Source organism: Macaca mulatta, chromosome 6, assembly GCF_049350105.2.
Source record: "Macaca mulatta isolate MMU2019108-1 chromosome 6, T2T-MMU8v2.0, whole genome shotgun sequence".
Lineage (NCBI taxonomy): Eukaryota > Metazoa > Chordata > Mammalia > Primates > Cercopithecidae > Macaca > Macaca mulatta.
Genome location: NC_133411.1, coordinates 182,512,386 through 182,639,390, shown reverse-complemented (window position 1 = coordinate 182,639,390; position 127,005 = coordinate 182,512,386). Strand labels below are relative to the sequence as shown.

At 47.5% G+C, this 127,005-nt stretch overlaps 3 long non-coding RNA genes across 3 annotated transcripts; all 3 read left to right on the top strand.

Annotated features, from left to right (window-relative positions):
• The first annotated feature begins 15,392 nt into the window (after positions 1–15,392).
• LOC106999042 (uncharacterized) lies at positions 15,393–49,408 on the top strand. The gene is made up of 3 exons (XR_013395006.1): positions 15,393–15,519; positions 48,966–49,065; positions 49,288–49,408. It is a non-coding gene; the product is annotated as an uncharacterized LOC106999042 (long non-coding RNA).
• LOC144329602 (uncharacterized) lies at positions 15,538–21,723 on the top strand. The gene is made up of 2 exons (XR_013395008.1): positions 15,538–17,579; positions 18,693–21,723. It is a non-coding gene; the product is annotated as an uncharacterized LOC144329602 (long non-coding RNA).
• A 20,574-nt stretch (positions 49,409–69,982) lies between the features above and the next one.
• On the top strand, positions 69,983–88,162 carry LOC114678973 (uncharacterized). The gene is made up of 2 exons (XR_003730642.2): positions 69,983–70,277; positions 83,563–88,162. It is a non-coding gene; the product is annotated as an uncharacterized LOC114678973 (long non-coding RNA).
• The last annotated feature ends 38,843 nt before the right edge of the window (positions 88,163–127,005 follow it).

Below are 127,005 nucleotides of genomic sequence, written 5' to 3'. Positions count from 1 at the left end.
CTTCTCTCCAACCTTATCTGCAGCCATTCCTGGAGACACAACCTGCGCTCCCTTCGAGCAGACGCACCCACACCACTGGCCATTCAGAGGCTGTCTTCCCACCTCCCCACCTTCCGACGGACTCCTCCCTCTGCTGAACTCCCCTTTCCTTGATTCTGTAACTCCAGTCCATCCTTCAAGCTTCGTCCCGGGCTCCCGGAGGGTCAGCCCGCGCGGAGTGCCTCCTCTGGGCTCCCATACCCTCTGGTGTCTCTTATTGCACTGTGCCTGTCAATCTGTTTACAAGCCTGACCCCCACTTTTCCTCATTAGGCTGCAACTTCTGAGGACTGGTGCTAAGTCTTCATTTTGTTTTATTTTTATTTATTTACTTTTTATCTTTTGAGATGGAGTCTCACTCTATCACCCAGGCTGGAGTGCAGTGGTGTGATCTCAGCTCACTGCAACCTCTGCCTCCTGGGTCAAAGCAATTCTCTTGCCTCAGCCTCCCAAGTAGCTGGGACTACAGGCGTGTGCCACTGCACCAGGCTAATTTTTGTATTTTTTGTAGAGACAGGATTTTACCATGTTGGCCAGGTGATCCCTGGTCCCGAACTCCTGGCTTCAGGTGATCCACCCACCTCAGCCTCCCAAAATGCTGGGATGAACCACTGCGTCCAGCCTTGGTGCTGAGTGTTTTAATGTTTTTGTCCTTGGCCCCCAGAACAGTGACAGACCCATGGCGGAGTGCACACTGGACGGATGTGAGGGGCAGATAGTGTTGAGAAGGTCTGTGGTTTCCTCTGGCTTTTTATTTTCCTGCCTTGGCTTTCCCTGCTTTAAGTCAGTTGAGGCTGTTCCCTGTGACAGCAGAAAGGAGACGAAAATGACTCTTCCTTGGCTTTTCAGCTTTTGAGATGAGTTTCTCAGGAGATTGAAAAAAAAATTCATGGCTTAGCCAAAACATGCTGGAGGAGGACATCATGAGCAAAGGCTCTCCCCGCGGGCCTGGGGACCAAGAGAACGTTCCCAGGCTGCTGTGGAAAGGTTATCACGGCGGGTGTGCTGAGACTCTCGGTGTCCCCGGGAAACGGACTTTCGGTCTCTGCTCTCTCGGCCAGGTGTCAGGGCAAAGACAAAGTCCCTCAGAGGCACGGCCCGTGGAATCTCACTACAGAAAGGAAGAGGGGGTACCTAGGGATGAGGGAAGGACCAAAGGAGGTGGCCACATAGTACGTCTGGGAGACTCGGGGCTTAGACGCCTCATGGATCCTGTGAGAAACAAGAGTAAAACAGTGATGCTTGTAAGCCCCAGAATGTCACAGAAGCAGAGTCACCTGACTGGAGATAGGTTGCAGGCAGGAACAAGGGACAGCTCCATGGTGACCTGTATTGACCCACGACCCAGAATGACAAATGCTAGGGACAGGTGGCATGGGAAAGCAGGTGGCCATCCTTTTGTCACCTCTGTACACCACACAGAAATGCAATCTCTGGGAGAAGGAGGAGCAGATCAGGTGAGACTGATCTGTTACCTATCTGGGCTGAATGAAGGCTCAAATAGGAACTGAGCTCAATTATGATAGAGATATTTAGATCTACCCCACACCTGAGTTTATGGACTGAAAATTGTACTTTCTACAAGCACAGGACTGAACTCAGATGATAAAACCAACATGCCCCAAACACACACATATCCAGAGCTGGGGCCTTGCCTGAAATAAGGTCCATCTCTTTCCTCCATTCTGACTGCCGGGGCAGTTTGGCACGACACGCCAAGAATCCGTGAACTACATCCAAAGTCTCTCTGGTCGAGGATGACAACTACAGCTAAAGGTCCAAACACAGTAAACCATACAAGGAACGGGAGTTGAACAGTCAGGGTGCAGGCTACTGCTTGAAGACAACCTTTTGGGGCTGCCCAGGACTGAGCAGGGCTTCAGGCACCCCTCCTCCCTGTGACTCAGAAGCAGGGCGTCCAGGAAAGTCTTCTTGGAAAAAATGAGGTTGGGGATGAACTTTGAAAATGAGTAGAACTATGAGGGGAGAGAGGAAAGAGTCACCAGGAAAACAGAACTACACAAGCGAAGGCCCCATGGGAGGAACGAGTTGGGCTTGCTCCTGGAAGGAAACAGGTCCCATGTCTGGAGCCTGGAAGTGGAGGTGGGTGGATGAGGCAGGACCTCGCTTGGCACTTCCAAAAGCCAATTGGCACCTCCCTGCCCCGAGTGATCCCTTCTTCTGATGTTCATGCCCATGTGGAATCCCCGCCCTTGAGCTTGGGCTGGACCCAGTGACTTGCTTCTGATGGACAGAATAAAATAGTGATGGATGCCCCTTCCGAGATTTGGTTATAAAAGACTTCCATCTTGCTCACATTCTGTCTCTTCCTTTCTCACTAGCTCATTCTGATGAAGCAAACTGCCACGCTGTGAGCTGCCCTTTGGAAAGGCCCATGCTGCATGGCACTGAGGAGCCTCCAGCCAGCAGCCAGTGAGGAGCTGGGTCCTGCCAGCCACCATGTGAGTGAGCTGGGAAGCGGATCCAACCCCATTTCAGCCTTGAGATGGTCACAGCCCCCCGGACAGCTTGCTTGCAGCCTTGTGAGGGACCTTGAGGCTGAGGACCCAGCTAAGCCACACCCAGATTCTCAACCCAGAGAAACAATGAAATGATAAACTGTGCTGGCTTTTAAGCCACTAAGTTTTGGGGTAATTTGTTACACAGCAATGGACAACTAGTACAGCCAGTAACATAGGCAGATATGAGACAGTGCAAACTATTTTAGATTTTAGTGGTTATCCTTTGGGTTTTAGAGTGCTCCAGGCAGGTTCTTAACCTGGCACCCACATGTAATCCATCTGACGTTCTGATTCTGAACCTTCCTGATTCATAAAATCTATGCATCATCTGAAGTTGGATGGAAACCGATGTTGCTTTATTAACATCGAGGTGGTAGGTGGGCAATGGGAGGTTGAGAGAGATGGGGACTAACCTCGGGCTGACAACCTATTGAACTCTGGCCCTTGCAGGATGTTTTGCTGAATAAGTATCTCACTGATCCTTAAGGTATCCATGAATCCTGAGGTGGGCAGTTAAGTAACTCACCGAGGAACACCCAGTCAGTCAGAGGCACGGCCACGACCTTCCTGCAGCTCTGCCTTTGAGACCAGCTGTGTGCCACAGGGTTCTGACCTTACTCCCACCAGTGGCCCTTTCCAGAAACAGCCGGTCCACTGAGTGAGGACTGATGGTGGAGAAGGCAGAAAACCCAAGACACTTTATTGTTCCCGGGGAAATATGCCCAGGAAACCTTTCCAGGGAAGTTGAAGAAGCTGCATGTTGGCTATGGCAGAGGTAACATTCTGCCATTGCCTTCTACTAGCAGAACCCCTGTTATAATTGGGAGGGTCTACCGGCCCCATAAATTTCCCAACCCCTCTTGCCGTAGAGGGTACCCAATAAGATGTAAGTTGAAGTCAATGGGAGAAGCTTCTGGTCAAGAGTTTTAAAAGTGCTGACTCACCTGAGAGTTGCCTCCTCTTGCACTTCTGGCCCCTTCTTGGTGCCGGGAATGTGGACATAATGGCTGGAGCTGCAGCAGCGTTTTGTGACCATGCAAAGACCTTGACAGAGGAAGCCACTCTCTGAGGGTAGCAGAGCACAAAGATAGAAAGAGCCTTGGCTTCTTGGAAGGGATGACTGGGGAGCCATCATTCTAGTCTTTGTTTGCATCAGGGCTTATTTTATATGAGAGAAAAGAAAGTAAACTCTTGTAGTTTAAGCCACTGTTATCTGGGTTTTCTGTTACAGGTATCTGATACTAGCCCTGAGTGATATACTTGCATTCTTAGTAAGGTATTGAAGCAGATTTGGGGATTTCATTTTTAAATGGCCAGGATCCCAGACTCTCAAAAAAAAGTTCCCCTTCTCCCTCTCTTAGTTAAACAGTTATTAGTGTACTCTCCAGAAGACGGGGCACTGCAATTCCTGAGCACCTACTTTACCCCACGCACTGTGCTCAAGTCGTATTCTTCGTACTTGCCTCACGGTGAATTTGTGAGATGGGATCACCATTCCATGTTATGGATGAGGAAATGGAAGTTGGACAGACTGGACCACTGTTCAGGGAGACACAGCTAGAATTTGAACCCAGACCTCTCTGACTCCATGGCCCAGACTTTCTCTGTCTCCTGGATGTAGAACTCTGTGTTCCGGTTTGGGCAGAAGGTGGGGCCAGTTGGACCATTCGGAGGGCCCTGGCTCAGGGTGCCATCCCTACCCCCAAATCTTCCACCTGCAGCCACAGGCCGAAGTCTGCTCCACTGCAAGGTGATAAAGCAGACAGCCCAGCTGGCCGTCCTCTCCTCACTCGCTGCCATCCTATTTAGTGGCCATCTGGCTTTCATCTCTGTGATTTTCTGACTGTCCCTCCTCAAGGTCCCTCTTAAAGAGGCAGACGCCCTGTTTGCCTTCAGTAAAGGACCTCCTCCCAAGCCAGTGCACCCCCAGCCTTTACCAGGGCAAGCCTGCCTGACAAAGAAAAGGCCACACAACAGGGGTTTCTGTTAGCAACACAAGTCTATTTCAAACCTCGGATTAGAGTATCCGAAAGGATTACCTGTTCCAAGCAAACACATTCCCACCCTCTGGCAGAAATGCGGCTGGAGCAGCCTGACGCCACGGCAGGCTCCAAATATTCTCCATCGAAGCTTGCTTTATCCTGTTTGAAACTCCTCTGTCTGTCCCCAGAGAGTCTGGAAATACACTCTTTCTAGGAGCTGGTGGAAAATGAACCCACATTGTGAGAGAGCTAGGTGATGCTGAATTGGGGACAGGAAGGTCCATTTGAAAGGGGGGGAAAAAAAAGCGTGTTCTTTGTAACCAGGACAAGGCTAACCATGCCTTCTCTCTATTGGTCCAAATCTATGCCAGCCTCCCACTGGCATCTGCGGGTGTGCTGAGAGCAAGCTATGGATTTCTATAGCGATTGTCACCGTGGTACTAGGTATGTTATTCTGTTATGTCAAGAGGAAAAATAATCAAAAGGTCAAAAGAAGAGAATCTACCAGAGGGCTTTTCAATCTACAAATATTTATTAATGCTTTGGTGTGTTCCTGGCATCACATTAGATGCTAGCAAGAGCAAGATAGGCCCGGAGAAATCACCTGTATTGCAAATCCACCGTGAGGCTAAAAGGCAAGGCCAGCCACTGTTTACCCGTGATCCGATTTATCTCTCCTGGCAGCATGGAAAGGGCAACAGAATAATCCCTGTTTTCTCAGTGGGGGATAAAATGAAGTGTAAGTGACTTGCCCAAGTGCATCTAGAATTTGAGACGAAGGGTGTGGTCTGGACCAGGCCATCTCAGTTGGAAATAGACGGTATGTGCGGTGGGGATTGTGAATATAAATGAATGAAAGGTCTAAGATGTGAGACAAGGGAACCCACAAGGGTATTAAGCACCTGCAACTAGCCACAGGGAGACTCTCTTGCCTCCCATTGACATGAGGGGCAGGGAAAGGAAACTGCATTACCAGAGCCCAGTGGGGGCTGCAGCGGAGGAAGGGGCCTGGGCTTGGAGCAGGCGAGAGCTGGGCAGAGAATGGACAGTGGGTAAGATGAGAAATCAGGAGCCACCAGCACAGATACGCTTCGACCAAGCTTGGGCCATGGTCCCTACCCTGGGTGTTGAAGGCCTGGGACAGGGGATGCCTCCCTGTAGGAGTTAATCTGCTATCACTGAACTAATTCTGGGGAACAACTACAGAACTCAGTGGCATATGCTAACAAGCCTTTCTATTTCTTACTCATGAATCTGAGAATAAGTTGTATTCTTGCTGGGAGGGACTGGGCTTGACCCCAGACTAATGCCAGACGTGGGTCTGTACCATGTCCCTCTTATCCTGTGTAGACCAGGACACATGTTTTTCTCACTGTGGATAATAGGGGCACACAAGACCAAATCACACAAACACGTTTAGAGCCACTGCTCAGCTCGTAACCACTCATGTGCCGCTGGTTCACAAGAGTCACATGACCAAACTCAACTTCAGTCCCTTGGAGAGAAAGACTCTCCCCTTCAATGGAGAGACACTGAAAAGTCATGTGATAAAGGGCATAGATGTATAATTCTCTAACGGGGGAATGAAGAATCGAGAGCAATATTCCAATCTATTATATTTCCCGGAGAAAATAAAAGGTTAACCCCAAACAAGAAATAAACATAGGCTGAAAACCACCAATGCCCACCACAATGGTTTTCTTAATACCCACTCAGATCAGTTGAAGAAGCTTGGTGGTAGGGGGCGGGAGTGAGGATGTTTTCACTAGATTCCTTCTTGTTCTTGGATCAAGACGCGAAAAGTTCCGGTCAGTGAGACAACAGAGGCTGGGATGGGGCAGGTCTCTGATGGAGACCTGAGGAGTCTGAACACAACACTGTCCTATTTCTGACATTTATGAATGCCATGATGATCAAATTCAGAGAAATGACAAAGTTGGGGATCATACCCCGACTCTGGGTCCTGAAACATTTGGAACTCCAACACACTATGAAGGTCATGTCTGAGAAACTGAATCCAAACTCATTATTTTCACAGTGGTAGTTATCAGTCCTGCCCATTGGGCTTCAAAACCTGACCACATGGGCAAAAAGATTGGGAGATTTTGCTTAGTTCTGTGTTCCTAATTATAGCCCTTCTCTGAGCCTCAGTGCCTCATTTGCAAAATGAGACTAACAAGACCTGCTTCGGAGACACAGGGAGACAGCTCAAGCAACACTGTGTGTGAACTAAGCTTGGAACCCAGCAGGTGCCCAGTGCATGTGGGTGCCTAGGCACCCTCACCTCAGAAGCAGCAGATATGCCCATAACCAGTGTTTCCAGAGGACTCAAAGATCATGTTTCGTGGGGTGTGCCCAACAGAAAAGCTGGAGCAAGCCCTCACTATGGGAGATGGGCAGCCTGCTCACTCCCGCACGTGAGCCCGCATTGGAAGTGGCCCATTCGACTCAGGCATACGGCTTAAAGGGACACTTTGACAAAGGGTAGCAGGCTCAGCAAGAGCCACAGGAGGAAAAAAAAGGAGCCCAACATCCTTTCTAATGAAAAAAAAAGAAAAAAAAGTTGAAAGCATAGAGGAGCATTAGGAAAGACAGAAATATAATGCCAAATATTTGCCAGAGTGGCTTCTATTTTGAGAATATAGAACACTATCAGATGCAAATGGCAGGCTGGGGATTCTAGCTCAAAGTAGGGAAGGAATTTGCACCTGTAACAGTTGCCTGAGTTTGGAACACACGGCCTTATCATGGGGCTTGGGTCAGACATATCTAGTTCAAATCCGGCCCTAGCTCCTCACTCCTCAGACAGCCTTGGGGCAAACATGTCTGCTTCTCTAGGCTTCAGTCCAGACCTGAGTTTTGATCACATTAAAAGCTAAGAAAGGGGGAACAGACAGCAAAGATTATTGGATTTGGCCTCCAGTCATTCCCCCCACCCCCAGAACCAGAGAGAAGGCAGAAGCCATAGGAGGGGAAATACTGATCCTCTGGGTGCGAGAGAACATGGGACAATGGGAAGGTCATGGTGTATCGCCTGCACCTTGCAAGATGGCAGGCTCACAAGAGAGAGTGAAGCAGAGGGCAGCTTTTGCCTGGTTCACGCCATCTCTCCAGGACCTAGCACAAGACCTGATATAATGGCACCTTTGATCAATATTGGAAAGCAAGAAAGAAAGCGGGAGGGAAGGAAAGGGAAGGGAAGGTGAGGGGAAGGGAAGGGAGGGAGGCATTCTTTGTGCTAAACCCTCCTACTTTACAGAATCTAACCTTCCCAAGTACTTGGTAAATCAGGAATTATTATCCCTTATTTTCCCAATATGTGGAAATTGGGCTTAGCAATTTACCTTTTGCAATTTATGTGACCTTGCAATTTGCCTTTTGCAATTTATATAACCATTCTGTGCCTCAGTTTCCTCATCTGAAAAATAGGAGGTGACAATAATAACACTTGACTCATAGACTTGTCATGTGAGTGCCTTGTCTGAGACATGATGAACTCAGATTCAGTGTAAGTGACTATTATCACATTGCAAAAGGCAGCTTTGGGACTCAAGGCCTGGTCTTTTTGATTGAAAGATTCTTTTTACCTTATCATGCACTTCTACAAACATTTAAAAGGGTCTACACTGTAATCAATGCCTAATACATAAATTAATTTCCAGTTAGTTTGCTTCTCCCAGGTTGAGGCCTGAGCACGATTTTGATAAGCTACACATTTATAAATTGCTCAGAGCTGGATTTATTGGGGAAGGGTGGTGAAAATGTGGCACAGGGCAGAGGAGGAGAAGTAATTCCTATAAAGTAGTGTCAAAGCAATAAATGCAGGTCGTGGGATTCATGATGATGACAGCTCATCAGCTTCCATGAATATTTGATCAGGTTGGGTTGCGGGAGTATGACCTGGAATTTTCAGGCAGGCTGTGGCTTAGGCTTATAAATAGTGAACATGCAGGAATGAAATGGACTCCCAAACCTGAGTATCCCTCCCACCGGAAATTTCTGCTGCATCAACTGGGGGAAAGTGGTGGGTCAACTAGAGGGACCAAGGGGTGAGGAGGAAGAGGGGAGCTGCTAATCACCCACCATCACCACACCCCTCTACCCTGCTCCCCCCAGTGCCCCCAAATGACCAGTGGTTCCCCTGGCACTGATCTGAGATGGCGCCATTAACAAAGGCCAGAAGCCATTTAGTCTGCGATGGAATAGCTGGGATAGTGTGAGCCAATCTCCAAGCCCCAAGCTGTCCTCCAGCCCTCTCAGGAGCAGCTCAGGTTTCTGGCCCAGTGAATGGCGCAAGCTGGGGCCTCTCTAAGCAGATCCGGTTACACTCCTGCACTGCCTGCCTAAGCCAGGGACACTCAGTTAGAGGAGATCAGACTCTGGCTTGTTGGTGACCCTGAAGTGAGGGCCTATTAGCCCTAACCGTCTCCGCTGCATCCAGGCTTATGGCTGTGACCTGAACCTTTGCTTAAGAGGGAGGCCATGGAGACAGGAAAATTTGGTTTTCCAAATTTCTGAATCCTAGATCTGCTGCTTTCTAGCTAGGGGATTTGAGCAATGATTTAGCCTCTCTGAGTTTCAGTTTTCTCATCTTTAGTGTGGGGATAATGCAAGTATTCAGCTTGTACCTTTATCAGGAGATATAAGTGAGATGGGCCGTGAAAAATTATTTTGCTCAGTGCTTGGCTCATACTACGTGCTTCGCTCATACTACGTGCTGCATTATTTTTATATTTTGCTATCATTGCAGCTGGTTAGAGTATGTTTCTAGGAAACAGAATTTTGTGCCACATTCGCCAAGGTCATCTTTGTTAGACTCAAATGGAACAATGAGATTGTCTAGTGTCCAACTATTTCTTAGGGGCAGACTGCAGCCCAGATAAGCAACTTCCTCCAGGTCACACAGTTAGCTGGGGGCAAAGCTGAGCCTGAAACCAGGCCATGTGAGCCACATCCTCCTCCTCCTTCTCGTACGCTATCCAGTGTACAAAATGTTTTCACACGTATCTGTCTCCATCATGCCCCGCTGCAGCAACCCACATGCAGAACAAAGAGAACTGGGCCCATGCAGCCTTGTCTGCCTCACTCCCAGTGCATTCTGGGAAGCTCCTCCAAGCCCTGGGAAGCCTTGACAATTAGCATCCTTCTGGCAGGCTTTTTAACGTCCAAAGGAAATCAGCATAGTCAACCTCTTTAGGATTTTAGTTTGAACTTTAATTTCAGCCCCAAGCCTCTTTGCTCCCTCCATTTAATTTTTTTTGTTTTCAAGATAGGGTCTCGCTCTGTTTCCCAGGCTGGAGTGCAGGGGCACAATCAGAGCTCACTTCAACCTCCGCCTTCTGGGCTCAGGTGATCCTCCCATCTCTGCCTCCCGAGTAGCTGGGATTACACGTATGTGCCACAATGCTTGGCTAATTTTTGCATTTTTTGTGGAGACGGGGTTTCACCATGTTGCCCAGGCTGGTCTTGAACTCCTGAGCTCAAGTGATCCACTCACCTTGGCCTCCCAAAGTGTTGGAATTACAGGCGTGAGCCACTGTGCCAGACCTTACTCCCTCCGTTTCAAAGGAGAGCTGGAGAAATGTATCTGTCCCTGGGTGTGTGTGTGTGTGTGTGTGTGTGTGTGTGTGTGTGTGTAAAAATTAAAGCAAATGCTCATGGTTCAGGACGTTTCCCCTCCCAAGGAAGAGAAAAGGAAAAGCTGGGCTGTAAAACTTGTGCTCTAGGCACCAACCTTGCTGCTACAATACAGCAGTCACCTGTGTTGTTATGAATTTTTAAAATAAACCTGAACTGAATTGTAATTCAGACAAAACAGTGTTTTGCCTAAAAACAAAACCCTAAAACTGTAAGCCATGAGACACACTGGGGGTCAGCGTCAGCATGCGGGAGACACAGGCTTTAAACCCAGACAGACTTGAGTTCAAGTCTCAACTCTACCATGCACTGGCCATGAGACCTTGAAAATATCACTGAGCATCTCTGGGTCTCTGTCTTATCTGTAAAATAGGGACAGTACCAACCACCTCATAGGCTCTTTGTCGGACATAAAATGAGAGGATGTATAGAAAGTACCTGATATAGGAAATGTGCAGTCAATAAGAGCTGTCATTAAATGTGACTGTCACCATGGCATGACTTCCCCCAGTGGCATTTCTGGCAGAATTTCTAGATGGTTCTGCTGTGCAGGGGAGGCCTGAGAAAGCACTGAATTCTTCTACCCATTTTTCAAATGAGGAAACTGAGGTCCAGAGAGGTGATTTAGAAGGGAACTAGGAATATTAAAAGCTGGAAACGTCATAGAAACTCTGTTCTTGAGCTGTTTCAGGGCAGTCCTGCTGACTCAAGGGGCTGGGGAGAGATGGACAGTGGAGTTGAATTTTTGAGACTTATTTACAAGGCCAGGGCCCACAGCCTGGGCCTCAGTGATATCGATGCCACAGCCAACTGCACCACCTGTACCACCAGAGGATTGGGGGCAGAACCAGCCAGGGGTGGTTGGTCCCGTCTGCAAGGCTGTGGGTTGACTGGCTGGTCACTGCAAGGCGCCCTTAGGTCAGGTTTCTGGCGTAAAATGGGAATAATGTTTCCCCCTCAGACTCATTGTAAAGACAGATGCTACACGGGAAGAAAGGGCTGCTAACCTCATCTGTGTTCTGGGCTGGGCTGAGTGTTTCTCACACAGTAGCTCATTTGGTTCCCCTGGTACCCCCCAGGAGGCAGGAACCATCCCTTCCCCTTATTGAACAGATATAGAAACTGAGGCTTTGAAGGTGAAGTAACCCACTCAAGGTCACACAACTGCTAAGTGGAAGGAAGAATGGGGTCTTGGCCTCTGCCTGTCAGGATGCAGGTGTCTGCGATGCTGTTCTGGACATGCCCAGTGGGTTCTCCGTGAGTGGCCTCCACAACCAGCAGCAAGTCATGGAGGAAGGCAGAGAGAACAGCTAGCTCTGCCCCCGAGGTGGAAAGGAAGGCCGCCTCAGGGCAGCTTCCAGGACCCAGATTGTTTCAGTGACAGTAGATCATGCTCCCTAACACCTCCGCGTGGGATGGGAGGGCTGGGGACATGGAAGAGCAGGTTTCGTGCCTCCTGTGCTAGCTTGCGCCAGCTGCCATGACAAAATACCACAGACTGGGATGCTTAAACCAAAGACATCTATTGCCTCTTAGTTCTGGAGGCTGGAAACCCAAGCTCAAGATGTCAGCAGGGTTGGTTTCTCTTGAGGCCTCTCTCCTTGGTGTGCAGATGCCATCTTCATTCGCATGGTCTTCCCTCTGTGTGTGTCTGTGTCCTAATGTCCTCTTCTTATAAGGACACCATTCATACTAGATTAGGGCACACCATAATGGCTCCATTTAACTTCTTACCCTCTTTCCTTCTGGCTGGGTGTCATGGCTCATGCCTGTAATCCCAGTTCTTTGGGACGTCAAGGTGGATGGATTGCTTAAGGCCAGGAGTTTGAGACAAGCCTGGCCAACATGGTGAAACCCCGTTTCTACTAAAAAATACAAAAAAAAAAAAAAAAAGCCAGATGTGGTGGTGCACACCTGTAATCCCAGCTACTCAGGAGGCTGAGCATGAGAATCACTTGAACCTGGAGGCAGAGGTTGCAGTGAGCCGAGATGGTGCCACAGCACTCCAGCCTGGGTGACAGAGCGAGACTTTGTCTAAAAAAAAAAAAAAAAAAAATTGCTTTCTGTAAATATGGTCACATTTTGAGGTACTAGGGGTTAGGGCATCAACATATGAATCTGAGGCCTAAACAAGAGCTCCCCTCCCCTAGCCACACACATTCTCTTCACAGTATCTATCATCTCCTGGACCCGGGGATGTGTTATTTGCTGGCTTAAGTATTATCCTTCTCCCCACCGAAATGTCAGCTCCACGAAGATAGAAATTTTATTGTGTCCCAGCTGTGTTCCCAGCACTGAAAAAATCCCCGGAGCCACGGGTTGGAGGGAAGGGGCGGGAAGGAGGGAGGGCTGAATAGGTGGATCACAGGGAATAGTGGCATTCTGCGTGTCACGATGTCTTTGTGCAAAGCCACAGAATGCACAACACAAAAAGGGAACCGTAATGTAAACTCTAGGCTTTAGTGAATAAAAATGTATCAGTATTGGCTCATCAGTTGTAACAAATGTAGCACATCCATGCCAGATGTTAATCACAGGTGCTAACAGGATGCGGGAGGCTTTGGAAGTAGATGAGAACTCTATTTTCCACTCATTTTTCTATAAACCTCAAACTGCTCAAAACAATGAAGTCTACTGATTTCTTAAACAGCACGTAGCACATAGTAGGTACACAGTAAATATTTGCTAATGACTGAAGGATTCAAATGGTCAGCCTTAATTTATGGAGGTTTACGCCATGCCCCGCATGGTAATGGGAAAAACCTAGGTGAGGTACGAGGCATAGACCCTCCAAAGAGTGACAGAACTAGCAAGAAAAAAACACAAGGTCAACGGCGATTAGGTCAATGGTAAGTAAAACACAAGGTCGGTGGCAGACACAATGTGAGTGGTAATTAATTCATTCTGAAGCTCCTGTAAATTGCCCGCAGGGAGGCTGTGCTGTTGGCCACCTGCAGACAGTACCCCAGCCCCGACCTGAGGCTGCAGGAATGGCTTGCAGTCAATAAAGCCGGAGCGACCCCCAACCACTGAGGATTGCCTGGGTAGGGTATTCCATGGCGTGAGCCACACGACTTCTCAGAGCCCAGCTAGCCTTGGCAATTACCTGTCCATCACACGCCATCCCATGGTTTTACTCTGTTCCCTGTGTCACTTCCCTAGTCTCTCACCAAGATGCCTGGGGTCACCTCCCAAATAAAAACCTTGCCCCAAATCCTTGTCTCAGTGTCTGCTTCCTGAGGGACCTAAACTAAGGCACTACCCACTGTAAAAGGTGGTGCAGAGAAGGGTCTCCATAAGGGGTAATCACTATTATCATGCTACTATTAGCAACAGTAATAAAAAGCATCATAATGATGAAATAACTGAGACCCCGAGAGAGGGTCTCTTGCCGTAGTTCACTTCAGAAGGTAGATAGCAAAGGGATTTCTAATCTAGTCTGTCTGACTTTAACATCTGTGAGATCCCACACACCTACACACCCACACACCTACACACTCTGAGTTAAAATTCCTGCTGCAGAGTCCCAGAGCTCCCAAGGAGCTGCTATTGGGGGTGAGATGACGAGGATGGTTGGAGTAATCCCAGAGAGCTTCCTGGAGGAGGTGGCATGGAGTCTCAAGGGAAGAATACAGATTCTGGAGTCAGGCTCAGATTTGTGATTGGGTTCTATGTCCCTGAGCAAGTCACTTTAACTACTTGGAGCTTCAGTAATCCCATTAGAAAAAGAAATAATGGGGCCCAGCTCACACAATTGTTATGAAAAGTGAATGTATTGGTGAAGAGAACAGGTTTTAGACTGAGAGAGCTCTGGGTTGGGATCCCAGTACTGTCACTGACAAGATTAGAAAATAATCACTCTAAGCCAAAGTTCTTTCATTTGTAAAATGGAAATATTATTAGTTCCTACCAGTAGAATTATAGTGAGAATTAAATAAGATAGCACATGCAAATCCCTTAACATAGTGTATGAAATACAGTCAATGCTCACTAAATGTTTGGTACTTTTCATCAAGATGTTAGTGGCAATGGAGTAAATTGGCGCAAACTATTCTGGTTAACAATGTGGCACATCAAATTAAAAATGTACATACCTATGGCCCAGCGATTCCACTTTTAGGGGTTTATCCTATGAATATATCTAGACACATGTGTGAGAATGCTGAGTGGAATATCGTTTGTAACAGCAACACACTGGAAACAACTCTACTGCCTCAAGAGTGAGGGAACTGGTTACATCAATGGCAGCAGTACCCACAAAGAAATGCCATTCAGTTGTCAAAGAAGAAATGCAGATTCATGAGTGGGGTATACAGAAAGATGTCCAAGGTATACTGGTAAGTAAAAAGGCAAGTGATAAAAGAGGTGTATATATTAACCTGTCTCTTTAAAAATTATTTTTTGAGACAAGCTGTCTGTCACCCAGGCTGGAGTGCAGTAGTTCAATCACAGCTCACTGCAACCTCCCCCTCCCGGGCTCAAGTCATCCTCCCACGTAGCTGGGACTACAGGCATGTACCACCACACCTGGCTAGTTTTTTTGTATTTTTAGTAGAGATAGGGTTTCTCCATGTTGCCCAGGCTGGTCTCAAACTCCTGGGCTCAAGAGATCCTGTAATCCCACAGTGCTGGGATTACAGGGGTGAGCCACTGCGCCTGGCCTTGTCTTGTTTTTCGTTGTTTGGTTTTGTTTTTTGAAGGCATACACATGTGCTTCAAAATATTCTAAACATATTCTCAAGGAAGTGTGAACCCAAAGTATCTGAGACAGATCTTAATCAATGTAAAAAGTTTATTTTGCCAAGGTTAAGGACGCACCCGTGACAAAGCCTCAGGAGGTCCTGAGGCCAAAAATCCTTTTGCCAAAAATTCTTTGTCCCGAAGGCGGTCGAGATACAGCTTGCTTTTATATATTTTAGGGAGCCATGAAACATCCATCAATATGTGTAAGATGCACATTGGTTCGGTACAGCAAGGTGGAAGGGGTGGGTTTCCGGGTCATCGGTAGACAAGAGACAAATAGTCGCATTCTTTTGAGTCTTTAATCAGCCTTTCACTGAATACACAATTTACATGTGGTGGTGGGGGGTGGGGGCGTAGAAGAATAGTCACTTATGCCTTAGGCTGGCTCAGTGAATCAGCATTTTTACATAAACAATAGGGCAGAGGAAGCAATCAGACAGGCATTTGTTTCAGGTGAGCAGAGGGGTGACCTTCTGTCCCGCAGCTGTGAAGACTGGCTGTTGGTTGACATTGCCAGGATGCAATTCGACAGAACTGCTTTAGGGTGAAGATCTTGAAGCCCACAAGGAATTTCCCTGTGGGAAAATTGTGAGGAAGGTATGTAGCTTTAAAAAATCTTTGTAGCTATCTTATTCGGGAAGAAAATGGGTGGCGGGTTTGCCCGACACGGTTTCCAGCTTGACTTTTTCCTTTGGCCTAGTGATTTTGGGGCTCAAATATTTATTTTTCCTTTCAGAAAATGATTAACAGTCATTCTGGAGCGGTGGTTCTTGCATGGGCGATTTTGCCTCCTACGGGACATTTGCCAATGTCTGGAGTCATGTTTTTGGTTGTCACAGATAGAAGGGGTGGGGGTGCCACTGGCACTGAGTGGCTAGAGGCCAGGAATGCTTCTAAACATTCTACAGTGCACAGGTCAGCCCACGACAAAAAAAAAAAAAAAAAGAAAAGAAAAACGAAAAGTCTGGTCCAAGATGCCAATAGTGCTGAGGCTGAGGAATCGCTGAGAGGTTTGAGAGGTGGAGCGCTCTCAAACGTGGGGAAAAAGACTCATTTTTCATATCGTGCTTCTCTGACGCCTGGATTACATTAATAGCAACAACTGCAAAATCTGCCCACTCTTAACTATGAGCGAATGCGTGTAAAATGCCAGCATATAGTAGGTGCTCACAAGGTGTTCCTTTCCTGCTGGGCTCTGGCTTTCACATCTGCAGAAATGGGTGTGCCAACACTTGCTCTGGGGGTGGCTACAAGTCTCATTTAAGGCTACACTTCAGGCCCTGACCACCTGGCTCTGGCCACAGGTGTTAAACGCTCACCAACCTGCCTGGGGGCAGCTTCCCCTATCCCTCCCTCTGCCACTGGTTATTCTTCTGCTGAAGTTCAAGGGCCCCCAGATGCTTCTCAAAGCAGCAACACTTCTGCAGAACACACCCCGAATCTGAACAGCCACGTGGCTGTGTCTCCAACAGACAGGGCTGCCAGCCAAAATGCAGCACATCCAGCTAAATGTCTCATGCAATGTTTGGGATATAATTATACTAAAGAATTATTCATTATCTGGAATTCAAATTAAATTGAATTCATATATATACACATATGTCTTGGTTTTGTTGGTTGTTGTTGCTGTTTTAATCTGGCATCTCTACTGTCCGAGCAAGGTAGAGACGAACTGATGAACTGTGCGCTTTTTTCCAAAGAGCTAATCTCATCAGATAGAGATTTTGCCTTTGTTCCATCAAAAGTCTTGCTCACTTACCAAGCGAGCTTGGATCCTGCTGGGAGGCTAAGGTGGTCACCGCCTCTGACAGTTTCAGAAAAATCTCAGGCTCCTGGGGCTGGTTCAGGCAGGTTGGGAGGGACATTTCTGAAACATGTTTGGCCCGGTCATTACGGAGAAGGAGGGGTTGAGAGCAGAGAGCAGAAGCAAATGGAGGTCAGGCCTCAGGACGCCTCCCTGGCCTAGGCCCCATCAGAATTACGTTTGTAAGTTCAGATGCTCCTTCTTAAAGAGGGGGCTACACACTGTGTGGGTCCCAGGGTCCTCCAAGTCTGGGTCTGGTCCTGGCTGCGAAGGCAGTGCTCTGAGGCTGTTTCTCCAGTACCTGCTATGTGTCCAGTCGTGAGCACACTCCTGGGCCAACCTCCTGGGCTGGGGCTCACTGTGGGAATTCTACAAAGGGGGAAACCAAGGCTCAGAGTGGTGGAATAAGTCCCCCAGTGCCACCAAGCTGGGAAGTGGCAAAAAAAAAAAAAAAGATTTGAACCTGGGTTGAGTTTCCTCTTTGCTGAGGACAGCACCTCAGGGTCCTGGCTCCTTGGGGCTGGTTTGCAGGAGAGAGTTGCCTCCTGGAGGGTCACTGCTGGGTGTAAGCACTGCAGAAAGGGGGCCATCTCCGCAGGGGAAGCGAGGGCCCTAGCCAGGGCCAGAGCAGGAGTAGGTTCTGGGAGCACAACTGCAAGTTTCAGAATTATGCTCAACATCTAAAAATATCAAGCGCCGATTTCATGGCAGGCACGGTTGCTAAGAGATTTCACAAGCATCATCTCATTTAACCTCCCAGCAACCTTGTGACAGTCTGATCATGAGCTGCATTTTGCAGATGAGAGAACCGAGGCTCAAAGGAATGCCGTATGTGCCCCAAAGCACCCAGTAGGTAAGGAGAACAGGGATTTGAAGCCAGGCCTTCTGCAAGAAGGGAGGCAGCTCAGGAGGCAGGAGAGAAGTAGCACTGGGCTCCTGCGGGGGTGGTTCGGGGACCAACAGAATTAGTCTCCTGTTACTGCTGTAAAAGATTACTATGAGCTTAGTGGTTGAAAACAACACAAATTTATTACCTTCCGGTTCTGAAGGTCAGAAGTCCAAAATAGGTCTGACTGGGCTAAAACCAGTGTGTCAGCAGGATTGCATTCCTCCTGGAGGCTTTAGGGGAGACGCCATACCTTTGTTTTTCCCAGTTTCTAGAAGCCACCCATATACCCTGGTTCACGACCCTTCCCTCCACTCCAAAGCCAGCAGCATAACATCTTCCAGACTCTCTATGACTCTCACTTTCGGCCTCCCTTCTCCATGTTTTAAGGACCCTAGCAACTACCCTGGGCTCAGCCAAATAATGCAGAATAATCTCTCTATCACGAGATCCTTGACTTCATATCTTGAAGTCTCTTTTGCTATGTAAGGCAACATAGTCACAGATTGTGTGGATTAGGATATGGATGTCTTTGGAGGGGACATTGTTCTGGCTATCACAGTGCTGCCTTGGCCTTCTGCGGGCTTTACCTCTGTTCTGGGGGTAAGGGGTGAAGTCGTGGGACTGGAGGAGGGGGTAGGAATGGGGCTGGGCTGGTGGTTGAAGAGAGGCAGGGAAACAATTGTCCTTGATGTGAGACCACAGGGCAGGGGGGTCACGGGATGACCTCGCTGAGACGTCTCCAGCCAAGAATCTGAGGAGACCACTCTGGGCACTGCCCTCTTCCAAGGGGCACGGAACCATGCCAGGGGCCACATGGCTGGGCTCAGCACCTCAGGACTGTCGCCCAGGTCTGCATCATTGGGTGGGACTAGGGAGGGACTCAGACAGAAGAAGGATATGTGGAGTGGCCTGGCGGTTCATAGCCAGTTATGCTAGAAGAGTATAACCCTTTCACCCAGAAGTTCTATTCCTATGAGTTTATCCTGCAAATAGATCCATCCCTGCATGAAGTGACATATGCAAACTTAATTGCAAGGTTATTTATAAATTAGAAATAACCTAACTGTCCATCAACAGGGGACTATCCTGGTGATCCAGCCATACAGTGGAGCTCTACGTTGTGGAGAAGGCTCTTTACATATCACCATGAAAAAAATCTCAGACAAAAATAAGGATCGGGATACTATGTTCAGCATGCTACAATTCGTGCAAAACTGGACGAAGGGAAGAATGGATATATATGTAAAATTTATATTTGCATAAAACATCACTGCAAGATTATGCATGAAACTGAAAGCATTGGCTGCCTTGAGGGAGGAGGAGTGTGTGCCTGACAGACAGGGTGGGAGGGGGTTTGTCATGACTGACTCGTTTCACTTTTCAAATGTGGAACAATATGAGCATGTTCCCTGTTAATAAATGAATGGTTACAGTGTTTTCAAGAATCCTTTGAAACCATACGTTCACAGAATACTCGACTGTCTAAGTTGGAAGAAACTGAGCCAAGCTACCCCTGAGTGATGGTCTTGAGCATGAGCTCTGCCTATGACCCTCTTTAAGAGCCAGGGAATCTTTTCCTTTTTTTTTTGAGACACGGTCTCACTCTGTTGCCCAGGCTGCAGTGGAGTGATGCAATCACAGTTCACTGCATCCTTGACCTCCTGGGCTCATGCCATCCTTCCACCTCAGCCTCCTGAGTAGCTGGGACCACAGGCATAGGGCACCACACCTGGCTAATTAAGGGCCAGGAAATCTTGTTGCCCAACATAGTCACTTCCCTCCCACCATTCCCCACTCCTACACCCAGGGCCAGACAGCTGAGCAAGTGGCGGTGCCCCAGTTCACCTTGCTGGCATTCCTCCAGACTTTGGCACACAGTGATCCATCTATCTGGGGTACCCTCCCACCCGCTTCTTGCACTGCTTTCAACAATAGCCATGCGCTCCTTGGCTTCCTGAGTACACAGCTGAATTGCATTTTCTAGGCTCCCTTGCAGTTAGGTGTGGTCAAAAGTTAGGGCTTTTAGGAGGTCACTGAGGTTAAATAAGATCATAAGGGTGGGGGTTTAATGCAGTACGAGTTGTGGCTTCATAAGAAGAGGAAGATTCTCTCTCTCTCAGCATTATTTTTATTTTCATTACCATTATCATCTTTATTGGTTTAGTATATATTTTTTGACCACCCAACATCCCTCCTGTTCCTTCCCTTTCCCCAGGAGAAGCCGATCCAGGTATCCGTTCTCTCTTCCTCCATGTTGCCCTGGGCCCTGGGGAAGCTGATTTTTCTACCTTAGCTCAAGCAGTGCCTTTGATTGGTCAAGGGTCCTTCCCACCCCTGCGGCAATGATTGGGTCTGTCTCCTTTTTGTCTCTTCCTGGGTCCACCTCATTCCCTGCCTCTGCAGGTCGCAGAGTCAGCCTGTGCTCAGCCTCTGACCTCTTTGCTTCTCTAGCTGTATTCTCTCCCCAGGTGGTCACTGCCAGATCCTTCTCTTTAAATACCATCCTTATCAGAGGTTCATCAACTCTGGCTGCACAATGGAACCACTTGGTGAGCTTATAAAATTCTCAATGCCCCACTGCACCCCACCAGTTGTATCAGACTCTGAGGACTCAAGCATCCACAGTTTTTAAAGCTCTCCACGTGAATCCACAGAAGCCAGGTTTGAGACGTGCCACTGGAGGCAGGGGCTAGAAGACCCAGAGGTCACGAGGACCTCGGTTTGGGTAGCGGCAGGGCCGTGGATGTGTGAGTGGCTGTGCTTTCTGGGTATGTTTGAAGGTAGGGTGAGCAGGGTCTTTTAAAGAATCAGATGTCAGGTATTAAAGCAACAGAGGAATCAAGGATAACACTAAGGTTTTGGCCTGAGGAACTGGACAGAGGACATAGGAAGAACAGGCTTGGGGAGGGGTCAGGAATCAGATTGAGGTTCGATTAAATTGGAGATGATTATTATGATGATTTGACATCCAAATGGAGACCTAATTTGGAAGCTGACATCAAAATATGAACATCAACAGAGAGTCATGAGTCGAGAGTCAGAGATAAGGATTTGGGAGTCCTCGGCACATAGACCCATGCCTCTCAACCTCATCTGCACGTAGACTCTCCTGTGCCTATTAAAAATCCTGATTCCCAGGCCCTATCCCTGACTGATGACATCAGAACCTCTGTGGGTGGGCCCCAGGCATCTGTATTTTCTAAAAGCTCTCCAGGTAATTCCACTGTGCAGCCAAGATTAAACACCTCTGTTTTAAAGCCTAAATGAGATTGGGACATTTCTGCATTCAAAATCCTCCATGAACCTCCTATCTAAGTCAAAGTAGAGGCCGGGCATGATGGCTCACACCTGTAATCCCAGCACTTTGGGAGGCCAAGACGGGCAGATCACCTGAGGTCAGGAGTTTGAGACCAGCCTGGCCAATGTGGTGAAAACCTGTCTCTACTAAAAATACAAAAATTATCTGGGCAGGTGGCAGGCGCCTGTAATCCCAGCTACTCACTCAAGAGGCTGAGGCATGAGAATCACTTGAACCTGGGAGGCGGAGGTTGCAGTGAGCGGAGATGGTGCTACTGCACTACAGCCTGGGCGACAAGAGCAAAACTCCATCTCAAGAAACAAAACAACGAACAAAGTAGAAGCCAGAATCCTCACCAAGGGCCTTAAGGGCCATAGCTCCTGCCCCCACTTACCTCCCTGACCCCTCTCCCACAGTATCCCCTCCCTCACTCTGCTTTAGTCATCTGGCTTCCTTGTTGTTTGTGAAACACACCAAGCATACTTCTTCCTCAGGGCCTTTGCACTGCTGTTGCCACTGCCTGGAATTCTCTTCCCCTCGATGCCCTCATGGCTGACTCCCTCACCTCCCTCGGTCTCTGCTTAGACCACCCTAGTTAACATCGCTACTTCCCCCACGTGCACTCCCCTTCTCCCTTCCCTGCTGTATTTTTCTCCCTAGCACTGATCACATCTAACAGTATTGCATATTTTACTTATTTGTTTTTTGTCTGTATCCTCCTGCTAGAATATGTCAATTTTTAGAATTTTCTTCTATTTTGTTCACAGGTATGCTGCCTATAGCAGACACTTAATAAATATTTGTTGAAAGGAGAAATATGTTAACCTAGTCTTTGCCAATAGGAACCACGAGGGCTGACTTAGGAATGGGCACGAGACCCAATTTAGGCAATGGAGATGCAAGGGAGGCTGACTGGAGACTTCTAGAAAAGCCTGGAAGAGATGGTGTGTAGACGTGTAGCTGCAACGCCACAACCACGGCTGCCTTGTGGGGGTGAGGGATTCGGGTCGGGGTCAGTGCTGGTGGCACCCCAGCAGGGTGGAACTGAAGGAGAGGGGACACCGGACTCGGCCAGTCCCCCGTTTACCACTTCTTTGTTGTTTATGCCAATCAGAGATTTTTTGCTTTTGTTTCTGTTTGTTTTCATTTTTAAGGTTGTCTGGGAGGTGGTTGTAGCTTTGTTTTTGTTTTTGTTTTTGAGATGGAGTCTTGCTCTGTCACCAGGCTGGAGTGCAGTGGTGCAATCTCGGCTCACTGCAATCTCCACCTCCTGGGTTCAAATGATTCTCCTGCCTCAGCCTCCCAAGTATCTGGGATTACAGGCGCACACAGCTAATGTGTTTTTGTTTTTGTTTTTGTTTTTTTGTAGTTTTAGTAGAGACGGGGTTTCACCATGTTGGCCAGGATGGTCTCGATCTCTTGACCTAGTGATCTGCCCGCCTCGGCTTCCCAAAGTGCTGGGATTACAGTCGTGAGCCAACGCGCCCGGCCGGTCATAGCCTTTTTAAACAAATTAAAACTCTCCAAGTATGACCTGAGTTTTTCTCAGGACACAATAAGGCTTCCTTTCTGAGGACAGCACTCCCTTTAGGGCTGCAGCTCTGGAAGCCAAGGCGTCAAGGAGTGAGTCCCAGTTCTACCATCAATTTGCAAGTCTGCTTCCCAAGCTGGGCCTCAGTTTCCCCGTCCTTGAAGGAGAAAAGCCTGAATGTCTCCTCCCAACTGAGAGAGTCTGTGATGATCCCCGATATTTTGGGATTCTGTTCCTTAATTCAGTTTCACACTGCTCGCAGAGTAGGCAACAGGACCATGCTTGCCAAATGAACTCTCTGACCAAGCAAACCAAATCAATGTGGTCCCGCCCTTCTCTCCAGCACACCATGCCAGGATGTAGCTATAGCTCAGGGTAGGGTGGCAGTGCAGGTGCAGCAAAGGGAGGTGTTGGAGGGGTCTCAACTGAAGAAGACACTGGATGGCCTGAGAGGGAGGTTGAAGGTGGCATCGCTTTTCACATGAGTTCATTGCTCACCTAATAAGCACCTACCAGGTGCCTGCTGTGGCCAGGCCCTGAGCAGGTGCTGGAGCCATGGGCTCTGATGTTAGAGTGTTGCGCCCTTATGGAGTGCCAGCACTTTCTATGCATTGTCTCACTCTGTCTTCACAATATCCCCATGGGATAACTACCAGTATCATCTGTTTGGTACTTAAGGAAATTGGAGCCCAGAGAGGGTAAGAAACGTGCTCTGTCTCTCATTGAGTGAGAAAGTGTCATGGCTGAGATTTGAACCCAGGTCATCAACTCCTGACTCCTGAGTCATGCTTTTAACTACTTCCCAATCGCTCCTGCTACAGGAATTTGACTCTGTTCATCCACTGGACATAGGCATGCCCAGTTTCTGGACATCGACTCTGGCCCTGTGCTGGCAACTGAGGGTATAGCCAAAAATTGGACCCTCCAGAGCCCATGGTGGGGCTCCAAGGTCTCAGCACAGGACCCAACTGTCAAGATGCACTTGAGAAAACCCATAGCCTATTGGCCTGGTATCACATATGGAGGCCTGTTCCCACTGAGGTTCAGTTTGGCCCACTCATCCATCCATCCATCCATCCATCCATCCATCCATCCATCCACCCACTTACTTATTCATAGCTCACTCATTCGCTTAACAAACATTCACTGAACCCCTGTGGCCCAGTCTGTTCTAGTCTCTGTGCTAAGACTCGGGGATAAACCTCACCAGGAGAGACCGGGTCATTGACTCACAACTGAGGGTATAAAGGAGAGTCAGGCAGTAAACACAGAAGCAGATGAGATGGTTCAGGGTGGGGTGAGTGCTGGGAAGACAATAAAATCAGGTGGAGAAGTAGAGAGTGACTGAAGAGAGACCAGGAATGAGAGAGGCAATTTAGGTGGGGCGGTTAAAGGAGGTCCCTAACGAGATGACTTTACAATGTGGCCAGAATGAGGAGAAAGGGCCAGCCCAGGGGAGCAGCGAGCACAAAGCCTGCAGAGTTCGGAAGAATTGGAGTGTGCTAGGAGGTGACAGAAGGCCTGTTTGGACTGGGAGCAAGTGGCCTCTGTGATGCTGGGGTGTGGTCAGGTCCAGACCTGCACACCCTGTATCTACAACTAATGCTCCATCCAGCAGCCAGTGCCTGGCTCCTTCCGCAGGGGCCTTTCTTGGAAACATTCCAGCTCATAGCCGTGACTGTGATTGAGGCCCTTCCTTCTCCAGGGTGGGGCTGGCAGGTGTCACCAGTCTCTGCTGTCATGGGTCAAGGAGTGGGGCCTTCGTGAAAGGGCGTCGGCCATGACTGGCCTTAGCTTGGCCTCTACATTCTTCAGACCATGGGTTTCTTCCCCCAGCCCCAGCGGTGGGGCCTTTATGAAGCCTTCTGTGCTGCCGCAGAGAGAGGCCAAGAGACTGGCCTGAGGTCACTCAGCAGATCCCGGGGCAGATGAGCCTAGAATTCCTCCTTTGTCTCCAGTTTCTTTCCATGATCCTCCATCCTAGGTGGTCTCTCGCCAGGCAGAATATAGCCTTCCTTATTCCCGAACGTTTCACCCAGCCTGGGCTTGAATAAAGCAATATGTGGGGAAAAGGGCACAGTTTCCTTGAACCTATGCTTTTCTTATATCAATGTTTAATGTTCCCTGTAATCATCCATTTGTCCATTTATTTGTTTCCAGCAGTCATGTATTCATTCAACTAAAGAATCACAAAACATCCACTCTGTGAATTACCAGGAAGAACAAGTAGAGGCCTTATCTTTCATGATGTCACAGCCTAGCCAAGGGCTCAGGGCACAGCAAGGATTGTGGGCACAGGGTGGGGAGGGCAGGGCGGTGGGTTGGGCAGCAGTGGGTACAGTTACAATAATTACCATGCAATATGACTGGATTGCATCAAAAGCAAAAGCAAATTACTCTTGGAGTATAGATGACAAAGTCACCAGCCGCTTGGGGAGTCAGGGAAGGCTTCAGAGGAAGGGACATTTGAGCTGGGCCTTGGAGAATCAATAGGAGTTTGCTAAACAAATCATGCAGGATATTGATATCAGGGGAGAGGAACCTGCATGGGCAAAAGCACAGCCAAATGCTGTGCCTATTTAGGAAGGAAACAGGATGGAACCCGGCTAAAGAAGATAACAGCTATCGTGTGTTATTTGGAGTCATTAGTGTATCCAAGTGTTTTGCATCTACTTAATCATCATAACAAGCTTCTGAAGTGTCATTTGCCCCATTTTTACAGATAGAGAATTTGAGGCCCAGAACAGGGAAGTCACTTGTCAAAGGTCACACAGCTAGTAAGAGGCAAAACCAGGATTCAGGCCAGGTCTGCCTGACCCTTGTATCCTTCACTCCTCCCTCTCAGGCTGAGATGGCAGGGTGAGGACAGTTATGTCAGGAAACCCCAAGAAAACCTAACTGGCTTCAGCATCTGCAGCGCAGTGGCCTGGCAGCCTAGCAGAAGACGTTGCAGAGGTCTCTTTCCGGATCCCTTCCTCGCCCTCCTTGCCTGGACTGCAGTCTGTGCTCTGTCACCCGCCTCTCCATCCATCCATGTCCTGCAGGTCTGGTCTCAGCTGACCCCAAGTGAAAGAGGGTCACAGGAAGAACAGACATCACCTCATTTCCAAGGATGGCTCTGTGCACGGAGATGAGGTCTTGCCAGCGAGCAAAGGGGCCTCTGCAGAGGCGGAGGAGCCGGGTTGCTGACAGGCACATTCTCTGAAGCCAGGCGACAGTCTAATTACAGGCCGGCTCTGTAATGAGAAGCGGGGGCTGGCTGGGGCAACCCGGCACGGCTCACAGCTCATGGCTCTGACGGAAAGAGGGGCAGTCAGCATCCAGGCCTGCAGAGGCCCCTGGGAGAGACCACCAGCTCAGCTGTCTCCAGACCACACACGTGCTGGCTCTGGAGAGGGCGAAGGGGAGATGAGAGAGAACCAGGCTGAATACTGGTCATGGGCCAGGTGCTAAGCTGGGACTTTCACCTCCATCTCTCACGTGATCCCCCGACAACCAGGAGAAACAAGTGTAATTTGCTGTTTCATAGAGGAGAAAATGGAGGCTTCCAGAAGTGAAGCAAATTTCTCAAAGCTCACCACACCTGAGAACGGTGGCGTGGGCTTCCGACTAAGGTGTGAGGGAAACTAAACGCCTGTTTTCTTCCCCAGGGGAAATAAAGGAAGAGGCAGTTCCATTCTGGAGCTGAGAGAGTCCATGAGGAACAGGAAGAAACAGGTTTGGCTATGGCCCAACCAGGCGTCCCTCCCACAAAAAAAATATGTGGGTGAGACAGGAACGTGAGGCATCATTTTGGATATTAAAGCACAGGGTGACATCAGAAACCTGAGTGGCCTGGGAACATCAGGGGTGCAAATTTGGGCTCTTGACTTTGCTTTTCTTTCTTTGCGCACCTGTGCGTTTCTTTGGGGTATAAATCCCTAGGGAAGCGAACTGCCTCTAGGCCCCCGTGCCAGGCTGTGTCTCAGATCACCTCCCTCTGACAATCCTCGGAAAACTTCTCCCCCACACAGCTTCCTCCCCGGAACATCCAGGTGGTTCTTTGGGAAGAGAGCCATGCTTTTTCAGCTGGGCCTTGGGTCCTTGTTTGGAAGGGATTGCAGTGGGCAGGGGTTTGGATGCAGCTGTGTGGGCCGAGGAGCTATGACTAAGGTCCTTGAGCAACTGCTGGGGCCCGCATGGCACAGAAAAAGCTGCCACCACAGCAGGGTAAGCATTCTCAGCCCCTCTCAGCGTCACCTGCTTCTGATTCTGCATGGGGGCCGTGGGGGTAGCTGCCTCTTCCACGCTCATGTCACGACCTCCACTCCGAGCTCTGGCTGGAATCTGGGTCTCCCCGCCCCGTGGGACCCCTCGTATCATGTTTTGGCCATGCGTTAGAACTCAGGAGGGGGTTTCCTGCTTGCAAAGTGCCCGCTCACAGCAGGACAGCCCTGTGTCTGACACAGCTCAGCAAAGTCTGGGACACGACAGAGCAGGTGTCACATCCTGGCTTTGCCACCCGAGCCTCCTTTTATGTAAATTGGGGAAGATCTCCACCCTCACACTTGTTCACAGCAGAGCAGCGGAGCCACATAAGACCTCAGGCCCTGCCGTGACGCTTCTTCCCTCCCAAGCCAGGCGCCGGCGCCTGCCAGCGGTGCTGCCTTGGCACCACCTTCTTTGCCCTCACCAAGCCTCAGGTTCCCCATTTATGAAGTGGGCATGGTGGTCCTATCTGTTTCACAGGATGCTGGTAAAGATCAAACGAGGTGACCCAGGTGTCCCCCGAAGTGCTGTGCCAGCCATTGAGCAGCCCTCGCCATGCGCCACCTGCATACAGCCTGGAATGGCAAAGGCCCTGAAGACGCTGAAGCTGTTGACCTTTTCCTGTTTTTCAGGAACATGGTCCCTGGGAGTCCTTTTCTTTCATCACCCACAAATGAGAAAAGACGTTGTTACATTAGCTCCAAGATAGCTCTTTCCACAGTGGGAAATTTCTGCCGACAGTCACTAAGGAAGCACAAGCCCACCGGGCGCGGCTCTCGGCCAGCATCTCGAAGGCAGGCACAGGAAGCGACTCACTCATGACTTTGAGTGTCACCTAGCAGGTCTCCACCACCTCAGGGGTGGCTGGCAAGGGCAGTGCAGGCCTCCACCTCCGCGGAGCGGGCTCCATGCATTGTACCAGCAGGTTGGCTGCAGGATGGGCACCCCTGGGAAAACAGGGCAGTGTTGAGGGCCAGGAGAAGGTTGGCATTAGAGGAGACTGGGATGGATCCCAGGTGTTTTGTTCTCAGAGGCTCCGACCCCATTGGTCAGCACCATGGCCGCTCTTGGCTCACTGTGGAGGCAGCGGCAGCTGGCATTGCCATGGTAACCAGGCAGTACCAACTTCCAACTCACCTCTGAATTTTCTATGACAACGAACACGTTTGCAAAGTGAGAGCCATGAGCGGAAAATTATGCCAGGGAGCTGCGGGGAGCTGATAAGGAAGGGTGGTCACATTTCCCACCTCCTTGGTTAACCGAGAATGCAGAAAACAGGCACAGGACTAACCCAAATTCAGGCGTGAAAGAAACGTTAGCTAGACTTCCCTGCGTTGGGTTAGAGAGTGGAGTAACTACTGTTCCCTTTACACATAAATGCACTGAGCAACTGTGACCTCTCAGGCTCTGGTGCAGATGCTGGGACGCGGAGCTAAGGAGATGAAAAGAAAGACAGGACCTGGTTATCAGTGAGATGAAATCTCTGGAACCCAGGTTGGAGAGGACTTCACGGGAAGGAGGTCTTCACAGATTTTAAAAATTCAGGCTGGGCTCAGTGGCTCATGCCTGTAATCCCAGCACTTTGGGAGGCCCAGACAGGTGGATCACCTGAGGTCAGGAGTTTGAGACCAGCCTGGCCAACATGGTGAAACCCCATCTCTACTAAAAATACAAAAATTAGCTGGGCGTGGTGGTGCACACCTGTAATCCCAGCTACTCGGGAGGTGGAGGTTGCAGTAAGCCAAGATCGCACCACTGCACTCCAACCTGGGCAACAAGAGGGAAACTCTATCTCAGAAAAAAAAAAAAAAGAAAAGAAAATTCAGATTCCCAGAAGATGCAAAGAGCATTCCCTATGTGCCTGGCAACAGAAAGGTCATTCCACATCTCTCACACACCCATCTCATGATGGGCCTGGTCTCTCCAGAGACAGCCAGTCACATAATTATTTTAACATCTCTAGTATCCACACTAATAAAAGGCAGAAACAGGTACAATGAACTTTAACCATACATTTTATTTCACGTCATGCATTCAAAATATTATTTCAACAGGAATCAATCTAAAAATGATAAAAATGGGCCGGGCGTGGTGGCTCACACCTGTAATCCCAGCACTTTGGGAGGCCGAGGTGGGCGGATCACGAGGTCAGGAGATGGAAACCATCCTGGCTGACACTGTGAAACCCCATCTCTACTAAAAATACAAAAACAACAAAAAAAATTAGCCGGGCATGGTGGCGGGCACCTGTAGTCCCAGCCACTTGGGAAGCTGAGGCAGGAGAATGGCGTGAACCCGGGAGGCGGAGCTGGCAGTGAGCTGAGATCGCACTACTGCACTACAGCCTGGGTGACAGAGCGAGACTCTGTCTCAAAAAAAAAAAAAAAAGAAAAGAAAAGAAAACAAAACAAAACAAAAAACTGATAAAGATGATTGCTGTGATTTTTTCTTTTTTGAGACATGGTCTTACTCTGTCACCTAGGCTGGAGTGCAGTGGTGCGATCTCGGCTTACTGTAGCCTCTAACTCCCAGGCTCAGGTGATCCTCCCACCTCAGCCTCCTGAGTAGCTAAGACCACAAGTGCCTGCCACCACACCCAGCTAATTTTTGTATTTTTTGTAGTGATGGGGTTTCACCATGTTGCCCAGGCTGGCCTCAAACTCCTGGGCTCAAGCGATCCACCAGCCTCAGCCTCCCAAAGTGCTAAGATTACAGGTGTGAGCCGCCACGCCAGGCCTACTGTGATGTTTTATGTTCCTTTTTCTTCCTAAGTCTCAGAAATCTGCTGTGTCTTTTATCTTCACAGCACCTCTCAATGTGGACTTGCACATTTCAAGTGCTCCATGGTCACATGTGGCTGGTGGCTACCATATTAGACGCAGTGGTTCTGGATGCTGAAGGTGGAGGTGTGGCTACGTGATATACTTTGCCTTGGGTTGGAGACTTGTCCACTTCAGAGCTGAGAATCCAAGTCAGGACTGTGCCTAGGGGAAGGGGTCTGAGCAGCAGTTGTGGTCCCAGGAAGGGGGAGTCTGCTGCAACAGCTCTGCTCAACCTCTGTGGACATTTGGGCCAGGTCATTCTTTGTTGTGGGCAGCTGTCCTGTGCCTTGTAGAATGTTTACAGCATCCCCAGTCCCTGCCCACCGGAGGCCATTAGCAGTCCCTGAATTGTGACAGCCAAAAATGTCCCCAGATGTTGCCAATCTGCACTGCGGATTCTGGACTTGCCAGCCCCCATAATTGCGTGAGCCGATTCCTTAAGGCAAATCTCTTTCGAATACACGCACCCCCCTATCAGCTCTATTTTTCTGGCGATCCCTGATTAATACAACAGATTTTCATTAGCTACTTTTTGAAGAAGCAGGAGGAAAATAAGTTACGTTTTCTGTAAGTGTCAGGAAGAAACACAGTGTTTAAAGAAGGCAAGTCACAAGCGGAAACAGCATTTGGTAAGGAATCATCTCATGATTAGACACTGGAGATGCTGGAATGCCGGCCAGGGTGGGAGACAGCTTTAAGTAAGAGCAGGTTGAGGCATGGAGTGGGCCAGGCCAGGTCCCAGCTGGGCTGGGTGAGGGGAGGGGCCTGTGGGGAGGTGAAGGTCTGAATGTTAGTGCAGTGGTAGCTAGGACCAGCTGGACTTGGCTGCAGATGTGTGGGAGGGCAGGAGATGGAAGCAGAGTCAGTCAGCTCAGCAGCTAGACTGGGCCCTGGGGAACATGAGCAGGAGCATGTGACGGGAAAGATGAGAAGGTTCTGACAAACAATGCTCAATTCTTCATGGGCCCCTGCTCGATTGTACTGAGTCGCTGGGCACCTGAGCGAGAACAGGCCGGGTGCGCTGAGGAACGTGGCTCCTGAAATAAAGAGGGCTGGTGGGGGGGGCGGAGGGTCCTGGAAGCTCTAAGGCAGATGAGCTCTCCGAGGAGAAGAGCAGAGAGGCCCTCATGGATGCCTGGGGAACTGCCCCTGGGAAGCAAAGGATAAGAAGCCAGTGAGGGAAAAGAAGAGGCTTGACCGGCAATGCCGTGAAGACCCCACCAAGCAGCAGAGGCTCTTTCTTGAGACCCTTCCTCTGCTCAGGAGCCTACAGGGTGCAACAAACCGAGTCTGAGCTCCCGCGCACCCCACCATGTGGCCTTGGCTGATCGCCTCCCTCAGCTGAAGCTTTTCATCTGTAACTTGTAGGTAGTAATTGCCACCCCGCAGTTACTGCAAAGATCGGATGAGATTATAATTGCTAACCCTGAGGCACTTAATAGGTGCTTAATAAACCTCTTAGCCTGTTGGTAGCTGTCTGGTTGTAGCAGGTGTCCCATGCTGACCTGTGTGCAAGGAAGAGCATGCTGGCATCTCCTGCTCTAAGAACACTATTGTCAGGTACTCCCTGGGGGCCGAGTGTATGCCCTAACTCCAACAGCCCTCTCCGGAGGGACTGGCGTTATTATCCCTACTTGACAGATGAGGAAACTGAGACTCAGAGACTTACCCAAATGTCCACAGCTGGTAAGTGCTACAGCTGAGTTTCCAATCCAGGCTGCTGGACTTGACAGCCTGCATGTGGCTGTCAAGCCACCCTCTGCTATTCTGCCACCAGACTCTGAGCTCCTTGAGGACAGGGATGGCCTCATTCAGAATCTCACACTGTGCCAGACACAGCAGTCAGGACAAAAGCTTTGCAGAGAATTCTGGTAGTGCATTGAGATAGAGCAGGACCAGGCTCCTCCTCTGGGCCTTCAATGCTTCTTCTTTTCATGGCAGAGGCTCTGGGGGTCAAACAGTCATTATGCACAGAAAAACAATGATCAGGATGGTTTGATAGAGGAGAGGCAGAGAGCACTGCGGTGGATAGATCACAGGCTCTGGAGACAGATGCTGGGGTCTGAATGTTGAACCCATCACTTCCTAATTAGGGTGCTTGGAGCAAATTGCCTTACCTCTGTGTGCCCGGTTAGCTCAGATATAGAGCAGATAATGAAAATACCAACAGCCAGGAATGTTGTGCAGGTTAAATGGGATCATGTAAGTAAAGCCTGCTCCACAGTGAGCGCTGAATAAATGTGACTCATTTGGAGATCAAGTAGGGAAGACTAAAAGGAAAGATAACACTTGCCACTTATCAGACATCTGAGATGTTTCCAGTAATTTCTCTGCATTCTTTCCAATAACCCTCACCACCTGCCTGGGAGGCAGGGGTTATTATACCACGTGGCTGACAGATGGGGAAGTTAAGGGTCAGAGACGGCACGAGGTTTCCGAGGTCACACAACTGAATAACAAAGCCAAGACCGCATTTTGTTTTTTGCCTGAGAATGCCACGCCCTCTCCTGCCCTCAACAGCTCCCGGAAGGCTGAGGAGGAACACAGACCTGTTGGCCAGGCTGCATGGTTGAGAACTCACGATTGGAGGGAGAGTTGGTGAGCGGGGGAGCAGAAACTCTCAAGGGTTGGACCTGGGAGAAGAGGTTTAGAAATGCTCTATGTATGCCATTCTTATCCCAGTTTCACAGATGAAGAATGCGAGGCTCGGCCACTTGGAGGGTCCTGCCCAAGATCACACAACCAGTAGGCACCGAGTGAGGATTCAAGTGAGATCTGACTCTGAACTGCCCGAATGTGAGGTCTCACCTCTGTCCAGGGCACCCTGGAGTAGGAAGAGTGGCAGGTGGATAGCGAGTGGACTGGGGAGATTACTGTCTTCATCCCACAAGTATCCAAGGAAGTGCCTAGAGCATTCAGAGGACCGGGATGTTGCTAAGTGGATTTCTGAATCCCACTTGGATTGTGATAAGCATTAACTTCCTCCCAGGCGAGGATGGGGGCTCCGGACAGAGCCAGGATACACTAAGCCCATGGACCTGTCGAGAGACCCTGCACAGTGATTAGAGCTGCACTCTTCCGTTTCAGTTCTAACCACACTATTTTCTGCCTGGCATGCCAGTTCCTGGAAGAAGGGGCTCCATCTCTTTCTGTATCCCTGGCAATTCCTATGCCAACGTGTAGTATTTGAACTCACAACACATCCTCTGCTCTACACACCCACCTTTTCGCTCACTATCCCCACACCCTTTGTTTTTCCTCAAAGAACGTGTCCCTACTTGACACCAGGTGTTTATTTACCTATTAGTTGATTGTCTACGTCTTATCCCCTATGCAAGAATGGGAGCTGCAGGCTGAAAGACAGCCTGTCTGTTTTATATGTGGAATTCACCTAGGAAGATTCCTGGCACACGGGAGGGGCTCCATAAATACCTGCCGAGTAAATGGATAGTATGTGCTCAATATGGTTTTCCAAAATCAGTGGTTGAGCAGACTCTGTATGTTAGGCAGTTGCACATGTTACTGCATTTAATTCTCATGCTCAGCTTTGAAGGGAAGAATTATCTATCTTTTACAGATTGGATGAGAGAAGAGAAGTGACTTCCCCATGGTCGCATGTCTAGTTGGCGACAGAAGTGGGATTCAAGTCCAGTTCCACCTGACTTCAAAGCTTATTCCTGTTTGACTTCACCCTGCTACCTCTAGGATAAAGGGGAGATCAGGAGAGCAGAATACTCGCTTCCCCAGAGGAACATGTGGTCTCATTTTCTGGTTAGGGATAGCTCACAGGATTCATGAAGTGGTCACCAAAGCATAAGGACCAACCAGGTTAACATAAAGAAAATGCCCAGCAGCAGCTGTTTAATGAGCAACGCGAAGGTGTGGATAAGGTAACTGACCTCATTGGAAGGCCTGGGAATAGCCCTGCTGCTTTCAGCTTTTGATTTTACAGGGGCTCAGAGTGGTGAGGTGACTTGCCCAAGGCCACACAGCCAGCTCCTAGAAGAGCTATGTGGAGATCTGATCTAGCTCTGCTTGGCTCCAAAGTCTTCTCCCAAGCCGTTTCATGGATGCATTGACAGGTCCTGGGGCCAAATTGCAAAGCCATCTCATAGGCGTCAGGTCTCATCCCACTACCATAGGATTTTGCTGTCAGATCCTTGGCAGCGAATGTCTTTCTTCTTTTCTTTCAACTTTTATTTTAGATTCAGGTTGTACATGTGCAAATTTGCTACCCGGGAATATTGTGTGAAGCCGAGGTTGGGAGTACAAATGATCCTGTTACCCAGGTACTAAGCGTCGTATACTCAACAGTTGGTTTTTCAGCCCTTGCTCCTCTCTCTCCCTCCCCACTCTAGTAGTCCCCAGTGCACAGTGTTCCCATCTTTATGTCCATGAGTAGCCAATGTTTAGCTCCCACTTAAGTGAGAACATGTGGTATTTGATTTTCTGCTCCTGGGTTAATTTGCCTACAATAATGGCCTCCAGCTTCATCCATGTTGTTGCAGAGAACATAATTTTATTCTTTTCTATGGCTGCATAATATTCCATGGTGTATATGTAGCATATTTTCTTTATCCAGTCCACTGTTGATGGCCACTTAGATTGATTTCTTATCTTTGCTATTGTGAATAGTGCTGTGATAAACAGGGGAGTGCATGTGCCTTTTTGTTTTCTTTTGGATATTTACCCACTAATGGGGTTGCTAGGTCAGATGGTAATTCTGTCTCGAGCTCTTTGAGAAATCTCCAAACTGCTTTCTACAGTGGCTGAACCAAGTTACATTCCTACCAGCAGTGGATAAGCGTTCCATTTTCTCCACAGCCTCGTCAGTATTTGTGGGGTTTTGACATTTAATAATAGCCCTTCGAACTGGTGTGAAATGGCGACTTGTTGTGGTTTCGATTTGCACTTCTTTTATGATTAATGGTGTGCAGCATTTTTTCATAGTTTTTTTGGCCACTTATGGGACGTGTCTGTTCATGTCTTTTGCCCACTTTCTGATATTTAGTTTTTGCTTGTTGAATGGTTTAAGCTCTTTGTCAAATACCCAGTTTGCAATTAATTCCCCCATTCTATAGGTTATCTCTTCACTCTGTTGATAGTTTCTTTTGCTGTGCAGAAGCTCCTTAATTAGGTTCCCTTTGTCAATTGTTGTTTTTGTTGCAATAAATTATTAATTTATTATCATAAATTATTTCCCAAGGCTGATGTCCAGAATGGTGTTTTCCAGGGTTTTTTCCAGGATTCTTTTTTTGTTTTGTTTTGTTTTGTTTTGTTTTTGAGACGGTCTCACTCTGTCTCCCAGGCTGGAGTGCAGTGGTGCAATCTCAGCTCACTGCAACATCTACCTCCTAGGCTCGTGATCCTCCCACTTCAGCCTCCCGAGTAGCTGGGAACACAGGCACACACCACCACACTTGGCTAATTTGTTGTTGTTTTTTTTTAATAGAGGCAGGGTCTCCCTATTAAAAAGGGATTACTTGGCAAGTGATCCTCCTGCCTTGGCCTCCCAAAGTACTAGGATTACAGATGTGAGTCACTATGCCCAGTGTTTCTAGGGTTCTTATAGTTTGAGGTCTTACATTTAAATCTTTAATCCACTCTGAGTTAATTGTTGTATACAGTGAAAGGTAAGGGTCCAGTTTAATTCTTCTGCATATGGCTTGCCAACTATCCCAGCATCACTTATTGAATAGGAAGTCCTTTCCCCATTGCTTACTTTTGTCAGCCTTGTCAAAGATCAGATGACTGTAGGTGTGAGGTTTTATTTCTGGTCTATGTCCCTGTTTTTGTACCAGTACCATGCTATTTTAGTTTCTGTAGCTTTATAGTATAGTTTGAAGTCAGATAATGTGATGTCCCTGGCATCGTTCTTTTCATTTAGGATTGTTTTGGCTTTGGCTATTTGGGCTCTTTTTTTGGTTTCACATGAATTTTAGAATAGTTTTTTTTTTTTCTAATTCTGTGAATAATGATGTTGGTAGTTTGATAGGAGTTACATTGAATCTGTAGATGGTTTTGGGCAGAATGGCCATTTCAATGACATTGATTCTTCTAATCTATGAGCATGGAATGTTTTTTCATTTGTCTTTGTCATCTATGATTTCTTTCAGCAGTGTTTTGTAGTTCTCCTGGTAGATATCTTTTACCTCCTTGGTTAGCTGTATTCTCAGGTAGAGTGTGTGTGTGTGTACTGTAAATGAAATAAATGCTATTGCATTCTTGATTTGGCTCTGAGCTTGATCATTATTGGTGTATAGGAATGTTACTGATTTTTGTGCATAGATTTTGTATTCTGAAACTTTACTGAAGTCATTTAACAGTTACAGGAGCCTTTTGGTGGAGTCCTTAGGGTTTTCTAGGTATAGAATCAAGGGTCTGTGAAGAGAGATAGCTTGACTTCCCCTTTTCACATTTGGATTCCTATTATTTCTTTCTCCTTCCTGATTGCTCTTGGCATCTAATTTCAACTTCAGTGTGGATCTTCTCAGGCTTCTTTGAGTTTTAATAAGTGTCTCTAGAAACTGAAACACCTTGGGGGTCTGATCAAATAAACCTCTGAAGAAAATTCCAACATTTGGGCCCAAAGATTGGGTGCAGTTGATAATCATGACCCTGTCTTCCCAGCATCACTTCCTTTTCCTGAAACTTACTCTGCCCACTCCAAACACTATCTCTGGCTGAAGACGCCATGTTTCATATGATCCTGCTCCCTCATCACTGTTGATTGGTCCAATACAAACTGAGCCAATCCTGGTATTGCCTACCTTGAGGACAGTTTTGATTGGTCCAATTCAGACCGATCAGAGACTTCCTGTGATGCTGGCATATAAGAAATACATGCATTTGTTCTTCCTCCTCAGTTTCCGGCACAGAGCTCCTAAAACCCTTATAATTTTCCACATGATAGGGGTGACAGGAACATCTTTTGTTATAATATTTAGTCTTAGTCCCTGGTTCCTGACACATGAGCTTCTAAGACCTTTGGAATCTCCAAAGTAGTTAAGAGTATCTTTTTGTATGCTAATGAACTGGGATCTCTAACCAGCTTCAGGATGGGGCTGGTCACCAGAAAGACCAAGGCAGGACTGGAGGTTTGGAACTTTTAGCCCCACCTTCCAACCTCTGGGAAGGGGAGAGAGGCTGGAGATTGAATTAATCACCATTGGCCAATAATTTAATCAAGCATGCCTAAGTAACGAAACCTCCATAAAATCCCTGGATGGTGGGGCTCAGAGAGTTTCCATGTCAGCGAACACGTGGGGGCATTGGGTGGAGTGGGTGCACCTGGAGAGGGCATAAAGATCTGTACCCCGTCCTTCTTACTTTGTCCTACATATGGCTTCCTTCCAGCTGTTCCTGAGTTGTACCGTTTATAGTAACCCAGTAATAATAAGCAAAGTGCCTTCCTGAGTTCTGTGCGCTATTGTAGCAAACCATCAACCTGGGGATGGAACGTCTGACGTAGAGCCAGTTGGTCGGAAGTATAGGAGGCCCAGGACTTGTGAATGGCATCAGAAGTGGGGGCAGTCTTGTGGGACTGAGCCCTTAACTTGTGGCATGTGATGCTAACTCCAGGTAGATACTGTCAGAATTGAGTTAAATTGTAGGACATCCAGTTGGTATGAGAATATTGGATAATGGGTTGTTGGTGAGGATAAACATTACATGTCTGGTGTAAGAAGTATTCTGTAAGTAGAAACAGGTTGTAATTTCCCTAGGAATTCTTGAGTGGGACCTGAGGGAAGGGGAATGTTTCTCTCTGGTGAAAGAAAGTGTAAGATGTTCAAATCAAAAATCAAGAGATAACTAATTATCAGAGAGAAATTTGAGAGTTGAGACAGGCTGCCACAAGACCTTTAAATCGTCTCAAACAGACATCACCTTCCTAACTTCCTTGACTTGGGAAACCAACCATCCTGGACCACTCAGTCCCTGTGGCATCTACATAGCTCATTATGCATGCCCCCGGAGCACAGAGGCAGTCCGGAGCCACGGCTGAGGTGCAACATCTAGAATGAGGCTGCTTGGGCAACAGTCCCAGCCCTGTTACCTATGGTGTGTGATGCTAGACAAATCACTTACCTTCTCTGCACCTCAGTTTCCTTATCTGAAAACAAGAAGGATTATAATGCCTTCTTTCTATAAACTTGTGAGCATTAAAAGAGAGAAGATACTAGAAGGTGACCAGTAATAGTAGGTGCTATTATTAATTGCAAACATAGTAAACTTTCTTTGTCTCTGTGAACACACTCTTTGGTGCCACAGCTTGCTGTTCTAGGGTATTTCTCCATGGAAATGTGGACCACATAGAGGCCACCACAATGCCTTCTGAAGGCTCTACCTCCAACCCCTTCCTAGCCCAAGCCTCGCCCAGCTGGGCCTAGCATGGCAAAACCCAGAATTCCTGGCTGAGCCCAGAACCCTCCTGTTATCATCTGAAATCCACCCGCAGAGAAGCCCCTCCCACCCAGGCTGCTCCCCTCTCTCCAAGACGCCTGGCACACACATGCACCAGCACACATAGCCTCCTGTGCACATGCACATGCATGCAGGCAAACCTCACCCCCTCACGGGCATACTCCTATTTATAGACACAAATTAATGTGTTCAACAATTATATTCGTACCCTTGAATTTAGGCCTCATACTTCCACTCATATGTACCATACTGTCCTTCATTGAGCACATGAGTACAGAATTGTCCGTAAATGCAAGTGTCACAGCCACGCATGCACGCACACACGCACGCACACACGCACGCACACACGCACGCACACACGCACGCACACACACCCCTGCAATGATTCTGATATGGGACAGAAGCTGACTTTCCTTGGGAAGGACTGGTAGCCCAGATTGTGCAAAGTCAGGAGGGCAGGAGGAAGTTAGCCAATGGACAGTGGGCTGGGTAGGGGAGGATGCCCTGGCAGGAACTGAAATGTGCTTCAGTGGTGGACAGAGGTGGCTCTGTTTCTTAGTTACTCTGAGAGTACCTTTTGCTGAGTGCTCCCTCCTGGCCAGCCCTGTGCTCAGGGGCTTTAGTCAAAAGACCTTCTTGGGGAGGACTTCCCCAGTGTCCCAACACGAGCTTGCAAACCCCACACCTTACCCACACAGAAGCACATGAATGCCCCCTCGCCCTCAGCTTGCCTTTCCCTCCCAGCACTTGTCAGCGCTAAAACACCGATGCTGTTACCTTAAAAAGGTGGTTTCCATTGTTCATTCCTTCCCTCTAGAATATACTGCTTCCTAAAAGCAGGCCTTTTTTTTTTTTTTTCTCTGATATGTTCCCTCCTTAATTTCCAGTACTACAATGCGTGGTTCATAGCAGGCAATCAAGAAACAAGTGGTTTTAGGAATATCTTGTTTCATACTCTGTACGGTGCCCTGAGGTAGCTGCTGTTCAGAGTCTAGTCCTACAGAAAGCAGAGGCTCAGGGAGGGTAAATGACATACCCACAGGCACACAGCTCCCAAGTGACAACCAGGTTCTGACCCAGGCAGGTTAGCTCCAGAACCTGGGCTATCAGTGCCATGGTCTACCTCACCAGTGTATGAGAACAGGGAAATTCACCACCCTCATCTGGACTCAGTTGCTCATCTGCAAAATTCCGTTCAACGCTATGTTCTTCCCTGTTTCATCCAGCCGAGGGACGGTGTGATTTCACGCCTCACAGGAGTGAAGGACTTTTGATGCTCCCCAAAGCATTTCCAAATAGCTTACCTAATGTCATCCCCACAACCCAGGCTTCCCCGAAGCTTCCTTTTGGTAAGGAAACTTCCTGAGCCTCAGGAAGGTGAGTACCTGGCCTGAGGTCCCATCCCCCATCGGTGGGGGCAGCGGGGGGCACACTTGAGCAACGGAGTGGCCCCAGGGCCCTGGGATGCAAGAATGGCATAGACTTCTTCCAGCCCCCTCTGTCCAGGGACAAGTTAGGTTTGCTCCCCCAGAGAATTACCAACGCTTGCTACCTTCTCTTCTCTCTCCTCTCTTTCATTCAACTTATTAATAATATCAGTGAATATCAATATCACCTACTAGATGCCAGGCACATCGCTGGCCACTGGGGCTGCAGCTCATCTCTGTTTCCATAAACTTGCATTCCAGGGGAGGTGCAAACAGCCTGATGTGGTGGGTGGGCTGATGGCAGAAATTCAGGGAACCTTAGGGGTGCGTGGGTGTGGCCCCCCTAATGGTCCAGGAAGGCTTCCTCCCTCAAGGAGGAGGTGATGCCTGAACTGAGACTAGCAGATTCGTAGGAATAAACTAAGTGACAGTTGGGGAGGGTGTCCCTGTGCCAAGGCCCAGAGGTCAGCAAGCCAGGCCATTGGGAGAACTCACCCCACTCACCTATCCACTCTGGGACTCAACCCTGCACAGCCAGCGCCTCTGGAAGCCCCCGACTCTTGTTGGAAGGGAGCTCCTTCCAGCACCTTCGAAGGGCTGGCTGCTGCTGGAACTTCTCTGGGCCCTTCCAGCTTCCCTGCTGCCTGGCCTACCTCTTCCATCTCCAGGGAAGCAGGATTCATTCTAGGCCTGATTTATTAGCCTCATCCTGGAGTCATCCCAGATGCTGTCGCTGGTCTCATTTACTGACCTGCCTGAGGGTGGAGGAAGGAAATTCATTAGGCCTGCAGAGCCCATGGCCAGGCCCATCTGTCTGGGCATCTGCCTCCCCTCCCCTCCCCCTCTGTTCTGCTCTCCTCTTCCTTTCTCTCCCCTCCCCTCTTATTCTCCCCCACCGCCGCCAGGTCCCCACCCCACAAAGGAAGGAAGCTCTGTGCCTGAGTCTTTGCTCAGGGTTACCAAGGCAGTGACACTGCAGAGCCAGGTCCTCAGGGGAGGATCCTGACCAAGGAGGAAGGGAGGCACAGATCTGGAGAAACTCCTCTGCAGCCTCCAGCACTGCACCCTGAGGCTCCCCCAGCCTCCTGCCAGATCCAGAAAACACACATTCTCCATCTGGGGATTTGGAAACCTTCCTCCCAGGTACACCAGACCTGCCTGATTTTATGCAAAAGGTGTCTTCCTGGGCAAGTTGTATGGAAATAAGATCTCCTGAAATAGATTGCCACCTTTAAAGCAGAAGGCAAGAGGCAGCCTCCGAGGCATTTTCATTCCTGACACCAGGCCAGCAAGACTGTGAGGGAACGGAGGGCTCAATGCTTTTTATTTTCATGTGTTTTAAGGATATAAAAATAGATATAAACTTATAATTAGCATATCTGACCCTTGATTCCATAAGATAAACTTGCTTTGAATAAAGCTAAAATAGGTACTTATAAAAGCAGATCAATTTAAAGAAAAGTGTCCGTATAGTTACAGAAGATACACAGTGGTTGACAATGACGCTAGAGTTTAGGACACATCCCTCTGAAAGAGTAAGTCATTGAACGCATAGCCAAGGTTTAGCTTCTTGTGAGATGAAGCAAGCTTTGATTTCAGCAGCGCATCTCACGGAGGGAAGCTGCAACCCCAAGCCCCTTGCCAAGCCGGCACCTGCTCCCCTCAGCCTGCAGAACAGAAGCCATCCAAAACAGATCGCATGTGTGCAGTGACCCCGGAGGTTTAAGCAAACATGGCCTCAGGCCTCGGTAAATGTTTAGCCTTAGTGACTGGCTGGCAGGGGGGTGAGGCCTGAGGCCCTCTGTCCCTGACAGCTGGCACTGTGGGGGCAGGCTGGGGCAGTGAGGGCGGGGAGGGAGGGCCTGGGTCAAGCTCCTCGCCCTGTGCTCATCTTTTCTGACCTAAGGAGAGGGTGACACTCTTGAAGGCTGAAAGAGCACACAAAGAGCAGTGTTGTTGCAGCTTCTGTGTTGGTAAGAGCCTGGAGTCTGTCTCTCACTCTATCACACACACACACACTCACACACACACACACACAGAGCAATCATGGCACCCAGCCACCTCTATGTACATGTACACGAAGTCACACAGTTCACATAGTCACAGGTATACATTTAAGTACAGACACACTATTCACACACAAATACATATATAGACACACATGTACAGTCCGTCCAAAATATATGTACATAAAAGCACACCATTATACCTTTATATGTGCACACACACACACCCAGACTCACTTCATACACACATAGATACAATAGCCACAGCTCACCATCACCTACACACACACACACACACACACACACACACCCCTGGACACCCAGCTCTAATATAATCAGATAGAGATGTGCATGTAGACATATTTTCCTGTATAGTCAAACACATAGGCAAATAGAGAACGAGATACCACGTGAACAAAGGCAAACCTATACACAAAGACACAGAGCACACTTGTGCATGTGTCTATAGACCCACCGAGGCGCATATGGGTAAGTGCACACAGCCAAGCTCACACACACGAGCATGCACAGGCAGAGAACACAAATGTACCCTCCCAGGTGTTGTAAAGAACAGCCCAGCTTTGGCTTGAGAACGTCCCATCAGACATAATGGGATCGGCTGCACCGCGCGTTTCGTTGGCTGCCAGCTTCCCAGCCACAGAGGATGCCTCACCCACAATGTCAGCTCCCTCCTGCCCCACCTCACAACAAGCTCAGAAGCTGAGGTGTCACAGGGAGACCTCCCTACTGTGTCAGAGGTAGATAGGCATGACCAAGATCACATCCAGGCCCTTCCCACCCACCAAGTCTTTGTCATGAGGTTTGTATCAGACACCCTGTCTGCTGCCACAGCACAGAGCCTACAAAGACCATTCGGTGTGGTGAAGTCAAGCAGACCTGAGTCCAAGTGCGGCCTCTGCCCTCCACAGCTGTGGATCGCGAGCAAGTCACTTCACCTCTCCGAGTCTCAGTGTCCTCATCTGTAAAGTGGGTGTAATGATAAAACCTAGCTCAAAGAAGAGTGTGAAGATTAAATCAATCATGCATGTACGGACCACTTAGCACAGCTCCCGTCACGCCGTAAACACACTATAAACCAGGCACTTGTGAGAAACACGGCACTATTGACATTTTGAGCTGGATAATTTTTCATTGTGGGAAATTAGCAGCTTCCCTGGGCACTACCTGCTAGATGCCATTAGCACCCCCTTCCAAGTTGTGACAACCAAAAATGTCTCCACACATTGCCAAGAGTTCCTTGCGGTGGGGGGCGCAAAAGCTGCCCCGCTGGGAGCCACTGCAACGCATGTTGACTTTTATTATTGTTGTTGGCATCATCATTGGTATCACACTGGCTACGAGATGCTCAGAACAAAAAGGGAACCTGAAGCTGGAATGAGGATACACTCCAGGTGGCTCCTGTAGTCATTTCCTGCCTCTCTCCTCCTCCCTCCCCGCTTTCTCCACCTTTGCTCCTGAAGCCACCTCAGGCCACCTCAGGCCAGGCCTGGCCTTGTGAGCCGCTGGAGGGAAGACAGTTGAGGCACCCGCGCATGTTACTGTGGGAGTGGAACTGAAATGGCTTCTTATGAATGAGTATTCTGGCCAGACGCAATTCTGCACCTGGAAACTGGGCCTCCTGGGAAGTTAGGATGGACCCCACTTCTGGGCAACCTTGGGTGGGGCTGCAGGGGGAGGGTGCTGGGGAAATCAGGAGCAAAGAAAGCTGAGGACAGCAAAAGGGCAGAGTAAGTGACTTGTTGAAATAACCTGGTCTCATCTATTAAAATACAAAATGCATGTGTCTTTTGACAATGGGATCCCTTACGTGGGCATCTGTCCTATAGAACAACAATCGTTTATAAGGTTTGTAAGTACAAGGTGTTATTGCTGCACTGTTCATAGTGGCAAAAATCTAAAAGCACCTTTGCATGTCTGTCAGCTGGAGAATAGTTGAATAAATTGCGGGTCGCCCACATAATGGAATATTTTGCACCTGTTAAACAAGGTTTGCTACATATCCAGTTCTCTGGATTAATGTCCAGCACATTATTGTTAAATGAGAAAAACAAGATACAGAACACTGTAAGATCCCACTGTTTTTGGTAACAAATCAACTAAGAAGCCCTATTTTTTGTATGTGTCTGAGTATGAGGACGGCTAATATTAGTTGCTGGGAAGACAGAATGAGATGAATACGGAAAGATTATTTTTCATATATGTGTGTGTATAAGTGTATAGACCTATGTAATTATCATACGTTTTATGCATTGTTATGAGTGCAAGCTATTTCACTAATTTCTGCAGGGGAATTTAATAAGGAGTTTTTGGTTTTTTTTTTTTTTCCTTGAAAGAGAGTCTTGCTGTCACCCAGGCTAGAGTGCAGTGGTGCAATCTCGGCTCACTGCAACCTCCGCCTCCCAGGTTCAAGGGATTCTCACGCCTCAGCCCCCTGAGTAGCTGGGATTACAGGCACACGCCACCACACCCGGCTAAGTTTTTATATTTTTCATAGAGACAGGGTTTCACCATGTTGGCCAGGCTGGTCTCGAACTCCTGATCTCAGGTGATCCTCCAGCCTCAGCCTCCCATAGCGCTAGGATTACAGGTGTGAGCAACTGTGCCTGGCCAAGGAGTATTTTTAAATGAAAAGAAAAGAACTCATTCCTGAACCGATCTCCCACGCTGAGGTTTTAAAGCATGGTGGGTCACTCCTTCATTCATAAAGTTGTTCAGCAATTCTATCTTGAGAATCTGCTATGTGGTGGGCACAGCTCTGGGCACAGTTAACACAACAGGTAAAAAGATGCATCCCTACCCCAAAGCACTCATCTTCTGGTGGAAACGCAGAGAACAGAGGAGCCCATCCATGTATGAAGCATTGGGAGGTCATGTTTGCAAGAAAAACAGAGCGAGGTGAGGTACAGCCATGGGTGGTGGCCTGTCTTTTGGACAGGGTGGTCAGAGAAGATCTTGGGCACAGACCTGAATAGACTGAGGGACAGAGGAGCCTGGGGAAGGAAGATCCAGGGAAGGGTGACCCTGCAGAGGACCTCTGAGGGCGAATGTGCAGAGGCAGAACCTGCCTGAAACGCTGAGCGATCAGGAGGTCAGTGCAGGAGCTGGTGTTATTTCGGCACAGGAAGGACTTTGAATGTCATTCCAGGGGATTTGTCTTAGAAAAGCAGCTTTCATCATTCCTGGACTTGTTCAAGACTGTGGTCAGCCCAGGCTGTATCCTGGAGGGTCTGAACAGAGGTTCAGCAGAGGTTCTGGAGGGCTCTAGAGAGGAACTGAAGGTGCTGAGCAAGACCCTGATCATTTGTGCCAATTAAAGCCATAGTGGGGTACCCCAGAGGTTTAAGCAAACATGGTTTAAACCTCTGCAGAAATTAACGAGGTCACGTACACTCATAACAATGCATAAAATATATGATGATTGCATAGACCTATGCACTTATCCACACACATATCTGAACAGTAATCTTTCCATATTCGTCTCATTCTACCTTTCTTCCCAGTTGGATGTGGTAGAACAGTCACTGCTGGTGGGAGAATCCTTGTGGAGCAAGCCCTTTGGGAACAGTTGGCGTTTCCTAGTTAGCTGAACACACACACACACTGGGATCTACCACTGCCCTGCTAGTGTGTCCCCTCTGGGAACCGTAGCATTCCAGTGCCAGGAGACACACACAGCCTGCGCACAGCAAGACCATTCACGATAGCAAAAGCGGGAACAGCCCAAATGTCTACAGAGAGTGGAATGTGTGACAAAACAGGGCTACCTTCCTCCAGGGCAGGACGACGCAGCAGTGACAACGAATAAATGGCTGCTGCAGGCGTGGACGTGGGTGAATCCCAGATCCTCATGTGAATACAGGAAGCAAGTCACAGAGCACAGAGAGTATGATTCCATTTGCACAAAGTCCAAAACCAGGCAAAATAGCTAGACTTTGTTTAGAAATCCATAAATAGGTCATAAAAGTGTACAGAGAAACAAGGGAGTAATGAACACAAAATTATTTAAACAGGTGTTGTAGACTGTAATTTTTTAAGTGAAAATAGTTGATATTTGACTGTGTGACTCATTTAAACAGAAGCCAAAAGGTATGAATATCTTTGACTTACTTTGTGGTTGTTAAGTAGATGATGATGGTGAAATTGTCAGTGGATGACGTTAACCCTTCTCTCTCCACCATTTTCCATAGGATTATAGGTTTAAAGCAAGGGAGTGTTCCATGGGATTTTCCATGGGATTGTAAGTTTAAAGCAAAAAAGTCAATACTCTTGATGCCTTGAAATAAGCTATACAATTATACCTATTTCAGAGATGAGTAGAATGGGGCTCAAAGAGGTGACGGCACTTACTCAAGGTTACCCGGGATTCAAATGCACGCTGGTAGGACTGCAAAGCCAGAAAGAACTTGGCATATTTGAGGAACTGAAAAGAGGGCAGGGTGGCAGAAGCACAGTGTGTGAGGGATAGCAGAAGGATTTGTAGGTCATGGAGGGAAGCCTGCACATTACTAACGGTGCCCTAGGGAGTCACTGAAGGGTTTTTAAGCACAGGAGGGACAGGGCCAGATCTGCATTGTATAAAAACTTCTCTAGCTGCTGTGTCACAAATAGACTGGAAAGAGGCAAGGTGAAGGAGGAGAGCAGCAGAGCAGCCATGGCCGGGACAGTGCAGAGGAGGGAAGATGACACAGCCGTCAGACATTTTGGGGCGAGTCACAGAATTTGGCAATGGACTGAATTTGAGACTTGAGGTAAAAGAAGAGATCAGGAATAACACCAGGTTTTTGACTTCAGCAGTTGAGTAGAAAGAGACGACATTTGAAATAACTGGTGGAACAGCAGTCCGAGGGGACACAGGCCTGGGTGCTCTCAGAGTGGCACATTTGAATGCAAATGGCCTTCCGGTTTGTGCTCCAGTCCCCGCGCTTGAGTAAGGAACAGCCACTGAGCCATATGAACAGCCACCCCTGCCCTCCAACAGAGGCCGTGTTCTTGGCAGGCTTCATGCACCTCACTTTTCTCTTGGGGTGAGTTCTTTCCTCTGTTCTTCTGCCAAATGATGCTTAGTGGGACAGTCCAGGCCTGTGTGAAGCCTTGGGTGAGACTCCTGCTGCATCTGATGCTGTTAATTCCTCTGGCCTTTTGCTAAGTCCTCTATGCCTCTAGCTTTTACGAGGTCGAAGAGAACCCTAAAACATCTATACTGGCCCATGAGCTACAAAAAGTAACTGTTTGGATCTCTTAGAAGCTGGGTCATAGCATGAAGAGCAATGGAACACACGCCCCTTTCCTGGAGCATTACCTGAATTATTTAATATGCTGCTTTCACTGGAGACAATACAGTGCCTAAGCCAAAGGCCTTTGAAGTCAGACAGGTGTGGGTTGGAATCCAGCCTTTGCCACATCCATAGCTGTGTGATCTTGGGCAAGGGACTCAGAGTGAGTAACACAGGGTCTGGCAGGTAGGAGGGCCTCAATCAACAGAAGGTGGTAGTGATTTGGGAACACTGCAAAAGAAGAGAATTTTGGCTGGAAGAGCCAAGATCTTCCCGCCATTGTATAGGTGGAGGAACGGAGGCCTGGAAACATTGCAGGGTTTGCACATTAGAGGTGGAACTCTACCAGGAGTAGACGCCACAACTGACTCCCAGCGCTGTTCTCCCTCCAGACCCCTTGGGGAAAAGCCGCAGACGTGAGTGAAGGCAGCAGGACCTATGTGACGTGTGTTTTCAGTTGATTGCAAGGTTGCTGGGGAGCAGAGGGACCCACTGCAGTGCCACAGGCTGGATGGCTTTGTTTTTTTCACACAGGGTGAAATCTGAACTAGCTGCTACTATTTACATATCAGGAGGTTTCCTGAAAGAATCAACATTTCTGAATGTTTTTGAAAACTCAGAAAACATGGTCACCCAGCCCTGTATTCCTACAGGGTGGCAGCAGTGGGAGCTGACCTGCTGCTGTGCCCTTGTGGATCTGTGCTCTCCAGTTTGCCACAGTCCCTCCCTATTGTCTCCTGGACGCTCTAGCCTGGTGTCACCTGCAGCTGGCCATGATGCTTGAGCTGCTGTGTTTTGAATATGTGGCCCACTTCCCTCATTTGCGTGACCTGCTCTGTCCACAGAGACATGCACTTGTTATTCTGGCGCTACAGTGTCTCCTTAAAAAAATGTTTTAGAACATAAAGATATGTACACACTCCCATCCGTTGCTATCCTATTAGCTATTGTTGTGGAACCCTGAGTCATTTCTCTCACAAGTCTCCTGGCAAATATGTTCATTCTGAACTCTTCCTCCCCACATCCATTTGCAAATAGAAGCCCCTGCCCACGGCTGTAGTGGTCCCTTTCTCTGCATCCCCCACTAGTCCTCTTCTTTTGGAGCTTGCCAAGGGTTATGGTCTGCAGTTTTCCATACCTTTTCCTTTCCCCACCCTAACTCCCTCTCCCGCTCACGTTCCTCTCCCTCCCTCCACATCCCGGAAACCTGGCCCTGTGCTCTGCTTCCCTGCAGCTCTGCATGGCTGTCCCTCCTTTCTGCATCTGGTGGGCAAGAGGAACCCAAAACACATTGACCGGGAGCAGGGGATGGGGACAGGTCTGGTTTCTTGAGTTTCTTGGAGCAGTAATGTCAGTCACCAACCCTGTACCCTTACGATTCGCTCTGGACAGTGGCATAATAAATCTGTACTTGCCTCCCTTTCACTTTCAGAGATGAATAAACAAGAATGTTTTGTCTAAGATGTGTGTGGCCTCCCCTCTTTGACTTCCTATTCTACTGCCCCTGTTTAGACCTGCACCGCTTGCTAACTTGCCATGGCCTCCCATCCAGCTTTCCTGCTTCCAACTCACCCCTTCCTGTCCCTCTTCCACCCTGCCTCAAGCTCCATCAGACCTCCCCTCTGCGTGAATCCCATCAAGAGCTCCCTATCACCTGCAGAGGGAAGCCCAGGCCCTTGCCCAACCAGGCAGGGCTCACCTAACTTCCCAGCCTCATTGCTCATTTCTCCCCGCCAGCACTGGCACTCAGGCCCAGAAGCCAGGAAGTTCTCACCCGGTTTTTCTCCTTGCCCGCATTTTTTTTTTTTTCTCTATCAGAAAAACTTCTCTCATCAGGATGGAGTTGGGGAGGGGGCCACTCCCACCGATCCTTCAGGAATCAGTTTAAACACCACCTCCTCCCCACCCATTGTCTGACTGCCTGTCTCCACCAAAGCATTTAGATTGTTTTGTTTCTCCTCTGCTCACACCTCTGCTGTGGCCTGCCTGGTTGCAGAATTTACAGATCTGTCTCCCCCAGACTCTGAGTCCTCAGACAGAGACCCTCTGGCTCATCTCTGTGTCCTCAGAACATGGCCCAGGATCTGGCATGAGGATAGCCTAATACAAGCTTGAGGAATTGAGTGATGCAGTACTAAATTTCAGCAAAAACATAGAAAGGTTGTTCATAAAAAACTGTCCTTGGGTTTTTTGAAAATATGTTTCCTGCTTCATAGAAGCAAGGACCATTCTTCAAGAAGATGACCATGGGCCTCTCTCTGCCCTTGTCAGCCACAAGGTCCTCTCTATTCCTTTCACAGGAATAGGTCCTTCTGTCAAGGGGCACAGGATCCTTCACCGCAAGATGTGAGTCACCACTGACCATTTTCTGGGTCTTGATCTTGTGACTCCAAATGGATGGTAAGCTCCTTAAAGGAAAGCCTATGATATTCATCCAACCATCCATCCATCCCTTCATCCACCCAACCATCCATGCATCTGACCATCATCCATCCATCCATCCATCTATCCATCTTCCATCTATCTGTCCACCCATCCATTCAACCATTTATCCATTCAACCACCCATCTATTCATCCAACCACTCGTCTATTCATCCCTCTGACCATCCAACCATCCATAGATTTGTTCAATTATTTTATCAAGCATCTAAGCTGCACCACATACCCTAATGGGTGTTGGAGAGAAAATGGAGAGTAAAATCAGATGGGACCTCTGACTTCAGTGCAGCTAACTATCAGTCCGGTGGAGGAGACACGTAAACTGACAATTACAAATAAATAAAATGTGTCAACTGTGACAAGTGCTGTGAGGGAGAAATCAACAGTTCTGCGAAAGCCTGTGTGGTCCTGGTGTGAGAAGCAGGATGGTCCCAGCATGGCAACAGCAGCAAGACCACAGGGGAGTGTGGTGCAGATGGGCAGGTGTGCAGAGCATGCAGGCCATGTCCGCCAGCCCTCTCTTTGTGCATTAGCAACAGTCAAACGGGGCTTGTGTTTGGGCAGAGTATACCACTGGTCCTTGCATCCCAAATGTCTCTTTGTTTGCTCATTTATACAAACATGCTCAATAATATTTATGCATTTTTACTGTGATATCATTTTCTTATATAACACGAAGTATCTATTTATATACCATGTATGTATATATATTATAATACACAGATGCAAACACACAAGCACACATGCACAGAACTTCGTGGCAGTCGGTCCCGCATAAGGTAGTCCACTGAAGTGCAGTCATCACCATCATCAGACCTCATGATTATATAACCAGAGCACCTTATATTTTTATATTTTATTATGTATTTAATAATCACATAACTCTGTAGTGAATGCCAGTTAATTAAGAGAATTACATGCCTTCTCTCTGCTTCTCACAACATCTTCCCTAGACAGGTTTTGTTTCCCCATTTCAAAGATGTAGAGACTGAGTCAGGCGCGGCGGCTCACGCCTGTAATCCCAGCACTTTGGCAGGATGAGGCGGGTGGATCACATGAGGTCAGGAGTTTGAGACCAGCCTGGCCAACATGACAAAACCCTGTCTCCACTAAAAATACCAGAATTAGCTGGGCCTGGTGGCACGCACTTGTAATCCCAGCTACTTGGGAGGCTGAGGCAGAAGAATTGCTTGAACCCGGGAGGTGGAGGTTGTAGTGAGCCAAGATCATGCCACTGCACTCCAGCCTTGGTGACAGAGCAAGACTATGTCACACACACACACACAAAAAAGATGTGGACACTGAGGCTCTGAGATGTGAAGTCACTTCCCCAGGTCACATGGCCAGAAGCTGGGGAACGCAGCGCTGGAGCTAGGTCTGTGTGATACCTTCTCCACCCATCCTGCCCCCTCTCTAGCATGTTAGGATCCAAAGGGAGCTGAGAGACTGCTCAGACAGCTGGCTGCGTTAGGAGCTACCTGTGGCTGCTGAAGAAGAGTTTGCCTCTATTTAAAGAAAGAGCCATTCAAGGAACGAGGACCATGACCTTGGCTGCACTGACCAGCTGGGCTCTGGGGACTCAGTGAGGCTGCCCAGACACCAACAGGCCCTGCACAATAGATCCACTGACCCAGCGGTCAGAGGTGACACTAGGGGTCACTGACCCTTGACTAAGGAGGAGGAGCGCAGACCTGCGACCCTGTTTTCCCATGGACCACCCAGGGAGGCTGAACGGGACTCTGAGCTCAGATGGACAACCTCAGAGCCACTGGGAATTTGCCTGAGGCCGCTGGGGTCAGGGCTAAATCCATATGCAACCAGCGCAGGCTGCTGTGCACCTGCCATTTTCTAGGCTCTGTCACATGCATCTTTCTGCCAAATCTCATGGTGATCCTTCAAGAATAGTACTATTAATATCCCCATTGACAGAGGGAGAAAGGGAGGCTCAGAGAGGTTAAGTGTCTCATCGAAGCTCACACAGCTTCTAAGCAATAGAACTTTACTCAGTACTCGGTACAGGTTAACGTCCATCCATTCACTTATTCATTCACTCGATAACCATTTGCAGCACAGCTACCATATGCCAGGCTGTGTTCTAGGCACTTAAAATACGCAGATGAGCAAAACAGGCAAAACCCTTCCCTCAGGGCATTACCATTTGAGTGTTACCATGCCAGGGATGATACAGTTGCTATTGAAACAAACAAAGTAAGACCAGTTCTTGCCTTTGGGGAGTAGGTAGTCTAGTGGAGGAGGCACATATACAGAAAGTTTCAAAGTGCTGTGGAAATTTTAGGGTACTTTGATAGGGGTTAGCAGAGGGGGTGTGAGAATAAAGGGTGGACATCAGGGAAGGCTTCCTGGAAGAGATTTTGCCTGAAATGAGCCCGGAAGGATCACTTAGGGATGGAAAAGTCACTCCATGTAGAATTCATGGTGGGTGATAGAGCCTCAACCCAGGCTCTTTTGCACGCTGAGCCCTGAGACCCAGACACAGGTGCTCAGGCCTGACTTATTCTCCCAGGTATGGCTTGAGCACAGACACCGAAACAGAAGGCAGATTTTTGGTTCCATGAACTCTACATCTAGCTACATACAAGGGGTGAACAGGAACAGGGAGAGACATGGTTGAAAAGAACAGGCTTGGACTTCAGGATGCAGGAAAATGAGCGAATGCCATTTATAGTTACAAAGATAACTCTGCTGGGGACCAAACAGAGACTGAAATGGAGTGGGTGAGGATGGAGGCTGGGGGGAGATGGCTGCAGAGGTCCCAGCAATGACAGTGGTTGTGGGAAGGGGCAACCCCAAATCTTTTGCTCCCAACTGCAAATCCAGTGCTTTTAAAAAAAAATTTTTAAATAATTTATTTATTTTTGAGATGGAGTCTCGCTCTGTCACCCAGGCTGGTGTGCAGTGGCACAATCTCGGCTCATGCAACCTCTGCCTCCCGGGTTCAAGTGATTCTCCTGCCTCAGCATCCCAAGTAGCTGGGATTACAGATGCATGCCACCATGCCTGGCTAATTTTTTATAGTTTTGGTAGAGATGGGGTTTCACCATGTTGGCCGGGCTGGTCTCAAACTCCTGACCTCAAGTGATGCACCCACCTCGGCCTCCCAAAGTGCTGGGATGACAGGTGTGAGCCACCATGCCCAGCCTTATTTTTTTTTAATTTATATTTGCAGAGGCAAAATGATCTTTGGTCATTAAAAAAAAAAGGAAATAAAAAGTCAAAACAAAAATGCCTGTATCTGATGGGAAAGATAAGCCCAATGTTCTTTTTTAAAAAACCTTTATTATGAAATATTTCAACTGAACACATGCAGTTTATATTGTTATAAAGCATAACAAGCAATCAAACAGCTGTGAACCTACAACTCCGTGTCAGAACTAGAACCTGCCAAAGCCGTCGGAGCTGAGGTGAGATGCGCTCTGGTGCCCTTCCCTGACTCCACGCCACCCCCAAGCCCTGACCACCTGACTGCCCTGGAATTTCATTTTTGTCTCGCTCCCTTGCTTTGCTTTATGTCTTTACCAAATGTGAATGTGTCCCTAAACAATACAGTGCTCAATTTGCTTGTGTTTCAAAGCTTTATTAAAAATATAACTTTGATCCTTCTGCTACTTGCAATTCGAAATTTGATATTATGATTCTCAGCCTCATCGGTGTTGATGCATGTGGCTGACACTGATTCACTCTCACCAGTACTGTGCTCTGTGGCATGCATGCACCCCTGCTGGTGTATCCATTCTCCTGTTGGTGGGCCTTTGGGTGGTATTAGTTGCTGGTCATCTCCACAGTGCCGTTCTCTTGCAGGCCTCCAGGACACATGTGCATGAATTCCTCCAGGAAACCACGGTGTACAACTGCTGGATTGCAGGCCCAGGGTTCTTTCCACTTCTCTATCCTCCCACATAGGGTCCAGCTGGCCCCAAAACAGCCTTAGTGCTGCCATGCTGGAGCTCTGGGAGGGGCATCCCAGGACAGACAGGCCCAGGCCAGCCACCCTGCCCCAGGCATTTCCCAGGACTCATCAGGCACCCAGCGGCCCCTCATCAGTGAGCAATACCAGAAGTCTGCCAGCTGGCTACTAACTAGATCACAAGAGAGTATTGCTCTCTCCCTCAGTTCGTTCCATTTCCTCAGCACTTGGGCCCAGTAAGGCTCTGTTCACAGGCCACAAGACCCAAGGGAGATGGAAATCAGCTCACAGATGCTGAGCTGACGGCGCACCAGGCAGCGTGCAAAGCACCTTACACATATAGCTCACTTAATCCTCAGCCCTAACTGCACGAGGTAGGCACCATTATCAACCCCACTTTACAGATAAGAAACTGAGGCACAGGAAGCTGAGAATTTTGCCCAGAACAACATGCACAACTTCAAATCTGGACATCCTGGCTGCTCTGCTCCTACTACTCTGCTACCCCAGCTCTCAAGAGGGGAAAAGGACTAGCTCCTTGCCCAATCCTGAAGTTGTCAGCATTCTTTTACTTGCAAGGAAAACAAATGGAATTTGAATGAATAAGTAGAAAGACAGACTTATTAGCTGACAAAACTAAATAGAGAAAAGACAGGTTAGAAGCAGACCTCAGGGCCCACCGGGTCCAGGGAGGCGAAAGCACCTCTCCTTCTCCGTCTTCCTCCTCCGTGTCTCTCTTGGTGCTGTCTTCATTCTTTCCTATTGCAAAAGCGCCTCCTCCCCTGGGCAGGTAGGTGGCTGCCTGCAACTCTCACCTCACCTTCTCACACATATGCCTATTTCTATTTTGAAAAAACAAACAAACCAAAAGCCAGAGAAGGATCCTGACAGGCCCAGGAAAGGGAGCTGATCAGCTTAGTCTGGGCCACCTGCGCATTTTTTATGGACTAAATGTTCATGTGTCTCCAAATTGGTATGTGGAAGCCCTAACCCCCAATGTGACAGTATTAAGAAGTGGGCCCTCTGATAGGTCATTAGGTTTCAGTGAGGTCATGAGGGTGGGGGCATTCATGATGGAATTAGTGCCGGCGCGGTGGCTCAAGCCTGTAATCCCAGCACTTTGGGAGGCCGAGACGGGCGGATCACGAGGTCAGGAGATCGAGACCATCCTGGCTAACACGGTGAAACCCCGTCTCTACTAAAAATACAAGAAAAGTAGCAGGGCGAGGTGGCGGGCGCCTGTAGTCCCAGCTACTCGGGAGGCTGAGGCAGGAGGATGGCGTGAACCCGGGAGGCGGAGCTTGCAGTGAGCCGAGATCTCACCACTGCACTCCAGCCTGGGGCACAGAGCAAGACTCCGTCTCAAAAAAAAAAAAAAAAGAAAAGAAAAGGAAGAGACACTAGAGTTTTCTCTCCACCATGTGAGGTTACAGCAAGAAGGCAGCTGTCTGCAAGCCTGAAGAGAGCCCTCACCAGGAGCCAAACCTGCCAGCACCCAGATCTTGGACTTCCAGAACTGTGAGAAATAAATTCCTGTTCCTGAAGCCACTCAGTCCATGGGATTCTATTAGCAGTTGGGACTGACTCGGACACTGTTCCTGAAGCAACACTAGTGGCCTGGGGAAGCTGGGTCCTAGGACTGGTGCAGGGAGGCCCCTGGGTCCCAGGCTATAGCAGCTGAAGCTGCGTTTGTCCCCAGGAAGAGGACATCACAGACACAACACCAGAGGCAGTGGGAGGGGCATGAGAGATTGCGAGCAAGGCAACAGTCTTAACAGGGTCCATCTGTGCCCAGGAGTGGAAGAAGCTAAAGGAGCCCTGGCCATGAAGAGAGCCCTCACCAGAAGCCAAACCTGCCAGGACCTTGGTCTTGGATGTCCTGCCTCTTCCCTGGAAACGCGTGGCTCTCCTTTCTTGAGCAAGACCTGAGTCTTCACCCAGGATCCAACTAGACTGAAAGGACCGGTCTCTTTAATAGCACTCCTTCAGCATTCAGAGAAAAGAGATTTCTACCTGGTGTTTTTAACCAACACAACCTCCTTCTACACCCTAACCCATAGAGGGCCCTGGGACCAGCATAAGGAGTGTGGGTGTTAAGCTGGGACTGCTAGAAGGAGCAGTGGCGCCATGGGAGCAGGGCAGGAGGGTCCCCTCTCGACCTGCTGATTACAAACACTGCAGCCAGGGAGACACTCACTCAGGCCATGCTGGGGAAGCCCAGGGAGGCGCATGTCCTCATTCTGCTAGGGTAATAGGGCTCAGGCACAGGACAGGCGATTTGACATCAGAAAATCCTGCAGGGGCTGGCCTGGCCCCTGGATGCACGTCCTCCCCCTCAGACCCACCCCACACTCACCCAGCCCTGGGCTCTGGCCACCCCATGGACCCCGTGGCAAAGGCCTGATGTGTCCTCAGTGAATCCAGGTCAGAGAGCGGTCGAGCAGCAACCTGGGGAGCCAAGTGGATGAAAATCTGGACAAGAGAACAAAGCCAACCTGTTGGCCAAGGAAACTCAATCCGATTATGCCCCAGAGCCCCCCGTGGCTGGGAGCAGCCGTGTGACAGAGAAGAAAGGGCGCTTTCATGGACCCGGCCCTGCCTGCTGGCAACTGGGCCCCACGAGTGCCCTGCCCCCTCTCCAGCGGCCCCACGGGATTGTCTGGGTGTGGGGAAGGAACCCCTCCACTGAGTCTCAGAGGAGACAGCATGGGGGAGACAGGCACCAGGATAAGCCTTGGCCAATGACTACCTTCAAGGTTAAGGCTCTGGAGATTTAAAAAAAAAAAATACTTGTGCGCATTTGTCCTGGAAATTGGCTCATGGACAGATTAAATTTAGGAGTAACTGGGGCAGATACGCAGGGAAGCATGTTTCCTTAATGAGCCTGTCTTTATTTAACTGCTTAATCATTTGCTGGGCCAAAAAATCTGGAGGTGACTCCAAAAGTCACGATGGTTAAGACAGTGATGGATTGAGCCCTTGTCAGGCCATTTCAGGGCCTGGCTCTGGTGACAGCATTCCCTGCTCCTGTCCTTGTCACCCCTGATGGTGCAAGGAGGGGCCACACCCACCGCCGGGATAACCCCAGCGTGGGTTATCAACCACTCGGTTCCAGAACAGTTTTGCTTTGCCATTTCATTGTCCTCAGAGGGAGGCTCCTGGGACAGGCAATGTTGATTTGGAGAGGGCTTCCTCTTCTTGCTCCTTCCTCCAGCCTCCTTCATTCCCTCTACTTCACTTCTCATTCACTCTTTTACTCATTCATTTGTTCCACTGTTTACACTAACATCCCATGTACTGTGATAAAGCCCAGGAAACACAGTGTGGCGAGGCCCAATGTAGTAATTGCCCTTGTGAAGCTGCTTACAGTCCCGTGGGGAAGGCCGATTTTAATCAAGTAATTCCGAATTCGATCTTTACAACTGCAGTAAATGCACTGAAGAAAAAGTGAAGAAAACTGGGCCCAGGGTAGAAGGAGGGGGGTGATGCGTAGCCGGATCACGGGGCAATTTTAGGGCAGTAAAAGTATTCTGCATGGTACCGTAATGATGGGTATGGAGACAACGCACTTGCCAAAACCCATAGAACTGTCTAATACAGAGAAGGACCCCTAAAGTAAGCTATGAACTGGAGCTAATAATAGTGTATCAATATGGGTTCACCCGTTGTAACCAATGTACCACACCAATGCAAGAGGTTAGCAATGGGGCAGACAAGTGGGAGAGTGGGTGGAGGGGATATACTGAAAGTTTCTGTATTTTCTGCAAACCTAAAACTTCTCTAAAAAATAAAGTCTATTTTTTTAAAAAAAGTGAAGAGAGCTATGAGACAATATTAAGGAACTTATCTACACTTGGGGGTCTGCAGAGGTGCTACTTGAAAGTGGACGCTGGTTGACCTTCATCTGGCCACGGCTGCAGGGTCTGCCTGCAGATCTCCTGTCCTCTGCAGCGTGCGGGGACCCACTGTTTAGTGAGTGCTTGTCACCTGCAGCTCATCCCCGGGCACTGCCCACCTGTTCCATCTGTGATGGGGGGTGATCTTCTGGGGGTGTACTAGAACTAAGATAAGGAAGGCGAGGGGAAGGAAAAGGATATAGCTCGGAACAACAGAGCCAGCATCATAACATAATTTTATATTTTTGGAAGACAAAAAAACCCTTTCATTTCATAATACAAATTGTGGGAAAGCGGGACGAAGTGTTCTTGGCTGGTGGATGTGCATGAAATACTTATCAGTGGGGCGGTATAGAGAGGTGGACTCTTCCGCAAGGAAGGCAGAGATTTTTGTGTTTAGCAAAAGGGACACAGGCTAGAAAAGTTTGGAAACATTGTACCATCTCATGTGAACTCACTGCCACACGGTGAGCAAGATAATAGAGTCCTCACTTTCCGGAAGGGTCAACCGAGACTCAAAAAGTTTATGTCACATGCTCATGTCACACAGCTAATAAATTGCAGGGGCAGAATTGGAACTCCAGTTAGACACACAAATGCAATAGCCATCACTGCTAACAGGGTTGTGCAGAGGGCTCTGGTGGACATTAGGGGCATTCTTTGGGGGCCTTAAATTCATGGACAGAATGTTAACTGGGGATTGGGCTCTGGGCTCGTCACCCTCTGCCTTGATAGCATGCGTGGGACAATGGCAGGGAGTCTCCGTGGCAGACAGTCCTTCAGGAGAGAGAGGAACCTGTGATCTTGATGAGGTTTAGAAGCTAGAGGCACCAGCCTAGGAGTAAAAGAGTAAAAGAGTAAAAGCCTCATTCGTCTGGACATCACTAATGCTGTGGGACACCGTTACCCTGATCTGGCCTGAGCTGAGGTCCAGGCTGCTCTTAGGTGCTAAGAAAGGGTTATAGAGCAAGTAATAGAATAAAATGGGTGAGAGAACACCTAACCAATTTCAGCTGACTCTGCAAGTGTTTTGGATATTTGTTTCTAAAAGAAAACTAGGTGTGATCAGACATAGTGGCTCATGTCTATAATCCCAGCACTTTGGGAGGCTGAGGTTGGAGGATGGCTTGAGGCTAGGATTTCAGTGAGCATGCTCACACCACTGCACTCTAGCCTTAGTGACAGAGCAAGCCCCTGTCTCAACAGTCAATCAATCAATCAGTGTAGGAGCTAATAAAATCATGTAGTGGATGATTTCAAATGCATGTTCCCCTCCTTCTCTGAAAAGCAGATCCAAGGGGACTTCCAATAGACTATGTGTCATTAGCAGTGTTAGGACATGAAAACAATAAGCATGGCACAACCTACTTGGTGCAGTCCTATTGGGCTCTTTGCCATGGTGGACATGTCCCCATCTGCACTGTCCAACACAGTAGCCACTCTCCACATGTGGCTATCGAACACCTGTGATATGGCTACTACGCAAAAGGAACTGTGCTTCATTTAACTTAATTATCTGTTGAAAGTAAATAGTCACACGTCTCAACTGGCTACTGCTTCAGACAACACAGACTTAGATGGTTCCCGGAGGTGGCGCGACTTCTCTCCCTATTTAGTTCAAGTTCTTACACTGAAGGCTGCAAGCTAGCAGCAGCTGGCCTCCGTGGGATGGCCCACTGTCCCAGAGGCTTGCATGCCTCCTGAATTGGCACAAAAGCCTGGGAGGGAGGCCCATGAGAATTCTGCGGCCCAGAAAGGAAAGGGACTCACTCAAGGTCTCGCAGCTCTGAGGGGGCAGAATGGGACTCAGATCTGAGGACTCCGAGGCCCGTGTTTTCACCTATGCCCTTGTGCTCCGAGCTACGTGGCAGAAGAGGCGTTTATTTCTCCGGGTCAGCAGGCAAGACTGGCTGGCTAAGGATGGCCCTTCTGGCTACTGTGAGCGCTAAGAAATAAACATTTGCTACCAACAAACAATACAAATACATACATATGTACCTGCACACACGTGTGTGCGTGTGTGTGTATCAAGCACCAGGCCCTGGGGCCACCACACTGCAGAGAATAGTCAGGCTCCCTCCTGCCCCCTCTGGAGCTTCCAGCCCAGCGAGAACATCACAGACACCCAGCTGCCTCAGCTGTGAGGATGGGGCTTTGGAGACAAGGGCACAAGCCAGGAGTCCTTGAGTTCCTAGTATCTGATTCTCAAAAGGCACTCTGCACTTAAAAAATAATGAAAAAAAGAAAGAAGAAAAGAAAAGAAGAGTTTCAACTGACAAATAGGCTTGGGAATCACTGAAAACAATATTTCTCCTCCAGGAGTCTGACAAATGCTCCTTAGCATCTTAAAGAAAGGGACAGGGAGGAGAGAGGCAGTCAGAGGAGTGGACAGAGGCCTGGATTTAGCCTGTGTCACTCCAAGTCCTTGCTCTGTCCCACTCCTTTTGGCAGGAGCCTCTCGAAGATTAAGTCTGTGCACCTGTGAAACAGGAATGAAGGGAGTACTACGTCTTTTATACGCCAGGGCATGGGTCCGCACCCGGTCTTGGGTGATGTTCAGTGAATTACCGAGTTTCTTTTCTTTCACCTGGTTGGGAAGTGGAGGGCAAGGAGGGGAGGCGAATAAAGGGAAGTTGAACAATGGTTATCTGTCTGGCCAGCTGGGGCAGGCCTTGACCATTAGGCAAGGAACGGGGACCTCTAATTAGCAGTCACCTGCCTCCCTGCAGAGCATGCAGCATCCCGGACAGTGGAACTGAGCAAAGCCCGTGCACTCGGCCCCGAGCCTCCCAGTTCTTCACCTGCGCAGGGTTCTATCCCAGCCTGGTTTCCTTGCCTGCAAGCACAGGGTAGCTTCACAGCGAGACCTGGCCTGCCCTGCACGTCCACACAACAGGAGCCCACCATGACCCAAGCCATGCTGGCCACACCAAGTCCTGCAGGAGAATGTGAGTGATCCCCCGGGGCCATGAGGCAACCCGTTAGGAACGAGTGTTGACGCACCCTCCAATTTTCTGGCAGACGCAAAATTAAAATGTAACACCACCTCCTCGAGGCCACATCTTTGGATGGTAAATCAGGAAACCTGGGCTGAATTCTGGTTTTGCGAACTTTCTGCTGTGGACACAGTCACCTTCTTTCATATCCTATGTCCTAGCTAGAAGACACTAGGAAAGCGAATTCACCTATCCAAGCTTCCTTTTCCTCATTAGAAAACTGAAAGTGAAAATACCTACCTCTCCTATTTGGGCAGTACTGGGTTTACAGTAAGGATCGGCTAGGCTGGTGGTCTTTGAAGCAGCACCAGCATCACTTGGGAACTTGTTAGAAATGCAAATTCCTGGGTCCCACCTCAGACCTGCTGAATCAGTAACTCTGGGGGTGGGACCCAGCAATTTGTGCTTTAATGAGACCACCAGGGATTTCTGACACTTGCTCAAGCTTGCCAAGCACTGCATTAAGTGGTAGCTATCTGGGGGTTGTTGATACTCTCAAAAAACCCTGCAAGCTGAGTCTCACTATAGCAAGGCTTGTGGTCAGACAAACAAGGGAGAAGTCCTGTTATCTCCACTTTTCACCAGTGGCCTCAGGCAAGCTGGTTGCTCTCTCTGAGTCTCAGCTTTCTCATCCTTCAAATGGGAATAATACTTGACTGGCAGATTGCCCTAAAGCACCTCAGCTTACGTAAAGCCCTGATCTGGGGCTGGAACATTCGAATTGCTTGCTAAGTAGAAGTTACTATTATTGCTGTTGTGGTTATCGTTTTCTTCTTAAACCATCAGATGCCAGAGATTTTTGTTTCTAAAAACGGTCAAGTTTCTCTGGCATAAATCTCCGCTCATACTGCCATCGTACCCCAAAGAAAGTCCCCACAAGGACCGGTAAGTCCATGGCTAAAAGGCCCTCTGCTGCCCATCAGATGGTAGGCTTTGCAAGTTTGAATAAGGCAGAGGATTTCAATTACCCAGGATTACAAAGGAGGGCCTCGGATGCACCATATGGCCCGGACCTGGCTGCCCATCGTCCTGCATGATCGGAGACTCTCGTGTGAGATATTAACATAATATCCCTTCCAAAAGTGATTACAGAGTCGCAGGCAGCAGAACGTCATTTGGTGGCCGTGGCCCGCTCTCATCAGCAGCAATGACTAAACAAGCTAATCAAATCAGCACAAATTTGCACACGAGCCCAGCAGCTGGTCCTGGATATCGTTTTGGTGAAGGCATAATCCTGCCTAGGATGACTTGACTAATGGGCTCCCAGTGGGCAGCCAGGCCAGCCTGCACGGTGAGGGCGGCAGCACCCACAGGCAGCCACAGCCAGGGGCCCAGAAGGTACGGAGGCTGTGGGAGCAAACAGCAAACAGGGAGAGGAGAGGCAGGGAAGACCTGTGCATTCGTCACTCCAGTGTCAGTATGTGTGTATGTGCGCGCATGTATGTGTGTGTGTGTGTGCATGTGTGCGTGTGCGTGTGTGTGTGTGTGTGTGTGTGTGTGAGGCCGCCCCATGTACCTCCCATAACTTCCTGAGAACACTGGCTCCAGAGCTGCTTTGGTTCAAGCCTCAGTTCTGTATTTTACTGTGTGTCCTTGAGTAAGATACTGAACATCTCTGAGCTCAGTGTCCTCATTCATAAAAGTGGGGATTGTGTTTGATCTTAATTATTGAGGCTGCTCTGAGGATTCAATAAAATAATATAAATAAAGTCCATCGCACAGTGTCTGATACAAGAAGTATTCAGTGAATGGCAATTGTTACAACTATTATTATTCAACAGTCTTCACCATGGACCTTCCATGGGCCAGGCCCCAGGTCCTGGGAATGTCAAATAAGGAAAGCCCTGTACTTGCCTCAAGGAGTGCATAATAAAATGAGGCAATGGACCCGTAACCAGATAGCCACGCCATCCTGTGGGAAGTGCTGTGGGAGCCTCAGGGGGCTGAGAGCAAAGTGGGGGTGCCTCCACCCTGGGGCCCCAGGAAATGGTGCTAGAGGAAGTGAGGCTCCAGGTGAGTTCTGGACACTGAGTTAACTTTCCATAGCAGCCTGGCCAGGAAGTGGGAGTCCCCTGAGAGGGCAGACAGGTGCCTGCTGTGAGGGATGGAAACTGGGGGCGTTTACCTTCCTGCTCACACGCCAGCAGGCCATCTGCCCAAAGACTGAGGGCTTCTCAGGTTTAAGGCGAGATCAGAACTTGCAGCAATGTCAGAGGAGGCTAGGCTAAAGAGGACACGCTTCCAGGTGTGTGAACGACAGAGGGTGCAGAGGGAGGCATTGCAGGTCCTCAGGATCAAAAAAGTAGTAGGCAAGGTGCCCACTGGCAGCCTGGAGGACTGGCTTCCTGCACGTTTCTGGGCAGGCCCCGCCCTGTCTCTACACTCCATTTGCAGAGTGGAGGCCAGCAGGCTCAATGCCTCCCGCCTGCACTGACAACTTTCCTTCTATTCCACAACACTGCCACAGCCTAGGAAGCCCGCGGCACTCATGACTTAACACTTGTCTCCCAAACAGCAACCTCTTCAAACTTAAATCACTCACTTAAAGGAGGTCTTTATAACGTTACTGTCATTAACAAGCGGGGACCATTTGCCACTGATAGAAGGTAATAGTAGAAATAAAATGAAAACTGAATGAGCAAGGCTGCATCCTTTAGTTATATGCTGTTTCTGCCCGAACACTTGGAGAGGCAGGTGGGAGGAGACCGGCGAGTGTTAGGGGAAGTGTTAAAGAAACTCCAGCACCCAGGTGAGACCCTTCTCCCTGTGTGATCACAGGCTTGGAGGAGAACTGAAGAGAGACTGCAATCCTCACTGGTCAACATGTTATTTAGAACCAGGCTTGTGCACCACCTCCCTGTCCTTGCAGACCCCAAGTAATCAGCCCCATCCACTGTCCCCTACACTCACACTTTGGGAAATGCTGGCCCCAATAATCTGGATAAGCTATAAGCCCTTCGATGCTATGAATTCATCAACTCTTTGGAATAGGTACAAGCGACTGGATGTGAACCACCAGGTCACTGCACCTGTCCTCCTCTCTGAGCCCCTCCCTAGTCCCACCCAATGAATGCAGACCTGGTGCCACTCCTGGGAGGTGCTGAGCCCAGCCATGGGGCCCTGGTATGGTTCCATAGATGGCAGTGCTCAGTGTGGTCTCCTCAGATTCTTGGCTGAAGGCATCTCAGGAAGGCCATCCCATGACCCTCTCATGGTCCCACATCAGGGATACCTGTTTCCATGGCCTCCCTTCACCCACCAGCCCAGCTCCACCGCTACCTGCATCTCCAGTCCTGTGACTTCACCCCTCACCCCCAGAATGGAGGCAAAACTCACAGAAGGCCAAGGCTGCCCTGACCACCCAGCTCCAACTGGGTGCCTCCTCCAACTCCCCAGCTGCCTCCCTTTTCTCCAAAGACCTGGCTTCAAACTCTACCTCTGCCACTTGCCTGCTGGGATCTTGAACCACTCACTTCACCTCTCTGAAGCTCAGTCTCCTCATCTGCACCCTCGTCTCATCAGCTACAATGAAACTGATCTCACGAGTTTTTATTTTTTGAGAATCAAGTGAAATGATGTAGGCACACTCACTGAAATGCTGTTCAAGGGACTGAACAAATGAATAAGTGAATAATTGAATGAATGAATGAATGAATGAATGAATGAATGAATGAATGAATGAATGAATCAATGAATGAACCTAGGAGGCTTCTAGTAGATGAAGAACTGGATGCAAAGTCTAGAGACCGGGGTTCAAGCTCCAGTCCAGAACTTTTCCTCCCTGAGCTTTAGTTTCCCTAACTGCCAGCAAAAACATTAAATTTAGATGACCATAGAGATGGTTTTCAACTTTAAACGATAAACTATGATTCAGGGTATGAGACCAGCAAGCGTACTTTTGCAAGCCCTTGCACGACCCAAAGCACAGGCTACACCTATAATTTCTCCAGAGCTGGGGGGCATAGGCAGGAAGGAGGTCGGCTGAAGGGGCAAGGCCAGATGAAAACGCAATCTCTCTTTTGCAGCAGAGTTGGCAAATGTTGAACAGCACAGGTAAAAATCACAGCCCTGCCATGTCCTAGTTGTGCAATTATCTTAAGAAAGTCATATGAATTGTGGGCCTCAGTTTTCCTCATCAGGATAATGGGCATAATTTTACCATCCTCTCTGGCACGTTATGAGGATCGAAAGAGTGTTGACTCTTACTACTTGCTCATTCTTGCTACATACATGTAGCCAACTCTCAACAAATGGTAATATCCTTACTTTTTACATTTTAAATGACTGTTATCCTGTTATAAGCAACAACCTTCACATTGAATACAAGGGTCTAAAACTAAAGGCAGGAAGGGTCCTTTAGTGATAACAAAGGAGTTTGGAGGTGCTCTGTTCTTCCACATCCTCCCCCCACACACACCTGGCCACCTGACTCAGCCAAACCTGCATGGGCCCAGAGGGATGGCAGAGGCGACCCTGCTGAGAGAGGAGCCCGGTCTTAGGGATGGACGGTGGCTCTGTCCGGCTCCTGCCCCTTCTCCGTCTAGCTGAGCGCACTCTGCCCTGGGCCCCTGGAGGCTGGTGTGGAGACCCCCAGCCCTCACCCTTCACACACTCACATCCCTGACTCCTCTCAGGCCCATGTCACAATCTCAATAAACAGAAATGAAACACGCGCAGGCAGATGTGTGTGTTGGTGAGCGCACAGTAGGCTGAGAGGTTACCAAAGCCGGAAGGAAGATGAGACCCCAAGTCTGAATCCTGCTGCCACCAACTCTGCAGCCAGTGCAAATGATTCCACCCCTCCGGGCCTCAGTTTCCTCCTGCGTAAATGAGGAAATGTTGTGAGGATGAAGTTAAAAACCATGCAGGGAGCCCAATTAGCACAGAGTCCGGGTCACAGTTCACACTCCATCAATTCCGTCTTTTTAAAAACATTTTTAGGCCGGGCGCGGTGGCTCATGCCTGTAATCCCAGCACTTTGGGAGGCCGAGGCAGGTGGATCATGAGGTCAGGAGATCAATACCATCCTAGTTAAAACGGTGAAACCCCATCTCTACTAAAAATAATTTAAAAAAAAAAAAGTTAGCCAAGCGTGGTGGCAGACGCCTGTAGTCCCAGCTACTCGGGAGGCTGAGGCAGGAGAATGGCGTGAACCTGGGAGGCGGAGCTTGCAGTGAGCCGAGATCGCGCCACTGCACTCCAGCCTGGGCGACAGAGCGAGACTCCGTCTCAAAAAATAAATAAATAAATAAAATTTTAAGGGATCACAGGTATATTTCCCTTCCCTACTTCACAGGTGGAAACCTGGGGTTAGTAAAGGTGAAATCAGGAAGAAAACATCGGCTCTTGGCAACAGCTCCCTTGCTTTTTGAGCAAGGAAGCAGTACAACAACGTGTGAAATGCGGTTAACACAGGGCCTCTTCACCCTGGCTGCACATTTGAGTCACCTGGGAAGGTTTGGAAAGCCCAGTATGGGGGCCACACCCCTGGCCAGCTACTTCAGACCCCCTGGGGTGGCAGGGGTGGAGGAGTATGTTAGGCTCCCCAGGGACTTTCAGTGTGGAGCCAGGCTTGAGAACCGAAGGCTTAGATCCAAAGGGCGAGTTTGGGTTCAGACCAGACCAGCCCAGGTTGAATCCTGGCTCTATTCCTTATCAATGTGGCCCTGTACAAGTCACTCAATGCACTCGAGTCTTGGTGTTTTAGTTTGTGTAAAAAAATGGGAATGATATAGAGATTCAGTGAGACAGCCAGTGAAAGCATGAGGCCAGGCATATATTAAGCACTCAATAAATGAGAGCCTGCTACCATATGGGGCCTTCCAACCAATTTATATGTACAACAAATCGGACATTTAGTGAAGGCAAATTCAGCCACAAACCATTACAAGACCATTACATTTACCTATGTATTTATTAATATTTGCTTGCTGATGTTTGTTAAACCCTACTTTGTTGTATTAATAGAAAAAAATGTAAGACTGCTAGGTATATCTTTATTACAAATATCTATCCTGAAGTTATTCAAAATAGCACCTTTTGCTAGTAGACATGACTGCCTCTGGCTTGGTTCCCCATTATCGAAAGGGACATCTAGCCGGGCATGGTGGTTCACCCTTGTAATCCCAGCACTTTGGGAGTCCAAGGCAGGCAGATCATCAGAGGTTGGGAGTTTGGGACCAGCCTGACCAACATGGAGAAACCCTGTCTCTACTAAATATACAAAATTAGCGGGATGTGGTGGTGCACGCCTGTAATCCCAGCTACTTGGGAGGCTGAGGCAAGAGAATTGCTGGAACCAAGGAGGCAGAAGTTGTGGTGAGCCGAGATTGTGCCATTGCACTTCAGACTGATCAACAAGAGTGAAACTCCGTCTAGAAAGAAAGAAAGAGAGAGAGAGAGAGAGAGAGAGAGAGAGAGAGAGAGAGAGAGAGAAAGAAAGAAAGAAAGAAAGAAAGAAAGAAAGAAAGAAAGAAAGAAAGAAAGAAAAAGAAAGAAAAGAAAGAAAGAAAGAGAAAGAAAGAAAGAGAAAGAAAGAAAAAAAAAGAAAGAAAGAAAGAAAGAAAGAAAGAAAGAAAGAAAGAAAGAAAGAAAGAAAGAAAGAAATGGAAGGAAGGAAGGAAGGAAGGAAGGAAGGAAGGAAGGAAGGAAGGAAGGAAGGAAGGAGGGAAGGAAGGAAGGGACATGTCTTTGAGCTATGTAGTGGGGCTAGGTGCTAGTGAAGTCAGGCGGTCCTGATCCCCTGTGACAGCTGCTCCTTCCCATGTTCTCGGATGGGCCCTCATGCCCACCAACCATTTGCCTGGTATTGGGAGAAGCTGCTTTGGGACCCTGCAAACCTGTCCTGGTTACAGAGACAATCACAGCTCAGTGGCCACCAGTGCCTGGTGCAGGGAGGCTGGCAGAATGTTCCAGAAAGGACAGTGCATGGAGGATGACTCAGGAGAGCCAGGTTCCAGGCTTGCCACTGGTGAAGCTCACTTGCTATGTGGCTCAAGCAGCTCCTTCTGCCTCTCTGAGCTTCAGTGTCCCCTCTCTGTAAAATGGGGATAGCCAAGGCTGCCTGCCTACTCCACCCAGTCCTCATGTGGTTTCAGGGTGAAAAGGGTGGAGGGCACTGGATTTGTTTGCTGTGTCTGCTGTGACAAACTACCACAAACTGGGTAGCTTCAAACAACCATTTATTATCGAAGCATTCCAGAGACCAGAAGTCCAAAGTCAAAGTGTGGGTGGGGCTGCACTCCCTTTGCAGACTCCAGGGGAAAATCCTTCCTTCCTCCTCCAGCTTCTGGTGCTTGTTGGCATCCCTTGGCTTGTGGCTGCATCTCTCCAATCCCTGTCTCCAGTCATGATTTCTGCTTCTCCTGTCAGGCTTCTCCTCTCTGTGTCTATTATAAGGACACTTGTCATTGGATTTAGGGACCACACGGATAATCCAGGATGATTGTATCTCAAGATCCTTAACTTAATTACATCTGCAAAGACCCCTTTTCCAAATAAGGTCACATCCACGAGTTTCTGAGATCTGGATGTGGGCATATCTTTTTTTCCGGTGGCGGGGAGCAGTGTCAACACTCAGCCCACTGCCAGCAGCTCGTAAGTCATTTTAGTGAACTTGAGCTGCATCCTATTGCTAGGGGCAGTAGATTTGAGAGTGCATGCCAGCCCAGTGGGTTGGTGACGGTGTCCTGGAGAATAAGAGCACATGATAAAGGAACACCTACGACCTGCCAGGAAGTGCACTGAGTACTTTGACAATTTATCTCATTTTATCTTCGCAGCAAGATACATTTATCTTCCCCTTCATCAGATGGGGAACCCTCCTGAGGCTCAGAAGCATGAAGTGACTTGGCCGAGGTCACTCTCATAGTAAGAAGTGGAGCTGGCATTTGAACCCAGGCAGGCTGTGATTTCACAGGCCATGCTCATAACCACTGCTAGCCACTGCCTCCCACAGATACGAGCAGGCCTGAGGTTGGCAGGGAAAGAGGCCACAACTAAGGGCCACATGTGGCAGGAGGCCTCGTAGGTCACATTCGTGCATAGTTACAATAATAATGATAACTAATGTTAATAATCACAGTCATAATCACAGCTAATGATGATGACATTAACATTACATGTGGTGGTGTGATCATGGGAGCTTCCTACAGCCAGACACCGTGCTGCGTGCTTTTAATGTATTATCTCATTTAATCTCACCAGCACTCTGTGAGGAGGAAACTACTATTATCCCCATATACAGGCTGGCCCAAAAATCCATGGACTGTAATATGACAACCCACAAAAACAAACAACTCACGGGGAGAAGAGAGCAGGGTGGAGAAGCCACAAAGCTGGGGCAAATTACTAAAAATAACTGTGTTTCAGAGGGTCCTGGTTTTCAGCTTGGCCCTTGATCCCTCACTGAGTAGGACTCCAGTACCCTGCTGTCTGCATCTCACTTCCAGAGAGGGCTCCAGGAAGTCCCAAGTCCAATCTTCCTCCCCCAGACGCCCCAGCTGCAGCAATCTTTGTCCATCAGGCCACAAGCTCTGGCTCCCCCTCCCTCCCCAATGGTCCCCATCAAGTAGGCAACATCCTGCTGATTTTAACTCCTGCACAGCCCTCAAATATACACCTGCCTCCCATTCCTGCACAATGCCCCAGTTCAGGCCTTCACCACCTTGTTCCTGGGCTACTGCCCAAGTCTCCCCTGACTGCTCTCTGGACTTCTGATACCTTTCCAACTCCCCACTCAATAAACCCATTCCCCTCTCAAGAGCTGGTGTGAATTCAGGAAAACTGAGTTCCAGCCATTTCATCCTCATACTGATGACCCTTCCAGGACAGACCCTTCCAGGACCTAGTTCAAACTCTTTAACTGCATGTGCAGTACATGCCATTATCACCTGCCACTTCCTCCCTTTTCAGTCTTATCTTCCACTCCTCCTTCAATCTTGACTCAACTCCCCAGCACTGACCTGGTTGTAGCTCCCCATCTACAATGTGCCGTTTGCACCTCAGGGCCTTTGCACAGGCAGGTCTCCCTGAAGAAATGCCATTCCCACCTTCCTGGTCTCTCTGTCCCATTTTCCAGCTTGCATACTCTTTGAGGGTAGGGACTGTGTCTGTCTTGTTCACGGTTTTATCCATAGTCTCAGCATAAAGCCTGAGTCATAGGAGGGGATTTTCTTTTCTTTTTTTCTTTCTTTTCTTTCTTTCTTTCTTTTTTTTTTTTTTCTGTTGTTGTTGTTTTGAGACAGAGGCTTAGGCTGTCACCCAGGCTGGAGTAAAGTGGGGTGATCTTGCCTCACTGCAACCTCCACCTCCTGGGTTCAAGCAATTCTTCTGCCTCAGCTTCCTGAGTAGCTGGGACTATAGGCGTGCACCACCATGCCCAGCTAATTTTTGTATTTTTAGTAGAGATAAGGTTTCACCATGTTTGGCCAGGCTGGTCTCGAACTCCTGACCTCAAGTGATCCACCTGCCTCAGCCTCCCAAAGTGCTGGGATTACAGGCGGGAGCCATAGTGCCTGGCCTTGTGGGTTTTTTTTTTTTTTTAATGTTTTAATTAATTGCCAATATTTCAATGTTGGGTGATTTCATAAAAATTCAACTTCAGGCTTCTCTTGAAGATATCGGGATCTGGCAACCCTGAGCCTGGTCCCTGAATGACAAGAATGGGCTGGGGTGAAGTAGCTGCTGCCCCTTCCACCAGGTCACTGGCTGTCCAGTCCTCACTGGCCCACCCAGCCCACTTCATTCATCTTTGTCACCTGCCTGGCCCCTCTGGTGTCTGAATTTCCAGGTGTCAGACACATCAAATTTAGCTATGAAATCCTCCACTTAGGCACGTACTTATTCGGTCTCCGATATGTGGCATGCCGAATAAGCTGACACTTACATCAAATTAAACCTGCTTTTCTTAGCAAAGAAAGAAACAAGATCAGTCACAAAGAGTCATTTATGCCCATGAGATTTTAAAAAGCACAAGCTGTCCAAAGTCAGCACAGTCATCCTCATAATGAGGACAGAGGGACGGGCCCTCTAAAGCAGCACTTCAACTTTAATGTGCGCAGGAGTCACCTGGGGCGTCTGCCAAACTGCAGGTTCTCATGCAGTGGCTCTGGGACAGGGTGTGAGACCACGTTTCTTACCAGCTCCCAGGGGAGGACAATACTGCTGGTCCCTAGACACACCTTCAGTAGCAAGGCTCTGTGACACCCCTGCAACAAGCTAGAGAGTCCTAACCCCCAGATAGCTCAGCTGTCCCCTGGGGGCAGTGCCACCACCCCTCCTGCCGGGACAGAATGTGTTCCAGGTCATTCAGGTATTCCTGGAATCCACCTCTGGTGTCACCACTGGTGCTGAAGGTAGGAAGCCCTTTGCTTGGAATACCCTGTTGCTTCACTTTGGTCCAGGACAGGGAAACATGGGAAGCAAGGGACACACAGCAAGAGGAGTGGGGTGACGGTGGGGGTGAGGGTGGGGTGGGATGGGGTGGGGTGGGGCGAGAGTTGTGTGAGGATGGGTGGGGTGGCAGGACCCAGCTATTTATGCCTTTACAGGTGCCTTTCCCATTCCCCACTCCCTACCATCATCGAGTCCCAAAGTGGTTTGTCTCATGGGGTCTAAGATGCTCCCAGAGGGACCAGAAGACCCAGGTTCGAATCAACCTTAGTCACAAACTCCAAATTGCAAGTGTGTTGTTTTGAGCAGCCTTCACAGGCAAGCTCATGTTCCCGGCCTGCATATTATTTTTCCAGGCGGCAGGAGGGAAACCCTTTGCCCTCCCGCATCGGGGATCTCAGAGGAAGCAGAAAGAAACTGACACAGGCAGAGCGGGTCCCAGGGGCTTCTCACCCAGAGCCTGTAAACAGGAAGCACAGCTATACTCTCAGGAACACCCTGGTGTTTGCCGGTTTGTTTTGCAGCCCTTGGGCCCATTCAGATAAACAGGGGAGAGGATTGTCAGAAACTCACCGAGCCCTTCACGGCACTCCCTATCTCGGCAAGGTTTGGTGATACCAAGGCTGCTGGCCAAAGATTTGCATGGGGGGAGGGATGGGGCCCGTGCTATCGGCTGCAGGGAGGGTCCCACCTTCCCCAAATTCCCCTTCTGCCATGCCCTAAAAGAAATATTTCTCGGGGCCATCAAGGGTGGAGACGCCAACCTGTCCCTGGTGGTTGCAGCCGGCGTAAAGCTGGCTGCAGCAGCGGGCAGGAGGAAACAGGAGACGGGGTGCCAGGCCCGTATCAGGCTGCCTGCTTTCATTATTGTCCTATGTTTTCAAAGTACCAACTCCGAAAACAGGGGGGAGGGTAGAGTTTTGGGGCTTGTTCGGCCTAGGTATACACAAACAGCAGCAGACAAAATGTCCTTTATCAGCTATTTCCCAGGAAACAGGGAGAAAATTCTTCTCAGCGCCAGATGATTAAAGAAGAGGCTCACCCTTCTGGGAGACAGCCCTCTCTTTTTCCCTCTCCCCTTTGCGGAACACTAAGTCACTGTTCCAGATGCCCACCAGGAAGGTCCCTGTTGGAGAGGAGGCAGCCACAGGGCTGGAGGAGGAGGTCAGCTGCTAAGGGGACCAGCTCACTGCCAGCCAGGGCACAGAAATTCTTTCCCAGGAAAGGGGATGTTATGTAGCCTGCTGGGTAAACTGGAAATTATTAACCACGGGATGAGTAGAATCAAAAGGTTTTGAAAACTGGTTGTTGGCTTTACTGGGAGTTGCAAGCACGCTAGGGAAAAAAATATTACAAACCTATTTGGAATTTTTTTTCCCCCTGAACCAGGAAGAAGCGTTTCTAATAATTCTGTCAAGTAAAGTTCTCCAGTGTTCTTTCCTGCTGGTATGTCAAGGGTGGTTTTGTTATTTCTTCACACAGATGGCCAAGGAAACAATGTATTTTTCTTTTCTTTCTTCCTGGTATTTTTTCCCCCTAAAAGAATTTGAGTCTTTCTAAGCTGACCGTTTCTTATTTTTTTCTTCTCTATTTCTGATTTAGATAAAATGGTGACTTCAAAGGGACTTTGAGACCACTTACATCACAGTAGAGTTTGAGGTTCCCTCTCATCATAAAAATAATAGGTGCCACCTCCCGCCATGGTCAGTGAGTGTCTGGGTCTGCATGGGTGCCTCCCAGCAGGGCTTCTCCGAGGCATGTTGTGTGTGCAGACCACTTACAGATCATTAGAAGAGCCTGACTCAGCAGTTCAGGGCCCTCGGGGTCAGCATTTCCGACCACTCCCATGGGATGCCCATGCTGTTGGTTTCTGGACCACTCATTGAGAAGGAAGACTTCTTCCCCCAATCTCATCTAATCAACCCTCATCTCTTGTTGACAGGATTTAATTTATTTTAAAAAGCTGAGGGATTTTCCCTTTGAAAGAGAGGCAGACAGGCCTTAAGCAATCTTTTTTTTTTATTATTTTTATTTTTTTATGAGACAGAGTTTTGCTCTTATCGCCCAGTCCGGAGTGCAATGGTGCAATCTTGGCTCACTGCAACCTCTGCATCCTGGGTTCAAGAGATTCTCCTGCCTCAGCCTCCTGAGTAGCTGGGATTGCAGGCGTGTGCAACCACGCCCAGCTAATTTTTGTATTTTTAGTGAAGACAGGGTTTCACCATGTTGGCCAGGCTGGTCTCAAACTCCTGACCTCAAGTGATCCACCCATCTCAGCCTCCCAAAGTGCTGGGATTACAGACGTGAGCCACTGTGCCTGGCCAGCCTAAGCAATATTTAATCTGCCTTTGGAACAGGCGGTGCTGACATGGCAAGGTGAGCAGATGTAAGTAAGATACCTGTGGGTACAACAAACCCAGGCTTGAGACGTCCTCCCTGAGCTGTGAAAGAGGGGCGTATAGACTTTGAGTTTTGGAGGCAGAAAGGTAAAAGTTCAAATCGCAGCTCTGCTACTTACTAGCTGGAGGGCCCTGGGTAAGTCATGTCACCTCTCTGAGCCTTAGTAAATGGGGCTATAAAATGGGGGTAAACTCTACCCCCGAGGGTTATGGTACAGAGCAAATGAGAAAACACACATAGAGCACCTTGCATCTGCCCAGCACCTCATATCTGCACAATAAGTGGTAGCTTTTCATTTACCCAGCAAAGTCAATGAACACCTGCTAATTTCCTGGTCTGTTCTACTCACTAGACATATAAAGGGAAAAAACAGATATGATGGTCAGAATAACGCACCCCAGAGATGTCCATGTCTTAATCCCTGGAGTTAGTGGATATGTAACCTTACATGGCAAAAAGGACTGTGAGATGCAATTAAGGCTAAGGACCTTGGAATGGGGAGATTATTCTGGATTATGTAAGTGGGTCCAATGTAATCACATGGGGATGAAGGCAAAGAAACTTTCCCGGCTATGGTCAGAGAGAGATGCAATGGCTTCGAAGAAGGAGCAAAAAGCCACAAGCTAAGGAATGTAAGTAGCCTCTAGAAGCTGACAAAAGAAGAAAAAATAGATTCTCCCCTGGAGCTTCCAGAAAGGAATGAAGCTTAGACCTGTGTTGTACTTCTGACCTACAGAACTATAAGATAATATATCTGTATTGTTTTGGCTGGGGGTGTGGTGGTGCATGCCTGTAATCCCAGCACTTTGGGAGGCCAAGGTAGGTGGATCACCTGAGGTCGGGAGTTTGAGACCAGCCTGACCAACATAGAGAAACCCAGTCTCTACTAAAAATACAAACAATTAGCTGGGCATGATGGCACATGCCTGTAATCCCAGCTACTCGGGAGGCTGAGGTAGGAGAATCGCTTGAACCCGGGAGGTAGAGAGGTTGCAGTGAGCCAAGATTGTGCCATTGCACTCCAGCCTGAGCAACAAAAGTGAAACTCCATTTCAAAAAAAATTATATATATATATATATGTATGTATGTATGGTTTCAAGCCACAAAATTTGCATTAATTTGTTATAGCAGCAACAGAAAACGTCCAACTGACACGATTTCTGCTCTCACGAAACTCTCATGTGGACAGATGCAGTAATCGGGTAAATGAATAAGTGAGCAAGGAAAGATTGAGTTACACTCCATGAACACATGCAGTGATGAGACAGAAAATGAGTTGGGGGGAATGGGTGCCCAAAAAGTCCTCTCTGAAGCACTCGTGTTTCCGCCAAACCTCAATAACAAGCAAGAACAAGGCAGGAAGAAAACAGAGCCACGCAGAGGGCTTGGCAAGTGCAGGGCCAGTAGTAGGAACAACCTGGGTGTGTTTTCCCGTGGAACAGTGGCCAGTGACAGGGGAGTGGCCTGTGAAGTTGGAAAGGCCTGTGATGGACCAGACCAGGAAGGAGCTGGATTCTAAGTGTGATTTCTATTCTTCTGGTGTATCACCGAGCACATTCTGTATGTCAGAGAAAGTCACCGAGACTTGGCAGAGAGCCAGAGACGTGGCATATCGGTTTGCCTGAGTGCTTTGCTGTAACAAAGCGCCCTAGACTGGGTGGCTTAAACAACAGAAATGTATTGGGATTTTTATCTCAATACATTTTATTCCAAATGTAATATCAAGGTATCCGCAGTGTTGGTCTCTCCTGAGGCTTCGCTTTGGCTTGTAGATAGATGGCTGTCTTCTTCTGGTGTCTTTATGTGCTCTTCCTTCTGTGCGCGTCTGTGTCCCAATCTCCTCCTCTTATAGAGACATCACTCATGACTGGGTGTGGTGGCTCACGCCTATAATCCCAACACATTGAGAGGCCAAGGTGAGATAATTGCTTGAGCCTAGCAGTTCAAGACCAGCATGGGCAACATAAAGAAAACTCATCCCTATAAAAAATAAAAAATAAAAAGTAGCCGGGTGTGGTGGCATGCACCTGTAGTCCCAGCTACTCCAGAGGCTGAGGTGGGAGGATCACTTGAGCCTGGGAAGTGGAGGCTGCAGTGAGCCGTGATTACACCACTGCACTCCAGCCTGGGTGACAGAGTGAGACCCTGTCTCAAAAACAAAATAAAACAAAACACAAAAAACAAAAAAAATCAGTTATGTTGGTCATTAGGGCTCACCCATATGACCCCATTTTACCTTAATCACCTCAATAAAGTTCTTATCTCCAAATACAGTCCCATTCTGAGACACTAGGGGTTGGGTCTTGAACATGTGAATTTGGGGAAGATACAATTCAGTCCATAACATCTGGAAATGTTGGTTCCTAATGATGGTGGTGATTGCATTGCCAAGACCCGTCTTTAGAAAACTGTTTGAAGGAATCCCCTTCACAAACCACTTGATTGGGGTGGAGGAGGCCGCCCAGAGAGCAGAGATTTGGATGTTCGTTTGAGAAGATGGTGTTTTGTTAAGCACAGAACCGAGCAACAAAGAGCCTGGGGGTGTGCCAGGCTAGGGCAGAGTGTAATTGTTCTACAGAGGGAGGGAGAGAGGAGCCACCAAGGTTGTGTGCTGCAATGTCCAGAGCTGCTCAGTGGAAAGGAGAAATGAGAAGAAGTGGCCTGGCTAATGGCAATCTTTAAGCAACTTACTGTGCTATAAGAGCTTCTCTTCTTGCTTCCTCATGAGACCATCAGTAAATTCCACATTCTGTAAGCAAACTATTTGGAAAAGCTCAAAGGGGAGGATGGGGAGATCCTGATGTACAGTTTACATTTACAATGATGAACACAGTATAGAATACGGACGTATTGTGTCCAGAGTTGGTTCCTGCCGGTGGGTTCGTGGTCTCACTGACTTCAAGAATGAAGCCACGGACCTTTTCGGTTAGTGTTACAGCTCTTAAAGGTGGCACAGACCCAAACAGTGAGTAGCAGCAAGATTTATCATCAAAAGTGAAAGAACAAGGATTCCACAATGTGGAAGGGGACCTGAGCGGGTTGCCACTGCTGGCTGGGGGGTGGCCAGCTTTCATCGCTTATTTGTCTCCTCCCGTGTTCTGTTTCTGTCCTATCAGAATGCCCTTTTTTCAATCCTCCCTGCAATTGGCTACTTTTAGGATCCTGCTGATCAGTGCATTTTACAGAGCACTGATTGGTGCATTTTACAGATCGCTGATTTGTGCGTTTTACAGAGCACTGATTGGTGCATTTTACAATCCTCTTACTAGCTACAGAGTGCTCGCTGATTGGTGCGTTTTTTACAGAGCACTGATTGGTGCATTTTACAATCCCCTTGCTAGCTACAGAGCACTAATTGTTGCGTTTTACAATCCTAGCTACAGAGTGCTGATTGGTGCATTTTACAATCCTCTTGTAAGACAGAAAAGTTCTCCAAGTCCCCACTTGACCCAGAAAGTCTAGCTGGCTTCACCTCTCAATATTATGTAGGACCTCATAACATTTGTATAGTGTATTACAGTGGGTTTCAAACTTTTAGTAACAGAACATTTGGTCCACATTAAATCTTATGCCAACCTAAGTAGAGCAGCTGCCCCTCTTCCCCCATCAAGACTTTTCTGAATTTACTGAGGCTTCAAAGGCACAGTTTCAAATGACTGGAGCACTGAATATTTCTATAATTTCCTAAGCAGTAAAGGGACCCTGGATGAGAGTGGCATGGGGCCTCTTCAGAATCACTCCTGATTCCACTTCAAACACTGTGTCCAATCCCCAAACTGTTCCCATTAGAAGAGCAGGGGACACATGCACTTTGAAAACCATCAATATATTGTGTTTCTAAATAAAAACCCAGCTGGGCACAGCGGCTCATGCCTGTAATCCCAGCACTTTGGGAGGCCGAGGCGGGCAGATCGCCTGAGGTCAGGAGTTTGAGACCAGCCTGGCCAACATTGTGAAACTCCGTCTCTACTAAAAATACAAAAATTAACTGGGCATTGTGGTGCATGCCTACAGTCCCAGCAACTCGGGAGGCTGAAGCAGGAGAATCGCTTGAACCTGGGAGGCAGAGGTTGCAGTGAGCCAAGATTGTGCCAATGCACTCCAGCCTGCGTGACAGAGTGAGACTCCATCTCAAAAAAAAAAAAGAAAAAGAAAAAGAAAAGTATACAGCGATTAAATAAAAACCCTGTCACAAAGAGGATTGGGGAATGTCCAGTGTCCTCAAGCTTGAGTCAGGTTGAGACATGGTATGTCCCTGTGGCAGGCAGCCTGAATCCTGCCTGGCTCTAGCACCTGCTGTCGTCTTGAAGTTCAATTGAGTAAGAATAATACTGCAACTTTTGGGCTATTTTTCCAAAAGTTGGAAAATATTGGCACTACTGAATCCACCCTGGCTAAAGTTAAGAGAAGCTGTGTCCCAGCTTGCTGGGCCCAGTCACCTGGAAACAGGATGCTGTCTGGCTAATGGTGCCAAATCCATGGTGTAATCTAACCCTTTGTGAGAATTTAGAGTGACTCTCACAAAGTGCTTTTCACGGTTCATCTAGTTAGCAGGGATCTAGCTATTAGCTATTCACCCCTTGCTAGAAATACACAATATGACATTGAATAAAAAGTCCATGACGAAGAAGAAAGGCCCATGTCCGTGACTAGAACAAAATGATTTAATCCACCAAAATTTCTTTCAGGGAATGCAGTTTAGGAGTTAGAACAAATATTTGGGGAGCAAGTGGGTAGGGGTATGGATGGCCAGGGCTGCTACTATACAACTTCAGAATATACTGTCTCTTGGAGTTGTACAACTCGGGCGTACTGGGAGACCCCGATGGCATACATCGATAACAAATGTGGCCCCTACATTGCCTTCTGGCAAGGTCAGCCCTGTTTCCTAGTGGGCCCAGTCTTAGAGAAGCCCCAATAATTTACTTAAATAAAAACCCGGCTGGGCACAGTGGCTCATGCCTGTAATCCCAGTAGTTTGGGAGGCCAAGGCGGGTGGATCGCCTGAGGTCAGGAGTTTGAGACCAGCCTGGCCAACATGGAGAAACTACATCTCTACGAAAAATACAAAAATTAGCTGGGCGTAGTGGTGCACACCTGCAGTCCCAGCAACTCGGGAGGTACTGGGAGACCAATTATTGTACTGATCATTATCAGTAAAATATCAAATCAGTATCAGTACCTTGTAGGGAGCAGTATTTCTTTGCACGACTCAAAGGAAGAAGGGCAGAGAGAAGAACACTATTTGGTGGTTGCATTTAAGATTTTGATGTGAACTATGGGATCAGACCCCACCCTGTGATCACAGAGATCTTCTGAAAAATCTACAGGTCTACAGGAATGCTTTTTTTTTTTTTTTGGTGAGTAGCAACGGGGAGGCTGGGTTCTGAGTCCAGACTGAACCTGTATCAGGGAGGAGGGACATCTGGTTTACAACAGTGATGACTCTTTTTCATTCATTTATTGAGCACCTACTGTATATAGGCAGTGATGCAGGAACAGGGAGCAAACACGTTCTAAATAGACAAGTACACATTTGTTGTGTGTGATAAAATACACATAACTTAAAAGTTACCATCTTAACTGTTTTTAAGTGTACAGTTCAGTGGCATTAAATATGTTCATATTGTTGTGCAACCATCCCCATTGTTCATCTCCAGAACATTCTCATCTTGCAAAACTGAAACTCTACCCATTAAACAAAAACTCCCCCTTGCTCTCCACCCTCGCAACCACCATTCTGTTTCCTGTCTCCTTGAATTTGACTGCTCTAGGAGCCTCATTTAAGTGGAATCATACAGTCTCTGTCTTTTTGTGTCTGGCTGATTTCACTTAACATAACATCCTCAAGGTTCATCCATGTTGGAGGAACATGAATCTGAACATGGATCTGAACACAGATGATCAGAATTTCCTTGCTTTCAAAGGCTGAATAAAATTCCCTTGAATGGACAGACCCCATTTCATTTATCCATTCATCTGTCTATGGATACTTGGGTTGTTTCTACCTGTTGGTTGTTGTGAATAATGCTGCTGTGATCACGGGTGTATACAAATTATCTCTTCAAGACCCTGCTTTCAATTCTTTTGTCTATAAACTGGAAATGCAATTGCTGAATCACGTGGTAATTCTGTTTAAATTGCTGAGGAATGGCAAGATTGTTTTCCACAGTGGCTGTACCACTTTATATTCCCACCAATAGTGCACATGGGTTCCAATCTCTCCACATCCTTTATTTATTTATTTATTTATTATTTGTTTTTAAGACGGAGTCTCACTCTGTCACCCAGGCTGGAGTGGAGCAGCGTGATCTCAGCTCACTGCAAACTCCACCTCCCAGGTTCACACCATTCTCCTGCCTCAGCCTCCCGAGTAGCTGGGACTACAGGCACCTGCCACCACACCTGGCTAGTTTTTTGGTTTTTTTTTTTTTTAGTAGAGATGGGTTTTCACCGTGTTAGCCAGGATGGTCTCCATCTCCTGACCTCGTGATCTGCCCATCTCAGCCTCCCAAAGTGCTGGGATTATAGGCATGAGCCACCGCGCCCAGCTCTCCACATCCTTTTAATGCTTTTTAAACAATAGTAGCCATCCTAATGAACAGAGTTTTGATTTGCATTTCTCTAAGGATTAATGATGTTGAGCATATTTTCCTGAGCTTGTTGGCCATTTGTTTATCTTTTCTGGAGAATTGTCTATTCAAGGCCTTTCCCCTTTTGTAATTTGGGTTGTTTGAGGATTTTTGTTGTTGTTGAGTTGACAAGTTTGAATTTTTGAGTCCTTGTAAGACCTATCTTAATTTTTCTGGCTTTTGACTACCAAGATTCTAAGACAACCCCCATTGACAAAATAAATAGTCTATGACAAAGACTTCCACACATCACAAAATGAGTAGTAGTTCTAAATCTTCCAGACTTACCATGCTTAGACCCAGTTCAGAACAACTTTCAGCTTCTGAGAAGAAATTGGGACTATCTAAGGCCCAAGCATACGGCTTATATTCCTCTCATCTAAATAGTTCTCATCTGGGCAGCCTTCATTTTGCAGGGGGTGGAAATACCCTTTACCCAGTTCCAAAACTGCAGCTGCTGATGTGTGAAAAAAAACCCCAAAGTCACATGTCCCACAAGCAGCTGCCTTTTGACTTGAGTGTTTCTACATAGGAACACTTTTCCTTGAAAACAAGGAAGACTGCATGATAAATATTGAGAAAAATTTCTCTCTCCTGGTACCCCAAAGCAAAATTGAATTGGTGCAGGATTTAGGTTGTTTATTCTTAAGAATATGCTTTTTCTCACTTTAATACTTGCAAATTTGAGTCTACAGGGCAGTTACACAATAGTATACCTAAATGTGTCTTTTTAGCCCCAAGACATTGGTATGTTCCTGACTTTGTACAAGGCCTGCACACCGTCTTCTGACCTGTATGCACAGTGTATTGTAGAATGCATGTTGTGTCGTATACTGTGCAGTGCATTAAACAACTGATCATCAGGACCACAGTGAGCCTGACTATGTGCCAGTCATGTTGCTAAGTATTTTATGTGTATTGTGAGTAGTAACCAGGAAGAATCAGAAGCAGGAATCCCAACTCTGACCATTACTAGCCTTGAGATACTACCAAGCTACTGAAGTCTCAGTTTCTTTATCTGAAAAATGGAAATAATTTTGAGAGGTGAACCAGCTGGACTTCTGGGTCAGGTGGGGACTTGAAGAACTTTTCTGTCTTACAAGAGGTTTATAAAATGCACCAATGAGTGCTTTGTAAAAACACACCCATCAGCGTTCTGTGGCTAGCTAGAGGTTTGTAAAATGCGCCAATTGGCACGCTGTAAAAATGTGCCAATCAACGTTCTGTGGCCAGGTAGAAGTTTGTAAAATCGACCAATCAGCGCCCTGTAAAATGAACCAATCAGTGTTCTGTAAAATGAACCAATCAGCAGGACATGGGTGGGGACAAGTAAGGGAATAAAAGCTAGTCACCCCCAGCCAGCAGTGGCAACCTGCTGGGGTACCCTTCCATCCTCTGGAAGTTTTGTTCTTTTGCTCTTCACAATAAATCTTGCTGCTGCTTACTCTTTGGGTCTGCGCCACCTTTAAGAGCTGTAACACTCACCATGAGAGTCTGTGGCTTCATTCCTGAAGTCAGCGAGACCACAAACCCACCGAAGGAACAAACTCCGGACACAATATTATCATCTTTCCTCAATTCTAAGATGCATAATTTTTCACATTTTAGCAGATCTGGAACCAGAGCATGTCACACAATCAACAGAGTTTTAGATTCAATAAAAAATAGTATAAGCTCTTCAAGATGTTGTCATGAAAATTAAAGGAGATCCCACTTATAAAATGCAGAGCATTGGCTCTGAGGCATGGTAGTCCTGAAATGCATATCAGCAAATACAACTTAGTCTGTGTCTCCCGCTCCAGGCACCCCCATAGCTGTCGAATGGACAGCTCAACCTGCCCCAAGCAGGACCCTGATTTCTGTGCCCCACTTCTACCCTTGCCCAGTTTTCCCTTCCTAGTGTACAGCTCTACCTTACACCAGTTGCTCCAGGCCAAATATCTAGAAGTCCTCTCTGAGTCCTCTTTCCTTGTTCTGAGATAAAATTCATCCCAAACCCTGTCAGCACCATCTTCAAAATCTATCCAGAACCTGACCACTTCTCACCACTCCCATGACTACCAGAGTCACCATCACCCGTCACCCTTCTCATGACATCAGTCTCTTCATTCAGCTCCCGTGAATGCCCCTCCCCTCCTGGCTGTACCCCTCCCCTCTCAGATGCTCCATCCACACAGCAGGCAGAAGGATCCTTTAAAACCCAAGTCCCTCACCTCCTCAGTACCCTCTCATAGCCTCTATCCCACTGACAACACCATCCTCATCTCCCTGCCTGCAGAGTGCTGCATGACCTGGTGTTGTGAATTGAATTGTGTCCCACCAAAGTCATATGTTGAGGCCTTACTCCCAAGGTGACTATATTTGGAGATAGGGCCTTTAAGGAGATAATTAAGGTTAAATGAGGACATGAGGTGGGTCCTTAATCTGATGGGATTGGTGTTCTTATAAGAAGAGGTGGCTGGACATGGTGACTCACACCTGTAATTCCAGCACTTTGGGAGGTCAAGGTAGGAGGATCACTTGAGGCCTGGATTTCAAGACCACCCTGGGAAACATAGCAAGACCTGGTCTTCACAAAAAAAAAAAAAGAAAGAAATCAAATTACAAATTAAAATAAAAACAAGAAGAAGAAATAGCAAAACACTCTCCCCCTGCTTGTACAGAGGAAAAGTCATATGAGAACACAGCTAGAAGGTGGCTGTCCGCAAGCTGAGGAGAGGGACTTCACCAGAAACCAACCCCACCAGCACCTTGATCTTGGATTTCAAGTCTCCAGAACTGTGAGAAAACAAATATCTGTTTGAGCCATGCAGTCTGCAGTAGTCTGTTGTGGCAGTCTGCACTGACTAACACATGGCCCTTCCTGACCTCACTTGCCCTTCCCAAGACTCTTTTCCTCCAGCAAAGTGTTCCTCTGAACACACACACACACTGGCCTCATTGCTGTTGCGTGAAGCTGCTAAGCTCATTCCAGCCTTATAGCATTTGTAATTGCTGTTTCCTCTGCCTGGAATGTTCTTCTCTCTGGTTTTGGCTGAGCTCACCCCCTCACCACCTTCAGGTTTCTACTTGGTGTCACCCAAGAAGGCATCTCTATTCATCCTAAGTAAGACTTTCCTTTCCGGATCACCTTGCACACCCAATCTTGTTTTATTTTTCTCCACAACACTGACATAATAATATATACTCATTTGTTTATTGTCTCTCTCTCTGTGACCAGAATAAAAGCTCCTTCCAGAATAAAAGCTCCTTCCAGAATAAAAGCTCCAAGATAATCAGTCTCAGATCTCTCCTTGGGAAAGTCGGAGACTGATCACCTTGCTCCCTGCTGCATCTCAGCACCCAAACAATACCTGGCACATAGTAGGATTGCAACATATGTATGTTGAATGACTAAGTGAATGAATTAGTATGTATCATGCTTGCTTTATACACATATGAGTATATGTATGCGTGTATACATAGATGTAACATGTGTATGTATTTACACACATATATTCATCTATATATTTGTATTTATATCAACATCTGCACTGACCTATAAAGCAGGACATGTTCATTTGTAAAGAGGATACAGACCAATGATTTATTTCTGATTCTATATGGATGGAGGAATTCTAGTGGCAAAATGATGTGTTTGAAAACCAAAAGCCCAAGGTCACACAGTTGCTGGTCCACCAGAGGCCAATTTCCTTATCACACTAGATTGGCTCTTGAAAATCTCACTATAAATTATGAGGAAGAAAGAAATTCAAACCAAAGAATAGTAGAGCTAGGGGGTTATTTGAGATTCTCTAGTTCAGAGTCAACAAAAAGTGTGCTACTCCTTTCCCATCTCACACCCTTGGCAGACATCACTAATGGATTATGGCATTTTCCACCATTGAACTTCTGAGTCCTGTTTAGCATAATGCCTCAGGCAGACTTAGCTGCTCAAATGAAGTGATTTGTCATCCCAAATCTAGCCCACCCTAATCAGTTTTTGGATTGAGTCTGAGGCCCAGAGAGGAGCATTCATTTGTCCCAAATTGCACAGCATGCCAGAGCCAAGGCCTGGGTCACCCAAAGCTGACCTGACTTGTGTTCCTATGGTCCAACATTAAGCTTGAAGGGAACTTAGAGGTCATCTTCAATATAAAATCACATAGGAGGTTATTATTTCTAAATGATCTTTCATTACTTCTGATTACTTCTAAAAATTTTAATCACTTGCAGCCAAAAGTTAAGTTACCAGTAAAATGAGCTACAGGAATCAGACCAACTCCGGCTGCCAGCAAGATGCTAAATAGAACCAATTGTACTCAAGAGACCAAGAAGAAATTCCTGCCTTTTGAGATCAAGGAAAGTAAAAGACAGTTCAGCAAAAATAGAGACTGAGAAGCTTGATTGGTGAAAAGCGAGGGAGGATCAACATGTTTTTCAAACCCGTGCAGGCTGCAGAAGACACTATCGCCTTCCTCCCAAGAGCCATCCTCCACTTTTATCTCCGCTAACAGAAACCCAGTTGTATTCTGATCTTCACCCCTCAGGCAAGGTAAACTATTCCCAGCTCAAGACTAAATCCCAGTTGTCCAAGCCAAACATGCAGTCTCATTCCCCCCGACAATGATGAACACAAAACTGCATGTGACCTGATTCTGACCACGGTCCTGCCACAAGACTCTGGGAAAAACCGCTGACTCTTAAAATGAGAAACACAAGAAAAGAAAAGCCAGTCTCTTTTTGCCTTTGGACATTGGTGCATTTGAGTGTGATGGCTGGGCTATGGCAACCATCTTGGCACCATGAGGAGAACAACTTGAGGCAGGACTGACAGGCCCAAGACCCCAGAAAGGAAGGACAGTAGAAGAAACCTGGATGCTTGGAAATGTAGAGAACCATGCAGTTAACCAGAGGACAGCCTGCCTTGGGTCATAGATCTTTCTTCTTGTTTAAACATTTGGCATTGGGGTTTCTCTTACCTGCTACCTAAAGGATACCAACTGGTACATGAGATACCTCCTATTTCTTCCTAGAGGCTGAAACAGACCTAGTCAAAGCTCCAGGCCTTTCCCAACTCCCAGGCATTGCATGCTCACTTTTCCAGTTGTCTAAGGACAGAACAGACCCTTATATCTGAGGGTACCCGGGGGAGCTCCGCCATGACCCACATGTATTCCTCGTGCCTGAAATGCCACCCTTAGTGAGGTATCATTCTGTTTTGATATGCAAATAGTCCTGGGGTAAATTAAGTCCCCTAAGTGAGAAAGAACTAATTGCATCTCTTTCTTCTTCCAAGAAACTTTGGCAGACTGTTATTACAAGAGAAACAGATGCCAAGATGGGAGTTAACGCACAGGGGTTTCATGAAGGTAAATGCCTGTGAGAGAAAATGGGTGGAAAGGAGGGTAGCGAGAGCAGTCAGGCCATGTGATGCAAGACCCTGAGTGGAGGAGAGAGGGAAGGAAGATTGGGTAGAAGTATTCTAGGCAGTTGTGCCAACTTGATAGGCTTGGCAGCACCTTCCTTGAGCCATGGTCTAGTAACAGAGGAGTTCTGTGTCTGCCAGTGATAGCTCCCCTTCAATTCCTGCCAGGCAGTCCTGGGTAGGAGCAGCCTCTGGGAGGTGTGGCCTCTGCACAGACACAGCTGGAAAAAACAGGCTCCTGGGGCAGAGGGGAAGGAGACTTGGGGTGGAAGACAGCCCCGCAGGGGGTCGTGTCTGTGTGATGGTCACACTCTGTCCCATCCAGGCACTCACTCAGTAAACCTCTTTCAGTGAAGTCAGCTCAGACCACCAGTTCTTCACATGGTGGTCATGTCAACGGCTGTCGTTGCTGACGAATGGAAACTAGAGAAGGGGCTAGGTCACTTGAGAACATTAATGTGTCATGGCCAGGTTGGCACAGGAGAAAGCTGAGCTCACGAGGCAGAGGCTCCAGGAGTCACATATGCCTGGGGATTAGTGCTACTCTGGACTTCACAGGCCATGCAGTTTGGGGCAGTTTGAGGCCATTTTCTCTGGTTCTCACTGGCCAGGAAGAACCCCACCCAACCTCTGAGTTACTCATTGTAAGCCTGGCTGCTGCATCAGAGATTCAAAACACTGGGCCTTAAGTGAGAGTGCAGTTGCCTTCTTACCTATTAGTGCAGGTGCAGGTTTGGGATGGGGACCCAGGCTCCTGCCCTCTTGTTGCTCTGCCCTCCCCAGAGTGCTGCAAAGGAATACCATCTGCAGAAAAATATTGATGAGATGATGCCTTGGCAGCCCATGTATGTGCCAGGCACGGTTCTCAATACTTTATAAGTATCAAGCCTTTAACCCTCAAAATCTCTCAGAGTAGATAATATCCTAATTTTACAGAAAGTGAAGCCAAAAACGTCGAGTTGCCAGTTCCACAATCTATGCTGGCAACAACTATGCCTGCTAGCCAGAAGGAAGAGGGGGCTGTGCAGAGAAATGGAGCCCTCTTCCCCTTTAAGGACTGAGACAGATACCATGAGTCAGGTGGCCACTCTTGGTTTCCAGGGTGGCTGAGAGATGTAATCTTTAGCTGGGCAGGCATGTGCGAAGTGCCCAGTTAAATTACTACTCTGCCTGGAATGGCTCTTCCAATCATTTACACCATCATTCATGATTTACCAGGCCATGATTTAGGCTAACATTATCCAAGATTCAGTTCACCCGCACTGGGAAGACAGTCCCAACTCCACCCCTGGCTGGGTTAAATGCCCCACTTAGGGCTTCCATTAGCCCCTGGGATGCCTTCTATGTCACTCTTATCATATGTTATTAGAAGATCCTCTCTGGTCCCAATAGGCCTACAGACATGGTTTGTTTGGTCCACACAGTGTTTAAAGAAAAAAAAAAAAAAATAGAAAAAAAAGCCCCCCCCCCACATCCCTCCCCCACATTCCAAACGTATGGCTTCCCCTTAAAAATCATAAGGCACAATAATAATGGACAGTCAACTGAGACTGAGTAGCTCCCCAATCCCTGTACAGAGGACACATGCACTTTGTTCACAGTCCCCACCGCTCCCTAATGTCCCACACCCTGCCTAATTCATTCATTCATGTTGCCTGCCTGGCCCCTGTAGGTAGTAGCCATTGCAACTCCACTGGACTATGGGTTTTTGGGGGGTAAAGTGTGCTTTAGCTGGATGCGCCTTGCACTTGGCACACAGCAGGTGCTCTGAAATGTTTGCGGAGTGTGTGAATAGGTTCGCTGAAACTTTCAGGACTAAATTGCATTGCAGCACAGACATACATTCCACCCACACCCTTCCCAACCGTCACCCCAAAGAAATCTATATTTAATTGGTTTGCAAAATCAGAGCCTCCAAGCAGCTTCACACTAGAGATCCTTTCTAAACGGCAGAAATGCGACAGCTTAGCCCTGCGTGCTCCAGCCTATTCATAGCTCGGGTGTGTTTCCTGGGCAGCTGCATTGTTCTTAGTGGGAGAGCAGCAGAGGCAACCTTCTAAGTCCAACTCCAGCTCTGCCTCTCCCAACCCTCCCTCATGCCCTTCCCCAATTCTCTTTCTCTGTCCAGCTCGCGGGCCCGCTGCCTATTCTGTTGGATGGTTATTTATTTATTGTCAGCACTAATCAGAGGGTGGGGAGGGGAAATAGGAGCTCTTGCCGATGTGAAAGTCCTTCCCCAGGGTCCCCAGGGAGAATCCTGTGCGGTGTGCGGCGCCAGAGGTCACTGTCACCTTGGCCTCGAGGTGGCCTGTTTACCAAAGTGAAATGAAGATATCAGTTAGATGTCAGGTAAATGCTAATGGCCAGCAGAGAGCTGGTACAGGATTGGCCGGGCTGGGTGAACCCTTTCTTTCCAATTCTGCAGCACAAAGGCCCCAGTGACTTAGCAACTCCGATAAGAGGTCAATGGGCAAATGTCAGTCCTTGATTGAATGCGCCTCTTGGCCTGGTTTCAGGAGTTCAGGGCTGCCTCCCTGCGTTTCCCTCGGCTCTCCTCACTCCTATTCAACTGGAGGAAGGTGAAGCATTTGTTAGAAAGCCCTCCCATCCACCCTTTCCCTATCTCTGGCAGGAAAGAAAGCCTATCCCTCGTGTCCCAAGGTCCGAAAGCACAATGAAAACCGGCATCATTATCCTCCAGCCGTGAATGGGAAAAGCGGGATGTTGACTATGGGTCGTCACCTAGGAGAACAGATGAGACTAGATTCGGTCACAGAAAAGAACAGGAAACAGTCGTTGCCTTGTTTATCAGTGTGTGATAGATAGCACCCCCGGGCCGCCTCTCCACGCAGGGCCTCATTAGGAAGTCGGCACCTGAAACAGGAACCTCCGCATCACGTGGTCCAGGATGAACCGGGCCTGTTAGCTCAGTCTCCCAGGACTGTGGATCCTTTTTGCATTCCTTCTATTGCTTTTCCAATGTGGGGAGTTGGCACTGGGCACAGTGAGGGTCTCACACCTCTGCTGGTTCTCACCCACAGGAAGCGTCTCCCACATCGACATCTTCAAGCAGCCCCTCCCCAAGCCCCTCGATGTCACTTCGTCTTCATCCTCATTTAGGCTTTTCTGCAAACTCTCCTGCTCCTTGGTCAGCCCTCTTTTATTCTTCTTTAGACTTTTTCTCTGCATCCTCCTGCCCCTGCCACCGTAACAATTGAAAGAACTGTCAAATCTTCTCAAATAAATTTTTCTGCATTTTTTTTTGCTTCTTCTCATATTTAACCTTGGTGATACTTTATTTTTTTTCAGCTTGTGAAAGATTGGAAATCAGAAAGAATGTAAGAAGTTTGTGTAGTATACAACACCACGTGCAATAAAATGGGCACAATTTGTCTCCCTTTTATACCATGTAGCTGCTGATCACTTGGGACTGCTACGAAATACATAGGACATCAGTATGTAACATATTAGCTGTATAGCTGTATGTTGATTTCTATAGACAGCGAGGCATCTGACCTTTGGTCTGGAATGCATCTTGAAAATGGGACGTGGATTGTATTACTTTGTCTTGCTGCACAGTTGTTCACCACAAGCTGTCACAGGTGCCCCTCACAGCCTTTTTGGTACTCCAGTGGGGGCCTGCTCTGATTAGACGCTGGGCTCAAGGCCATTCTCGCTGGCTTGTCATTGCAGGGCAGTGAATCCTTGTGAAATCAGACTCTTACACACCGGTGAGTTTCTGGGGTCTGGTTAGTAAATCATACCTTCAAGTAAACTGCCATAGCCTCCACCATATTCAGAATAAGCAAAAGCCTAGAAACATTGACTTGAAGAAGGATGTCCTGTCCCTTTGATGACAAGTTGCCTTGTCACTGGAAGATAAAATGGCTTCATTTGCCCATTTGCCGCAGTAGTTCTGATGATCAACCCTGCTTCCTGTCTTGTGCTCCCTTCAACAGATTCTCCATGCGGAAAGCAGAATGATCCTCTTAAAACACAAATCAGGTCAGCTGTCTCTCCCCTGCTTCCAAAAATTCTGCAAAATATTTAGCATCTCAGCCAAACTCCTTCCTACGATAGTGCCTATCACTCTGACTTCATCTCATGGCATCTTCTCCCCCTCACTCGTCACGCTTGAACCACATTGGCTTCCTCACTGTTCCAAAGACATGCCAAGCTCACTTTCTGCTCAGTGGGGTTGTAGTTGCTGTTCTTTCTGCGTAGGATGCTCTTCCCTCAGATTTCTGCATGGCTGGCTCTTTCTCATCAGGTCTCACCTCAAATGTCACCTCCTCTGAGAAGCCCTCTGATCTTCTCTCACATCGCTGTCTCATTTTCATCCCATCCCTTATCACTAGCCAATATCTTTCTGTTCATTTCATCATGTACTTCCCCTACCACCCGCTGCTGTGAGAAGATAAGCTCCATGAGAGCAGCAACATGGTCTGGGGTCGCATAGAGTCCAGTCCAGTCCAGACTTGGTCCAATCCTCCAAGTCCAGATTCATCTCCAGGCAGCTTCCAGTCCAGAGTTCTAGGCACAGCACGAGCCAGCTTCTTGAACAAGTGTTGGCATTTCTTTCTCAGTGGCTTTGGAAATCAGATGTCAGCCCCCAACCTTGTGACTCAGCCGGCGCATGTGAGAAGGCTGGCTTGGGGACACAAAGTCCTTCAGTCTCTAGAGAGATAGCAGCCCTCCTGGGAACAGGGCCACAGATGAAGGCTGAGCATGAAGCCCGGACACTGGCTGCCACTGGAAACTGACCCTCTGCTGGACCATGCCAACTCTCGACATTTCAAACCAGGCAATGGCCCAGTCTTTTGAAAGACAGTATCGCCTAGCTATGGAATTACCATGCAGATAGAGCTTGGGGGATGAAATTAAATTTCCCTTTTCAGAACAAAGACAAACACACTCCTCTTGCCCATCCTAGGAGAGCTGGGCCGCGAGCGCCTGCCTCTGTGCCAGGATTCAAAGCCCACGGGCTCTCCTGCTTGCTTCAGCAGTTCCTGGCAAGTGCAACGGAGTTATCCCGCTTTAAAATCCAATTGCCTGCCCACGGTCGTGAATCCCATCTCCAAAGGCAAGAAAAAAAAAAAAAAAAAGAAAGAAAAATTAAAAAAAAAAAAAGTTGGTGAGGGCGTGAGGGGCCGGGGTTCTCACAGATTCGGCCCAGATGAGCCCATTTAAGCTTCTGACATTATGCCTTTTGGGGAGGCCAATTCAAAATAAAACCAGCCCAAGAAGCTCCTGTTTAAAACAGAAAGATCCATAAATGCAGCTTCTGTCAGTAATGAGAAAATGGAAATCACAAGCAAAACCAGAAAACTCATTCCCCCAGAATCTTAATGATCTCCAGAATAATTGTGCTGGTCTCTCACATCACGGAGTGGATGGTGCCAGCCCTGGGTTTTCACATGAGGGTCAGATGGGTTCATGTTTTTTTAATTGGGCTCATTTCTAAGCAGTGTGCTTGTCATGATGCCTTAATCCCTTCCCTGTGCCCCAGCAAAAATGCTTTCTCTCTCCTTGTCTTCCTCAAACAAATGCAGCTTCTCAACAGGGAAATGAGCTTCCCTGTCTTGCAAACAGATTTCTTATCATATGACTGATCCACTGTGGGTGAACTTGCATTTCTCTTGCATAAGAAAGCAATTTCCTGAAGAGAAAAAGGGGGGAAAATCAAACCGCTTACCTCTCCTTGTTTTCCATATTAACATCCTTAGCTGAAGCTCCTGAAGATAATGGGAAAGAAACGACTTTATTTCAGAGGATGAATATCAATCTTTCAGATAGCAGTGGGATGTTCAGGGCTCTCTAAGAGGCCGCCAGGTTTTCCTGCATTTGTTTTATTTGGCAGGACTCACCAGAAGGAACAAATTCTTTGACAATTTCAAAGGTTCTCCAGACAAACTGCTACCTTCTGATAAAATCTCCTAGCAGGCTAAAGTTCAACAATGACGAACAAATTAGAAAATTCTGCCATTATAGTGGAATATAAATTGGCAGGTTCATTTAGGATGCTTAAAACAAAGAATGAGATCTTAAAAGTAATAAAAAATAATAATGAGCTTTGGGATTTAAAAAGAAAGAAAGAAAGGGTAATTTCTCAAGTGTGCGCAGAGGTGTGAAAAGTGACAGCAGCCATCAGTTAAATAAAGAAGCACTAGTGATTTGGCAGACAGTAACCATAGCACACAGTCTCAGGGGGGCCTCAGACCTGTCTTGGCCATTTCACTTCTCTTGTAGGTTCTGACTTTCAGCTTCATTGCACCAAGAGGGGGTAGTGAGCCCAGCACAGGCCCAGCACGAGGATCAGCCCTGAGAGTGGGCTGGGGGTGGGGTCAGAAAAAGAGGAAAGAGGGAGGGAAGGAAAAGGGAAGGAAGAAACTACTATTTTACCTACCTTGGCTGATTCAATTTGAGAAATGCTTGTTGTGCACCCACTATGTGCCTGCTGAGGCCAGGGGCCAGGAGACAATAGGGAGCAAAGCAAGAACCCAGCTCAGCCCTTTTGGAGCTCCTGGAGATGATGACTTTCACCACATGCTATGGTTTGAGTGTGTCCCCTCTGAAACGCATGTTGAAATCTGATCCCCAATATGGCAGTGTTGGGAGAGGGTCCCTAGTAGGAGGTATTTGGGTCATGGGACACCACTGTCATGAATAGCTTAATGCTGTCCCTCAGGAGGGAATTCTGACTCTCGTGGGAATGAATTAGTTCCCAAAAAAGAGGGTTTTTTTAAAGTGAGCCCAGACTCTCATGCATGTCTTTTTGCACATGCCTTCTTACCTTTCTGCTTCTCCACCACCCTGTGACCCAGCATGATGCCCTCACTGGAAGTGGAGTGTATACCAGTGCCATGCTCTTGGACTTCCCAGCCACCAGAATCATGAGCCAAGTAAACTTCTTTTCCTTATAAATTATCCAGCCTCAGATATTTTGTTATAGCAACACTAAACAGACAAAAGCACTAGACAAACACACAAATAAATGTAAGGTGGTCATCTTGCTGAGTGCTACCAGGGAGTGCGTGAACACATGGTTCTGTGCACAGGAATAACCAGGAGAAAAGACTAGGTGTGGTGGTCAAGACAGCATCCCCTGAGCACAGAGAGGATGGAGTCAAACGTTCATTATGGTTGAGTGCTCTTCTATGCCAGGTCCTGGCTAAGTATTTTGTAATCATCATCTTATTCACTCCTTGCATCAGCCCAATAGGACAAATGATCTTTATGACCCCGTTACAGATGAGTACCTCAGGCTCAAAGAGGTAATATTGCTTGCTTGAAGTCACAGAGCTGGTTACATGGAGGACTCAGACTCAAAGGCAGGCGTCCCTGTCTCAGAGCTCAGGGCCCTGACCACCACAGCATACACTGCCCTCCCAGGAGGGGTTGGTATGGCAAGACCAGCCTTCCATCTCCGAACCTCCCTGCCCCTGCCTCCTCTCTCAGGCAAACACACACATACACACACTCACACTTATACATGCTCTTACACACTTTTTCACAAACCCTCACACTCTCTCCCACTCACAATACTCTCAATCACTTACATTCCCACACTCACACACTCTCAGGCTCACACACTCTTTCTCACACACACTTCCTGCCTCCCTGTTCCCAGAAGCCAAGGTGACTGCCCCTGAGCCTGCTGTAAGCCTTACCACCTCCTTCCCTCCCAGTGGCAATGCTCCTTCCAGCCTAGTGTGGTTCGGGTTGCAAGCAAAGCAAGGTGTGGGCTCCCATCAGAAATACATCTGAGTAGCTCAGAGCGGGGGGAAATTGACCCAGACCTTGGAGCATGAACAGGTGCTTGTCCAGAAAGCTGAGAATGGCTTTCCAGGCAGAGAATGCTGCCCGTGGAAAAGTATCTGGGAGATGTGGATGCCGTCTGTGCTGGCTCAGATGCACCCCTGCCCTCCACAGCACCCCCTCAATAGCTGCTTCCCCTGCAGTGTTCCCCACTTCAGCAGAGGCACCACCAGCCGCCCCACAGCACACAAACCATGGACATGGGCAGCCCCCTGGAAGCTGCTCACTTACTAACCAGACTGTCACCAACTCCTCCTAAACACAGTCTGAGTCTGCCCACGTCTCTGCCACCCCCTCCTTCTAGCACCCACCCTCTCCCCCCAGACGACTATCAACCTCCTAACAGTTCCCCATCCCACAAGGTACACCCACCACCCTCCAACATGCTGTCACAGAGCAGCCAGGGTGGCCTTCCGTTCAGCAAATCGGACTGCAGGGCCCCCTGTCTAAAACTAGTCCCTGGGCCTCACAAGCTGCCCTCACAACCCCCTTCTCCCCTGGACTAGGTCAGATACCCTGGTTTACTCTCCATGATGTACGCTTCTTTTCCTCTCTAATGTTTGGCAATGTTTTCACCTAAGCACTTAAATGTTTGTGATTATTTGGTTTCGGACTTGGAGCTGCAGGAGGGCAGACACTGCCTCCACCCTTTCCTAAGTTCCCTGCACATAGCAGGCCTGCAAGAAGTCTTTGTGAGTGCGTGGATGGATGCTGATGCCCTTGGAGGTGTGATGGAGATGGGGCCTGGAGCAGGTGGAGGGGAAAAAGACAGATTCCTGGAGAGTCTCCATCGCTGTGCTAAGGCATGGGAAGAAAGAGGGGACATGAGGGATGGCATTGGCAGTCTCCCCGGAACTGGTGTGGTGGCTTGCCCTTCCCTGGACACAGCCAGCTGGCTTTGGACTCACTACAAGGCCCCCCTCTCTCCCCAGCAGGTTTGATTTGCTGGAGAAATAAGTGGGTCAAGGGAAGGTACGATGTTTGAGAGATGCTGGCATCTGCTACCAAGAGCCTACCACTTACAACCAGGCAGTACCTCTGTGCTGCCCACATGCTGAGCTGCCCAAGGATGCTCAAGGCTCAGGGGAGCCCTGGACACTGGCAAGGAGGCCAGCACTTTCCTGGGTCTCTGAAAGATCCGGGGAGACAGCTAGGGAAGATGCCTCAGAGGGGGGCACTCCTTCCAGGCATGGGAAAGATGGTAAACAGCACTGTACAACAACACCCACAGCATTTCTGCAGCCACCACAGAAGTGCAATGTTGGTTTCTAACGTTTAAAAATCAGAACACCACAGCAAAGTCTAAATTTCTGGCTTCTCTTGAAAAACTAGAAGATTCCAGCCAGGTGTGGTGGCTCACACCTATAATCCCAGCACTTGTGAGGCTGAGGTGGGCAGATCGCTTAAGCTCAGAAGTTGGAGACTAGCCTGGGCAACATGGTGAAACCCTGTGTCTCTACCAAAAAAACACAAAAATTAGCTAAGTGTGGGAGCTCATGCCTGTGGTCTCAACTGCTTGGGAGGCTGAAGCAGGTGGATCATGGCTGCAGTGAGCCATGATGGTGACACTGTACTCCAGCCCAGGCAACAGCAACAGAGCAAGACTTTGTCTCAAAAAAAGAAAATAAAAGAAAAGAGTTTTAGAAATGTTTTCCAGTTCTGTGAAGAATGACGGTGGTTGTCAGTAAGGTCATTTTCACAATATTGATCCTACCCACCCATGAGCATGGGATGGCATCTATGATTTTTTTCAGCAGTGTTTTGTAGTGTTTTTTTTTTTTTTTCCCAGAGGTCTTTCACCTCCTTGGTTAGGTATATTTCTAAGTGTTTTATTTGTTTGTTTGTTTGTTTATTTATTTATTGTAGCTATTGTAAAAGGAGTTGAGTTCTTGATTTGATTTTCAGAGTAACCACTGTTGGTGCACAGGAGAGCTACTGATTTGTATACATTAATTTTGTGTCCTGAAACTTTACTGAATTCTTTTATCAGTTCTAGGAGCTTTGTGGAGGCATCTTTAGGGTTTTCTAGTTATACAGTCATATCATCAGCACACAGCAACGGTTTGACTTTGTCTTTACCAATTTGGATGCCCTTTATTTCTTTTTCTTGTCTGATTGCTTTGGCTAGAACTTCCACTACTATGTTGAATAGAAGTGGTGAGAGTGGACATCCTTGTCTTGTTCCAGTTCTCAGATGGAATGCTTTCAGCTTTCCCCCATTCAGTATTATGTTGGCTGTGGGTTAGATGGTTTTTATTACATTAAGCTACGTCCCTCGTATGGAGATTTTGGTGAGAGTTTTAATCATAAAGAGATACTGGATTTATCCAGAATCTACAATGAACTCAAACAAATTAGCAAGGATAAATCAAACAATCCCATCAAAAAGTGGGCTAAGGACATGAATAGACAATTCTAAAAAGAAGATATACAAATGGCCAACAAACGTGGAACACCACTAATGAGAAGGGAAATGCGAATCTAAACCACAATGCGATACCACTTTACTTCTGCAAGAATGGTCATAATCAAAAAAATCAAAAAATAATACATGTTGGTAGGGATGCGGTAAAAAGGGAATGCTTCTACGCTGCTGGTAGAAATGCACACTAATACAACCACTATGGAAAACAGTATGGAGATTCCTTAAAAAACTAAAAGTAGAACTACCATTTGATTCAGCAATCTCGCTACTGGGTATCTACCCAGAGGAAAAGAAGTCATTATACAAAAAGATACTTGCACAAGTGTGTTTATAGCAGGACAATTCACAAGTGTAAAAACGTGGAACTAACCCAAATGCCCATCAATGAGTGGATAAAGAAACTGTGAGAGAGAGAGAGATATATATATATATAGTATGTGTGTATATATATGATGGAATATATATCACATTACATATATATCTCACATTTGTGTGATATATATGTAATGTGATATATATTCCATCATATATATACACACATACTATATATGTATATATATGAGATGGAATACTACTCAGCCATAAAAAGGAATGAAATAATGGCATTTGCAGCAACCTGGATGGGATTGGAGACGAAGTTATTCTAAGTGAAGTAACTCCACAAGGGAAAACCAAACATTGTATGTTCTCACTTATAAGTGGGAGCTAAAGCTATGAGGATGCAAAGGCATAAGAATGACACAGTGGATTTTGGGAACTCAGTGGGAAAGGATGGGAAGCGGGTGAGGGATAAAAGACTACAAATCAGGTTCAGTGTATACTGCTTGGGTGATGGGTGCACCAAAATCTCACCAATCACCACTAAAGGACTTACTCATGTAACCAACTGCCACCTGTTCCCCAAAAACCTATGGAAATAAAAAAAAATTAAAGAAAAGAAAAGAAGAAAAGGAAAGGAAAAAAAAGCTAGAAGATCCCTTCCCACATGTCATCGGTTGCCTAGAGTAGGCACTCTTGCCCCTGTTCGTGAGATGGGACGTGAGCCCTGCAGCCCTGCTCAATGCCCACCACTCACCACTCTCTGTTGATTTACACCCGTTTCCATGTCTCCCTGGCCCCTGTAGACTCCTGCTCAGCATCTGCAAGAGGCAGACAGTTATCCAACTGGGCGATCACATCTGGGCTGGAAGATGCGGAGGGAAAACCCAGAGAGCTCACAGAGCCACAGTGAGGGCTCCTCACCCGCTGGCCTAATGGGGTTGAGCTCCCTCCTCATGCTGGTGTAAGGACAGGAAGCTGCTTCTCTCCCTCTCTAGCCCAGCTCTCCCCACTTGCCCTGGGGCAGTCTCTCCCCAGGTGGCAGCCCCCGGAAGCTGCAGGCCCACAGCTTGCCGGTGTGATCAGCCCCAGGGAAGAGAAGCCCTCTTTCTCTGATTCCAGCAGAAGTTCTTCAACCGACCCTGGGGCTCAAATGCTGATTTGAGTCATGTGTTCACTCCGGAACCACTGTGGCCTGGAGAAGAGTCAGCCCCACGCAGACCAATAGAGTGAACGGGAGAGGGCTGCTTCCCACAGGAACAAGTTTCTAGAATAAGAGCATTTGGATGCTCTCCAGGCACACACAGTTGATGTTCGCCAACCCCTTAGAAGTACATCTCTACAATTGCTTCCCTTACTCTGCAAGTGCCCGTGCCTAGCTCAGTGCTGCAACCCCAGAGCCCTGCAGATGTTAGGCCACTCCTGTGGGGCATGACTTAATGTCGTTTAAAACTATAGATTTAAATAAGAGCATTATGCCTTACACAAAAGCTTACGGAATTAAACCGTCTTAATTGGCATTGCCTCTGCTAGAAGAGACCCTGACATATGTATGTTTTCAAAGTGTGGTGTCTGTTCATCTTCTGTTTCTAAACAGACAAAAGCTCCCTGAGGGCAAGGCTGGCTTTTCTTCATTCAGTGTCATCTGCACTCTGCCACAGCACTAAGCACCTGGCTGCCCAATCACTCTGGGTTCATCAACTTTTAGAGAATGCCATGGGAAGAGTATAGACTTACCAGTCAGACAGACTTGGTGGAAATTGTGATAAAGAAAACTTAGGTTCTGTCTCTTAATAGCTCTCCCTTAAGCAGGGTGTAAGTGAGGGTTCAATGAGGGAAGAGGCCACTAGAATGAGTTGAAAAAGGGACTTGTTATTGGAATTTGACCTTTCACAGTGTGGAAGAAGGAAGGTCTAAATTACAGAGTGGATGGTCTGAGGGGACAAGGGCCAGTCGATCTGGAAGCCACGTGGGGAAGTTGATGGAGGAGGATCCAGGAAGCTTCTGCCACCAGGCATCTGGGCTGGACACAGGGCAGAAGGAGGCAAAGGCCCACGGAAACCCACTGGTGTTTCTACATCCCGCTGCCACCACATCCAATGAGGCTGGCCTGAGAGTGAAGGCTGCTTGCTCCCCCACCGCTGGATTCTCATGCCTCATTTGGCCGGCTCAGACCCAGAGCTGTACCGGGGAATGGGATTCTGGACAAAACAGCTCCAAACTGTCCACGTCAACACAGCACAACCACCACGGCCAAGTGTTAGGCCCTTCTGAGCCTCGGTTTCCTCATCCATGGAACGGGGGTGTGAATGCTTGGTGCGGGACCCAGCTGATACCTGGCACTCAACGATTATTTACTAACCTGTGCCAGAACCTTTGTTACTTGTACAAACCTTTGGCCCTTCCCTCTTACCACGGCAATGCGTTTAAGAATTTCTGTCCCCAAAGCCCACGGCAGTGGCCTCTGAGGGCAACCATAACTTAATTTAGATCTGAAGTTTTAAACAACATTAAGCGATGCCCACAGGGCGGCCTAATGTCTGCGATGCTCTGGCTTTTTGCAGAGCCAGATTCCTCTGGTCAATGGGCCCAGAGGAGCTCACTGCATTTCCCCCCAGGCCTGGTTTTGGGGTCATCTTGTTATGAGGATGGGACAGGTAGCAGCCTTCCAGGTGTAGTCACCATTTGCAGTCGGGGAGAGCCTCCACTACCTTGGGGAACCCTGACTCCACAGCTTCTGGCTACAATTTGCCTCCCCAAAGGGCAACCAAGTGAACGCCTTGCCACGAGGCAACATCCATTCTATGATTTCAGCAAGCGTCTTTCTCCGGGGCTTACGGAACTGGCCCTTTAAGGCCAATGGGCTGCCTCCTGGGCGGGGTGGGTGGAGGGGCAGGGAAGAGGAAGAGGCTTCCCTGCTGCCTGGGAGAAGGAGCAGAAGCCGTTGTGATGCCATGGCAACGCGGAACACTTCAAAATGGATTTGTCCAATTTGCAGGTTACTAATCAGGGAAACAGAAGGGCAACTTTCGGTGAGCTGCTCACGGATCCCTGAAGGCTGGTGCAGAAGAGAAATGGGCTAGGTGGGTTGAGGCCCGGTGAAAGGCTCCCATCCACTGGCAGATGGGGAGACTGAAGCTCGGTGAGAGGACCGGACCAGCCCAGAGTCACCCAGTATGTCAGCAGTAGCTCCAGTCAGCAGGTCAATGGTTCATTTGTTCATTCAACAAAAAATATTTACTGAGTGCCTACTATGTACCAGGCACTATTCTACTGGCTAGGGGTAAACAGTGAAGGGTTAACTGGTGTTAGAGCAAACTTACAACCTAAACATTAATTTCAGGAATTACTGCGAACGCCCATGAAGGCTTTACTCAGTGCCAAGCTCAGTGCCAGCGAATGCAGTGCACCTTCCACTACATACTCCACGAGACCCCTGCAGCAGACACTGTTCTTATTCCCTTTGTATTCACGGAAAAACCGAGGCCCAGGGAGGATTAGGTGCTTGCCAAGGTCGCACGCTGAGTCCCTCCGAATCAAGGGGCAATAAGGTACCTTCATCATTCTGCCGCATCTCTGCCCCCACACTGGGCTGGAGTGACTGAACTTGGGGCAGAGAGAACCTGGGAAAGTAAACCCATGGTGCAGGATCCCTGAGGGCTCTGAGAGAGGTGAAGTTGGCAAAGAGTGCTGGAAACACAGGACCCCAGGGCAACAGGCCTCACTGCCGCGGAGCCCACTCAGGTCATTCACATAGTGGGATGCAGGCGAGCTCTGTAGTCAGAAAGATCTAGGTTAAAGGTGAGTGACGTGACCCCTGAGCCTCAGTTTTCCTGTCTGTACAATGGGGATGATACAGTGGTGTGAGATTCAGAGGATCAGTGCCCATGAAGGTGCCTGGTTCAGTGATGGCTGAGAGTTAGCAGTCACTGACTGAAAGCTTGAAGACATCATGTGTAAAAGGGCACAGAGGCCTGGCAGGACCCGTTCCACAGGTCCTCTCTGTTCTGACTTGCTGGTGTATCCCATTAGACACCCCTTCCTTCTCCTGAAAAAGCAGGGGCGGCCGACTGTTGCAAGGAGTCAAATACAGCCCTGGCCAGGGGCTAGGACTTACGAAATATACAGAATGAAATGTACACAATGACCACAGCACTTATTCCCATCACAGTGACCTTTCCAGACTGAGCCACTGATTGGTGACACCTCACTTCTGGTGGCCCCTACAGTTTACCCGCTACTATCACATATGTTTGTTCACTAATCCCAGGACCTGAGTTTTAGAGCTGAAAGATCCTGGGGCGAGGGAGGGTGGCAATGCGTCATCTCACTTGGTAGTTACCAAGCCTGGGTGCGCACCAGATTCACCTGGGAGCTTTTTAGACATGAACGTGAGAACAGTTTTCTTTCGTGTACACACTGTAGAACTTTCCAGCCGTACCAAATAGGATTCAGTAAGTAGTCCCCTGGTGTGTTCCCCAGAAGCAGTCACTGTTTCTTTCTTACTGTTGAGGGGGCAATCCATGTATGTGTAGGGGAATGCATTCAATGCAAGCACGGACAGCCCCTGAACATGCCTTCTGTTCCCTGTTCTCATTTATCAGTGCATCTTAGTTGTATATATCAATATATCAGATCATGAGGATCCAACTGGCTTCTTCTTAATGCTGCACAGCATTCCTTTGCTCAGCATTGGTCCCTCATTGATGGACATGAATGGACTTTCCAATTCTATGCTGATACAGTTTGGCTGTGTCCCCACCCAAATCTCATCTTGAACTGTAGCTCCCATAATTCCACCATGTTGTAGGAGGGACCTGGTGGGAGATAATTGAATCATGAGGGCAATTTCCCCCATACTATTCTCATGGTAATGAATAAGTCTCACGTGATCTGATGGTTTTATAAGGGGAAACCCCTTTCACTTGTCTCTCATTCTATCTCTTGACGGCTGCCTTTGAGACGTGCCTTTCGCCTTCCTCCGTGATTGTGAGGCTTCCTCAGCCATATGGAACTGTGAGTCCATTAAGCCTCTTTTTCTTTATAATTTACCCATTTTCAAGTATGTCTTTATCAGCAGCATGGAAATGGACTAATACCTATGCTAAGTCAAACAAGACAGCAGTAAGCTTCCTAGTACATACATCCCTTTATGCCAAAACTTTGCATAATTTTGTGTGTGTGCTAAAGGATACTGTATTAGGGAAGCTTAAGGTGACAGATTCCTGGGCCCTCTCAAAGACATTCTGATTCCATTGGCCTGGGGTGATGCCCAGGAATCTGAATTTTGAAAAGCACTCACATAATTCAGATGGGCCCCCATGCCTGGAATCTCCTGGCTCATCTAGTGAAAGGGAAGTGCAGGTCCTACAAAGCTGAGTGGACTGTGCCAGGCTCCCGACTCCTGGGTCCAGCCCAGTCCATGACAGCATCTGGAGAAGGCTCTGTGTGGCCACCACCAGTGCCCCTACATGTGTGCCTGGCTCCTGCCATGGAACCATGATCATTAGCCAAGCGGCCCTGGAGCCTGGCTAATCGTGTCCCTTTCCACTTCATGTAACGCTATTGTTTTTAATAACACACAAGAAGTCAGTAAGAGTGGCTGCCTCTGGGGAGAAGAACTGGGCACGTGGGAATGGGGGTAAGGGAGAAGACTTTTCCATGATGAACGTGGGCGAAAAAAAGAAAATAAAATAAGAAAATGAAAACCTGTTGCATAAAAAATATAAATAACAATGGAATCACTGGGTCTAGCTCGTTCTCTAACCACATGGTCTTGAGCAAGTCGCGCACACTCTCTGAGCCTCCGTTGGGAGCGGCTACGACGCTGGGGGCTCCCAGTAAGTGCTGAATGAGTGAATGGAGGTGAGACCCTGGGTGGAGCCCTCGAAAGCCACGCCAGCTGCAGCCCAAGGCAGAGAGAAGCTGGCAAGACTTTTCCCATTGTGCAAAAGGGCAGAACACAGAGAAACAAAGGCCAACTTGAGGATGGCCATAAAGTGAGGACGACAGGGAGGAGGCCTATCTGAGGGCCTCTGTAGCTGCTAGAAACCTGCCTCCATCTGCCTGGGGAGGTCTCCGCCGTGGGGCCTGGACCTGGTGAGTGAAGTCATTCCGTGGGATGTTTTCTGCTCTCTCACCTTGGCCTGGGACGGCACCATCAGGTGCCTTGTAGGCAGAGAATGTGACTGTCTCAGGGGCCTGCCAGGCAGAGCCAGCCCAAGCCCCAGGTGGGACTGGAACCGGGGGCATCTGCCCATGGTCGCCCAGGCCTGGGAAAAGAGGAGCTGCCTGCCTCTCAACGCTGACTTTCTCCGACTGCCCTCCCCTGGGAAGCAGGGATGACAAAAGCAAAGAGAAGACGAGCAAAAGCCCGCTAGGAGGTGGAAGATGGGCCAGGAGTCCCCAGTGAATTATCTTAACAATGGCAAAATATTGGAACATTTTGCAACCTTTTATGGAATTTATAGTGAAACAAAAATTGCTTTTGTTCTATCAGAACAAAGACGGATGGGTACGTTTCCCCTGCTGGGGCCGTAAACTGGGATGGTTCTTGAAGGAAAGTAAAAAAGTGAGGTTCTTTGGGTCAGATTTGGCATGTAGATGTCTTCCCCAACCCCCTTCCTCTCAATTCAGACTAACTGGGGACTTAGAATACTCAGTGCTTTTGAAATATTGAAGGATCTGGTAGCCTTGGGCCAACCTACAACCTTGTCAGCCCTAGGCAGGGCCTTGGGAGTGGCTGCCTTGTGCACCTGTTGTGTGCCAGGTCTTACACTAGGCTCTGGGAAGATGGAATTGGTTTTAACCATCGTGGAATTCACAGTTCTGGAAACTAGCAAGTAAAGCAGGAATTACAACACAACATGGTAACCGTTTTGCAAAAGGAATGCCCTGGAACTGGCACTTGGACCCACGCTGGGCCAGCAAGAATTAGCCTGGGAGATCCACTGGCCCTATTGGGAAATAAAAGTTCTTTCTCACAGGGGAATTGGGCTGGCAGCAGGATGCCTGGAGCTGCTGAAGGCAGGCTTGCCATCATGCGGGATCTACCGGTTCCCATCTTGCCATGGCTGGGGAGAGCTTGCCTGCAGATGAAACCAACAAAGAAGAATGCAGAGCGAGATGGAGGTGAGACTCCGGATAACACCTCTGGGGCCCCTGAGTCCAACTGTGCCTGGACTTTGCCTTTGGACTTTTTGGTTCTATGTGTCAAGCAGATTTGTTTTTACCTGGAGTAATTTAGGTTAACTTTTCCCTTGCTTCTTGGGTTTCCCTTGCTTCTTACCAAAAGGAATCGTGACCCCCAGTTCTTAAGGAACTCATAATCTAATATAGGGGACTCATGTGCAAGCAAACAATAATGCTTCAATGTTGTAAGGACTGTAAGGAAGAAATGTGCATGCAGTATTATGAAGAAAGGGTTTGGGTTAATTTTCTTGGATGCAGGAAAAGAAGTTCTAGCATGTTTCCCCCACATACCTATCACAGAGCTGGTCACGCCAACACATGCTCTGTGTGTATGAGTGGAAGAAAAGGCAGAGTCTTATGACAAAGCTAGTAGAGACCAGGCGATCCCATGTGAAATCATATCCCGTTCCTAACTTTCTAAATTCAGGGCTTTAGAATTGGCTGCCCTGGTGTCCATGTGACAGTAATAGAATCTCCTTAGCAGAAGCAGAGTCTTTTAATAGACCTCCAGAGGCTAATGGGCCTGACATATCTTTGACATTTATTGGATTTTACGAGCTAGTGGATCTGACTCAGAAAGCTGATCAGATGTTCCAAATCGATGGCCCCTTTGGGGTGCTGTCTTCGCACAGAGCCATAATGAGGTGACCTTGGATGCCTGAGTCCAGAAAGAACAGAAAGAGGATGCCAGAATCGTAGAAATTGCTAAACTGATCAAGGCCTACACAGTGCCCTCGGGCTCGCTCCTGGCTCTGAGATGCTTTGCCCACGGATTCTGTGACTGTACGTTCCTCTTGCCTCACCCTGCCCGAACAGTTACAATCATTAGTCTCTGGAAAAAAAAAAAAAAAAAAAATTCTTCCCTTATTCAACAGATATTCATGGAAAACCTCATCATAATGTCACTTAATAAATGAACATTTCCTGGCACAGGGGACTCCAGGAAGATTGTAGGATGTCCCTTGTCCTCTACCAGCTTAGAATCTTGCAGGGGAGACTTCAAGATGCCCAAATCCTATTAGTGCCCCGTGATGGGGCTGGCAGAGAGAACCATAAAAAGAACACAGGCAGTGGAATTGAAAGCAAGCTTGCCCTCTGGATGTTAACGAAGCTTCCTAAAGTAGGGGGTATTTTTGTTGAGTTCTGAAAGTCAAGTAGAAGCTGTTCAGACAGGGGAGGAGAAAAATGACATCTAGGTGGGAGGAAGGATATACGACATATACAAAAGTGTAGAGATGCAGAGATGTTGTTATTGGAAGATGCAGAGTAAATGTCACAGAAGACAAATATAAGGGCTGGAAAGAATAGAAAAAGATACTCTCATACATTGCTACCAGGGGTGGGAATTTACTATGGAGCTTTTTGGGAAAGTGATTTGGCAGTATCTGTTCACTTTTAAAATACACATGACATTTAACCCAGAAATTCCACCTTTGTTTGTTTGTTTGTTTGTTTTTTGAGAAAGAGTCTCACTCTGTTGCCTGAACTGGAGTGCAGTGGCATCATCTCAGCTCACTGCAACCTCTGCCTCCCGGGTTCAAGTGATTCTCCTGCCTCAGCCTCCCAAGTAGCTGGGATTACAGATGCCTGCCACCAGGCCCAGCTAATTTTTTGTATTTTTAGTAGAGCTGGAGTTTCACCATGTTGACCAGGCTGGTCTTGAACTCCTGACCTCAAGTGATCTGCCAGCCTAGGCCTCCCAAAGTGCTAGGATTACAGGCGTGAACCACCATGCCTGGCCCAGAAATCCTGCCTTTGGAGCTCAAGCCTGTAGGTATTAAAAAAAACAAGAAGCACTAGTATCAAAAGCTTATATTATACTTAAGCTGATATTTATTGTAGCATCATTCACTGTGGGAGGATAAAAAAAGAAACCACCTGAAGATCTGCTGACAAGGGATTGGTTAAATAAAATGCGGCATGTTCATATCTTGGAATTCCAAGGAGCTATTAAAAAGGCAGAGACAGAAGTTTCTCTAGCCACTGGTCTATAAGAATAAGTCTGGTACGCCATGGAAGCTCTCTTCGTCAACATAATGGGGAGAAGAGTCAATTAAAAGTCATAAAAAAGACACATTGCTTTAAAGCTTGAAAACCTCTGAATCATTTGCCATTCTTTGGATGTAAGGTCCAAGTCTTTTTACTGGACATTGTCTGCTAATTGGTATTCCATGTTACTTTTCTTGCACCAACCATTTCTATAATACATAATCTACAATTTTCAGTTCTGTTTTCTTTAAAGTGGAGTGAGAGTTTAAAGGCAGTGGTAAAGCAATCTGAGTATAGAACACCACTAGATTTTTATGATATCCCGCCTTGTGTTAAATTGTGAAATATTGCCACAACTTCCTCCCACACCAGTAGGCATAAGCTTTTGTGATGTGGCATTGCTGCTCCTCCTATCAAGAGGTGAAGCCTATTTCCCATCCCTCAAAGTGAGGATGACCTTGTGACTTGCTTTGGCCAACAGAAAGTGATGTCAGGCTAGAGCTTAAGAGTCCTTGCTCTTTTCTGGTTTGGGCCCTGTTGGACTGCTGCCCCGAGGCCACCATGTGAGGAAGCCCAGCTAGTTCAGGATAAAAGGCAATGTGAGGCCTCAGTGGACGGCCAGCACCAACGGCCAGACAGATGGAGAAGATCATCTCGGACTTTCCAGCCCACTCAGCTCCAGCTCAATGCAGCCCTGTGAGAGAGTCCAGGCAAAACCAGCAGCCCATGAAATCATGAGAAATAACAGACCATTATTGTTCCAAGCCACTATGTTTTGGAGTGGTTTGTTATACAGCAAAAGGTAACCGATATATCCCAGATCTTTATTGTCATCTGGGTAGCAAATGTTTTTAGAAAGCAACATTGAGCAAATCTTTCTGGGGCATTTAACTTGATTTTCATAGAAAAGTGATGGTCTTCTTCTTCTGCTCTAATTGCACTGATTTATAAAGCATTTGATGAAAGTATAGAATTACAGTTATAAATAGAGTGGTATAAACAGGCTTAAGGACCAATACAGCCTGACTCTGATGAGCCCAGAAGTCACCTGATGGGAGCAGAAGGATGCAAACATACCAGAAAGCAGCCTACTGGCCAAAGCTTGTCAGCACCATGGGTGTCCAGGAGCATCAGAGGAATGGAGAGCGCTGGGGAATCCAGCAACTCTCTGTAACAAAGGTTGGTGAAGAGAGCTTTTACCCTGTTGTTAAGAAAGAAAAGTAGCTACAGAGAAATTCACATGGTAGGATCCAATTGTAGAAAAACAAAACCAGCATATCTGTTCATGTTAGTATGACAACATGGAGAATGATCTAGAAGGATACATGCCAGACTTGTCATGGCTACCTCAGGGGCTAAGAGTGGGAATAAAGAGGGAAAGGAGACATGGGGGAAAAGCACTGTAGCAAAATGGAAAATATACATGGCATATAAGTAAAAACAAATAGACAGTTCATAAATATAGACACACCAGTACTAAGTACTACTATCAACAAGCCCAACTTAAATATGAACACTGAAAGGAAATGGACGAATGAAAGATGATGGGATAGTAGGCAGTTCTGAGCTTGAATTTTCTTTATCTAGTAGTTTTTGTAATAAAGAGCAGAGGAAAATAACTACACTCTCAGGTATATGCCATAGTATCTTGTGATTTTTATACCAATGACATATTATTATAATCCACCAAAAATAATTTCCCTCTGCCCTATATCTGCCTATTCATTTGTTGGTATATTTTCTATAATATTTAGCACTTTCTAACTGGCTTTATTTGCATATGTTTTTATATTTTGTTATTTGATTATAAGGTACTTGAGGGTACAGAATGGTGCCTTACATAACTGGGCATCTTCAAAGTGCCCTGTTTAAAATAGGTGGTCAATAAATGTTTCTTAGAAGAAAGGGGAAAGAAAGCCTCACTCTGATGGCAGTTGACTAGGGCAGAGATCCAGGAGGTAGCCAATTTGATCTCTGGAAGAGCTCAGAGTGAGTGCATTGGTCAGGGAACAGCAAATGACAGCAGAGCCAGACTTTCACCTGCTTTTTAAGCAATGACGAAATAAATTTTCTCACACAGCCTGATGTCCGGAGGCAGAGGAGCTGCAGTTCCCAGCAACTCACCCAGATTCAAAGTGCCCAGAGAAGATGAGAAACGGTTTCTTTCCATGTTATTTTCTTAGAAATATGGAAACCTGGTGGAGACTCATAGAAAAATAGTGTGTAGGAGGCAAGACTAACTAGCAGCTCCCATTTGGACGGACAGAGCAGCATGTGGAAACTCACATTGTGAACTTTCACTCTAAGAACTACTACGGGAACATACCAGGAAAGCCGAGGGAATGAGAATTCACAGACTCTTTAAAGGAGGTGGATTGCTGCTGTGGGCTGCATGGGACAGCCAAGGAACTGTGAGTCTTCTTGCTTTCTCAGCTGGGAGGCTTGTAGCCTGGGGCAAGTTCTCAGCCCTACTCACCCGCTGCCTGTAAATAAATTCTGTGCTGTTGGGGGTGCATGGTGAGAGTGGCCTTTCAGGTTGTGGGCTGCATGGGAAGTGGGTGAGGCCTATAGCTGCCAGCTTTCCCCCAATTTCCTGGCAACCTGTGTGACACAGCAGAGGCAGACATAATCCCCTGGGAACATAAATCCACTGGCCTGGGAATCACACCCCCGGGAATCACACCCCCATGCCCCACAGCAGCCGCAGCAAGCCTGGCCCAATGAGAGGCTGAGCTCAGACATGTCTAACCCTTCCCTCACTTGGTGGGCTTTCTCTACCTGCCCTGGTAGCTAAAGACGAAGGACATATTCTTTTGGAAGCTCTATGGCCCCGCCCACTACCCGACCCTAGGGCAATCTTGTATCTTTCCTATACTTCTGCAGCTGATGCACTCTTGAAAGTGCCACCTCCTGGCTGGAGGCCAACCGACACAAAACCAGCACACTTAACAAAAATACAACCAGGACCCTCAGAGTCGACTTCACTCCCCTGCTACCTCCACTGGAGCAGGTCTTGCTATCCACAGCCGAGAGACCTGAAGATGGTTCACATCACAGGACTCTGTGCAAACATCCCTGGTACCAGCCCAGAGCCTGGTGGCTCTGCTGGGTGGTTAGATCCAGAAGAGAAATAACACTCATTGCATTTCAGCTCTCAGGGAGCCCTATCCTTAGGAGAAGGGGAGAACACCACATCAAGGGAGTACTCCATGGGACAAAAGAATCTGAACAGCAGCCCTTGAGTCCCAGATCTTTCCTTTGACATAGTCTACGCAAATGAGGAGGAACCAGAAAAACAATTCTGGTAATATGACAAAGCAAGGTCTTTAGCACTCCCAAAAGATCACACTAGCTCGCTAGCAATGGATCCAAACCAAGACAAAATCTCTGATTTGCCAGAAAAAGAATTCAGAAGGTCTACTATCAAGCTAACCAAGGAGGCACCAGAGAAAGGTGAAGTCCAACTTAAATAATAATAATAAAAAGATACAGGATATGAATTGAAACATCTCCAGTGAAATAGATAGCATAAATTTTAAAAATTTACAACCTCTGGAAATAAACGACACACTTAGAGAAATGAGAAATGCACTGGAGAGTCTCAGCAATAGAATTGAACAAGTAGAAGAAAGAACTTCAGAGCTTGAAGGCCAGGTTTTCAAATTAACCCAATCCAACAAAGAAAAACAAATTTTAAAAAATGAACAAAGCCTCCAAGAAGTTTGGGATTATGTTTAAATGACTAAACCTAAGAATAACTGGTGTTCCCAAGGAGGAAGAGAAATCTAAAAGTTTAGAAAACACACTAGAGGGAATAATCGGGGAAAACTTTCCCAGCTCTGCTAGAGACCTAGACATCCCAACACAAGAAGCTCAAAGAACACCTGGGAAATTCATCATAAAAAGATCATTACCTTGGCACATAGTCATCAGATTATCTAAAGTCAAGGCAAACAAAAGAATCTTAAGAGCTATGAGGTGAAAGCATCAGGTAACCTATAAAGGAAAACCTATCAGATTAACAGCAGATTTCACAGCAAAAACCCTACAAGCTAGAATGGGATTGGGGTTCTATATTTACCCTCCTTAAACAAAACAATTATTAGCCAAGAATTTTGTATCCAGCAAAACTAGGCTTCATAAATGAAGGAAAGATACAGTCTTTTTCAGACAAACAAACACTGAGAGAATTTGCCACTACCAAGCCAACACTATAAGAAATGCTAAAAGGAGCTCTAAATCTTGAAAAAAAATCCTCGAAACACACAAAAATAGAATGTCCTTAAGGCATAAATCTCACAGGATCTATTAAAACACGCACACACACACACACACACACACACACACACACCCAGAAAAAAAACACAAGGCATTCAGATAACAAATACAATAATGAATAGAATAGTACCTCACATCTCAATACTAACATTGAATGTAAATGGCCTAGATGTTCCACTTAAAAGATACAGAATGGCAGAATGGGTAAGACTTCATCAACCAAGTATCTACTGTCTTCAAGAGACTCACCAGACACATAAGGACTCATATAAACTTAAGGCAAATGGGTGAAAAAAGATATTCCATGCAAATGGACACCAGAAGTGAGCAGGAGTAGCTATTCTTGTATCAGACAAAACAGACTTTAAAGTAACAACAGTTAAAAAAAAGACAAAGAGGGACATTATATACTGATAAAAGAACTAGTCCAACAGGAAAATATCACAATCCTAAATATGTATTCACCTAACACTGGAGCTTCCAAATTTATAAAACAATTACTACTAGACCTAAGAAATGAGATAGATGGCAACACAATAATGGTGGGGGACTTCAGTACTCCACTGACAGAACTAGACAGATCATCAAGACAGAAAGTAAACCGAGAAATAATGGACATAAGCTATACCCTAGAACAAATGGACTTAATAGATATTTACAGAACATTCGACCCAACAACCACAGAGTATACATTCTGTTTATCAGCACATGGAACATTCTCCAAGATTGACCATATGACAGGCCACAAAACAAGTCTCAACAAATCTAAGAAAATTGAATTTATATCAAGTGCACTCTCAGACCACAGTGGAAAAAAATTGAAAATCAACTCCAAAAAGAACACTCAAAACCATGCAAATACATGGAAATTAAATAACTTGTTCCTGAATGATCGTTGGGTCAGCAATGAAATCAAGATGGAAATTTAAAAATTATTTGAACTGAGCAATAATAGTAACACAGCCTATCAAAACTTCTGAGATATAGTAAAAGCAGTGCTAAGAAGAAAGTTCATAGCATTAAACGCCTACATCAAAAAGTCCAAAAGAGCATAAATAGGCAATCTAAGGTCACACCCCAAGGAGCTAGATAAATAAAAATAAACCAAGCCAAAACTCAGCAGAAGAAAATAAATAACCAAGATCAGAGCAAAATTAAATAAAATTGAAACCAAAAAATACAAAAGTTAAATGAAGCAAAAAGCATGTTCTTTGAAAAGATAAATAAAATTGATAAACCATGAGATTGACCAAGAAAAGAAGAGAGAAGATCCGAATAAGCTCAGTTACAAATGAAACAGGAGAGTTTACAACTGATACCACAGAAATACAGAAGATCATCCAAGGCTACTATGAGCACCTTCAGTTGCATAAACTAGAAAACCTAGAAGAGAAGAATAAATTCCTGGAAATATACCACCCTCCTAGATTAAACCAGGAAGAAATAGAAACTCTGAACAGACCAATAGCAAGCAGCAAAATTAAAATGGTAATTAAAAAGTTACCGGCAACAACAAAAAAAATCCAGGACCAGACAGATTCACAGCTGAATTCTATCAGACACTCAAAGAAAAATTGGTGCCCATTCTATTGACAGTATTCCAAAACATAGAGAAAGAGGAAACCCTTTCTAAGTTATTCTATGAAGCCAGTATCCCCAAAAACAGGAAAGGACATAATAAAACAAACAAACAAACTACAGACCAATATCCCTGATGAACACAGATGCAAAATCCTAAATCCAAAAAATCCACTAAATCCTAGCTAATTGAATCCAACAGCATATCAAAAAGATAATCCACCATGATCAAGTGGGTTTCATACCAGGGATGCAGAGATGATTTAACATACACAAGTCAATAAATGTGATATACCACAAAAACAGAATTAAAAACAAAATTCACATGATCATCTCCATAGATGCAGAAAAAGCATTTGACAAAATCCAGCTTTCCATTTATACATCCAGCAAAGGACTAATATCCAGAATCTATAAAGAACTCAAGCAAATCAACAAGAAAAAAAAAAAAGCAATCTTGTCAAAAAGTGGAATATGGACATAGACAATTCTCAAAAGAAGGTCTACAAATGGCTAACAAGCATATGGAAAAATGCTCAACATCACTAATAATCAGGGAAATGCAAAGCAAAACCACCGTGAGGTACCACCTTACTCCTGCAAGAATGGAATAATGAAGAAATAATACATGTTGGCTTGGATGTGGTGAAAAGGGAACACTTTTACATCGTTGGTGGGAATGTAAACTAGTACAGCTACTATGGAAAACAGTGTGGAGATTCCTCAAAGAACTAAAAGTAGATCTACTGTTTAATCCAACAATCCCACTACTAGGTATCTACACAGAGGAAATAAGTCATTATATGAAAAAGATACTTGCACGCACATGTTTATGGCAGCACAGTTTGTAATTGTAAGAGTATGGAACAAGGCCAAATGCCCACCAGTTAACAAATGGATAAAGAAAATGTGATGTGTGTGTGTGTGTATATATACATATATATATACACATACTACTCAGTCATAAAAAGGAATGAAATAATTCGAGACCATTATTCTTTCTTTCTTTTTTTTCTGTTTTTTTTTTTTTTTTTTTTTTTTTTTTTTTTTTTTTTTTTTTTTTTTGAGACAGAGTCTTGCTCTGTTGCCCAGGCTGGAGTGCAGTGTTGCCATCTTGGCTCACTGCAACCTCTGCCTCCCAGGTTCAAGCAATTCTCCTGCCTCAGCCTCCTGAGTGAGTCATTATTCTAAGTGAAGTAACTCAGGAATGGAATTAACTCAGGAATGGAAGTAACTCAGGAATGAAGTAACTCCAGGATAGAAAACCAAATATCATATGCTCTCACTCATTAGTGGGAGCTAAGCTATAAGGATACAAAGGCTTAAGAAGGATACAATGGACTTTGGGGACTCAGGGGAAAGGGTGGGGGGGTGAGGGACAAAAGACTACACATTGGGTACAGTGTACGCTGCTTGGGTGATGGGTGCAGTAAAATCTCAGAAATCACCACTAAAGAACTTATTCATGTACAAAAAATTAATTAATTTTTTTTAATGTGAAAAAAAAGAGAGAGATGGAAACCTTTCCAGTCGCCCCATCAGACTCCTGTCATGTCTCTTTGCCCAGATTTGGGCCACATGCTGAGACTGAGACCAATCACTGGTTCATGAAACAGGATTAGCACGATTGGCCTAGACCATCCATGGGTCCATATGTGGTCCTATTTTGTACATGTTTAGCATGCAGTTTTATCACATGGAATTTATCAGGCAATTCTGGCAGCACCTCTACCCTGTTCAACAGAGGAATCCACTGTTCACATGTTTGGAGGCCACAGCAAAGTCAAATAGCTGTAGAAGTTTCTACATACTTTCCATTTCTATACTTATTACACACCAGTAGTAAACAGTTTGCTGCAGAACAGCACTGCTCAATGGACCACGCTTTGAGTAACACTGGTTTAGACTACTCAGAATCTCCTCCTACACCTAGGATGGAGTCAGCTCCCTGACATATGTGAAGCTAGGCTAGAGACCTTAGAAAACCAGGGATATGTTGGCAAGGCACAAAGGCAGAAAGGAAGCTGGGTAGGCAACCTGTAGTTCGCTACACTGCACTTCAACATTGCTGCTGGTGTGACGAGCTGAGAGCAGGTCACCGTTCATACACAACTTTGAACACAACTCCACACACTGAGATGGTGTCCTCACTGCATACAGCCACCTTGTCCGTCTCTAAGGCAGAATGAGATAATACTCCCATTCCTGACTAGAAGCAAAGAATCTGCCCACAGGTGGTAGGGAGAGAAAAGATTGTTTGGGGTATCTGGCCTAGGTTAGTTAGTCTAGGCTAGGCTGCCCTAACAAACAACTCCAAATTCCCAGCAGTTTACAACAATGATGGAGAATTTCTCACCCAGGCTACATGGCCGCTGTGAGTTAGCTGTGGCTCTGCCCCACATCTGCCTTACTTGGGGACCCAGGGGGATGGGGCAGCCTTTATCTGGGACAGTGCTAATTTTGTGGTGAAGGGGAAAAGAATATAGGAAGCCACAAGATGATTCCCAAAGCTTTTCCTAGAAAATCTTCACTTCCCTCACATTTCATTAACCATAACAAGTCACATGGTGAAGCCTGAAGTTAATGGGACAGAGAAGTAGAGTCTTGCCTGGTGAGGACCATGGACATTTTTGAACAAGAGCACAATCTCTCATGGCCGCTTCCTGCGCCCGGGTGCCACATCCATGGAGAATGGATTTTTTCCCCACATCGTCTAGATTGCAAAGTCTTTCCTGGCTGAGGACACCATCGATGTGTTTTTGTGACTCTCCTGACAGAATAAATACTCTGAGGTGGCTTTTCCCAGCTGAATAAATACAGAGGTGCAAAGTGTTGGGGGGGGGGCGGCGCGCTGTGTACCTACTATGTTCTAGACACTCTGCTAGATTCCGTCCACATGGTTTATAAATATTCTTACAATCACCCTCTGAAAGCAGGCATAACTTTACAGCAGAGGAAACAGGCTCAGGAACAGTGTGTAACTTGTCCTAACTGTTAAAGCTAGAAAAGACCATGGAAATAGTGAATGCTTATACTATCATCAGTATTATTAAAATGACTGCCTTTTATCAAGAATTACTCCGTACCATGTACGGCTATTTACTTCACCTGGATAACCTCATTTGAATTTTACGACAATCTTATGACAGAATTGCTATCATTTTTATTATTCTATTGGTGAGGAAATTGAGGCTTAGAAAGAAAGAGAAAGTTGCGCCCAACTTGTGAAAAAGGGGCAGAGTTCAGGGCAGAACCCAGATGTACCCAGGGTCATTCTCCAACGCCCAGGGCACAGCATTTCTCAAAGAGTGAAGAACTCATGAGGGCATCAGAGCTTTCCCTGGACCATACAGGAAGGAATGGGGAAAGGCCTCCCCTGCAAGCCAGAGAGGAGAGGAAAACGAATGCCTGGTGGGGATATGAGTGCAAGGACGGGGGTTGGGCCATTTGCATTCCGTATCCTTCTAAAGAACCCCTCTGCGGCCGGGCACGGTGGCTCACGCCTATAATCCCAGCACTTTGGGGGGCCGAGGTGGGCAGATCACGAGGTCAGGAGTTCAAGACCAGCCTGGCCAACATAGTGAAACTCCGTCTCTACTAAAAATACAAAAAATACCAGGCATGGTAGCGGGCTCCTGTAATCCCAGCTACTCGGGAGGCTGAGGCAAGAGAATCGCTTGAACCCGGGAGGCGGAGGTTGCAGTGAGCTGAGATCTCGCCACTGCACTCCAGCCTGGGCGACCGTGTGAGACTCTGTCTCAAAAAAACAGAACCAAACAAAACAACCGTCTGCATCTTCTTCAATGTGTTGCTTTTGTTTTGTAATATCGTGGCCACAGGATGCCCCAGCTGAGGTGGACATACGTTGTCTTCCTGCCTGGAGTTCCCTCTTTTAAAAACAGCACCTCCTTTTTCCTTTGGGGAACGGCCCCTCCCACCTAGGTCTGTGTGGGCTGCATGGTCACCGTGGAGCAGACGTCTCCACTTTGAGCAGCGTCACTTGTGATTCATCTTAGCTATGGAAATGCCAGCCAAGGAGACACCCATTGCCCTGAGGGAAGATAGGATTCATCTGGGAGCCATTGCCTGTCCCTCTTCAAATTCTTTGGTACACAGAGGTCAGAAGGCACCAAGGAGGAGGGGGGCAAATTTGCCCGGAAGCCATGGTGGTCATGGATCATCTGGGCTGCTCATTTTGCGCGGAACTCTCCACCACAGAGGCCTACTACAAAAGTTGACATTCACTTCCCAGCCTCCTTCATGGCTAGGAGCTGGCACGTGGACTAGGCTTCTCCAATCAGACATGCCCCTCTCAGGACATCAGCGTGGGCACTAGTGACGCGAGAAGCAGTGTCTTCATGGAATCCATTCTGGCAAGGAGCTGTTCCTCCACTGGGCAGAGACACAACTCCCTGCGTCACCAAGAATACCCGGGCAGCTACTGCTTGATAAATATTTCATGGGTGAATTAACAAATAATACTAGTAGCAGCCCTGGCATTATTGGTGATGCAGGGTGTAGCGTCTCCGGCCAGTGGAGGAACAGCTGTGTCCTCACAGGACGGGCTCTGAGGTGTGGTTTGGGAAATTGTTCTGCCTGGGTGACTCCACACCTGGGTCTCTGGCCCGCCCAAAGACTCTGGGAGCTACCCAATAAACAGGCCTTTAAGAAATACTTTTCCGCTTCACCTGGCCAGGTTTGGCTCCTGTCATGTGTGTAAGGTTCCTGGCTGAGGATAGAGAAGGCAAAGCGGGTCATGAGCAAAAGGATCTGAGAGGATAGGGCCCTCCAGAGCTCACTCTTTTTACCTCTCTCTGGCTGCAGCCTGAGCCCTGGAGACTGACGGTTTCTGGCGTAATGTTAAGGGAGGAAGGGCTGAGGCCAGAAAAGAGATGCTGACCACGCCGCGAAATTAGGCAATGGGGCTTCAAGGCACAGGTTAAAAACACAAGTGACCTCTTTTGGGCACCAAGCTGGAGAAAAAGTTATACCAGTTACCCTTCATCACTTCAATAATACTTCTTCAGAGGTGAAATTCAAGCACTTGAAGGAGGGGGAAGATGTGAAAATTAGGGACCATGGAGCCCCCGCCTCCACCCTCGAACTGAGAACAGGGCAAATTGATCGCCAACTCCACCCACAGGTCCTGGGACTGAGTGATTGTCTCAAGTATGAGCCAGACATATGAGGAAACTGGACAAAGGCCCTTCATGAAGGGCAGGGCACCACGGTCCTGGGTGCAGAGAGCCCCCGGGGCCCCCAGCTACAGCCCCTTCTGTGTCAGCACATGCCACAGAGTCAGGCTTCCAGAAAGCCTTGAGCTTTACAAACACAGGGTCTGGGGAATTCCAGACATTCTCAGCGGCCACATGGTCAGCACACCCCATGTTCCAACTAGGAGAGCCCTCCGAAGGCTCTCCTGGAATTTGAATTATTCGCCTGTAGGTTGTTTAGAGATTTTCAGTGGAGAATTGGGGTTTTAATTCAGAGAAGCCAAGCATACACATTTAAAATGTCAGTAAGCAAAAAGCTGGTTGTGGATATGTCAAGAAAAAGTCAGGCAACCCACACAGAAATCTTCAGCTCTAAATTTACAACTGCAGCCAACTTCTGAACTTCGAGTCCTCCTACAAAGCCGAGGTCAGGGACCCCCACTAGAGAAATGAGCCTGGTTTTTCTCATGCAAGTATTCTAAAATGGATGGTTCTGATGTTTGCACAACTCTGTGAATAGACTAAAAAGCATTCGCATTTACAATTTAAAAGGGTGAATTGTATGGTGTGTGAATGATATCTTAATAAAGCTGTGATGGCATTACATACAAGGGGCACAGAGAGCATAGAGTAGGATTTGAATCTCAAACCTCCTGCACACTGGCTGCGGGACCTGGAGCAAGTCACCAACCCTAGCTGAGCTTCGCTTCCTCAGTCTCTAAAGTGATGATCAAATCATAGTTATGTCATGGAATCAACACACAGGGGAAATGAGAGCTGTCTGTGACATTGCCTGGCCCATGGAACGCACTCTATGAATGTGCCTTACCAAGTCCCTGTTACTGCCAGACACAGGGGACACGGAGACCAAGCAGACTGTGCTCCTGCCTTCAAACAGGAAGCAGCTGTTTGGAAGACAAGTTTGGGAGACAAGCAGTGACATTTCAGGGTCATCAGTGCTATGATTCAAAGACAAAATCCATGCAGTGCAATGAGAAAATGCAGGGGAGGAGGGCCAGAGGGCTCAGGGAGGACAATGCCACTCCTTGGACCCAGCTTTCCTGACCACCGAATCTCCACAACTCCATTACTGCCTGTCTATCGCCCTCCTTTGTTTCTCCCCAGCATCACCTGAATGTGTTCCCATTCATTTACTTGGGCACTCCCTTGACACCTGTGTCACTCCCACCTAGACTGGCAGCCCCATGAGAGCAGGGACCTTGTCATTCTTGGTCACTGCTGTGTCCCTGGTGGCCAGAATGATGTCCTGTGCTTAGTAGACACTTCGTGAGTATTTGCTGGAGGAAATACAGCATTAAGATGAGGCTTGAAGGGCACCTGGGAACTAGCCAGGTGAAGAAGCCAGAAAGGGCATTGCAGGCTGAGAGCACAGCAGCCAAGCTACCGTTGCTGGAGACTGGACAGAGGAAGGAGAGGGGCAGGAGGGGGATGGCAGGGGATGGAGATGGAGACACAGGGCAGGGCAGCCCCAAGATGAGGCTTGGCTCTCACTCCAGGGCTCTCACCACTACAGAGTTCCCCCTCTCTGTTGGCTCCAGTCTATGAAAAACCCCCACGGATCCTTGTAGGCGTGCTGAGTGCAGCTGGTGCGTTTCTATAGCAACCGTCACCATGGCACCAGAGGCCTGGATCCAACTTCCGGCTCTGCTGAAGCCCTGAGCTCCTGTTACCCGCACCCCCTACCCTGAGCATCCTTCATCCCACAAGGTAGAAAGGAGATGTGGCTGGGGTCCTGCAAGGAGAGCTGTGGCCAGGGTGCAGGGCACAGGGTCACAGGATTAAACATCACATGTGTTAGGACAGACACACCTGCCAAAGGTGGACACAGACTGAACGTTCACTGGTGATTCCAATTTGCATTGCTTCTCTCAGATGGGGCTTGGGGGTTGGGTTTGAATATGCAGCAAGGCCTGGAGCAGACTGGCCTCCATGTGGGCTGGCAGGGAGTGGTGGGGGGCTCTGGGTAGGAGGCCTAGGATGTAACCCCAGCCCCTAAGGCCCCCAGACCTGTGGCTTCTCTGAGCCTCACTCTCCCAGTCCATCAGATGGAAAGGGTAAACACTGATGCTATCAGCCCATTTCAGATATCAGAGAAATAAGTACTGTGCCTTGTACCTTGTAGGTGCTTGATAAATATGTCATGAGTGAATTAATAAGTAATATTAAAAGTAATGTCGCCTCTCAGTCAGCAAAGCTGTGAGTTCCAGTCCCCTTCTCTCCTCCCTGCTCCACATTCTGTTCAAACCCAATTCTGTTGCATCAGCTTCAGACCTATCTCCTCCTCTCTGCCATGTCCCAGCCTCTCAGCGTGGAGGTCAGGTCACAGAGGAAGCACTGGTTACCAAGTCACAGACCTGAGTTCTAATCCAGCCACTGTAAGTTGCTGGCCTTGTGACCCTGGGCAAGTTGAGTCACCTGCCTGTGCCCCAGTTGCACATCTGCCTGCTTCTATCAAGATCCCTTTGGTTGAAAGACTCGGAAACCCAACCAGGCGGGCTTAAGCCCAAAGGAGGGATGAGGTGAGGGTTGTGAAATTTAGCAAATAAAAATACAGAATGCCAGCTCAATTTGAATTTTTGATAAAGAACTAATAAGTTGTTGGCCAAGCATGGTGGCTCATGCCTGTAACTCTAGCACTTTGGGAGGATGAGGCAGGAAGATCACTTGAGGCCAGGAGTTCAAGACCAGCCGGGCCAACGTAGTAAAACCTCTTCTCTATTGAAAATACAAAAAAAAAAAAAAAAAAAAAGATTGGCCGGGCATGGTGGCATGCTCCTACAATCTCAGCTACTCAGAAGGCTGAGACAGAAGAATTGCTTGAACCTGGGAGGCGAAAGTTGTAATGAGCCGAGATTGTGCCAATGCACTCCAGCCTGGGCAATAGAGTGAGACTCTCTAAAAAAAACACAAAAAACTAATAACTTTTTAATATAGGTATGTCCCAAATATTGCATAGGGCATACTTGTATTAAAAAAAATCATTATCAGCCAATCAAATTAAACTGGGCAACCTGTTTTCTCTGGCAACCCTCGGTGGGTGAATACTTACCAGCTCATGAAACAAGCTGGACCCAGGAGCTCAGGTGACATCATGAGCTCTCCCCCACTCCCATCTCTGGGCTTTGCTTCGGTAGCCTCAGGGAGGCTTATCCCCTGTGAGGGTAAAAATAGCCATCAACTGCCGCTGTTCCTGAGGACTGGTTACAGAAGACTTCCTCCCTCCTTCTCTCCTTCCCACCCTGTGCCCACACGGAGCCCTATGCCTGTCTCAGGGATGACCCTTGTTTACCAAGTTGCAGCTTGCAGTTTGGGCAGCTCTTCAGAGGCCGCCTCTGATCTGGCCATCCACAGCTAGCTCTCCATACCTGAGTCACTTGCCTCCAGATTTTAGTTTCCTAATCTGTGGGGTTAGAGGACTTGACCTGCCAGGGGTCACAAACTCAAGCGACACTAGAGTTTAGGCCAGGACTTTAAATAAATAGGTTCCTGGAGACAGCAGCCTCATCTAACAACTGTACAACTCAGCTCTTGTTCTTTGCTGTCAAGCAGGAAAGCAGACCCAGGATTGTTTCAGATTCTCCCAAAGAACTAGAAATCTGGATATTTAAGGAAAAAAATCCCAATTGTGAGTGGTGGTCCCCCATTGCAATCCAGAGCTGGGCTTCTCAGAGGGGCTGCTGGAAACTGCATGCCGTGGAATGCCTGAGGGTGCTATTTAAAATGTGGATTCTCTGGCTCCACCCAGAAGCTCTGGAATCAGCACCCAGAAATCTGCCTTTTAGCAGGCACCTTCAGATGAGGCTTAAGCCCATTAAAATGTGAGAACTACAAATCCTGGATTTTCCATTTTAATAAGGTAGGCCCTTCATTGGCACCCATTACAATGGGGACAGGAGAACCTCTCCATTAGCATTTTCTCCCCAACCATTCCGCCCTCCACCCCAGTGCGACCTCAGAGTTTAGCAGGTGAAGGAACCAGGGCTTTGTGGAGCAGGAGCACTTGCCACCTGCACAACCCAGAGGGAAGGGACTTCGATCCCCATTTTATTCATAGATGAGAAACCTGAGGCTCCAAGAGGGGAGGTGACTTGCCCAAAGTCACAAAGCCATCAGTGGAGGAGCTGGAGTTCAAATCCCAGTCCATGAGACATCAGAGCCCCTGGGGAGCTTTCCACCAAGCCAAACTGTCTCTCCCCAAGTGGAAACAGAAGAAAGGCAATCATCATGTTGAGAGAACACTATTGGTTCAGAGATCCTCTCTCCCAAAGTCAGCTGATAGCATGACCTCCATCATCTGTGATGGAGGAGGGGGAACTCAGCAGTGTCCTGAGAAGGAGACAGGGGAGGCAAGGCAACTTTGATAAAAGCGGATGGCTCCCGGGGACAGGACAAGGGCTGCAGCAGACATCAGTTCTGATGCACTCCCATGTCCATTCAGTGCCCACGGCATCTCCCAGAAACATGCCCGCCACCCGGCAAGTTTGGCTTGAGTTAAGTATTGCAACTGTGAAGTCTTAAATCACAGGGAGATCAGGCATTTGACAGCTGGGGGGTCCCGTTGCACTTACTTTGCTGTGGTCTCTATCTCTGGCTACCATTAGGTCAATCAGTGCATCTGGCCACGGTTTAGTGAGGTGCAGATTTGGAGTGAACATTTGCTGAGTACCTCCTGTATGCTCTGTGCTTTGCTAGGCACAAATGACTGGAATTTGATGTACTGTGTTCCAATAGAACATATAAGGCATGCTGCCCCCAAAGTGCTATGGGAATAGACAGGAGAGAGGTGACTTTCACATGGGAAGGATGCAGGGCAAACTTGTGAAGGAGGTGGCCTTGGAGCTGGGGTGGCAAAGATGTGTTGGAACTGAGCCACACAGAAATGAGAAGGTTAGGGCATTCTCTGTGGCATAAACTGTGAGTCAAAGGCATGGAACTGATTCTAGCCCCCATCAATTCTGCCTCCCTGACACTTCCTGTCTGTCCTGGAAACCCAGCACATCCCAAATCTCAGTTATTTACACAAATGCCTCCTGGTGTTTGCTATATTCACATACAAACTGTGCTCATTTGTTTCACATTTTTCTTTAAGTCAGCTCACCAATTTTTATTTTATAGAATTTATGTGAAGAAGAATCTCTCACAACAGTAATTGGAAAATAGGTTGCACTTGCTATAAATAGATGGCCACCATAAAAATAAGAACACCAAAAGCAAAAGAATGCTACTGAAATGCAGCCAGATTTCTGCTACCCTGGAGAGATGCTGAGTCTGCAGCCTATTCTCTCTCCGGTAAAGAGAATCACGAGTGTTAAGAGGCATTAGGGACACCCCAGCACTGTCATGAGACTCTCCTTGATCTAATCAGAAAGATAGAGAACTGAATAAGATAACTACTTTCTTCAATGCTCTATGTCCCTGAAGAAACTCTAGATACTGCTAGCATTCCCCACCCCCTTTTTGGGTAACTGAGTCCCAGCTGAAACCTGAGACCAACTACATGTGTACCTCCATGGTTTCCCTTATACTATTGGCTTACAACAGTGACCTGGGAGACCTTAAGCTCCATGGCTCACCGTTACCTAAGGGCTGCCATGGTGGGTGAGCACTGAGCATAATAGTAATAACAATGACCAAGGACCGCCACAACAGCAGCATCCACCAAGCACCATAGCAGGTAGCAATCACTGAGTTCCTACTGTGCTTCAGACACTGTAATCAGTCTTTGCCCGTATTACATTATTTCATCGTCGCAAGGGTGCCATGCCCATTTTTCCAGATGAGGAAACTGAATAGAGGCACAGAATGGTCAAATATTTGCCCAGGAGCAATTCTGTCCTCCATATGTCTTGATTTCCTATACATGACTTCATTTGTTTACTCGTTCTTTCATTCAAACATTCATTCAACAGATATGCCTTCTGTTTCCTTTGATTTCACTAGAAACAATACTGATTTCAGCTTAAAATGAAACTTGAAATCCCTGCTGTCTCCAGCTTCCTGCAGGCTTTGACTCTCATCCCTCCGCTCCAGGCCTTCTCAGATGGCTTCCAGTTGCCCTCTGTGAGCTTTGCCATGGTGCGGCTTCCAGATCTCCCACTGGGACCCAGGCACCCATTCTTCTGGATTCTGAGAATGTTGGCTGCTGGTGACTCGTCACTGAGTCCTTCTCTGGGGTTGGCACTAGGCTGAAGAGGACTGCGTGGCCTTAGGTTCTGGCCCCGCCCCTGGGGGCAGCCACAGTCGTGACTGATATGTGTGGGGGAAAACAATGCAGACCCCTTGCCCCTATTCAAGCCAACTCCATGGGGTCACCTAGGCTCCTGAGCTCCCAGGGGACCAGCTGAGGCCTCAGTGGCAGCTGCATCACTGTCCAGCTTCTCCCTCTGCCCAGCCTTGCCCCTGCACCCCCTCACAGGTAAGCTTCTCCTGCCTACTCCCCCAAACGCCATCCGTCTCAGCCTGCTTCCTGGGAAACTCAAGCTAAGACCCCTTCCGAAAGCACCCATTACATTCAGAGCTGCCACCTGCTCATCTCCCAGCAGCCCCTTCCCAACCGAGACCCCAGCGGAGGAAGCCTGGGAACCTCAGACCTTCACAAAGGGCCTTGTGGCACCAAAGCCCCAGGGTCACCTCAACCTCCACAAGCTCGGAAACCTTGAAGGTTGTTGGGCTTCTTTATTTATACGTTTTACTACATTAGCTAATTAGCTTTCTTCCCAGGTCCCATTACTGTTCCCTCAAGTGTATCGTGGTCTCAGCTCTAATGACAGGCAGCCACTCAGCCTGGCCAGGGAAGACATTCTCTTTCAGGCCCACAGGGATCAGTCGGGAAGGAGAGAGGAAGGAGAGGGGAGATTGGATTACGGGGTGTCAGGCGAGGGTCACTGCTCCCCCCACCTCTTTCTGCCTTCCAGCAAGGACAGCGAGATCAGCATTTCCCTTCTTGCAGTGGGGCGCCCTTCCTGAGCCAAGAGAAGGCCCACGTGGTGAGTGGTCTGCCTTTGCTTGATTCTGAAATGGTCCATTCTAAAACAGAGCCCACATCTGCCCCAGACTTGACCTCTAATATTTCTTAAGTTTAATTGCAAATTACTGTCTCAGCAATTCTGTAGGCTTCCCAATCTGGCCTGAGCCCAGAGGAAAAAGCAGAAAACAAACGGAATTAGAACCTGCGGGCTGCAGACGCAATTCGGGATGTGGACACGAGGCTCACGGTAATCATACTTAGCGTGAACCGGGCAGGAGAACTCAGCCTACAGAAAAGCTCCCAGGTCACCAAGGGCCGTCCCTGCTTAGAACCGCACTCTTAAAAATTATTAAAGACCTTAAAGTACTTTTGCTTCTATTTACTACATAAGAAATTAAAGCTGAAGAATTGCACAGACATTTATTTCTGTGGTAATTTAGAAAATGTAACAAGTCCATTCCATGTTAACATATAACATTTTTATAAAAATAAAAATGTTTTCATGTTTACACAATATTTTTACCCAATATTTTTACACAATATTTTACACTATATTTTACACAATAAAGACATTTAATAAAAAGTGCGGCATTGTGGTACATGGTTACAGACCTATTTAATATCAGGCTCACTCGAAGACAGCTGAATCTTCATATCTGCTTCTGCATTCAATCTGGTGCCACATCTTGTTTTGGTGAACACGAAAAAAGAAAATCTGGCCTGACACAGATACGTACTTGGAAAAGGGGGAAGTATTTTAATAGCCTTTTCAGACAATTATGGATATTCTTCTTTGAGGCTACATGAAAAGTTGACAAGTGGGTAAGCGATGTTGCAGTGTAAAATCTGAAACCATGTTAATGAACTCTTTCTACTCCATCACTTCAAAATGCAATGGTCTGGCTTGACCTTTGAATGGGTCTTTTACCCATGCACGATTTGATAACATCATGTATTTTGTTCATTTGGAAACTATTGCTTCGCTGCCTCCCCCGCAGATCTTTCAAATATTGACACATTTCATTATACAGTATCAAAAACCATATGCCTCCATATCACCACAGATCTCATGGGAGAAGCGTAATGGGAAGTTGCCACCCTCGTAGTGGCAGATAAAATTTTCCAAACTTCTAATTTTCACTTAGCTTGAATTTTATCATTGGCAACAAGTACTGCTAATTGCTTTCTTTGAAGTGCCAGGCTCATTTTGTTACTTTTCGGGAAAACATCAGCCAGAAAACCTATCTAAATTACCATGGGTTGTGCTGTGTGCGTGCGTGTGTGTGTGTGTGTGTGTGTGTGTGTGTGAATTCTTTCAAGCAGAATGAGTGTTCCATGAAAAAAGTGGCTACTTCAGCTCAAACAATCACATGTGCTTTTCCTTGTCATTACCTTCAACCATTGTGCTTTGGTACGCAGCTGGGTGAGAAGTGCTTTATGCATACTTTCCATTTTTTCACACAGATTATTAAAAAGACATGCATTCGAGGGTTGAGAATTTTTTAATTAATAATTTTACTGCTTCATTTGGGAGGCTGAGGCGTGTGGATCACTTGAGGTCAGGAGTTCAAGACCAGCCTAGCCAACATGGTGAAACCCTGTCTATACTAAAAATACAAAAAAAAAAAAAAATTAGCTGGGCACGGTGGGGCATGCCTGTAGTCCCAGGTACTCAGGAGGCTGAGGCATGAGAATCACTTGAACCAGGGAAGCAGAGGTTGCAGTGAGCCGAGATCGGCCACTCCACACTCAATCCTAGGCAACAGAGTGAGACTCCATCTCAAAAAAAAAAAAAAAAAATCAACAACAACAACAACAAAAATTTTACTGCTTCATTAAGAATATTTCTAAGTGAAACTGGCATGTGTTGTAATGCGAGTAGGTGATAAGAATACAATGAGTACCTGTACACTTCAGGGTCACTCCCTTGACTCATACTAAGGTATAAGCAGTTTTACCACCTCCAGTGTAAATGACAACACAATGAAAAAAGAAAATAATATCCCGGAGTTATGAAAATGGTTTTCTTTTTTCTTTCTTTCTTTCTTTTTTTTTTTTGAGACGGAGTCTAGCTCTGTCACCCAGGCTGGAGTACAGTGGCGCGATCTCGGCTCACTGTAAGTTCCACCTCCCAGGTTCACGCTATTCTCCTGCCTCAGCCTCTGGTGTAGCTGGGACTACAGGCACCTGCCACCACACCCGGCTAATTTTTTGTATTTTTAGTAGAGACAGGGTTTCACTGTGTTAGCCAGGATGGTCTCGATCTCCTGACCTCGTGATCCATCCACCTCAGCCTCCCAAAGTGCTAGGATTACAGGCGTGAGCCACAGCACCTGACCCCGAAAGTAGTTTTCATTGTGAGGCCCCGTGAAAGGATTTAGGAGGTCCTCCAGGGTTCCACAGACCACAGTAGAGAACCATTTAAGTGAGGGGAGTGTAGCAGTTTCTGCACTTCCAGAAACTCCCAATATGACTGAGATGAGAGACCATAAACAGACATAATTACCATGTCTTGTGATGAGGGCCAGGCTGGAGCCATGGCAGATAGAGTGACTTGTTTTCCAATGGGGAAGGTAGCAAAGGTTTCACAGTATAGGAAATTTTTGAAATGGGTCTTGAGGATTGAGTAGAGTTCATGCAGAAAGAGAAAGTGGATCTTTATATTTCTAGTTTCAGAAGGACAGGTCCTAGGAAGGCAAGGCACCAAAAAAATGAAAATAAACAGGACAGTTCATATGATTTTTTTTTTTCTTTCGAGATGGAGTCTTATTCTGTCGCCTAGGCTGGAGTGCAGTGTCGTGATCTCAGCTCACTGCAACCTTTGTCTCCCAGGTTCAAGCGATTCTCCTGCCCCAGCCTCCTGAGTAGCTGGGATTACAGGCGCATAGCACCATGCCAGGCTAATTTTCGTATTTTTAGTAAAGATGAGGTTTCATTATGTTGGCCGGGCTGGTCTTGAACAACTGACCTCAAGTGATCTGCCCGCTTTGGCCTCCCAAAATGCTGAGATTACAGGTGTGAGTCACTGCATCCCACCCATATGATTAATAAATAATATTGGCCACCATCATGGAATACCTATTATATGCCTCACACTTTGCATACATTATATTTATCTCCAAAAACCTACTAAATGCATACAATTATTGTTTTTGTTCAGAGAAGTTGGGAAACTTCCTTAGGGACACAGAGCAAATCCACGAGGAAAATCAAGATTAAAATCAGAATTGGTTTACTCCAAAGCCCACTTTTGTTGTGTTTGCTTCCTTCCCTAGAGGAAGCCAAGAGGAAGAGCAGCCTCCTGGGCCACTACTGCTCCAAAACTTAGCTGTTCCCTGATGTTGACCAAATCAAGCCCGGTCCCCGTGACTTGGCATTCAAGGCTTCCCAATGCAACTCCACCTCCCCTTTCTAGCCCCACCTCCTGTGAATTCACAGCTTACCACACTGGAATTCTTTCCTGTTATCCAGAGGCATGACCTCCACCAGGAGTCCTTTCATCCTTTCTCCTGCCATCTTGATTTACTGCTTGAATCCAACCTATCTTTTTCAGGCTTACACATCCCTCCTTTCCAATCCTCTCCCCATAATCTCTGTCCTCAGCACTGCTTATCTGCATTGATGTCATGCATCACGGTCTGTGCACCAGACTACAGGCTCTTTGATGGCTGGGCCCACGTGAATCTAAGAATATTATCTCTTGGTTCTTATTCTTGCTTTTTGAGACTCAGTGTTCCCCTCTGTAAAATGGGGATACTGGTACCTTACCTCATGGGCTTGTGGTGATGATTAAATGCATTAAGGTGTGTGCTGAGAAAGCTGCCTGACACATACTGAGTGCCCAATCAGTGTGAGTCACTTTTGTTATTATCATAATAATTACTGTTGTTAAATATCACGGGGGGAGAATGAGCCTATTCCTGCCCTGCCTCAGTTTCACAGCACATTTTCTCGCTATGAGGGCAGGCTCTGTTAGTATCACTCATTTTAAGCCTGTGAAGAAGCATGAAAATATGTTCAGATGTATGTTCCTTTGGTTTGCCTGCAAATAGTTCTTGTTTTTTGTGTGGTTTTTTTGTTTTTGTTTTTCCACCCTGGCTGGAATGCAATGGTTTGATCATAGCTCACTGCAACCTCCACCTCCCAGGCTCAAGCCATCCTTCTGCCTCAGCCTCCCAGGTAGCTGGGACCACAGACGCGCGCCACCACAGCTGAGTAAGTTTTTGTATTTTGGGTAAAGAAGGGGCTTTGCCATGTTTCCCAGCTCAGGCTGGTCTTGAACTCCTGAGCTCAAGTGATTTGCCTGCCTTGGCCTCCTGAAGTATTAGGATCACAGGCATGAGCCATAGCACCCAGGCATGCCTGCAAATAGTTCTGTTCCTGGGAGCTTATTTTAGTCGGGTCCCTCCGTTGTCTCCCTAACAAACCCTCATGGACCTGAGAAATGTGGAAA